The following is a 144,179-nucleotide window of genomic DNA, read 5'->3' as shown; positions in this document are numbered from 1 at the left end:
TCTTCCAGCTTTATTGAGATATAATTGACGTTTAACACTGTGTAAGTTTAAGGTGTACAACGTGTTGATTTGATACACTTACCTATTGCAAAATGATTACCACCAGAGTGTTAGCTAACACCTCCATCATGTCACATAATCACCACTTCTTTTTTGTGGTGAGAACATTTAAAATCTACTCTCTTAGCAACTTTTAAGCATATAATACAGTATTATTAACTATAATTACCATGCTGTACATTAGATCCCCAGAACTTATTCATCTTATAACTGAAAATTTGTACTCTGACCAACATCTCTCCATTTCTTCTACCTTCCAGCCCTGATAACCAAACTGAAATCTCTCTTCTTGTACCTTCCACCAGTTGGTCCTATTTTTATTCCAAAGGGTTTTACAGAGAAATCTTATCCTTCTACAGGGTAATTCTTCAGATAATTAAAGAGTACAGTCTCATGTCCACCAACTCCTCTCTTGTGGGTAAACACTGTCGATTTCTCCCATTATTTCAAGTATGACATGGTTTCCAGTGTCTTCTTCTTCCTATATTTGGCTTTGAATTTCCTTTAAATTCCTCTTAAAATGCAGTACCCAGAACTTGGCACCATACCACCAAAAATGGCCAGCTCAAAATAGAAACCGCCAGCTTCTATAGTCTATACATTTAAAGAAGGCTAAAATTACATGGGTTTTTTTTTTTTAATGTTTTTAGTAACACAATACCATTTCATCATATAGTGCAGGATGTAACTAGAAATCGCTGTGTTTTTCAAACACTAAGTCGTGTCTTGCTCTCTCCGCATGTACTTTTCCTTAATTAAACTTTTTATTTTGAGATAGTTGTGGATTCATATTCAGTTGTTAGAAATGATACAGAGAGATTTGAGGCTTTACATGCAATTGTAAAAAATAATACAGAGAGATCATGTGCACTCTTAACCCAGTCTCCTCCGATGGTAATAACTTATAATATCACAGCCAGGATATTGACATTAATACAGTGAAGATACAGAACATTTTTATCATCACCGGGATCCCTCATGCTGCCCTTTATAGGCTCATCTGCTTCTTTCCTGCCCTTGACCCCTTCTTAAACCCTGGCAACCAGTGAACTCTTCTCCATTTTGGTAATGTCATTTGAAGAACATTATACAAATGGAAACATATAGCATGCAATATTTTTGGATTAGCTTTTTATACTCAGCATAATTCCCTGGAGATTCATCTAGGTTGTTGCATGAATCAACAGATCATTCCTTTTTACTGCTGAGTAGTACTCCATGGGATGGATGTATCATAGTTTATTTAACCATTCACCCATTGAAGAACATCTGTGTTGTTTCCAGTTTGGGGCTATTATGGATAAAGCTGCCATAAACATTTATGCAAAGGTTTTTGTGTGAACATAAATTTGCATTTCTCTGGGATAAATGCCCACAACTGCAATTGCTAGGTTGTTTGGTAGTTGCATGTCTAGTTTTGTTTGTTTGTTTTTAGAGTGGCAGTACCATTTTACATTCCCACCTGCAATGCATGAGTGATCCAGATTCTCTGCATCCTCACCAGCATTTGGTGGTGTCACTACTTTTTATTTTAGCCATCCTAATAGTGTGTAGTGATATCTCATTGTGGCTTTAATCCATTTTCCCCTAATAGCTAATGATGTTGGACTTCTTTTCATGTGCTTATTTGCCATCCATATGGCCTTTGGTAAGATGTCTTTTACCCATTTTCTAATTGTATTTTTTGCTTTTATTATTGAGTTTTTTATACATTCTGTGTATTAGTCCTTTGTGGAATATGTGGTATGCAACTACTTTCTCCCAATTTGCAACTTGTTTTTTCATCCTTTAAATAGGATTTTTCACAGAGGAAACATTTTTAATTTTGATGAATTTTCTAATTTGTCAATTTTTCATTTTATGGATAGTGCTTTTGGTGTCAAGTCTAATAACTCTTGGCATAAGTCCTAAATTTCTTAGATTTTCTCCTTTTTTTTCCTAAAAGTTTTGTAGTTTTATGTTTTATACTTAAGTGTGTAAGGTTAAGGTTGATTTTTTTTTTGCCTATGGATATCTAATCACTAAAGCACTATTTGTTGAAAAGATTATCTTTCCTCCATTGAATAGCTTTTGCATCTCTGTCAAAAATTAGTTGGGCATATTTGTGTGGTTCTATTTCTGGGGTCTCACTGATCTGTGTGTCTATACCTTTGGGAAAACTGCACTGTCTTGATTATTGTAGCTATATGATAGCTGATTGTATAGCTGATGAGTAGACCGATTCGATGCATCCCATTTTAATCTTTTTTTTTTTTTATAATTTTATTTATTTTTTCCCCCAAAGCCCCAGTAGATAGTTGTATGTCATAGTGGCGCATTTTTCTAGCTGCTGTATGTGGGACGTGGCCTCAGCATGGCTGGAGAAGCAGTGCGTCTGTGTGCGCCCGGGATCCGAACCCGGGCCACCTGCATCGGAGCGCACGCACTTAACCACTAAGCCACGGGGCCGGCCCTAATCTTTTTCAATATGTTTCAGCTAATCTAGTTCCTTTGTCATCCCATATACATTTTAGCATAATCTTGTCTATACCTATATACATTCTTGCTGGAATTTTGATAGAAATTATGTTATACATGTATATCAATTTGGGAGACCAGACATCTTTAATATGTTGAGTCTTCCGAACCACGAACATGCCACATGTATTCACTTACTTATATCTTTGATTTCTTTTATCAGCATTTTATAGTTTTTGGCATATAAATACCATAGATGTTGATTTGTCAGATTTACACCTAAGTATTCCATTTCTTTTTAAATAATTGTAAATGGTGTTGTATTTTTAACTTCAGTATCCACGTGCTTATTGCTAGTATAGGGAAATACAATTGATTTTTGTATGTTTCTCTTATATTCTGAGTTTAGTGTGGGGCCTGCAGTAGCCCCTGCACCCCTGTGTCATGGGAGGGGTCTCTGTCTACTCCACGTCCCTCCCCCAGTGGCAGACCACTATTGATCCTGCCAGGCTCTTGCTACTCCTCTACCAGAGGCAGGATGGTTTCACTTCTACCCTTTACGTTGGTGGCCTTGGGTGCAAGAGGGATTGGTGCCTCTCTCTTAGTGGCTTACAGCATTTGTTTCCTATGGGCAAATGGTCTAGGAAGTGGGCCAGGTTTCACATTTGTCTCCTGGCACAGCTGATCACCTCTTTCCTCTAAGCCCCTAGTGGAGACCTGTGGAAAAGAGCCAGTGAGTACAAAGTCCCTTTCTGTCTGGGCTCCCAGATATTCTGACATGATATGAGAGCTCATGCTCAACACTTAGGAATTTGTTAAAATTTCAAATGATTTCTTCTTACTTGCTTCTACCTCTTCCTCTTGTGCTGTGTCAAACCTGAAACAATTTGAGTTTCCTGATTTTCTTCAAAGAGGCTTGTCACTCTGAAATTAAGTTCACTTGGTCGCTTTGCAACCTCAGATCTCTGGTGAGTTAAGAAAATGTATGATTTTGTAAATTACATATTCAACTTATTCTTTTTGTTAGGATGGAGGTAATATTGTCTTAAAGCTTTCTACTTGCTAAGTGGAAGAGGAACTCCTCAAAAAATATGTTATAATCAGTTCACAAATAAATTAACAAGAAAGAAGAAAACAACTGATATTGGACTTTATAATTAAAGATGTTTATTTTTTGGCAGACACCATTAAGAACATGAATAAGCAAGCCAAAGCGTGGGGGATGATATCTCCTACATATATAACCAACAGAGGGCTCAAACCCAAAATATAGAAAGAAATCCCACAAATTAATAACAAAAAGAAAAAAAGGAGAAATATGGGCAAGAGTAAAATAAGCACTTTACAAAAGAGGATATCCAAATAGCCAATAAACATATTAAAGGCACACAAGCTTATTCGTCATCAGGGAAATTCAAAAGAAAACCACAATGAGGTACTACTATACACACAGAAGAATTGCTAAAGTTAGGAAGATTGTATGTTGGTATAGCTACTTTGGAAAAGAGTTTGACGTCATCTGCTAATGCTGACCACATGCATCCACTATGATCCAGCAATTCCTCTCCTAGGCATAAAACGAACAGAAACATGGGGAGTGGGATGTGGTAGGATGAGGGTTGTGTGGATTTTTACAGCAGCACTACTCTTAACAGCAAACTCTGGAAACAACCCAAATGCAACACAGTAGAATGAATAAATTAATTGTGGTAAATTCATCCAACTGAATAGCATGCATCAGTGAGAATGAACTACATCTATACTTGACAACATAACCTTGAGCAAAAAGGCCAGGCACAAATGAATACATACAGTAAAACTCCAATTACATGGCACTGAAAACCAGGCAAAACTAATCTGGAGATTAGAAGACAAGATAAGAAATACCAATTGGGAGAAGAATGGACTTTTGAGAGGACAGAGGCATGGGGAGGCTTCTGTTGTGCAGATGCTGGCCTATTTATTGATTTGGGAGCTGGCTACATGGGTGTGTTCATTTCGTAATAATTAACTGGACGGGACACTTATCAACTGTGCACTTTTCTCAATATAAGTTACACTTCATTAACAAAGGTTATTTTTTTTAAATTACTCTATTTTTCCACTTCCCCTGCCTCCAACCAGGGACAAGTGGCCCTCCAGGATGGCTAATGAAAGGTGAGATTTTTCTGAGTTTCACTTTCGGCATCCATCTCTGAGATTTTATCGGCATGCATTAGTCATGTCCTGAATTCAGTTATTTTCAAGGAGCTCTTTATGACAGCTTTAGATAGCCATCCTCTTATACAGTTGTAAAAATCCCACTCAAGAGTTGCAACATTTTTACAATACTTTGAGAGTAGCATCTTAAGGTTTATTTTCCTCAATTCAGTTTCTCAATTTTGTGGTTCCAGCAACATATTTCTCCAGTTTTATTAACAGCATATTTAACGTCCATGGCTTTTGAGCCTGATGAAAGCACAACTTGCCAGTGGGCATGTGAAACATTCAATAAGAGCTGCCTGATGTTAAGGTGTTCTGAATTTCCCTCCTACTTCTGATGGATGTGGCTGTGAAATATATCTCATGTCAGGGTACCTGGTAACCTGAAATTGTAGAAAGGCTATGTAAGCCAGATGTTAGCCAAGCCCCTCTGCCAGGTCCCCTTGGGGTTTGGTTCTTCATGATCACTTCTGGTTCTGCACTCGTGTAGGACTCTTGATCTCTCCTAGGTCTCAGCTCCCAGGCCTGTTCTCATTTCTCTGTTATAGGTAGAATTTTAAGATGGCCCTATGACCTTTGTCCCCTGGTGTTACTCCCATGATTATGTTACATTACATGGTAAAAAGGATATTGCAGATGTAATTAAGGTACTAGTCAGTTGACTGAGATCATCAAAAGAGATATTATCTGGGTGGATCCAACCTAATTACATGAGCCCTTTAAGAAAGAGATTTCTCCAGAAGATAGCAAGTGAGAGATTCAAAGCTTGAGAAGGACTCAGTATGCCACCGTTGGCTTTGAAGATGGAGGGGGCCATGTGCAAGGACTGGAGAGTGGCCTCTGGCTGCTGAGAGTGACACTCAGCTAAGAGCTTGCAAAGAAAGAAGGCCTTAATTCCTGCAATCACAAGGAACTGAATTCTGCCAGCAATCTGGTAGTTTGGAAGTGGATTCTTCTCCAGAGTCTTCAGATAAGAACGCAGCCCTGTAGCACTTGCTTCTGGCCTTGTGAGAACCTAAACAGAAAACCCTGTCAAACCTGCCTGCACTTCTGACCGACTGAACTGTGAGCTAATCAATGGGTGTTTATTATCAAAGTTGATCTTCTGAGATACAATGGTGAGCTAAAAAAAGGGGGCTGTTTTAAGCAGCTAAGTTTGTGGTAATTTGTTATGCAGCAATAGAAAATGAATACACCCTCCCAGGTGTGGAATTCATCATGTTTTTCTTTTATTTCCATAATACAACAAATAAGTGTGTATACAAGGCATTTGTACTTTTTTACAGACTTTTAATGAAGATTAAAGAGGTAATTACTAGAGACATATTACAGATTTTTGTAACAGTTAACCAAAATTTTGAAGTTAATATTCTTTCAAAGCCACTTGACCATTTATGCCAAATCAGGAATCATTGTAAGTTCAGAAATTCTTTTTCTAATTATTTCCTGAAAGTATATTAATCAGCTCAAAATAAGTACCATTATTGTGTGCTAGCTAAATGATACTCTTCTTACTGGATGCTCAGTTTTACATGCATGATCTGATTTAATCCTTATGACAGCCCAGTGAGGTAGTGATTATTTTGCTTATCATAAAGATGAGAAACCTGCAATCCAAAAATTTTATCAATTTTGTTCAAGGTCGTATAATTAATAAAACTCAGAAGCAAGATTAGAAACCAGTCACTCCAACGTTAAATATTTTACTCTTAACTGTCACACTTTGCCGTCTCTATGGGTGCAGCAATGATAATAATTACCCTATGAGTGTGAGGATCTCTCTCAACTCTTCAGATAAAATTGCAGTTGATAGAATGATCACCTTGAGCATTGTGGCCACTCCGAACAAAGTTAACCTAAAAGCCCCTTGGAAAACCTTATATCTATATATTATATCTATAATAAGGGTTATGAAGAGAATTCACTATTTAGCAAATATCTTTGCTTGACACTCCTGTGCTAGGCACTGAAGATACAATAGTAAACAGAGTCTTGCCCTCAAAAGACTTATAATCTGGTAGCTGGAGGGTTGAATCCAGACAGTTAAAATAACTTGATCACAATGAAAATTCCCACTCCCTGTGGTTCTGGATTTCTCTCCCCTGTATTTTGAAAATAAGCACCTATCTATCTGGATTAAGCAAAAACATTTCCCTGCTAAACATAAAGGAGCAAATTTTAAACAGAGGTGCTGCAGGCATCCTCAGAGATTCTTACCCATTAAATGGCTCCCACTTCAGGAGGAATAGATTCTCCTTTGTCACCTCAATGGCACAGACGCCCCAAGATGTCTTCATGAGATGTGATTTACCTGAATCGGAGGCCCTAGGAAAGAACTGGATTTGGGAATGAATTGTTTGGATTTTTTACTTGCAGGGGTAAGGGAGGTAAGGATGCCGAGCTAGGGAAAGGAGGTGCATCTGCAGAGAGTCACTTCAGGAGACACGCTGTCTCTCCACAGTCTACCACTCATTATATTGACTTGCAAGAGTGATTATCCAAGTTTTTCTTCTGAAATAAGGAAAAGTCCTTAATGTGAGGTTTATAAGAGACTTTAAGGTTTGGGGATGAAAGGTTTATACAAACATTCATTTTACCATTAAAATACATTAAAGTCTTGCCCTTTGATGGCAAAATATGTAAGAATTAGAAGTGAATCCACTATAAAATAAGGTAATTAACTGAGCATCTCTTTTTGGTCTATTTCATTATTAGGGAAAGAATATTAGAAATCATTATAAAACCTGAAGCAAACTCTAGATAGAAGACGGTGATTTTATCTGCAAATTAACACTATTATTAACATTTCTGTGGCTGATATTAAACATCAGTTAGAGTTCTGATCATGGTAGTACCTTTCCAAAGTACCGAAAAGGAGCACATTGTAGAATATATTCATCTGTAGCAATTTTTTAGTGTTTAGTACAACTTGGCAGTAAATGTCTTGCTGACTTAAGTTACTGATGAATACTTAAGTTCGTGTTTGGGCCAGAATTTAAATATTGTGACTGGTGAACATTGACAAAAAGCCTAAGGTCTCAAACAGCCATATTACATAATTGTTCCTGGCCTTTGATTATTGGATTTCTAATAAAACTTCTTGATGCATATTATCTGGATGCAAATACCAACTGTCTTCAAGTTCCACTAAATTTAGGATGAGTCAAATATGAAGTTTTTTAACATTCAGCTGAACTCATGAAAGATTATAACACTAGCAGAATCACTACATTCATTGCCTGAAGAACATTTAATGCTCTAGAGAGAATATTCCAACAAATGGTACATTTCTAGATAAAGAATGTTTTTCATTATAAAATGAGCAATTTCTTATAGGGAGCAGTTTGTTATTGTTTCTGCCCTAGAAGACATTATTTATTGACCTCCATGTATTCTATAACAAAAGGGATACTACATCTTAAAAAAATCGGAATCTGATATAAACTTTTATTCCCTCTAAAGCATAACTTAGAACAGTTTTTCCTTGCCTACAAGGTGAATTTGTTCATGGAAAATAATAATTAAAGGCTGAATTCCTCTAATGCCTAAGCATAATTACCATTAGTTTCAAGGGAAGATTGTTTTTGCATCTCAAAACCCCGAAAAAACCCATTGTTGCTAATTCAACACTAGTACTCATTCAGATGGAAACAACTACTTCAATGGTTAACACAAATTATTATAACACAACTTAATATGACAGTCTCTCTTCATTAATGTGATTTAATTAATTTAATTAAATTTATTTAACTTGATGTAGTTGCTTGCCTGCTCTGGTTTAGTCCTATGGGAGCTACCAGGAAACTTACACTTAACCTATACTTATAAAAAAATCACATATACGATCCTCTTTGCATTTCTGTAGTGACTCATATTGCAACATTTCCCAAATGGAACAGTAAAGACAGAAATAAATCAATAAACAATAGAAATGGTGCCAGACCCAATGAACAAGTTGGCATCAAGAAGGTCTGATAACAAGAATTCATTGTGGCTGTAAATTTTAATTTACACTAGGACACTGAGAACTTAAAACTTGCACCAGCTCCACACGTGTGAAGATGATCAGGTCTTGTTTTGAGCTACTCATATGTTTACGAGGTAAGGGAATTCCTAAAGGCCTCTCAACCCAAATTCCCGTAGCCCAAAAGCGTATACTGCATGACTATACTCAGCCAGTGTGCATTTATTTTTTTAAAAACTTACATTTAAGTTACATTGATTGTTAATCTCCTTACTTTTCCAATATAAGAAATCAGTTCTTGGGGCCAGGCTGGTGGCGTACTCATTAAGTTCACGCATTCCACTTTGGCGGGCTGCGCTTTGCTGGTTCGGATCCTGGGCATGGATATACACTCCGCTCATCAACCATTCTGTGGGGGTATCCCACATACAAAATAGAGGAAGATTGGCACAGATGTTAGCTCAGGGACAATCTTCCTCACCAAAAAAAGATATTTCTCTTTCACCTTAAAATTCTCTGAAATACACCTATGAATGATATCATTTAGAGAAAGAACTTTAAAAGGACATTATTGGCAATTTGTGCTGTCTTTTCTAAATTATTATCACCATATATGATTTGGGGGAGAGTGGTGGGAAAATGTCAGACTTGATATGCATAAATTTCAATTCAAAATAATATTCATATCTCCAGCTCTTTTTCCAGTTACTGTACTCTCTTCAACAAGCTTAACAGCCAAACTTGAAAAAAATTTTTCCTATGTTTGTTATTTTTATCTCTCTGTCTATCCTCAGTCTACTCCAATATGACTTTTGATGCCATCACACTATCAAAAATTCTCTTGTTAATGTGACTAATGACTATTCATGTCACTCTGTGCTCCCAGCTTGCTTGACTTCTAGCAGTTTTCCACCCATTTAAGACTGCCCTCATTGAAATCCTCATATCTTTTGCCTTCTAGAAGGCTATACTCTTCTAATTTTTCTCTTTCTGTGCTGTCTGTTCCTTAACGGTCTCCTTAGCTGACACCTCCTTCTCTATCCAGTTTTATAGGTCCATAGCCCATACTCTCTCTTAAAGACTCAACAAGTTCCATTAAGTCCACTTCCTAAATATTTCTGACATCTGTCCATTTCTCTCCACCCCCAACTTCTGTCACATCAGTAAAAGCTAATACGCTCTCCTAACTGGGCAATCTGGGCTTCCTTATTGTCCCTCCACAACAACTTTTACTGCTCTCCAATCCATTCTTCATATCACTACTAGATTGAACTCTAAAATGTCAATCTGATGATATCACTCCTATTCTTTTTTTTTTGCTGAGGAAGATTTGCCCTGAGCTAACATCCATTGTCAATCTTCCTCTTTTTGTATGTGAACCGCTGCCACAGCATGGCCACTCATAGATGAGTGGTATAGGTCCATGCCTGGGAACTGAACCCAGGCTGCCAAAGTGGAGCGTGTGGAACTTAACCACTAGGCCACTGGAGCTAGCCCTGTCACTCCTATTCTTAAAGTCTTTCAGTGATAACACAGTGTCCTTAAGAATTCCAAATTCCTCAACATGATACATCAGATATTCCATGATATGGTGGTCTCTTCTTTTACCTTTGAGTTTTTATGTGCACTTGCTATTTAATATACACGATTTAAAAATAATAAAAATAGAGGCCGGCCCGGTAGCGAAAGTGGTTAAGTGCGCGCGCTCTGCTGCGGCAGCCCAGGGTTCGCTGGTTGGATCCCGGGCGCGCATCGATGCACTGCTTGTCAGGCCATGTTGTATATAGAGTGGAGGAAGATGGGCATGGATGTTAGCCCAGGGCCAGTCTTCCTCAGCAAAAAGAGGAGATTGGCATTGGATGTTAGCTCAGGGCTGATCTTCCTCACACACACAAAAATAATAATAATAATAATAATAATAATAATAATAATAATAATAATAAAGTGCACGAGAAGAGTATTTTTGGACAGAAAGAACATCATATGTAAAATCCTTGTGGTGAGAGAACAATTTCATATAAAGATCTAATGATTCAGTAACAGCTTTCAAGTGGTAGGCTTGTGGAGTATTTGACACTAGAGCCTAGACTCATGTTAAGACTAGTGGATGAATGAAGCTCCAAGCCACCAAGTATTGGGGTCTTGGGAAATTACAGGTTGGGGTATGCAAAACATATGCTGTATGACAGTCACTTTCATGTGTCAATTTGTTTAGGCCCTGTGGTACACAGATATTTGATCAAATGTTATTCCAGGTGTGTCTGTGAGGGTGTTTCTGGATGAGATTAACATTTGTATTAGTAGACTGAATAAAACAGATTACCCTCCCCAATGTGGGTGGTCTTCATCGAATTAATTGAAGACCTAAATAGATGAAAACAGTTGAGTGAGAGGGAATTCCTCCTGCCTGCTTGCTTGAGCTAGGACATCAGTCTTTTCCTGCCTTTGGACTTAAGCTGAAACATTAGTTCTTCTTGGGTCTTGAGCCTGCTGGCTTTTGGACTGGAACTTATACCATTGGTTCTCGTGGTTCTCAGGGCCTTCAGACTTGAACTGGAGCTACATCGTTGGCTCTCTGGGGTCTCCAGCTTGCAAACTACAGATGTTGGGACTTCTCAGCCTCTGTAATTATGTGAGCCATTCCTTAAATTGATGCAAATAATCCATGATCAATCTACAAGTCAAAATTGGGGTGAGTTTATTATGAGCAAGGTCTGAAGACTATAGCCCAGGGAAGGAAGGGCACCAAAGAAGTGGGGTGTACAGAATGGTTATATACCATCTTGGAACAAACAGCATACATAACATAGGATAAGAGTGTCCCTTTTACAATAGTCATGAGATTGCTTTGCTGGCACAGCAGATGAGTGGTCACAAGGTGAGCTTAACAGGTTGCTAATTAATCCTTAGTTTCTAGGAAGAGATGTTTATCCTTAAGGAAAGGCTAATATGGGGGAAGATACATCCCTATCTTTAAGGGCATCATTCTTGTCTTTGAGACATTGTAAATGTTTAAAGCAGATGTACAATGCATGCTCAACAGGCGACATCAGGCCCTTTTGGAAAAACAAGGTCAGACCGAGTTAGTTTTAAACCAAATGGCTTCCCCATATACCCCAAGATATCCCATTGCTTTTCTTTTATTTATCACTTATAATACCTCTCTCTATAGACAGATAGACATAGTGCCTATAGATAGATATAGTATCTATCTATCCATCCATTCATCCATCCATCCATCCATTCCATCCATCCAACCATCCATCCATCCATCCATCCATCCATCCATCCATCCATCCATCCATTTATCATGTTGGTTCTGATACTCTGGAGAATCCTGACTAATACAGATTTTGGTACCAACAAATGGCATGCTTTTCTAACTAATATCTAAACATCTGGAAGTGACTTTGGAACTGGATAATGGGTAGAGGCTAGAAGAGTTTTGAAGTGCATGCTAGAAATATGGATGTTAAGGGCGATTACTGGTGAGATCTCAGACAAAATGAGGAAAGTGTTACTGGAAACTGGAGGAAAGGCAATCTTTGTTATAAAGTAGCAAAGAATTTGGGTTAACTGTGTTCTAGTGTTTTGTAGAAGGTAGAATTGTGAGCTATAAAATTAGATAATTAGCTGAGGAGATTTCTAAGCAAAGTGTTGAACAAGCGCTTGATTCCTCCTGACTGCTTATAATAAAATGCAAAAGAAGAGAGATGAAGAAACAAATGTGAAGCAAAAAGCAGCCAGAATTTGAAGATTTGGAAAATTCTCAGTCTATCCAAGTGACAAAAAATGAGAAAGCCTGTTCTGAAGAGAACACTAAGGATGTGGTTCAACAACCACCCGATAAAGATATCATGAGTGTGACTCAGGGACTTAATCAGCCATCTCAACAGAAGCCAGGAAAAGAGATGGGATTATGCCAGCAAATACACTGCCAGTTTGAACTAAAGGGGGCAAAGAAAGTGGGCTGGAATGAAGGAAGGCTGTTCGACTTCTTGGATTCTACAGGACCTAATATGAAGCTATTCAGCTGCAAATGTGCGTTGTTCTTGAAGGAGAGGGAAGAATGACTCAGAAGGCAATTTAGAGATCCTCAGGGCTGCCACACCCACCATAGGCCCAGGAGGCTAGGTTGTTTCCTCCCTGGTTTCAAAAGGTGGGGCTGAGAGAATGGAGCTACTCCTCAGAGCTGTGGGGGTGCTGATGCCACTGAGTGGGCCTAGAGGACAGAGTATCAAATCAAAGGGGATTATTCTTGAGACTTAAAATCTAATGGATCTCGCCTTTTTAGGTTTTGGACTCTTTTGGGACCCATCGCTCCTTCCTTCTGATTCCTCCTTTTTGGAATGGGAATGTCTACCCTTCGCCTGTCCCACTATTGTATTTTTGAAGCACATAATACATAATTTATCCAGTTTCACAGGTTCATGTCTGGAGGGGAATTTTGCCTCAGGATGAATCATACCTCTAGTCTCATTCATATTAATTTAGATGATATTTAGATGAGACCCAGGACTTTAGAGTTAAGAGTTGATGTTGGAATCAGTTAAGATTTTTGAGGCTGTTGAAATGGAATGAGAGTATCTTGCATGTGATAAGGACATGAATTTTGGGGGACCAGGAGTGGAATGCTATGGACCAAATTGAATCCTCCCAAAATTCATCTGTTGAAGCCCTGACTCTCAATGTGACCATATCTGGAGATAGGGTCTTCAGGAGGTAACTAAGGTTAAATGAGGTCATGAGGGTGGGACCCTGATCTGATAAGGCTACAACCTTATAAGAAGAGATCTCTCTCTCTCTCTCTCTCTCACTGTCATGTGAGGACACAGTGAGAAGGTCGTCTGTAAAGTTCTCACAAATCCCAGCCATGCTGGCACTCTGATCTTGGACTTTCAACTTCCAGAACTGTGAGAAAATAAATTTCTGTTGTTTAAGCCACCCAGTCTATGGTATTTTGTTATGGCAGCCCAAGTGGAGTAAGACATGCAGGAAATAGAGGCTTGACAGTACTGCCATAGTGGTTACATAGAGGAATCTGGGAGCTCTTGGTAGAGTTGTTTTGTCCTTTACTGGTTGTAAATAATAAATCAGCAGTTACTATTTCTTATTGTCTTATAATGCTTTTTTATTTTGCAGTAAATCCTTTTGGCAGCAATGAGCTCAAAAGTGAGAGTGCATGTTTAATGAAAAATTAAATACTAAATTTCCATTTCTCAAGATAGTTGATGATGAATGTGTAACTTGCAAAAATTTTTTGTTGACATTTACTGTTCACTATGATGAATGGTACAGGAGAGGCTGCAGAAGGTGTGTTTACATATTAATCCGCGAAACACGTCTTTTCATCTAGATCAAATTACCTGTTATTCTAAATTAATGATGTTTCTTTTGATTCCAAGTTCTCTTGAACACATTTGAAACCTAAAGTGATAGTGGTTAATGTATTGGTTTTATGATCAAAAGACAGTCACAGACAGGTAAATGACGCTAGGATAACATCAGGGTCATTAATGCTTCAGGTAGAAAATAAGTGAATTCCAATAACAGGGTTTTTTTTCATGCAATTCATGAAATCAAAGAAAAGCTTTTGGAAGTTCATTCTGCTGAAAGTGAAACATCTGATATTATTGTGAATGTTATTGTAAACTTGATTAAGTTCAAAATTGAACAAAAAATTGTTTTTGTCGTGATAACATGAACACAATGCATGTGTGGTGGAGCACAGCATTTTGGTAAAAACAATATTCTCACTAAATTAAGGAACTTATGGGGCAGAACTTTCCCTCTATCTGCCATGGTGTACATATAATTAATAATTATATCCAAACAAATAGCAATATCTACTAATCAAAATAGAACCTGTAGATGTCACATTTTACAATATTGTTATACATATGCACAGATAAACTAACTGAACTATAAAATAGTTGTGAGGAAGCAGATGTTGAATTAATTAGAAAAAGCTTCAGCAGAGCTGTATATACTTTCTCATTTTGCTGTTCAGCATTGTTTGGATTTTAGAAATGTTTTAACCTCTGAAGAAGTACTTTGAAGTCAACACAAGTGTCCTATGATAATAATAAACCTTCTTGTAAATTAAATCAGCTCTCTAAATTTTGGTTGCATTTGTTCAATATTAATTGAATATCTTTAATTAAAGTGTTTAACCAAGGGCATGTCAAAAATTTTAGTTTTCAAGCTTTTAAAAATTGCAATTATTACAACTAAATCTTACAAACAGAAAGATATTGACATTTACCCTCATAAAAGCAAGAAAGGAACTGAATAGATTAAACAGTGAGTGCTCGGATGATGCACAAGACCCTTTTATTTTTCAGGTATAATATACATAAAGTGTGTAAATTGATATAAGGGTATAATTTGATTTTTTTTTTATTGTTTGATGATTGTTTTGTAGCTTGATTTTATATAAACATATGTGTATATATTTATACCCATGTAAATACCACTCTGACCAAGATAGAGCATTGCAATACTCCATAAGATTTCCTCGTACCTCTTTGCAAAATTTCATTTAAAAATTACATAATTCAGCTTCTAAATATTTGAACAAACTTTTGGCTGTGCTATTTTTAATTGTATAAATTTACATTCCATCTCAGAATGCAATGGACTCTAGAAGGCCCATGATTTTAAACACCTAAATTTGGATAAACATTCAAGATTCACAAATTAAGCAAACCTACTTGATCAGTTTTATCTCTTGAAAAATATTAACAAGAAAGGCACTCAAAAGGAGGCAAAAAGATAGTATCTATAAAAATATTGGGCTTGAAATATTTATACAATTCAATACAAAACAAATTAGAATTAGTAATATCCTTTGTTTGGCAGAATTAGCTCTGAGCTTATCCAGCACTTCATCAACAAGCAAGAGAATATTTTCTCAATTAAAAATATTGTTATGATCTATAGAGATGGTTCAGTTGAAAGTGTCAGCAATTTCAAATTTATCAGGAATAAAGTGAATTTTAAAAAAGATTGCCAGCAATTTTGTGAAAAATTTAAGAATAGACCATCATAAAAATAAGTTCTTTGGAAAAATTCTCTTGTGGTATTAGATACAGATATAGCTAAGAAACTGATTAAAATATATGAATAGGCACCAAGTGTTTAATCACTAATGCTATTTTTATGATTAAAGATTTTAAATTTTGCTTTAATGTATAAGGTTATATGTGATTTTAATTTTTTTTAGAAAGCATGTTTTAACTTAGGAAATAATATCAAACATATAGAAAAGTAGGAAGAATGAAAAATTGTACATAGCCATGTATCCTTTAACCACATTCACCTGCTGTTAACATTTTGCTTTCGTTATTTGCGCCTTCTCTCTCATCTCTTTCTCTATCGCCTTTGAGAGTAAGTTGCATATATCATATCTTTTTGCCTTTTATTCCTAATACTTCATCATATATTTCCTAAGAGTAAGAATATCCTGTCATAAAATCACAGTACAGTTATCACTACCAGTAAAAGTAATACCCATATTATATTTTTATCTAATCTAACATCCATATAATAATTCTGTCAATAGACCCAAGTCAATCTGTAGCATTCCAGGGCAGGATTAAGGATCCAGCATAGGATCAGACATTGCATTACTTGTTGTATTATCTACTTCTGCATAACAAGTTACCCCCAAACTGGATGGCTTAACACAGTAAACAATTATTATTTATAGTTTCTGTAGGTCAGGAATTTGGAAGTAGCTTGGCTGAGTCTGTCATGAGGTTCCGGTTAAGGTGTTGAGGGAGCTCCATTCATCTGAAGGCTTGATTGGGGCTGGAGGATCCACTTCCAAGGTGGCTCACTCACATGATTTGCAAGTTGGTGCTGGTTGGTGGCAGAATTTCTCATTTCCTCCCCTCATAGGCCTTCCTCAGGCTTCTTGAGTGGCCACTGGCTTCCTCCAGTGTGAGCAATTCAAGAGAGCAAGACCAAAGTGACGATGGCTTTTATGATCTAGTCTTGAAGATCTCACACTTCTGACACATTCTGTAACCACACAGACCAATCCTGATTTAGTGTGGGGTGGGACTACACAAGGACATGGATTACAGGAGGTAAGGTTAGTTAAAGGTCATCCTGAAGGCTGGCTACTAAACTTGTGATGTCTCTTTTTTATCTCTCTTAATTAAAAGGACTTATTTTTTTAAAAAAAACAGTATTTCAAAGAACTATTTTTTAAGTCCACCAATATAATAAAATAATCAGTCAAATAAATTATTTAATTATGTTTACCTCCACTTTTTACCCTCAAATGTGTCCCAGTTTGGATGATAACTTATATGGTCACCCTAGTCTTAGCTTAAAAAGCATTACTTTCTAGAGTCTTTTCTGAACCCATCCCAGAATCAATTAATTTCCCCCTTTGCACTCTCCTCTTGTTATCTTGAACTTTTCCTTACGTGACACTTATTCAACATTCTCTTCCCCTCTAGAATATAACTTCCACAAGGCAAGAACTATGTTTTAAATAAATAAATGGATTAAAGTCTATACTAATTATCAACACTGTTTCAGTATTTGATCATTATATTTAGCCATAATTATACTCCAGGGAAATGTAATAATATAATAAAATATGCAAATAAATATAGACGTTTAAAATACCAACTAAAACCCCTTTATTTATGCATTTATTCACTCAACACATGTTTGCTGAGCACATCTACTGTGTGCTACAGGCTCTTCTAGAGGCTGGGGATTCAGTACCTAGGGATATGTACAAGGTTCTTTCTCTCATGAAGCTTCCGTTTAGGAGGAGGGCAACTAAAAATGAGGCATACAAACTAACAAATCAAAAAATAATTCCATATCATGGTGAGTGCTACATACAATAAAAGATCTTAATGTGATAGGTGGTTACTGGGAGTAATGGTGAGAAAAGGCTGGTTTAGACTGCTCTGAGGAGGGGGCATTTGAGCTTAGATTGGAAGAGTAAGGAGCCATCCATTCCAACAACAGGAAGCTCTTTTTACAGTATGAGATTGTGAATGAAATATAGAATAAAGAATCTCTCTTAGAAATGTCTAAATACAAGAACAACTGGAGATTAAGTCATATTCGATGATGAGAAACATCCTTAATTTTCTCAAAATGCATTTAATTTCCTTAAATGGAAAACTATTTCTCTAGATTATTGCTATTACTGCTATTATTACAATATTATTACTTGCCTTCATACAGTTGCTATTGTCTGGCGAATACAAATGTGATTAACTGATTTACTCACCATGCACTTTGTAAATTTAAGCCATCTGTGAGTGTTTAATATGTTAATACATGTACCTGGTTGTGTCTCAGCTCATAATAGAGTATGAATCATCACATACTTGGTTTTGAGGGATTGCAGAAATCCTTGCCTTTTCCTTGAAGTCATTCTGATGTATTCAAACTGCTCAAGCAAATAAGATTCTGATATGAAAATACAGCCTTAACTCATTCAACTCAGGCCATGTCCTTAAGCTGATGCTTTTGACACGTTTCTTACCAGTGGGGGGCACATTTACTTTATAAACCAACTCTGATATGGATTTTTGTTTCAGAAGTAGCTGAAACTGGAATTTCATATTGCTGAGTATACACTTGGATTTATAAAGCTTAATTATGATAATATATTTGTCTTTATTCTCCACTGTAAATAATCAAAATAAACTAAATATTTGGTTGCATTGGGTTGTGCATATGATTTTGTTATTTCAAATTTTTTGTTTTTAATCTTCTCTAAATATTACATTTATTCAAGTACATTTACATATGGCTCATGGTACTTGGTGCAGCACACATATTCCTGAGAAATCTTGTGCAAATTCAACTATTGTAAATAGAATTGTTTTCTAAAAATGTAAGAAGAGTTTGGGTTTTAAAGGAACCCTTCAGAGTCATTTTTCTAAGTAAGAATCTTTTTACAAAGTGACTCATCACTCTTTATTTCATCTATAGAAAGGTCAGATGTTCATAGATCAGGTTTTCTTGGAATACATCTATATACATCACATTCCTTATTCACAGATACTGTTGTACTTTGAAAAACAATTCAGGGCTGGCCCGGTGGCATAGCGGTTAAGTGCTCGCACTCCTCTTCAGTGGCCCGGGGTTCGCAGGTTCAGATCCCCCGGGGGCGCACCGACGCACCACTTGTCAAGCCATGCTGTGGCGGTGTCCCATATAAAGTAGAGGAAGATGGGCACGGATGTTAGACCAGCGCCAATCTTCCTCAGCAAAAAAGAGGAGGATTGGCATCAGATGTTAGCTCAGGGCTGATCTTTCTCACACACACACAAAAAAAACCACTTCAATACCTGAATATAATCTCTTATCATGCTGTCCATTTTAGAAATGATAAAAAATGGTGACAAACCGACACTGTATCTATGTTATTCACGAAACAATGTCCACAGTATTGCTCTCTTTGATCTCTGGCCTTTTCTAATTGATTTTGCATCTGGATAGCCTCAGTACTGCATACCAAGAAAGTCTGTGAGGCTGTATCCTGGATTTTTCCCAGCATTTTATACGTTTCTTGAAGTTGGACTTTAGAGTGTCCTAAGAGTATTGTTTCATTCACACTGGTTTTGATCATAGTGCTTCCATTTGACATAAAACAGATAATTTTTAACAGCACATGATACTGCAAAAAGCATGGATTTTAGATTCAAAAAGTTTTAATAATGGCTCTGTTTCTTATAAACTGTGTGGTCTTCAGCAGTTTATTTACATTCCCTGGACTCTGATCCCTCATCTGAATGTCAGATAATGATAGCTCATAGGAATTTTGTGTTGATTAAAGGAACTACATAGTAACTATAATTGATAATAATAAGTGGTACTATTACTTGAGGGACATTTAAAATGTTTTTCCTTCATGTATATGCACATATGTAAATATACATACATACATATGTGTGTGTGTATCCTTCCCCCAAGGCATAGTTACCCACAGAGAAAAATCACATAGTCTCGCACCATAATTTCAACCTTCAATTACATTTTTAATTTTGTTTTTCTTGAAATTTAAACAAAAAAATAGATGCATTAAGTAAACAATTTAAAAATGAGATAATCTTAGAGACGGTGCACACTCTACATCCTAAATACTTTAGCAATCTCTTATAATAATTACCAGAATCATTGAGATACTCTGTCTTTCTTGGACAGCAGTTTATTTTATAAGGGTGAAATAAGACATTTGTGGCCATCTTGCCTCAACATAACTTACTATAACCTCCTGAATTGTGAGTTTATGTCAAGATATTGCTAATTTCCTACACAACATTTCACCACAAATATCTGTCTTACCTTGCTAGTTAATACTTTCTTGTTGAAAGAAGTCCTATAACCACTTTTAAGGTATAAATCCTGCATATTTCACTATGTTAGACCTTAATGAAATGATGCTAAAGGCAACTTTTCCTGTTGTCTCTCAATAATATCAAGTAGAGGAGACTTGAAGACTAAGGTATTATGAGAGATAAAAAAGGGGCATTTCTTAATGATAAAAAGATCAGTTCTCTATAGTCATAATAACCTCAAATTTGCATATAACTATTAACATAGTCTCAAAATATATAACGCAAAAAGAAATAACTAAAAAAAAATTGGACAAATTCACCATTATAATGGAAGATTTTAACACCAATTTCTCAGTAACTGAAAAATTTAGTAAGGACGTAGAAGATTTTAACTACATAATTAACAAATTTTATCTAACTGATCTAAATAGAACACTGCATCCAACAAGTGCAGAACAAACATTTTTTCAGTTTATTCAATTTGATAAATTTATTCAATTTATTAAAATTGAAACACACTGCCTAAGTCTCAATAAACTGCAAAAACAATATAGTAAGTTAGAAGCCAATAACAATAAGATAACTAGAAAAATCCTAATATTATGGAAAATTATAAATAAAATTCAAAATAATCTTGGGTAAAAGAAGACACTAAAATGAAAAGTGGAAATAATTTTGCACTGAATGAAAATACATTTAAAAATACTGATTAAATGGGCAAATTCCAAGAAAAGCACAACCAAAAAAAAATAATCCAAGAATAAATAGAAAATCGTGGTAGTTCTAAAACTGTTAAAGAAGACTATTTCATTAAAAACTTCTGCCAAGACAACTTCAAGTGAATAATATCTTTTATGTTGAAATATATTCTTTTAAATTATTGTTTGGTTTAAAACCCAACAGTTTGAAATTTGATGCTTTAATTACTGTCTGATATAATAATATTCTATGCAAATAATTTTCTAGTAGTAATTGCCCAGTAATTTTAAAAAAACAAATGCTTAAAAAAGTTGCAGTTATACAAACTACTAAATCATGATACTGACATAACATTTTATTTTCTTGATTTGTTCAGTTTTATGAACACTTGTTTAGTTACTAGACAATTATTTACATAGAATAGTAGCACATCAGTGTGAAACAAAAAAAACAAACAAACCAAAGTTCAGTTAGGCATATATGAAAACTACTGAATAAATAGCTTGAGATTTTTTGTCCTGAAATTATTTGTATTTTTGTTGAGAAATCAATAATTTTGTAGAGAAATTTGTAAAGAAATTTTGTAAAGAATTTCAAGTAAGGTATTGGTGTCATCATAAAACAATATCGAGTCAGTGGGTGCAAAAATAGCAAAAAAATATCCCCCATATGAAGTAGCATTATTAAAAATATTCATATATTAACTTGTTTTCTTTTGAATGGTAGTATATCTTTTACTCTATTTCTTTTATTTTACTTTAACTTTTTTACTAGCACAATTATACATCAAAGTTCAATAAAGGAAAGTGCTTGCTGGCTCATTACATCATTTCGTTAACTTCTTGATTCTTACTAATTCTATTCTTACTAATAATTTAGTTTACAGAGGAAAGGAGGGGGGTTAAATAAACTGAGCAAAAGGCTGATAACTGAGTAATCAATAAGAACTGCTCATTCAAAAGATACCATTAAGACAGTGAAAAGGTAAGCGATAGACTAGGAAAAGACATTTACAACACGTGTAACTGACGTGGGGCTTATATTCAGAATTACAGGGAACTCCTAAAAATCAACAAGGAAAGAATAACTCACAAGGGAAACTGGCAAAATACTTAACAGCCACTTACAAAGGGTATCCAAATGGTTGATAACTATATAAAATTAATGCAAATTATATGTACAATGAGAATCCCACTAGTATTACTAAATTAAAAGAACTGACAATTCCAAAAGTTGATGAGGATGTGGAACCAAAAGTAACTTTAATTCAATGCTATTGGCAGAGTAAATGGGCACAACCACTTAGGAAAAGTTCTAAAGTTAAAAATATGAATTTTCTATGACCTAGCAATTTCACTCCTAGATACATCAGTATATGTGTACCAGATGTTTATAAGACTATCCAAAGAAAGTACACGGATATTCACAGCAATATCATTCATAATAGCCAAAACCTGGAATCGACCTAAGTGTCCATCAACAGTGGATTTAATAAATTTGGGTACAATGGAATACTATCTAGAAATAAAAATGAATGAATTGCAGCTACAAAGAGCATGGAAGCATCTCGCAATCACAATGTTTAGCAAAAGAAATCAGAAACTAAACATAACATACTGTGTGATTCTTTTCAAAAACGTAGCTTAAATTAAACTGTAGTCCTTGATTCCTATTTAGGTGGTAATTTCAATGAAGAAAAGCAAGAAAAGTTTTACTATTAAAGTCAGGACAGCATTTATCTTTGAGGAGGGGGAGGAGATTTGGGTGGGGAAGGAACACATTGAGAAAGTGGTGTGCTGGCAATCCGCTAGCCTGGGTATTTGCTTTATAATAATTCAGTGAACCGTACAATTTTATTTTGTGCACTTTGTGTGTGTTTTATTTCACAGTAAAATGTGAGGTGTATTTTCTTTTAAAGAAAAGAGTTCTTGCTGATATTTTTTCGGCTTCCATTTCTTGGTATTATTTTTTGTAACACTGGCTGAAAGGTAGAGTGATTCCAGCAGCCATGGCAGTGGAGAGTTTTCATGAAAACACCAATTAACTCATCAGTCAACAAAACACCAAAACCACAACATCTGGAAGACATCAACCAATGAATCAACTCTACAGCTCTCTCTTTCTGGCAGAATGCATGAGACCTAGAACAGACGTAAGTGTTTCAGGCTTCTGCCACCAAATGTCTAAGGAATTTGGGCATTTGAGAGAAAGATCATAAAGGGTTTCACCTCAAAGTGTCCTACCATCCTCGCTAAACTGGCATAATGTCTTATGAGTCCCTTGGCTGGGTCTGAGGCACTGTGTACGTGGTTATGTATAACTGCAATCCCGAACAGTGGAATATGATGCTCTTTGAAGTGTTAAACACTGCTTCTTGGTGGAATAGAGTTTCTTTATAGGGCCTTTCAGTGAACCATGGAAAAGTTTTTGGTTCCATTCCAATTTAATTTGTAAAGGTACTTGCATCACTGCTGCGAGAGAATATTGTTCTAGAGAATAGATTCTGGATTATTCTGTGTCCTTTCTTATCTCCAATAGCTTTTTTCTTTATTAGTAAATGAAGGACCATTTTCTATGATTAAAAACAGCAACCCTGGAATCCCTAAACACATTCTGCTCTCCATAATAAAAAAGTGACAATAATATAAACAATTTTAAACTTTGACAATCAAATTATGGATATTCCTGCAGAAAACTTAAACTAAGGAACTTGGAAAGTGATTGCACTTTAAATAACATTTAATCTCTTAACAATAATATACCAAAGAAAGTACAAAAGCAATCAGAACTATAAAATGAAAAAGAAAACATAAATGTTCTACAAATATCAAAAGCAGAAGAATATTTTCCACAGATAAGTGAAAAATACGCTACTTCCAGTTTTCTGTAAGCTAATAGTCCACTTTAACATTTTTAGACAAGGCCTTTGATCTATAACCAATAACAGGAGAAAATTTCTGAAGAGAGAAAATAGCGATAGTTCCAACCAGAAAGAAATCATTTGCTAAGTAAATGGACAAATTGAAAAATAAAGGTCCTTTGGAAATAATGACATAAGCTGAATTTTGTGTCAATATTTAAAAATATAAAGAGTCAGTCTTATGAAAAATACATATTGTTTTACTATTGTGGGCTAAGTAACAGATTCAACAGCAGACACAGCCGATAGGATTCAAAATACTCTCTCTTACTTGATAAAAGTGGTCCCGTTCTTCCACAATCTGCATCTCCCCCATCCCAGCTCCAGACCTCTTGCCATCCCTCTTATATGCTCCCTGTGAGCACTACTTATACTTTCATGGCATTTCTATGGTATCCAAATTCACAAATGTTTTTCATGAAATGGGAAGATTCCATTAATTTTCTTTTACCTTTGTTCAATATAAAGGGCACATTAAATCTATACATTCTTTTGATATAAACGGTCTCGATCATAAAAATCAACACGGTTACATTATTTTGTGCCTGTTAGGCCCTGACCAATATTTCTAGCCTGATATTTTCTCCATTTTCAGCTTTGGAAATCTATTGTCACTCAACCTAAGTGGGTTACTAACCCAGTCATCTTCTAGTCTTGCATTTAAGTGACTATTAGGACGTACTTTATGAAGTTTGAAGTGACCCTCTATTCTTTCTCATATAAAATATCTATAAGATATCAGTGATAGTCAGATACCATTTCTAGGGAAAAGATACTGTATTTTCTCCAAGGTCATAATTGTACTAAAGCATCTAAGGTCAATGTTTTCAGACTGAATTCTCTTTTTGTTCCCTGAGACATATAAAAGAGGATTGATAAGCCTATAATTCAGAACCCACTTAGAGACTTACAGGAAAATTATACATTTATAGCGTTCCTGATGAAAGAACATAGGTCAAAGACAAAAAGAAAACAGGGGCAAGAAAAGTACAAAATAGAAAAAAATCTCTGAATGTTTCTTGACTACAGAATATATTTCTTGGAACGCTAAAGAGCTCTTTTAAAAATACTGAGGGTATGCCTTAATAGCTGAGCCTCATGGTAAGCACTCCATGAGCAATGAATGGACTGGATTTAGAGAATAAAATAAATTGGTGAGCTGCATCAGCCAGATTCCAAAACGATATCTCCACAATGTCCATGTGACAGGTCTGTATATAGGTGTCCAGCATTAAAGGTTTCCTAAAGCTGATTGGTTTGGACACACAGTTCTCTGTGAATATCATTTTATCTCACATGCCATAGTCCTAATCATTGGAAGTACAAGGACTTGAGTTCATTTCACCTCTTTGGAGGAGGAGGGGTTCCCCCGAGGACTTTTATCATTTTTCTCCATTTCACCCAAGATATCTTTCATATAAGGAAAACTGAGCCATGAAGTATGACCTCTATCCATTTTCTATCCCCTCACCTTAGTCCTCACCAACCTCATACACTTCATCTCTCATCCTGGCCCCCTTCCTCCAAACTGGGGTGTGGTTAGCTCTTCTCCTTGCCAAAGTCAATCTGTCCTTTATTATCCTGATAACATCCATTCCCATCTCTTTAGGAATCTTACCTCATCAAGTGTCCTCTCTTTCTCCTGAATTTCCCCCTTTCCAAGTCTGCTTGCACTTTTCTTTGTGCTTATAAAATGCCCAAAGTTCTCTCATCCTAAAAAGAAATCTCTTGGCTGCATATATATTCTTCATCAATATGCTACCCTGTCTCCCTCATCCCCTTCTCATAAAATTCTCAAAAAAAGTGGTGTCTACTTACTGTTTCTCTTTTACTTTCTACTTTCCAATTCTGTCGCCTAGATTCTCGCTTTTAAAAAATAACCAGTTGCTTCCTAACTACCCAATATATCAGCCATTTTTTACCCCTTTTTTACATTAATTTATTAATAATGTAATTGACTACCTTCTTAAAACTTTCTACTTTTTGTTTGTTTGTTTAAACTTTGTATTCTTCTGTCATCGTTCACCGACAATTTTTTTGCAGGCTTTTTAACTCCTTGCTTTAGGAAGATAGGATTAGGTAAGCTATCTTCCAAGCTCATTTGAAAACTGCTAGGCTTTGTATGAAAGACTGATTGACATTTTTCAAGATGTGGAAAAGAGACCCTTTGGGGAAAAAAATCATCAGATAGAATCAGATATTTCTGTAAAACAATTATACTTATTTCCCTGTGTAAAGTCACCTGAGAGATGCCAATTTCAACAAGTAGTTGAGCACTGTCACCTGGATGTGGACTTTGCTGCTTTGAACTATAGTAATTATCATTATTTTTTAATATCATTTAGTTTCATCTCCTGTTTTGAAATGAGTTTGAAATGAGCCCTATTTCCTGGGAAGGAATCTGGAAAAGTATTTTAATAGTTTTTCTGAATCCTAACAGGACCAGTGAGTAATATTTCCATGCTCACAATCCAAAGGCTCCATATTCCTCAGCTGAGATCATCCCACTAGATGCAACTGCTTTCCTGGGCTGTTGCTCTGCAGGGAGTCTAGGAGAATCTGACCAGAGTTTCCTTGTCTATTAAATTCATTCCTAATGCAAGGCTAAAAACAGCACTTTAATTGCACACCACAAAGCTAGTCAATATTTTGACCTACTCTGGAAATCAGCCAAAACATATGCACAAAAACTGGAGCTAGTCAGAAAGCCACAGAAGATGAAGCTCTAAACTCTTGGCAGTCCTGACAGCATTGCTGGCTTCAGGTGTATCACTGTTGTGTTTCCAGCTGGCATGAGAGCAGGCCGAAGTCCCATTCATTTGCATAGACCTTTACCTCCATCCATACGTTAAGAATGGGACACACTCTTGAAAATCACTAACACCAAGAAAAGTACTAATTTAAAATTTCCAGTAGTTTCATACTTTGCAAACATCATTATTTGCTGATGATCTCATATTTGCAAAAAAAGAGTTCATGTTAATCTTAGTTGTCATATCCAAACCATAAGACTTAAATGTCAGATGCCCTTTCACATGGTGGTGCCCCAAGTTAACTTATTTCACTGAATAAGCAAATAAACGATTACATATAAACAAAATACTACACTTAATATAAAGTTAAATATATTACAATATATAGAAATATATATTGAAATATATATTATACATATATTTAATGTGTATACCTTTATATATATGTTAAATAAATTGAAATTATAATGTGAAAAAAACCCAGATATCTGCAAGAAATTTTCCTAAAGAAAGTATTAGATTTCCAAGAAATTTATGCTTCAGCAGCCTTGTAATAATAAATAAAAATCTGAGGGTTAGAATGTGATTCAGAGATATCCAGAGTCTACAATTTATTCCTAAACAGAAGGAGTCAATATAAATCCTGTGAATTTCATTGTCTGCTGCCAGAAAACCTATTTAATTATGAATAAGAAATGCTCAGAAATGTTGCCTCTTTAGGGATCACAGTCCTTATTTGGGACAGAATATCTTGTAAGCCCTTTAAAAATTACCCATCGTGTAAGTGCAGCACTGTCATCTTAGTTCATCATTAGGGAATTCTGCACTGGAGTAACCCCGGGGCTCCTTGGCTTATTGGAAAGATGGTCATGAGCGTGCATTGAGGTTTCTTTGCATTCTTAGAAATTTTGGTTACTGGACCTATTTTTAGTTATTTTTTCACTTGAGTTGGTTTGGTGTGATTTCCATATCATAAATTGGATCCAGCTGTTCAAATAGTAACTTAGACAACACTTTAAAGTTTTCTTTACTGCAAAGATATGTCCTCTAAATATGTTAGCCTACCATCATATGCCAAAGCAATTAAATTAAAACCATAGTATAAGTACAAAGATGTCTTATCCCTTCTGACCCAACTCTCCCAGGTATACTTCAGAAGACCAAGAAGTTTCCAAACTCTGCTCAGGTTTGGGTGATCACAGAGTAGTATGAATGTAAGCCTACTTTTATGACAAGATATATTTTGCATGGGTTTAAATCTGCACTTAGTATCATAATTAGGATATATTCAGTCTTAAGTTACAGAATGTGGCTGAGACCAGAACTTCTCAACTGGTGTGCCATGAATGGGTGGCAGGTGGCTGAGATGCTAATCTTAGGCACTGTTGCATGGCCAGAAGGGGCTGCCTGAGACAATCTGTATCCCTGAGCAACTGCTCTCTGTCCACGAGGATTCTCACCTGTTGACTCCAGCGTACCATACAAATATATTTTAGATGTAGCCATGATGTGTAAAGATTGAAAAGCACTGGCTCAATAATAGACATTTAATTTTCACTAAAGCAAGATATTTGGAGGTAGGCTTTCTAGAATTGGTTCCAGAATTTGTTCCATGGCTCAATAATGCCATCAAGGCCCCAATCTCATTTCTTTCTTCTATTTCACCTTCTTAGCATGTTGACATTTGTCTTCAGGCTTGTCACCTCATGGTTGCAAAATAGCTGGCAAAGCTCTAGACTTCACGTTTTCAAATAAGAGCATCCAAAGCAAGAGGGAGGGAAGGAGTCAAAAGCAATGTTATCTCCATGTGGCCCTTTCTTTTATCAGGAAGAAAAGCCTGTCCCTAAAGTGCTCTACCACACTTTCCTTTACATCTTTCCATTGTATTGACTAGAGGTTACTTTCATGTAGACATTGGCAAAACCATTACCATGAATGGCTTGGACAATCACAATTCATTTGTGGGGGTGGGCATACTGCCACCTGAATAGAACAATATAGGAGTGCAGTTAGCAAGAAACATAAGAGAATGACTGTCTGCTGCTGGGAGATTAATCAAAAGAAAGGAAACAGTGTTGCTTATAATTTTTAGTCATAACCAATTTCAAGTTAAAGGCAATATATAATTTCTTAAGTCTAACTGGCTTTTTCTCAAACCTTCAAATATACTTGCTTCAATTTTTGATAGCACATTTAGGATTTTCATTAATGTAGTCAATAAAGTTTTAATATATTGTTGTAGCCATAGTAATATTTACAAAAATATTTGCAAAACAGATATTTGATAAAAGACTTATATCTACAATATACAAAGAACTCTTAAAACTCAACAATAATAGAAAAACAACTCAATTTTTAAAAATGGGCAGAGTTTCTGAACAGACATCTCACCAAAAAAGATATATGGATGACAAATAAACACATAAAAGTATGCCCACATTATTTGTCATCAGGGAAACTAAAACAACAAGATACCACTAGACACCTATTAAAATGGTGAAAATACAAACAACAGACAATATCAACAGCTAGTGATGATATGGAACAACAGGAATTCTCATTCTGCTATTAGGAATGAAAAATGTTAGAAATCACTTTGGAAAATAATTTGGCAGTTTCTTTCTTTTGATTTTTTTTGGTGAGGAAGATCAGTCCTGAGCTAACATCTGGGATAATCCTCCTCTTTTTGCTGAGGAAGACTTGCCCTGAGCTAACATCTATTGCCAATCCTCCTCCTTTTTTTTTTCCCCAAAGCCCCAGTAGATAGTTGTATGTCCAGTTGCTGTATGTGGGATGCGGCCTCAGCATGGCCAGAGAAGCAGTGAGTTGGTGCGCACCCAGGATCAGAACCCGGGCCGCCAGTATTGGAGCCCGAGCACTTAACCACTAAGCCATGGGGCCGGCCCAACAGTTTCTTAAAAAGCTAATTATAGTCTACAAACCAATAATCATGCTCCTAGGTATTTAACCAACCAAAGTGAAAACTTAAGTCCACATAAAAATCTGCATGCAAATGTTTACAGCACCTTTATTTATAATCATCAAAATTTGGAAGCAACCAAGATAAGTGAATGAATTAAAAAACCATGGTACATCCATATAATGGAATACTATTCAGCAAAAAAAAAAGGAATGAACCATCAAGTCATGTAAAAACATGGATGCATTTTAAATGCACACTGCCAAGTGAAAGAAGTCAGCCTGAAAAAGCTATAGAGACAGTCAACCAAATAGTGACTGCTAGTGGTTAGGAGAGGTGAGAGAGTTGACTAGGAGAAGCACAGGGAATTTTTTTTTCCTTAGAGTAGTGAAACTATTCCATATAATAGTGTAATTGTGGATAAATGACACTATGCATTTATCAAAACCCATAGAACTTTACAGAACAAAGAGTGAACCATGCTCCACATCATATGTAGATGGGGAAACGCAAATTAAAACAATGCTGAGAAACCACTCTACACCTTTTAGAATGGCCAAAATTCAGACACTGGCAACATCAAATGCTGGTGAGGATGTGGAGCAATAGGAAGTCTCATACGTTGCTGGTGGAAAAACAAAATGGTGCAGCCACTTGGGAAGACATTTTGGTGGTTTCTTACAAAACTATGTATATTCTTACCATACAATCCAGCAATCGCACTCCCTTGGTATTTACTCAAAGAAGTTGAAAACATGTCCACGCATAAACCTGCACACAGATGTTTATAGCAACTTTATTCATAATTGCCCAAACTTGGAAGCAACCAAGATGTTTTTCAGTAGATGAATGGATGAATAAACTGTGGTACATCCAGGTAATGGAATATTATTCAGCACTAAAAAGAAATGAGATATAAGCCATGAAAAGACATGGAGGAACCGTAAATGCATATTACTAAGTGAAAGAAGCCACACTGCAAAAGCTAAATACTATATGGTTCCAACTATATGACATTCTGGAAAAGGCAAAACTATGGAGACAGTAAAAAGATTGGTCAGTGGTTGCCAGGGGTTGGGGATGCGTATGAACATGTGGAACAGAGAAGAATTTTAGGGCAGTGAAAATACTCTGTATGATACCATAATGATGGGTATATCATATTTTTGTCCATTGTCATTATATACTTGTCCAAACCTATAGAATGCACAACACCAAGAGTGAACCATAACGTAACCTATGGACTTTGGGTGATTACGATGTATCAATATAGGACCATCAGTTGTAATAAATATACCTCTGATGTGGGATATTGATAAGGGGAAGGCTATGCATGTGTGGGGAAAGGGGTAAACGGGAAATCTCTGTACTTTCTGCTCAATTTTGTTGTGAACCTAAAACTGCTCTTCAGACAAGTCTTAATTAAAAAAAAAAGAGTGAACTTAGCATATGTAAATTAAAAACAAAATCATTCCAGAAGTCAGGAAGTCCCAGTGCAGAATGCAGACCATGACAAAAAGAATCTGTGTAACAAATATATGAAATAATCTCACTGAAAGAGGTTGGGCAAAAAGGTGCTGCCCTAAATAATTTTGGAAAGGGGTAGAGAATGCAAGACTAAAGACAAAAGTAACTATACGTAAGAACTGTACTCTAGTTGATAAAGTTCTGTTTTCATGAGAGTACAAGTTAATAATTCTGAAAGGACTATACATGTATACTGGAATTGAACAATTAAATAAATGCATGGCAGATCATAGAAGCTAGGTTTCTCACTGTTGGAGTGAGAGGTTACAGACAAGCAAGAAGAGGCTAGAATGATCCATGTAGTAACGATTAGAATTGGAGGCATAGACATGAACTCATATTTACCTTGATATAGATATGTGGATACATACAAGTGGATACATACAGAAATATTTAAAGGTATATTTATATATACAGGTTAGTACGCACACATATATTTCCTTTATTTGCCAACTCTGAGGGCCTAGAAGCAACAACATCCCAGCGGCAACAAACACACCAAGTGCCCAGATCTTGGTTTCTAATACCATTCTCCAACAAAAGGACTAAGGTTTTTCAGAAAAATGGATGATTCTCTAACTGGGAGTGGGAGTATACTAGATGAGTCTGGACCATCTGGAAGTGCCAAAAAGTAAAGAAGTGCTCAAAAGTACAAATAACCACAATGGTAGGGGTATGTCAAAGGGATAAAGGAGCCAACTAAAAGTTTCCAACAGCCAAAGCCACAACAATTTGAGCTACAATATAAAGAAATTAGTATTAGATTATAACCCAAAGTAAACAACTAAATATCTGAGTCCATACTGACATAAATAAATGCGTGAATCAATAAATAAATTCTGAATAATAGATAAATCTCCAAAGCAGAATATTCCAAATAATTAGGTAGGTTCTCCTCCCTCAAGAAGACGGAACATAGGCTCCCTAAGTGTGGGCTGCACACAGTGACTTCTTTCCAAAGATAGTATGGGAAATGGGGAGAAAAGAGTAATCTTACAGTGGAGAAACCTGACAAACACTACCTCAGCCAGGTGATTACGAGTAACAACAACAGTGACAAGTCATGTTGATAGCATGTACATTGATATGATGTGATGAAAATGGTACTTTGTCTCTGTGGTCTTCATCCCCAAAACTCACAACCCCAGTTTAATCATGAGGAAAACATCATTCAAATATCAGTTGAGGGACAGTCTACAAAACACCTAACTAGTACTTCGCAACTGTCAAGGTCATCAAAGGAAAGGAATGTCTGAGAACCATGACGGTCGAGAGGAGCCTAAGGAGACATGATGACTAAATGTAATGTGGTAACCTGGATGAGATCCTCGAGGAGAAAAAGGACGTTAGGTACAACCTTAGGAAATATGAATAAAGTATAGACTTTAATTAATAATAATATATCAATATCATTATTAATTGTGAGAAAAGTACCATACTAATAGAAGATGTTGATAAGAGAACTCCCTGTACTATCTTAACAATTTTTCTGTAAACCTAAAGCTATTCTAAAATTTTAAAAGTTTATATATTTTTAAAAAATGGGAGGGCCAGCCCAGTGGCATAGTGGTTAAGTTCATGCACTCCGCTACGGCGGCCCGAGATTTGCAGGTTCGTATCCCGGGCACGGACCTATGCACTGCTTATCAAGCCATGCTGTGGCAGGTGTCCTATACATAAAGGAGAGGAAGATGAGCACGAATGTTAGCCCAGGGCCAACATTCCTCAGCAAAAAGAGAAGGATTAGTAACAGATATTAGCTTGGGGCTAATCTTCCTCACCAAAAAAAAATAAAAAATGGAAGAAGTTAGTGTTGCTACTTTGAGGAAAGGTTACTTACTAAATTAATTATAAAGTGTCAAACCACACACAAAAAATCAGATTAATGAATACCGGCAGATAGCATAGTATAGTGAAAAAGACCATTGTTCCAGACTTGAGTTCTAGTTTGCCCAGCTAACTATAGATGTCACACTCAAACAAATCCTTGAATCCTTTAAGATCTTGATGTTTTCTCCTGTAAATTGTGGAAACCATAAAAACTATCCTTCCAAAACAATTCTATAAACAAGCAAAATACATAATCAAAATCGATAAGAATGTCAATGGGCTGATTCTATCATATCATAACTTGAGAAGTACTTAATGGCTTCTTTGACTAATAAAATACCAGTTTTAATTCTATTTAATGAAGCCATTTTTTGAGATTTGGATAGTAAGTTATACTGGGACATAAAGAAGAAACAAGGATGCTTTATTCTAGTGAATAGTAATATCTTCTTTAAAAGTTATACTTTTCTCTTGAAAGCATACAATGTGGGGGTAAAATGGTGAAGACTTTATACCTATTGCGTTGTTCACATATTCTCAAATACTATCACATTTTAAATAATATCACTTTCAGTTCCATAAAATGTTGTGCTGCATTGAGAAACTGTAACTAAGACACAGGGTATAAGACCTAAATGTGTCATCAGTTTTCAGTACAAATAAAAGATTATGTCTGCCTTTTTCTATCAAAAAGGACTCTGGTGGAATAGATTGGATGGAAGTCTTTCATGACTCACCTCTCTGCATTCGGTGGCCTGTACTCCCAGGGGGACTGCAAGGCCTCTTATGAGGCAGACATGGAAGGAAGGACAGTGAGCAGCCCAGAACTGGAGTCAGGACACCTGGGTTCCAATCCCGCCCCTTTCATTACTTAACTAGCAGTTTCACTTTGAGCAAATATCTTTAACATTGCTGAGTTTTTTGTTTGAAAAACGAGGTGTTGGATCAGATGCTATATTCAACGAATGGAACTCAAAAATGCTTTGGATTTGCTGCCTTCTTTTGAATAGCAAGGGCTAGGGATGGGGTACTGTCTGTTCAGGGCTGGCTGAACTAACCCTTGACCTCTTGCTGAGCAGCATGGTTAATGTTCCAGACGTGGAGAGGCCACAGCCCACCTGGAGGGCAGAGGAAATGGTCCAGGAGCAATTGTTTCCATATGCATTTCCAGAGCTGAGACACAGGAGTGCTTTGGAGCTGGCAGGAAAGGGAAACAATTTATCCTTTCACATCCTTCAGAAAGCTTCCTGGGGAGTTCATGACCTTGGTCTCTCAAACACCTTTCTAGGTATTGATTCTTGAACGGGAGTCAGAAGCAACCTTAAGAATTAAGGACATTTAATTTTGAATTTCACTAAATAAACTTTGTTTAGAAGTATAGCTTGTAAACCAATCTCTTTGTGCACAGGTTTAACAAAATCTATTTAAACAGAATTTGGAGAGTAATTTTGCCAGTGACGGTATTAGGCAATGCTTATTAATGTCATAAACAATTAAGTGTGTGGTTATTGCGTTTTGCTTAGTCACAAGTAACGTTCATCCTGGTAATTTTTGAGGCTTTGCCCATTGTATTGTTTAGCCCAGTTGCAAATCAGCAGGTAAAAATTAGCAATGCCTTTGCTTCTTCCATTAAAGCGGATGAGCGTCCAACCAATGTCATGTCTAATACACACGGAAGAACATTCACTTTCTGACTTTTCTTTATATTCTTTTCTTAGACACAGGTTCATATCAACCCTCTCCCTACCAACACAGAGAGGGAGAAAATTGAATTCACTAATGAATCTTTTTAAAAAGATTCTCACAATACAATCATAAATGTACACTGAAAAAGAATAAGGTGCCTATGGCCATGGATATCCACCGCCCTCTGATATTTTTACCCATTCCTCAATTACACAGACTTTTGACCACCATTTGGGAAATTTATTTTCAGTGGTGCCTGAAGCCAACAATTATGTGCTTTAAATTGTGTACTTTAAATACATAGCTCTTCTCCACACACATCACTCAGGCTGTCACCAAGGGTTCTGGCTGTTCCTGTATCTAGCTTGGTTTCATGAGCCCAGTGTAGGAGTAAAGGACCAATACTACCACTTCCATTTCTGGATGACATGCAAATATATTACCTTGCAAATATAACTAGGTTGTCCCACCTAGCCCAGAGTACAAACAGCTAATTTCTACATGACAATAAATTACAGTGTTGGAGGCAATTAAACCTTTGATTTTACGTGAACATAATTTAAATAGTGGCTTAGTTGTTTTTAAGACTAAGTGCATATCAGTAATGAACACAAAAGACCAACGCCTTTGTTTCTTCAACTGAAGCCTGAGAGTAGACTAACAAGTGTCATTTCCAATATAGGAAAGGACATTTTCATCATATATACACACACACACATATACACAACAGACAAACATACTCATATGTGTTTCATCTATATGTACATACACTTTCATCACATATATGTTGGAGATTTAGAAGCTATCATCTTGTGGCACAAACATCTTTAAGTAGATATCACTCAATTTCCATAAAAATTGTTCTCTAGAAATTAATTGGAAAGTGCTGAAAGCTTAGGCTTTGTATTAAACAACAAGTACCTTATAAGGAAAAGGTTGTCATGAGAAAGAAATACTGTAAAGCTAAAATTACACTAAAAAGGAAACAAAAAACCCCACAGAGCTATAATATTCTAATGGGTAACACAGTATTCCAGTGCATTGTACACAGTAAACTTCCTCTTTCAAACAGGTTAGTAGAATGAATCCCCAAGGAGCAAGACATCACCCGGGAGGATAGGAACGCGAGATGGTTTCTGCCAAGATCCAGGGAATCCTTCTTTCAGGAGACTGCAGGTTTGCCACTGAGCTCCTCTTAAGTCCTGGCGTTTAGACAGGAGACATAACCAGTTATAGCATTCGACAGTCTCTAATAAAGGAAAACCCAAGTCTTTTAATATATTTTAAGCAGGATGTTACTTTCCTAGATTGAGTGTGTCATGTACCGTGAGAGGTACATTGTTCTCTTCTGAAAACAGACCTACAAAATAGGGCTGCTGAGGAAAGAGGTCATCAGGCCTGACAACGAGAGAATTGGATTGCCTTTAGTTACTAAGTGTCTGGATTTTTTATTTTTTTAGTGTGTTTGTTCTTTATAAGATCGAATCATGTCTAAGAACTGGATCATCAATATGAGAATAGCAACAACCTGATTCTGTTGGAATGGTCTCAGAAAGAATTGTTACCACCATTTGAGGAGCTTACTGAGTCCTAATAATGAAAGTGAAAATTAAAAGTAACAATACAAGATAACATTAACTGACAGATGACTGTAGGTCAAATACCTTGTTATTCACTTGAGAGATACTTTTAACCACTTCACCAGCTCCATCCTGAATACCTGGATTCAAGGATTTAAATATTATTTCATTAAGTACTCAAATATTTCTCATCAATCTCTCTCTCTCACACACAAACACACACACACAAATATGTCATAATATGATACTGAAGCTAGACAAGGCACTTTCTACTTTTCTAAAGAAATCCAGAAATATAGATTCCTATGGATTAAGTAAACTAAGTGGTCACACTGTCCTATTAGAGACTTTCTAAACGACTATAAGTATCAAATTCATCATAAATATATTATGTTTCATTTCTTGAAAAAGAAAAAATATTAGTACCTTCATTAATGTGCCAGTGTACTAACACCATAATGTAACCATTACGCAAAATTGCTTCAATGATTTGAAAGATACATTTGAGGAAAAAAATAAACTTGTCTCTGGGTTCTATTTAAAATGAATTGTCATGATTTAAACATAATTAACTAGGGGCAATGTTACTGATGAATTGAACTATAGAGTATGTTTCAAAAGGTGAAAATTCACAGGAAATAATTTCAAAAGCTTCTTTTCTTTATATTTGTCATTTGAGGAAAGTTTTCTTTTGTGTGGGCAATGTTAATAATTTCTTGGTCTTTAGTCATATAAAAACTATGTTAATCAGGGCATTTTCACCAGCTAATCTCAAAGTTATGCAAAAAACATATAATTGTTCAAAACCACTGAGAAATCAGGCGGGACTGGGTTAATGTATGCAAATATGATGGCATTGTGCTCTGAAACTCTTTCCCTCCCTCTCTCTCTCCCTTTCTCCCTCCCTCCCCCCCTTCCTCCCTCCCTCTCTGTCTTTCTCTCCTTTCCTCCCTCTCTCCCTACCTCTCTTTCACTTTCTAGATCTCTCTCTCTCTCTCTCTCTCTCTCTCTCTCTCTCTCTCTCTCTCTCTCTCTCTCTCTCTCTCGTGCGCGCGCGCGCGCGCACACACACACACACACACACACACACACACACACAGTTCTACTTATCTTTCTATTTACATTATTCTTAGGAAAACTTCCCTAGGGTGGCCAGGCTAGGCTAGCAAAGTGCATTTTCCAGAACAATTTCCAGATACTATTATCTGCACAGGGTGCAGGGTGGTTACAAATAATCAAATAAATTTGGGACATGTTATTTTAATCAAAGTTAATTGTCTCCTTTACTATAGCTTCTCTGAGCCTTTAATACAGTGATACGCTTATAATCTCCAAGATGGGTAGAAATCATACCTGCAGCAATTGCCAAAATTAATTGCCCACAGAATCCTTCTCTTTTCGCTTTTACTGAGGCTGATCCCCTAGCACTAGTGTGATGAGGAAATAGATAAGAAAGCACATGATAAACTACCTCAAGAGAGTCACTCTGCATCTCAGTTCCACACCTCCATTTTCTTGGTTGCTTGGCTTGTTCTTTGAGGACAGTCATAAAGTTTCAAATGACCTCATCATCTGAGTCCTATGGGGAACCGCCACCCCCACCACTCCTTCCATCAGAAGCAATTGTGTCTCCAGATCCTGCAGGCTTATTTCCTCTTAAAACCTTGTTGGAAGGGTACGGGGGTGGGGGAAATGTGGGTAACAGGTGGGAAGGATGTCTGAAGTTGAGTGACTCACCTGTTTGATCTCACAAAGGGAGAGCAACCATTTGATATGAACTATTTCTCTGACCATGTCCTGCTCACTACGACAAATTTATCTCTCTTGGTAAATTTTAAAATAAAATATAAAACATATTGCCATACAGATATATTTACCTTATTACCTAGCATACATAGTACAATTTGTGTCTCTCTTTTCTCTAGGGCATTCATAATATTTTGTAGGGAAAAATCCCAGGATTCAAGAGGACATTACAACTTTTCTCCTCACCCAAATTAGATAATCACAAATAGAACATTAAAAAATTTGTCATATGCAAAGACCAAAGCTCATTTAAAATAAAACAGGAATTGGGGTGAACTGACTTTTCTTTCTTCTTCACAGCATCTTTCAATCACATCAATGACATTTTTCCAATGAATTCATAGAAATTCTGTATTACAGATTTTACCCTATTTGCACAACGTGTTTTGTATCTCTTGGCAAGCTCCAAGCCATCTCAGTTTTGTATGTTTGTATGTAACTCTGATAACAGGGAATGTGTGTGCTTCGAGACAGAGAGTATAGTGCAACAAACCAAGGTGGGAGAGTCAGGCACAGAGTTTACCACAAGGGTGGCCACTGATTCTAGAATACCTTTCTCTTCCATGACTGGCAGAATTCCTGGCATTAGCAGAACTTCAATAAATATTTATTGAATTAATTGAAGATAATATAAAAGCAACTGATCATATATCAATATTATAAACCTTGAATTTTTTATTTATTTGGCTCATTTGGGCTCAGATTCTAACTCATCATGTGAGTCTGCTAACGGCTACTCACTACTTTAGATTACACACCTTATATCACATAAACTGATCTGCTGGCTGGTGGCTTTCTAGATTTCATATTATCTCACCATCATTCCACTGGTTATTATTTTTAACATTTTTTCCTGTCTATTTTCAAGGAATACAACCAAAAAAGTATTCAGTTTCTATTAGGCATTATGTGTTATAATTTTAAGCATCTTTTCTAACATCAAGTATCAATTTAAATGATTTTTTAAAATAGAATGGTCAAGAACATCTCTTTACACTCAAGGTTCCAGTGAGTGATCTTGAAAATCTGAAACTATTTATTGCATTCAAGAAAGTTCTAGAACTAACAAGTCATCGTTGCCATGTAACATAAACTATGTGGTAAAATAATGAGATGAATACACCTTTAGTAATATTAGGATATGAAATAAGTAAACAAAAAGCTAGGTCCCTGGAGAGCTAATGACAAATTCACAGAACTGAAAAGGAAGGGCTCAATGTACTCGATACGCTACATAATGACTGTAGTTATGTTTTATTTTATAAGTAGTAGGAACATTAAATACATACATACCAATTTACATTTCATGACATGCTCACTGGAGAATGCTGGTTTAATAACTATTTTATCTATGCACCCACTCTCCCAATCACTGTTCAGAAAAGGTTTTATTCGTGGTCTACAATCACATCCCAAGTTTACCTACCAATCCTTGTAATACCACTTTTTTTAACATTCTTGCCTTGATATTTATTCTCTCTAACATATTGATTTCAAATTTCACTTAATATTTTCTATTCCAGGAATTTCTCTTTCTAATGTAAAGTTTATTTTTATTTCTACTGATTTTAATGCCTCTAAAATATTCCTGAATTTTAATTACTGACCTCTAGTCCTATGTATACTATTTAGCTTTGATTTGTCACTAGAAAACACTTTCAGAGGGCTCCTTCATAAATCTCACCATGCCCACTGGAAATGCTGCCATTTGTACTTGTATTCTCTTAGATTCTTGCTACTCAGAGTGTAGTCCCCGGGACCAGCAACCTAGGCATCACCTGAGAGTTTGGCAGAAATGCAAATTGCCTGGGCTTGCCCCAGATCTACCGAATCTGAATCAGCATTTTAACAATATCATTGGGTAACCTGTATGTATATTAAAGTTCAAGAGGCAATGTCTTAGAACATTTTTAAAGGGTCATTAAAAATCACCCACTACATGTTTTTCCGAAACACTTTTCAGTACATATTTAAATATCCCTGCCATTCTGCTACCAGCCTTTAGAGAGGAAGGACCGGATTAGACCAGACCAGCAAATTTATCCCTTGTCTCTATTTCCCTAAAGCCACATCAAGTTGAATGATACTCGGATACTCTGTCTTGTGAGGCTTCTTCAAATGGCCAGTTATAATTCATTCAGGAAATAATCTCCAGGCTGTCATTTTGTTTTCTTTTTGATTGAGTGTTACTCTGCTTTTTATGTTTAACCTGTAGTCACTCCAAGAGCATTTTATTTATGGTTGAATAAAATTCCCATGCTTAGGACCACTTCTTTCCCACTTTGTGAAATCTGCCAGTATGCAATATGTAAATATAAACGTTCAAAACAGTAAGGCGTGGGATATGCATGCATAGACGAACTGGTATTGGTGTAGTGACTTAGAACACACAGCTGTCTTTACTTTCTTTTTTGTTGGTGAGGAGGATTAGCCCTGAGCTAACATCTGTTGCCAATCCTCCTCTTTTTGCTGAGGAAGATTGGCCCTGTGCTAACATCCGTACCTATCTTCCTCTACTTTATATGTGGGATGCCTGCCACAGCATGGCTTGATAAGCAGTGCATAGGTCTGCAACTGGGATCTGAACCTGCGAGCCCCAGGCCGCCAAAGTGGAGCGTGCATACTTAACCACTATGCCACCCGGCCGGCCCCTATTAAATGGACAGTGCTGCATATCATTGTTATTTGTTGTTATTTATATGAATATGTGTTTACATTCAGTAGCTATAACTTCTATGAAATCAAAGAATCTCATCTGTCCATTACTGCAGCTACTAGCACAGTGCTTAGTACAGAGTACACACAAAAAAATGAGGTAAATATTATTCTCTTTTCATTCTAAAACACAAAAGATTAAAAATATGCCAAGTTACACAGAGGTAATAATTATATTGAAGTTTACAATACATGTGACCATAAAAAACTCAAAGATCTTTTGATGACACTATCACTTTATGCCCAAAAACCTCCTGAGGTAGAAAAATAAGCCTGAAAATAAGGAGTGGGGAAACAGTTTTGCTAATCGCCTCTCCTTGACATTTAAACATTGACTAACACTATAACCAGGTAGTGAGGTAAATTAAGCTCATGGAAATATCAAGTTTTACCTTTAAAAATATAATTCCTTCTCATTTTGAAAAATCACATCTTAGAATTGACAGAGACTGTACTTCAAAACACAAGTGAGTCAGCAGACATCAAATAAAAACACCCACCAGCACTAATGCAGATCTCAAAACCCCCAGCTACTAAACAAGGTTTAAAGGCCTTAATAGCCTCCAGCAGCTGGGAGAACATAAGGAGGAGGAAGAAAAATGCCTCCCTTTTCCCATAACCCTGTTCTCCAATAGTTTCTCAAGCTGCCCACCCACTCAGTTAATTTACTAAAAGCTTACTTATATGGAGGACAGGAATAAGAACTCCCCAGTGCAATAAAATTCAGACAGTGATGAAATTAGAGGAAAAAGCAGACTTTCAACAAGAGGTATGTGACATTTCACACTTCTGAAAAGTCTTCAGCCAGGTAAAGGCACCATACTGCCTCTTATATTAGCCTTGATAGCAACCAGCTGGAGCTCAGCTAAATTCACACATCTCAGTGACAGCACTGGCTTTGGGCTACCTAGGCTGAGCCTTTCACAGCTGGAAAGAATGTAAACCAAGTATAAAATGTAGGTAGGATTCCCAAGAAAGCCTTTGCTTTCATTCCTTTCATCTCCCAAATATGTCTTGTCCCCATAACAGATTATCCTAGTAGCCTGTCTAATGACCTCCAAGAGTCCACACAAATCCCGAAGACGTCACTATGTGTTTTATTGCTCATGTTTCTACTGAAAATCCTGCCTAGGTAGCAGCATCTAAAAATACTCCAAAAGCCTGTTGCTTTTTCTGAAGAGGCATTCTGAAGAGTGCTTCTGTGCAGTGGAATTCCAGAAGGATTGTTTTGCCTGTTGTGTTCATTAAGGTCAATTAACTTTATGTTCAACATCATTCACGATGCACATGTGCATGCGTGTTTGCAATTCACCCTGGAGAAGGTAAGACAGGAAAGTAATAACTTGTGTTCACATGGCATTCATTTTCCTCTATCGATATCAAAGGGATTATACAAAATGACCTAATTCCATATTCTAATGTTCCTGTGACATTAAAAGGGAAAGTAACATTTTCCTTTTTTTTTTTTTTTTTAATATAGGGAGGGTCTGAATCTGCTATTTCTAGTCGTATCCATAATCAGGCTTACCTGTGTGCCATCTTTCCCCATGTGGGCTCACTTATTCCCCAGCCAAGCCAATTCAAGAGACTGGATCTTGTTTAAAAGGATTTTTAGCTTCTTTCTTGACTCCTTGCAATTTCCTAACAGGATGTTTTGCCTTTTTTGTTTTTTTTTCTTTCTTTTTAGATTGTTTGTCTCCCTCTATCCTCCAGCCCTATTTCTGATTCTGGATCTCTATTTACTATGAACCTCTGAGCACTTCCAGGTTTTGGCACCTTTGCCCTCTGGCTAAATGCTGCTTACTCTTCACTGAGAATCAGTCCTTGAAATTCAAGGCATGGAGCTAATGAGAAAAACCTGTTATGTAGACTGGAAGACGAGCTTAAGGAAAGTTTTAAAAGGAGTCATATAGACAGAGTGCTTGTTATTGTTGAGTAAACCACATTGCTTTAGCATCCTCTTTAAGAATTAAGGCTTTTGTGAGTTTTAGGAGGGAATTATTGCTGCAGCAAAAAGAACGCATAATAGTGCTTAAGATCAAAGCTTTTCATTTTAACTGGAGATAAGATAATGTAAACTCATTCAGTTAGTGCCACTTTATTTCGTTTCGGAAAATACCATCTGCAATGCAAAGAATGGCCTCTCTCTTACATTCTCAGTTCTCTAAGTGTGTGGCCTATTAATTATGCTGGTGTTGCATGTAATAATTCTATTAATTTCATTTCAATTCAATTAAGAGCACTGAATATCTATAAAATGCAAAGCCCACACAATGGAATCCAAATCGTCCTAGTCTTCAAGAAGCTTATAGTCCAGTAAGAGAGGCAGAGGAGCCCACTGGGGAGGGCAGTGAAGGTGGGCAGGAGTTTCTAGCATGAGTTGGGTTATGCACTAATACCTGTGTAATTATTTTTAAATTAATGTTAATTGAACAAACTTTAATTGACTGCCTACTATGTGCCAGACACTGAAAGGATACAAAGAGCAACAAAAGATATGATGAAGATGATGATGATGGTAGTGGTGGTGATGTTGGAACTTTGGAGGCCATTAATCTGCCTATCACAAATGGTTTAGGTAAAAGGGAGCCATGGCAAGTTTTTAGGAAGTGTTATAGGAAAGTCATAGTATTTAGGTTAGATTAGAAGAAGGAAAGTTAGAGGCCACTGGGCATCTATTTTGACAGTCCTAGTGAGAGGTAATGAGAATCTGTATTCAGAAAGCAGACAAAGAAAGGGCGAAATAGATTGCATTCTTTTTTGAGATTAGAACATGGCCTATAGTTTTTGAGAATAGAATGTCTAGCCATGCACCTAATATTGATGGGAGAATCGTTAGATTGGATATATCTGGGCTTGATTTCTCGTTCTGCTACACAGCTATGTAACACTGGACAAGGTAACTTACCTCTTTAAGCCTCAATTTCCTCATCTATAAATCTAACTAGTTATATACATGCCATGGGATCATTTTCAGGACTAATAATTATATAAAAGGTGTAGCACAGTGCCAGATATTTAGCAAGTTCTCGGGTATAGTAGCTGGTATCAATATCATGCTATAGCTTTTGTTCTCATGTGTTGGCTTTGTAATATCATGTACCAAGATGGAACAACTGGATTGGGATAAACCTGTCTTTACAATTGGGTCTCACTTATCTGTTCGAATTATTAGCCAGAAGATTTGTCATATGGGTATGTAAAAATCAATTATTGAGACAACTGAAATGAATAGATAAGAGAAATTGAAGATCTGGCTCCCAAAACTCAGTTGCTTACAGGAATGAAGCAGGTAAAATGTGAGAGTAAACTGAACCAGATGAGACTAAGATCTGATAGGATCTGAAAAATGTGTTCCATGTAACTAATGGAATTCAACTTTAAATTTTTTTTGCTGGACAAATAAAATGTTTGCACTGTCTGAGCTTGCAGGTCTTGATAGAGTGTAGTGGTTTAGAACAAACTTCTCGATGTGATCCACAGCAAGAAATAGATTTTAATATATCACAAGAGCACCTATGTAGATACACCTAAACAAAATTTCTCAAAACAATATTTAAAACGTGAATCTTATTGATATTCTCTATTCTGTTCTGGTATTCCACTCCATTTCTTTACATTCCTTTCTATCTCATCCTATTCCATCTCATTTAAATAAAATCCTGGGCCATATCTTCTATTTTTCTAGTCTCTAATGAGTCACAACCCGCAGTTTATGAAACTCTGGCTTATAGCAGTGGATTTAAAAACATTGGGAGTTGCTCCCCCATTTTCATAAAAATTTTTGAAATAAAAAGCATAGACAGGTATAGATATACATCTGCTATTAATTTGTTTATTAAATGTTAAGAAAACTTTATTTTTTAGATAAAAATATAAATAGAAGTTATATACGGGCCAGCCCCGTGGTGTAGCGGTTAAGTGCGCAGCATGCTCCACTGCTGGCGGCCTGGGTTTGGATTCCGGGCGTGCACCGATGCACCGCTTGTCAGGCCATGCTGTGGCGGTGTCCCATACAAAGTGGAGGAAAATGGGCAAAGATGTTAGCCCAGGGCCAGTCTTCCTCAGCAAAAAGAGGAGGATTGGCATGGATGTTAGCTCAGGGCTGATCTTCCTTACACAAAAATGAAGTTATATAATTTTTCCTTAGCACCCCTTGGTGAGGTCTATGCCAAGCTCCTCACCTGAACTCTTGTATGGCTTTGAGCCAGTGAGTTAAACTCTCCAAGCTTAGAATATTTTATCTGTAAACTGGGAATGATAGTATCTATTTCATAGATTTGTTGGGATAAATTAATTAAATATTGTGTTTAAAGCAAATAACATAGTACGTGACCTCCCTGCAAGTGAATAACATTATTTTTAGATTAATATTAATTGAACAAACTTTTATTGACTACCTACTATGTGCCAGGCACTGAGAGGATACAAAGATCAATAAAAGATAAAATATGATGATGAAGTAGAAGATAGAAGATGAACAGGGGAACAAAGAAGAGACAAGAGACATTATATTCTAGTAGTAAAGCCAATTTATATGAATTATAAAACAAGGTAGAATATAACATATCTTAACATGTCTTAAGACATATTTAGCACTGTGCCTAACATTTAGTGTGAAATAAATATTTTTTGATACGTGCATGTAATTATTAATGAATGAGTTCCAACTTTGGCCATTGTCCTGCCACCAAAAGAAGTGACATATTGCAGACCCCGCATTAATGCCCCTTGGCCATCTAAGATAAAAAATAAATATGATTATTGAATTTCTCTTAGTAATTTTTACAATTAAAAATGCCATATCAAATGTGTGCATTTCTAAAACAATGATTAAAAGAGAAGCACAACTCTTTTTGTTTTGAACAGATTATTTGCATCAAAATGTTATGGAGAGGAAGTAACTGCTATTCAACTTCTTTTCTTCTTAGTAATCAGAAAGCAAAGGCATATAACTACATACAGTTAAGGAAACTTAAGGTCATATACTAATAACCCAATAGTTTCTTCAAATAAATTGAAAATTAATTATTTTATAGATAAGTCATTCCACAAATGAACAGACAAGCCTATTATAACTATATTACTAGTTCTTTTCACATAATTAAAGGGCCGTCTTTAAACATGTGTTCATTTTTTATCTTATCTCTCCCGCCACTTCATTTCTATTTTATAAAGTCAATAGAAAATCTCCTTAAACAGGTCTCATGTTATGGAGAAGGTAAAAATGGGTTTCTGATTTACTTTTTGATGCAGTAAATTATGTTATATCATTCAAAGGATGGAACCTATAAGGTGAGACATTGTATCCAGATAGAGAAGTGACATTTTTCAATTGCTGTTGGCTGTAGTTCAGTTTTTATTAACCCTCTTGCTGGTAAATCTAAATGAAGCTCTGTGAAATCAGATGTGAAATAATAACTTTCTTTAGTGCCATTCAGGCAATGGAGAATGAGTTTCCATTTGTAGAAATATCATCTAGGAAATAACCTGTGATGGCAATTTGTCCAGAAAAGAAATCCATCACCAAACTTGATAACGCTCGTAGAGAGTGAGGCACGGAGGTAGGTTCACAGTTACCATTTGAACCTAGGTGTCCCCAGGATTATCAATCTTCCTACATTTCTCCCACTCTTCCTTCTCTCGGTCTCCTCTCACCCTTCACCAAAGAGGCTAGCAGCTGTGTTTCTCTATTCAGCATGTGGAGTGCATGCAATAGTTTTCAAAACACTGTTGCAAATACTTTCTCATTCAATACAATAATCCTGTGAGACTGACAAGGTAGGATCATTATCTCTGTCCTGTAAAAGAGGAAACTGAAGCCATGATTAAGTGACTTGTGTAAGGTCATGCATCTAGGAAGAGGTGAATGTGTAGAGTACACTGCTTTCTGGATCATTGCTCTTTGGAATACACTGATGCTCAATGAGGCATTAGGGAAAAAATGAGAAGAGTCATAAAAACCAAGAAGCCTTGAGCCCATGAACACTGAGTGTTTCACCACTTTCTTATTACTTAAGTCATTATTTATTTAATTGTTTTTGAGCAACTAATCAATTTATTTCAGAAAGTATTTCAGTTATTTATTGCAACAATAATGCTGCATAACAAACCTCCCCTAAACTCAGTGGCTTAAAAAATAAGCATATATTCTTGCTCTTGAGTTTCTGGATCAGCTGGGTGGGTCTTCTGGTCTCAGCTGGGCCTAGTTGTGCCTCTACAGAAAGCTGTGGAGTGAACAGATGGCTCTGCTGATCGTGCCTGGATTCCCTTCCGTGTTTGGATGTTGACTGGACATAGGCTGGTTTAGGATAGTGTCAGCTGGGACAACTGAATTCTCCTCTATGTAGCCTCTCAGCATCCATCAGATATGCTGGTCTTGCTGATAGAGTGGTGACAGGGTTCCAAGGGAGTGAGCAGAGGTGCAGGAGACCTCTTGAGGCCAAGACTCAGAGTTAGAACACAGTCACTTTCTTCATACTCACTGGGCAAAGCAGATGAAAAGGGCAGTCCAGGGGCCAGCCCCATGGTTTAGTGGTTAAGTGCGCATGCTCCGCTACTGGCGGCCCGGGTTCAGATCCCGGCGCTCACTGACATACCGCTTCTCCGGCCATGCTGAGGCCGCGTCCCACATACAGCAACTAGAAGGATGTGCAACTATGACATACAACTATCTACTGGGGCTTTGGGGAAACAAAAAAAAGGAGGAGGATTGGCAATAGATGTTAGCTTAGAGCCAGACTTCCTCAGCAAAAAGAGGAGGATTAGCATGGATGTTAGCTCAGGGCTGATCTTCCTCACAAGAAAAAAAAAAAAAGAAAAAAAAAAAAAGAAAAGGGCAACCCAGGTTCAAAAGGTGGAAGAATAGACTCCATCTCTCCGTTGGAAGAGCTATAAAGTTACATAGCAAAGAGCATGGCTATAGGGTAGGGAGTCATTGGGGCCACTTTTGCAACCAATCTAATACAGAAACAATCCCTCATCATTTCCAATGTACCAAGAGTTTGAGGAATATGAAAATGACTAAACCCCTCCTTTAATATGTAGGAGGTTATGTAGGTAAGAGAGACAAACATGTAAGATCATTGCAAAATAGAGCAAAAGCTCGAGAGTATAAGACATGTAACTTTCCTAATTTTTCTGTAACCACACTTAATTTGTGTCTTGAGTTCTATTTTAATCTATAGCCAAATTTAACCAATTCTAGGTAACAAATCAATTCCGATTTTCCTAAATTAATTCAGCGTCTTCTCAGTGAGGTCAGAGTTTCCCTCTCTCCCCCTTGTCATGGCATCTGGGGCCCAGACCTTGTCCTTAATTGTCACTCATTGGTATCCATGGTGATTTAGTATCCCACGTGGTCCTCATTCCAAGTACACAGATCCTTCCTCATTCCCTAGAGAGTTAGTTCCTAAACTCAGCCAAATATGCATGACTATGTCACAAATCTTAGAATATACAATCTAGTGACCTGGAGATTAAAGAAGAGATAATAAAAAAGGATAAATTTTATTTTGCACCAATATTTAATAAGTAAATATTCACAGATATGATGATTTTGATATAAGCACCCTTTCAGAGTGGAAAACGATATTTAATTTTTAGAAATCTAAACAAAATTGAATATGGAAAGAGCACTGAGCTCGGAGCTGAGAGAACATGAATTCTAGTCAGTATTTCATCACTAATTAGCAATGTGGCTCTAGCAAAGTCTTTTCACTTCTCTGACCTCAATTTCTTCATTTCTTTATTGAGGGAATTGAACTAGAGAAATATTTCAATCCCTCTCAGCATTCAAATCCCATAGTTCTTAAGAAATTGAAAAGAGCCATTTGTGGCATTAAGGAGAAAGACAGAGAGAGAGGGAGAGAATCAAAAGAAAAATCTATTGAGATCAAAGATTACAGGACATCTGAGGATGATTTATTAACCTAGCTGAGCTAATAGTCATGATTGAATAATACATATTTTAATATTACATAGGGATATTTCTTGTTATGAAAGGAAAGTTTTAATAACTGGAATACTATATATTCCATTTCAGTATGAATATTCAATTGCAAAGTAACATAGCTCATTCTAATTGTCTTTATGATATCCATCTCTGCTTTGCTCCTCAATGTTAACATAATTGTCAACAACTAAAACATAGAAGGAAAGGAATTCACTTTTAGATTCTCTAATAAGCAAAAATGCCAAAATAATCTAATTTTAAATATTATTATTATTATTTTATAATATAGTTAGTCATGAACATTCCTTATAGATTTATAATCATTGAAATGATCTATTTACTAATTAAGGAGACTTATTTCAATACTGATAAATGCTACCTATTGACCATGTGATCGGTTTCTCAGTTTTAATATTATACAGGTATTTTGAGAATATTTGGTAGCCATAATTAACAATGATCCAAATGAATTAGACTGTGATTAATGCTGATTTAATGTAATCGTAAGTAAATAAAATTTCCAGCTAAACCTGGCAGAAAGGGCTTTGGGCAGAGGATATCAAATATTACAGTCATGCATTTCTTAATGATGGAGGTAAGTTCTGAGAAATTCGTCATGAGGCAATTTCCCCGTTGTGCGAACATCATAGAGTGTACTTACACAAACCTAGATGGTATAGCCTACTACACACCTAGGCTATGTGGTATAGCCTCTTATTCCTAGGCTACAAACCTGTACTGCATGTTACTGTACTGAATGCTGTAGGCAACTGTAACACAATGGTAAGTATTTGTGTATCTAAACATAGAAAAAGTACAGTAAAAATCTGATATAAAAGATAAAAAATGGTACACCTGTAGAGGGCACTTACCGTGAATGGAGCTTGCAGGACTGGAAGAGTTGCTCTGGGAGAGTCAGTGAGTGAGTGGTGAGTGAGTGTGAAGGCCTAGGACATTACTGTACACTGCTGTAGACTTTGTAAATACTGTACACTTAGGCTACACTAAATTTATAAAAATGTATTTTTTCTTTCTTCAGTAATAAATTAACCTTAGCTTATTGTAACTTTTTTACTTTATAAACTTAAAAAATTTTTTTGACTTTTTGACTCTTTTGTAATAACACTTAGCTTAAAACACAAACAGATTGTACAGCTGTACAAAAATATTTTCTTTCTTTATATTCTTATTCTATAAGCTCTTTTCTACTTTTAAAATTTTTATTTTTGGGGGCCGGCCTGGTGGTGCAAGCGGTTAAATGCGCACGCTCCGCTGCGGCGGTCCGGGGTTCGCCGGTTCGGATCCCAGGCGCGCACTGACGCACGCTTGTCAAGCCATGCTGTGGCAGCGTCCCATATAAAGTGGACGAAGATGGGCATGGATTTTAGCCCAGGGCCAGTCTTCCTCAGCAAAAAGAGGAGGATTGGCAGATGTTAGCTCAGGGACAATCTTCCTCACCAAAAGAAAAAAAAATTTTTATTTTTCTATTTAAACTTTTGTTAAAAACTAAGACACAAACACACTCATTAGCCTGGGCCTATTCAGGGTCAGGGTCGTCAATATCACTGTCTTCCACCTCCACATCTTGTTTCACTGGAAGGTCTTCAGGAGCAATAACATGCATTGAGCTGTCATCTCCTATGATAACAATGCCTCCTTCTGGAATACCTCCTGAAGGACCTGCCTGAGGCTCTTCTTGAGGAGGTGTCACTCTTTTCAGAAATATGTGCATGGTGGTTTGCTTGGTTTGTTTCTTTTTTTCATCATAGATTTACTTGTAAGTAGATAATGCACCATAAACATGCCTCTCTAATAATGAAAACCTTTTGGTGTTGGGGTCCATGTTTTCAAACTTTTTAAGGAGCTTGTTGAGGTCTGCAAAAACTTCTGCTAAACCCTCACTGTGAATTTTCTTGGAGGTTCTTCTTTTTCTTCTCCTGCAGTTTCCTTTTCTCTTGACTCTCCTTTAGCTCTGCGATGTTATGATGGCTATAACATCACTAGGCAATAGGAATTTTTCAGCTCCATTATAATCTTATGGGACCACCATCATATATGTGGTCCATCGTTGACTGCAACATCATCATGCAGCACATGACAGTATTGAAACTGATGAGAGTTCTCTACTCGCCTCAAGCTACACAACCTATAACCCTGGGTTTTTTGGTAACTTTAACCTTGTAAACAGACTATTGCTCATGTTCTAGTTGTCAATTATTAAATCACACTATCCCATGCCCTTGAGATTGACCACTTTCAAACACCTACGGTACAATTTATTTAGTTTGCTGCCGGTATCAACCAAGCTAAAAGGAAAAGGTGTAAAAGCTAATTATCAGACATAGTTCTTACTAACCACTTTTGTAAAGATATTGCCTTGCAAAGGATGAGGAAAGCCAAGTATCTTTTACTATTTCTCCCTTTAAGAAAAGCTAATAATCTAGCAAACTGATGAAAAGATGGAGATGGAAGAAAACATGTAACTGATATGCAGCATTGATTCTTCAAACACGAGATGTAGACATAAACTCCCCCTTCTCTCCTACTCCCCCATCCCCCACCCAATGGTAACAATTTGGAAAGGGACTAGGTATTGCCATATACTTGGCAGATATTCAATACAGTTGGATAATGATGAATTAAATATTAACAATTCATTATAAGAGTTACTCCCCTCCCCCAATAAAACAAAACATAACACCTCAGCCCTGATAAAAGTCATTTTGCCACGATTTCATGAACTTATTTAGTTAACTCTGCCATTTGTCTTCTCTTTACTTTTTTTCTCTTTCCTATTTCTTATTCCCTTTGGTTATTTAGGCAAATCGGAATGGTCTCAGGTGTTTGTGTCTGTTGGGACCCTTGGCCACCCAAGCCTGCTGTAGAGTAAATCAAATAGGAGTTTCTGACTGCCACAGGGGACATCCTTCTCTTAGTAAAACAGTATAGCATCCTCTGAAGTTTTAGCTGAGAAGGGACCCCACTGCTGGGAAGAAATGGTTGGCTAACAGAGTTGAATCTTTTCCAATGGGTGTAGTCACACAAATTTTCTGAAAGATAAAATGGGTGGAAGTGGGTTGGTGGCCCATCCTTCTCCATATATCTGTTAGTATGGAAACTGCTCATGCACAAATGCATTCTTTCAAAGGTAATGTCCTCTGAGGGGCCAGTTCAAATTCCCTGGGCTGCAAAGGTGAGCAGATTGCCTCTGTCTCTTGCATCTCTCTAAAGGCCTAAAGCCATATGGTCTGACAAAAGTTAGAATGCTCTCAAGCAGAGATAGGTTAAGTAAACTATAGTAAATCTATATAATGGATTACAACACAACCATAAAAATTCATGAAGTAGAAGAATATGCATGGGCATGGTAAACATGATAAATTACTGATAAATTGTTAAGGCTACAAAAACTGTTTATTCAATGATACAATATTTTTGTAAAAACTCTAATAGATCCATAGAGCTCATATTTCCTCTTATCTAAGGTACATCATCAATTTATTCTTGATTTTGAGTATAAGAGGTACTCTAATTTAACAAAATATTACATTGAGGTTAAATATGCATCTTAGAATCAATGTAATATTATCTGGTACATATTGCATGTTATATATTTTTATGTTTAATGTGACATATTATATTGTAGTATATGATGTATTATGTGGTAAGTTATCTATGTTATATATTAAATGATATGTATTATAATTGTATTATGTATTTTGTTATATAAATATATCTTACATTTTATGTAAAGACTGGCAAGAAATCACATTTGAGGGTTTTTTCTTTACCTTTTTCAGTGACTTTAAATTTTGTATGCCTTCAGCAGGTATTACTGTTGTAATTAAGAAAAAAATGTTTCAACCTTAAAAAAATGAATAGTTAGGCCGTTAAATAAATCAAACAGCCAACAGGCTTGCATTTTTTCTCCTCTCCTGATTTTCTCTTCTCCTGATGATAAAAATGAGAAAGAAGAACTATGAAGTGCAGCCTAGACCTCTACCTTCGAAAACCCACCCTCTGGGGATCTGCAGAGTCTGGCGTGCTGTCTGCAGAGCCTTTGCAGGAAAAGGGGAGAGAGAATGATAAGTCAGGAGGCAAATGTGAAACAAGCACAGTGGCCAAAATCAGGCTCTTTCCCCACAAATGGAGCTTGGAAAACTGCCATGGTTGGATTCGGGTCCATGCCAGTCACCATCTCTGTGGGCACTGTCAGCTCCTCCAGGAGCGAGCAGTTCTCACAGGCTGTCTGTCCTTTTGTCAGTGACAGTAATGGAGGCAGCTGCTCCCTGGCCCTGGCAGCTGGCCCCAGACTGCTGGCTGCAGTGGTCTGCACAGCTTCTGAAGCACAGTCAGTCACGTCTCCTCCTCTTCTTAGAACACAACTACAAGGTCAAGTGGGAGAAGCCAACAGGGAGCCTGACCATTACCTCTGTCTTTTTAGAATGAGGGCAGCCAGTGCACTGCTCTTCAGACAGACTATTGGAGGCCAACTGGCCCTCTCTCATCTGCCTTCTCTCCATATCCTTCCTTATTCACTTTCCCTTTCATCCTCTGGTAGACCCCCACCTTCTTCCAAATTATACCTTCCTTACCTAACCTTTGAATTTATCATACCACTTCTAATGAATCAGGGTAAGTTTCACAGAAGGGGAGAGAATAAAGGTGGATTTTGAAAAAAAGGAAGGACTTTAGACATGGTATTGAGCAGCTATGTAATTTCAGAATTGGGACTGTTGAGCAAAAGGCTGGTTTGGCTTCCATTGCACTTTGCTTATTGAAGATATTGTCCAAAAGAGTCTGAGGAAAGCTTTATTTAGCAAGAGTAAGACCAGAACCATGAACTTGACTGCCAGTATTGGATGGCCAAGATGGAACTGGCCAGGCAAGGCCAGGGAAGAGGCCCAGGGAAGAGGAAGGATTTCAAGTGGTTGAAGAAGGCAAGTATTCAAGACCAGAGAAAGCAGCAGAAGATAGCCATTGGCAGATTTCTAGAGTTTGACAGCTACACAGGGCTTCTGCCTTCACTCAGTCAAGGGCAGAGATGTAGGAGCCAAAAGGCTGACTCTGTGTACACAAGGCAGGTTGTGGGGAGAGAAGAGTGGGAATAGCTGATCCAGGACTGACCACAAGGAGAAGACCCACGGTGATTGGCAGAGGCCTCGAACGTTAAAGAAAAGTCAGAGACGAGACAGAGAAGGTGGCCAAAAAGATCATAGAGAGGAAGAAGGAACAACGTGGCTATTAGGGCAGAAAGTAAAATTAATACCAAAGGAAGCAAAAAAATTATTTTTTTTTCTTTTTCCATTAATAGGGGTCTGAGGTATGAGAGGAAAGTTTAAAAATAAACCAGGGAGCAAGTAGAAATGTGTCACAGATATGAGAACTCCTCCATTTCTGAATAAGTCTGGGGAAAGGCGCACAACTTGAGTTCTGGTAAAGATGACCCAGTTCTCCTCACCTGCCCACTCCTCAGCCACACGAGTAGAGTGAAGAATTTGGATAGGTTGAAATTTGATGGGCACAGGGCATTTTGGCTTCCACATGAAATTAGCAACAGTATTTGCTATGTTTTCTTTGGAATCTTAAATTTCTGTTTAGAAAATGCTGTTAAAATCGCTGTTGTATATTTCAGATATTCCAGTAATACTGAGCAGTGGGGGGAGGGAGTTGGGGTAGGATAACAATTTCTTTAATTTATGCAGCTTCTTTTCTGGTGGGAGTATTTAAGCTCGTGTCTCGTGGACAAAGGTATTATGCAAGAATTGCTTCATAGTGTGAAAAAGGAGTGTGCTCGCTGTCTTTAATTATGTACAAGAAGTGTCAAAGGGCATTTAAGATTCGTCACATAGCAAAGGACGTGAACATTTGGAAGAAAGAGTAAGACATACTCAAGTTAAATCAATTGCACACAATTATTTATTGAACACCTGCTATACACTAGAGCTATGTTGGGTGCCAGTCATACAACATTGCATAAAATGTGTCCTTACACTTATGTCATTCAGAGTTAGTGGAAAAGACAAGTTTGTAAAGGCAAAAAATTAAATGCCATTCATTTTGACAGGTTCTCTTTAAAGAGTATAAGGTAGCACAAATGAAGAGATTCTCAAATCTACCTACTTACTGTATATCTTTTACAGTGATAAAAAAAATTTTGAGTAGAACTTCAGGAAGGAAAATAAATTGAATAGCTTTGATCATGTTAACGTTGAGATGATTCTGATTTTTTGCATCAGTCTAATGAATAAATTCCATTGGACATAACCTATTCAATCTATTTATGGTTCCTGTGGCAGAAAGTAAACTTTCATATTTTTTCTTTGTAGCCATAGAAGTGATTATTGGATAAATTTGTAAATGATATAATAGTTTTCTATGACTTAAAAAGATGTCTCAGAATTTGTCCTGCAACCTATCATTTTCCCACCTATACCCTCACCTCCAGGGACCTGAAACAGATAGTCTTTGAAATGTTTTATTTTATATCCATTTAAAAGAAATTTCATTGTTTATTCTTGATGACTTGCCCCTTGTGCAGCTGAGTTCCTTGAAGCAAGAGAAGGATAAATGTTCTAACCCACGTTTCAGGTTGAATTTGAACTTCAGTGCACACCTGACCCTCTGTGTTTAACAGAATATCTTCTTAGTATGTAGTTATCACCTCTTGCCAGAGTTTTTGAAAAAATGAGTGACTTATTCTCCTGTAATCAAGTCCCTTTGGTTGCTTTGAATAGTTCTCTAAACCTTTCTTCTTTCTTCTGCTTTTTCTTTCATAAACATTTTAGAAGAAAATGCCATGGAAAGACACTACTTTCATCATAGACAATAGTCATTAAAAATTTTAGAAAAAATGGTTATTTTTCTGCATAAAATTCACAATGATTAATAAATTCTTACAATAGCTCTCTCTCTGCTAAAAAAAGTATTAGTCTAAATAGCCCTTTAGTCTAAGGATTATAAAAATATTTTAAACTACAATTATATATCTCAGAATGTTAATAGAAGTCTATCAGCCTGCCCATTATCATAATAAATATATAAAATATAAATCACAGATCCAAGTCTATCAAAAAGTAACACTGATTATTAAGGGGTTGCAAAATGCCAAGGCAGAATGGTGTTATTAAGGGTCTACATATCCAAATGCAGTATCATGAGCTGTTAAGATTTGATAGAGATGGCATTATATGGCTGTAGAAATGGAAATTCTCTGATGGCACCTGGAAACATTGGGTGCATTAAAATATCACAACTGAAGTCCATGTAATGATCAGATTTTCTTCTACAACCCACAGTTTTCTTGTGGGTTGAACCCAAGAATGTTTGCACGCACACATCAGAAGTAGAGACAAGTAACAATGATGAAAGAATTGAAAAGATAGGAAAAGATTTTTTCAAAAGAAGGTGAGGAAATGAAACTTTTTAATTAAGCAATTTCCAAAGGTATGCAGCAGGCAATAATTATCACTGTTGGTATGTTACCATATTTAAAATATTAGGCATATCTCTGGTGCCGTGTCAAATGCTAGGTAATTCCTTTCTTCAAAGAACGTAATAGCCAATATGTTTTATGGCTTGCTAGAAGTGTTCAGTTAACATTTAATACATTTCTGAAAATTAGTTTTTACAATAGCTGGCCTTCTAGATACAGTATGAATCTCAGTCCACAACCTCAGGTGTGCAAGAAATGTGAGATCATAGTTTTACAATAATAATTAAATTTCTATTTTGAGCCACTGTTTCACTGGATGGTAGAAAATTAATCTAATTTCTTAAAGTATTACATAATGTTGGGGTATTGGGGTATGAGTGGTGTGCTGGTAAACCAAGTCTCTGAAAAAAAAGAAAAAGAAAAAGGAGCCCTGATGAGTAGTGTTTGCCGATTTCCATAGTGTAAATACTCCCACAAAGGCCAGTTCCATATTACCTTTCCCATCACTGAAGGAACACCACTGGGAAGAAAAGCACACAATTGGCTCCCATATGCCAGCATAAACCAGGTCCCACATAACACTGACATGTGTCTGGTCCTAAGTGTCACCAGTTGTCGTCTTTCCAGATTGTTCTCCATCTCTAGGTCACTCCCACGTGAGGCCTTTCCTGGTCTTCCACCTCACTGTGTTGGGTCCACAATGCTCTCGGTTATGCAAGAAACCTCTGCTAGATACTGGGGAATTTTATGATGCTGACTCAGGCTTAGGCACATAAAACAACATTTTCTCTTCTCCAGCACTAATTTGGCAACTGAGGAACTGGTGACTCCATGGCGATAGCTCTATGCTTTCAGATCCTTAGACCACTCTGGAGTTCCATTGTCTTCCCTATGGGTCTTGGCTCAAGGCAGTGGGTCAGGAGAGGGATGCTGCCAATTTCTTAGCTCTCTTTGATTCCAGGTGATTCCCTCTACCTTTCCCCTTAGCCCCAACATCTGTTACCTAGTTTCAGCAGAGGTTAAAATAGATATTGCTTCATCATATATTCTTCCAAATGTTTTTGTTTTGCTCTGAATCCTAGGTTTTGGATATTCCAAAGCCAGGAATTTTATGCCTTTGTGTCCGCATTCTTCTATGACATGGTGTACTTTAAATGCCAAAGCTGGGGAGGTCCACAGAATATGGGCATGTATGGAGATACAGGAAAAAATTATCTGTTAATATTTAAAAATATTCCCCTCATCTATTTCCTCTTCTATTAAGCTTGGTTCTGGGCACTCTATGTAAATAAATACAATACACACACCCACACCCCCCCACCCCCCCACACCCACACAGAGAATGAATATATATATATATATATATATATATATATATATATATATATATGCTAGTTAATTTTTTATAACTTTCATAATATTGTCATTTATCCTTGGAGGTGATGCATTGCAATTCCTTCCTGATATAGGAGTCTCTCTTTCCATGCATGCTACGGATTGTCACTCCTGTATTTAAATAAAAAACTATGTTAGAAGATTTAGTTAGGAAAAAAACATTTAAATATTACATGGAAAAGAGGTCTGAATGTTAAGCCGCTCTATAATTCTTTTTTGGTCCTAATCCTGGTTTTTGTTTCCACATAGTGAATGTAACTTTCTCGTGTCCTCTTATTCCAATCCTCCGTGGAATAACTATTTTTGAACTTTTAACTGTTCCTTGTGTATTATCATTTCGAGATCCATCCCTTTCCAGATCCCTCCATCAGACACATTTCATTTGGCATAGAAGGCAGCACGGATACAGTGCTCAAAATGTGGTCCAGCCAGCACCAAGCAGCCTAAAAGTACGATGGGAAAATTTCCTCCTTTGATTTGGATTTTACATTGCTATCACCAAACCTAAATTAATTTGTATCATTAAGTCCTACTCTTATCTTGCAGTCTGCTACACTCTCAAGATCTTTTCTAAATGAGCTACAGTGCAGACAGCCTAGGATAGTGAAAGAGCATGGGCTCTGGGGTCAGGCCACCCTGGGCTCAAATCTCAGCCATGTTATTTGAAGTCCAGTGAGTTATCACTTACTTAGCCTGTCCTAGCATTTCTGATCAACTGAGGCAATTCTTATGAAGGTACTTAGCACAATGTGTGCACTCAGTAAATATTCCTCCCCCTTTTACTTCTCCCAGATTTTACATTTATCCCTGTTAAAATTACTGAATTTCATCTTGGGTTTGGCTCAGATGTCCACATACTAGGAATAGTTTAAAATCTCTATCTAACCCTTTGTTCATGAGTAATTTATGTTAAATCAACAGTATTTGTTGTATATGTACACTATGCAAAGCAATGACCTAGCTGCTACAGGTAGTGGAAAGGGTAGAAGGTAGTTTGTGGCTATAAATATGAATAAAGCATGGTCCCTATCCTCAAACAATTTAGAGGCTACTGGAGGGCAGCTCTAGGAAAAGAACAGACATGGTGTACATAGAACAGAGATATGTGCATAGTTGTGTAGGAACATGCAGGAGGAAGTCATTATATGAATTTGAATAGAGTGGGTGGAGTGGAGGAGGTTGTTTTCAAACTGATCCTTGAGTAATGAATAATAAGTGGGGAGAAGGTTCCATACTGGAGGGAGCCCGAGCACAGAAACAGAAGTTAAAAGTCTCATCAAGGAATGGTAATAAATCAGATATTGTTCCATCATAGGCTGGGTGGAGGGAAGGGTGTGGTGCCATCTTTAAATCGATTACCAGGCTTTAATTAGCCTGGGTCACAAGGTTTTAAGAGATGAACTTAAGTCTTTCGTCTCTAGGGTTAGAGAGTGATTTCCCTACGATACTTAAAATTAACTTTTGGTTTCTAAAAATACCAGTGGTGTCGAGTGCAAATGACCCCTAGCTGCTCTATGCAAACTTTGTTTTTGATTTTCTGATGTTTTCATTCTCATAAATCTCTCAAGAAATTAGTTTAATTTAAAATGTTATTTAAAAAATTGTCTTTTAATTGGCCAGTGGGAGCCGTTTTAGGCTGGCTCCTTATTTCCTTTGAAACAATCATATCATTTTTTTTATGCACTTCCTCACTTTGTAGCACAACAAGATTTTCCAGGCTCTTCTTTTCCCTTCCCTGCTCCAGTCCTAAAATAAGCTATGGCTGGCGGGACCTGGTATTCAGAAACCAAGATCTAGATGCTAGGGGTGTTCATTTTTACTTTACTTTTAACATTTTACTTTTATAATAAATGTCCTATTATATATGCATTATATAATATACAAACATGTATTTATATATGCATTTATAAATTACATATGCATATATTATATGTACATATTACATTACTAATAATACCTATATATTATTTTTTAATAATTAAGATTTTATTCTAATAGCTATAATTACAGTGCTTGTTTGTTGAAATGAAAACTGAAAACAAGTATGCAAAATATTTGATTACTAATAGTATATCGAAAGCAGTAAGAGGTTCCACCACACCAAATAAACCAGTTCTGAGGCTTTCCCCAAGATAAAGTTTAACAGCTCCAGTTTCTTCAGTGTTTATCAAAACACAAAAGAAAAAAACTAAAAGTCATTATTTTCGATGGCAGATCTGACCGTTGCAGGCTGAGGGAGTAAAAGCACATGCAGACAGGTGCTCCGGAGGGGCTGTGGCTCTAGGACGACTGGCCCTGCCTGCCCTCTCGCTTGCTGGTTGTGTTCCTTCTGATGAGACCTCAGACAGCCCAGAGACCAGTGCACAAGGAGGACAGGGCACCCGCTCCAGCCGGGGGTTTCTAACCAAAGCACTCCACGCTGACCCAAGGGCATATTTATTTATATATGAAGCGTATATATTTATATATGTGTATGTAAATTACATATGCATAGATTATTATATCTAAGTATGTAATTTATTATATATGTATTCATATACATGCATGTACATCACACATACATACATATAATCATGAGTTCATACTGATAATTCTAATTTTAATCTAACACCGCAGAGTTCTTCCTCAACTTCCCTCTTTCCCTGTATATATCTTTCTCCTCCCACAGTGAGAAGTGTATCTCCTAAAAAACAAGAAAATTACAGACCAATGTTCCTGATGGATACAGATGCAAAAATTCTCAACAAAATATTAGCAAACAGAATTCAACAGCACATTAAAAGGATCATACACTATGATCAAGTGAGATTTATCCCTGGGATGCAAGGATGCAAATCAGTAAATGTGATACACCACATTAATAGAATGAAAGATACAAATCATATGATCATCTCAATAGATACAGAAAAAGTGCTTGATAAAATAAACATTCTTTCATGATAAAAATGCTCAACAAATTGGATATAGAGAGAACATACATCAACACAATAAAGGCCGTATATGACAAACCCATAGCAAACATCATAATCAACAACGAAAGGTTGAAAAATTTTCCCATAATATCAGGAACAAAAGAAGGATGCCCACTCTCAACACTCCTATTCAACATAGTAGTGGAGGTCCTAGCCAGAGTCATCAGGCAAGAAAAAGACATAAAAAGCATCCAAATTGGAAAGGAAGAAGTAAAATTGTCTTTGTTTGCAGATGACATAATCCTGTACAGAGCAAATCCTAAAGACTCCATCAAAAAACTATCAGACTAATCAACAAATTCAATAAAACTGTAGGATACAAAATCAACAAATAGAAATTAGTTGTGTTTCTATACACTAACAGCAGAGCATCTGAAAAAGAAATACAGAAAACTATCCCATTCACAATAGCATCCAAAACAATAAAATACTTAGGAATAAATTTTCCCAAGAGACTGAAAGATCTATGCACTAAAAAGTGTATGACTTTGATGAAAGAAATTGAAGAAGACACAACAAATGGAAAGATATCTATGAAACATAGATTCACCCTGAACGGTAGTACACAAGGTCTCCAAAGAAGAGAATATAGAGTGGCCAGGCCTAAATCTTGGCAAGAAAATTAGTGGAGAAAAAGGAGATAAAGAAGGATACTTTAGGACAATAGGAGATGAACCAGAAGAGTGACACATCATGAAATCAACTACAGAGAGAGGAAGATGAAGGAGATGAGGGGGCCAAGGCAGGGCTGGAATGAGAAAAGGAGTGGCAGTGCATCCCACACACATGTCCACACCCTTTGTCACTTCTTTTTCTGCTGGGCTCCAGAGCCAGGCCAATGCACAGCCATAGATCTGATGAAGCCCTCCCTGTTCCGTGTATGCTGAGTTTCCTGTTCCTCCATCCCGGAATAGAAAATGAACATTATGAGAAAAAACAAAAAAACTCTAAAATTCTTCCCAGGAAAAACAACCATTACCACAAAAACTTTTTCCCGTGAAAGAAATTCCCATGCTTAACAAGAATTAGATCCTTATTCACTCAGCTGTTAGACACTTTAAGCTCTTGGAAAAGACTGTTTAACTGCAAAATAAGTAATTTTTTTCTTGCTAAAATGAGTCAAAAGGACTATAGCAGATAAAACTTCTCACGTCATCTCCTTATCTGAAATTTGTTTCCCAATGACAATATCCACTCAGCTCCTATTTGGATGTGACTGTTAAACATTAAGGTGAATTTCGTTTCTTTTATGATTTCACAATTAGGGAACCTGAATTGTTTGTAATCTGCCTTGACCTTTCTTTCTTATGGACAGTCTGTAGGATACACAAGAATACACAAGGAATAATAGAAAAATAGGAGTCACAGTGCCACTTTATTATTACCTAAACCAGCTCCCAATGCCTCAACACAGGGCCTCTTGGGTAAAGTATCCTAGAGCACATAATTTTAACTTGAGCCCAAAGGGGAGCTGCCTATTTCCCCTTTTCATATAAATCTTAGGACCAGCAATCTCAGATGAGCCTGGAGGGTCAGAGAGGGAAAGATGGCTCTGCTGGCCCCTTTTGAAAGTACAAGATTAAGGGTTGAAGATTGAAGGTGAATGGGGGGAAGAAAAAGAGAGGAAACAAAAGACCAGCTGGAGTTGCCTTGAGCAGGCAGACCTGACTAGATCTGCTCCCATGTGAACACAGGGAGCACCAGGGAAGAGGGTGAGGTCTGGGTTCCTGCCTTTTAGGTGGAATAATAATCCATCCTACTAGCAAAACCTAGCCCAGTGAATATCATGGTCTCAGGATAGGCGGGATAAAATGAGCAGCTCATCCTCTCTCAGGAGAAAGCCAAAAAGGGGCATGGGTGGAGCTGACATGCCATGGAATGAGGATCAGTAACAGCCCCCTCCCCTATTGAAGCTATATACCTTTCCTATCAAAAGCCTTTTTGCTAGTTAGAAAAAATATCGCTCTTATGACAGGCTAGAGAGATTTATGGGAAATCAGAGATATAATCTATCTTGTCAAGTGCAAACATTTTGATTTAGCCTCACGTGGCGTGGGTATCTATATCAAAATAGAGACGACACTATCATTTGTTAGATATGTAACTAATTTTAGGATCCTTCCCTATACAATGTCTATGAGTAATGTCTAATTGGAGGGGCATCAAGAAAATGATATTATAAAATGCTTAGTGCTGTGCTCAGTGCTCTTTCATGTTTTAATCAGGAGCCATCTGAGTGAACTCTCATAGGTGAGGAACTGCAAAGAATGCTGCCCTTAATGAACATGCTCAGCATTTTAGAAAATAAATGTAGAACTAAAGTGACCTTGTAAATGGAAGAATTGATAGAAGAGGTTCACATAGGATAATTGCTACATAATACACCTGAGAAAAGAGACTTTGCAGAAGTTCAATAGGCAAAAGTTTGACAAAGTATGGGTTAGACAGGAAAGTATGACACAGTATGTGACAAGCTTGCTCTGAGTCTGCAATGAAGCCCTGTCTATGGTGTAAAAAGCAAGCATGACCTTTCATATATCCAAAAAAGAAAAAAAAAAAAAATTTGTGAGGTAGTCTAGCCATTGTCTTGGGGAAAAATCAGTCAGAACATTATTGGCATACATTTGACAAACTAATGAGGGTTGTAGAGGATGCAGAGAAGAGCTGCAAAGATTCTTTAATTGAATATCACACCTGAAAGAAACAATGAAAGAACAAGGTTTATTCTGTTTGCAAAAAATAAAGCAGAGGAGAAATTTAATAGTCATTCAGGAAAAAAGGCTGTCAGAGAATGGTGATAAGCAGTTCTCTTGCCCCACAGTTGACAAAAATCAAAGAAAATTGGCTTAAACCATGACAGCCCGAGAGAGATTTACAATCACCTCCCTAATCATCCAAACTTGAAAAAAATCACTCTATTCATAATGTGCAATTACCTCTTTGATTAACATACATATATATGCTAAATGCATGCCCTGGTCATACTGCAGTCATGAGTCATTTAATAATAGGGGTACGTTCTGAGAAATGCATCGTTAGGTGATTTTGTTGTTGTGCGAACACTGTAGAGTGTACCGAAAGGGAACAAAATTTGCAACCCCAAAGTGTGTCTCTTTAACATGAGGATTATTTTAGGCTGATTATTTTTAAGAAACAAAAGCGAAGTTTTTTTGTTACTTCCCCCTTAACTGCCTAAAAGAATTCTGATAAAAAAAACCTGTCTCAGGAAGCCAGCTATCACCTTAACATAACATGAACTAGGTGGTAGACAGGAAGGAACCTAGAAAAGCCTGTTTCTTGGGCTCCTCTCTGTGTTCTTCTGTATCTGTGGGGCCAAACAAATACTTGTTTTCCAAAGATTTGCTCCTTTTCACCTACTTGTGAATTACCTTCCTTCCCTTTGAGGACTCTGATCATCCCAACCCCCAACATCTTTTGTCTTTAGTAAAGATGGTATTCAAGGTGAAGGCTTCAGCCATTTTGGTGAGTTATTCAGTTTTCCTGGGTTTCTCCCGGGTATACATGTTATGTTTCTCCTCTGTATACATGTTATTAAAGTTTGGTTTTTCTCTTGTTAATCCATCTCAGGTCACTTTAATTCTTAGACCAGTCAGAAGAACCTAGAAGGGTAGAGGAAAATTTCCTCCTCCCCTACAGTACTTACACAAACCTAGAAGTTATAGTCTACTACACACTTAGGCTATATGGTACTAGTCTTATGGGGTCACAATTATATATGTGGTCTGTTGTTGACCAAAATGTCATTATGTAGCACATGATTGTATTCAAGTTGTTTTTTTTTTTAAGTCTAAGTCCTGTCATATAGTATTTAACCCAACACTACTTGCAATTAAGCCCTTAATATGGTCTTCAGATGTTGTAATAAACAATAAAGATTTTCCTCTCTTGTAGCTGGTGAATGTTGGTCAGGTGTGGAATCTCATTCCCCAAAGCAATTCATTCTGTTTTTAGCTTAAGAAACTTTAAGCTTCCTTGGATACTGATTTACAGAAAGAGGCCAAATAGAAAATTAGCTCCTATGTGAATGTGTCTGCTTTTACGATAAAGTATTTGGGGCTAGGGATTATTGTCATTTTTTTAAGTGGTCATAGTCTATTATGCAAATTAATCTTTCAGGATCTAAATTACACCAAAGTATAACAATATAAAATCCTTGTGTACTATAGACATTAATTTTTATTTATGATGTGTATATTACAACTCTAATGTATCTAATTTACAAAGTTATATATTTTGCTAATTTGAATGCTTTTTAAAGATGTGTTTGTGTAAGGATTCTTAAACAATACATGAGCTGTTCCAGGAGGGTCTTCCAGGTGATCTTGAAGAAGAGAATGGATTCTCATGATCTGCAATAGAGTTTAAGAAAAGATAGCACTTTGGTAGGGAAATGGAATGTAGAATGTTCTTTTTAGTTCTGTATTATTTTGTTACTATTACTACAAATACTATTAGGTGGAGATGACTGGTGATACAATATAACTGATAGATCATGGATAGATAGAGAGATAGAGAAATAGGTAGATAGATAGAAAGATATTAGACATCTTCCTCTCCAAACTCTTTATTTCACTGACAAGTAAGAAAGAGAGACCAGGAAGTGTGGAACTGCTGGTTAGCACTTAGCTCAGGCTAAACTTTGGAATTTCTTACTCATATTTGTATTACAAAGTGTTGTAAAAGACATTATGTTTTAATAACCCTAGGAAATAGAGACACATGAACTTCTTTTGTAACTTTGCATTTTTAACCAGGGTAAAATAATTTCTTTTGATTAGTAAGATGGTTCTAGTCTTAAGATTTGCTACTAAATTTCAATCTGGAAAACAAGATGACTGAAAATTTATAATGGAAATTCTAACAGTTTTAACTTACTAACCACTATGAGTCTCCACTATAAAACCATCCATGCAAAGAACATGGTTCATTTATCTACAATGTTATCAACATTGGCCTTAAATTAAATCTTCATATGATTTAACAAGATACAACAATACAACAGCCATGATTTATTTGTGATATATATGACATAATCATAAAAACTTCAGGTCACTAGAGCCAGCATTTTGCATCTTTGTAATTCTTTAAATTATTTTTCAATTGTCATTTATAAAAAGAAATCAAAATGATTTCACATGACATCAATGTGCATAGAATACAGTGTATCTAACAGTTAAAGTCTTCTAAAATATTTCTTGTAACTAATAGTAATTTATTAAGTAATAAACCAGGAAGCTCATTAATGCAAAACCATTAATTTTCTCCTTCTGATATTGTTATGAGAGAGATTCCATTTTAATTTCAACTGTGAGTGGTTGATATAAGAGTGCAATGTTTATACCAGTAGTTAAAGAATGATTATATTTTGTCAAATAATTCTCACGGTTTAATAATTTTTGGAATGTTACTTAGCATTTATTAATAATAATGCTCCAACAAATTACAGATTCTTATAATGCATCTGATGTGTGCTAGGTGAGGTGTGAGGCTTTTGCAATAGACAAAGTATAAACTTTGCCCTCAAAGTGCTTATAGTTTAAATAGAGACAAACATAGACACAAATAAGCACTATCAGGTCTCACAATTAGAATGACTGAAGTAGGACATTTACCATGTAAGACATTTGGGGTCATACAAAGGTATCACTCCGTGTGACCTCTTGCCATGCTGGCCAGCTGGTCTTCACATTTTGACACCCAGACTCTTCCAAGAAATATTTTTTGACCCTCTTCCCCAGTGCTCCTACCACATGCAACCATGTATTTATTATAAGGTCAGTGCCTCACATATGTCTAGGATTTTTGAGGTATTCAATAAATGTTAGTCCGATGAGTTATCTTTATTAACTCACTTTGGCTCAGGGGCAGGTTCTCAACCACTCAGCTTGTAAGTTTGGTGGAACCAGTAGTTGAGGAGTGTATTTCCTGCAGTCTCATGCTCACCAGAAAATGAAGTATCTAACAAAATCCTATGAACTATCAATAAATATCCCCTTCTTGTTTCTTTAGGCTACCTTTTGGCTCCTTCCACTCATATACAGAGAGAAACTGCAGAAGAGAACAAATATGTTTATATTACTTAACTTCTAAAGTTCGATGAAGTACCTTTCCCTGGTAGCAGACACTTTACTCCAGGTCCTCAGGCAGAGTGAACAAATAAAGAAAATTATTTATGATGTTATGATGTCAATTCTCTGAATCCATCACACCCACTATCCCCCACTCTCACTTTATGGCCTATATACACATGTCTGGGAATTTGGAGGAAATGAGTCAGGAACAGAAGAAGATGAAGAATGACGTGTATGGTCTTCTCCTGAGTAATCTTGATAAGGAAGACAGTAGGATGAATTTCCTCCCAAGCTTGGGGGTGATTTTGAATATATGGCTGCTTCTCTCCTGGTAATTGCTGTTTAGCAAAACTCTAGATTCAGGAAGAACAGTTGGGCAACAGGGAAGGAAAACAGAAAGAAGGTGGAGTGACAGAGTGAGGTGAAAGAAGGCAAAGACTACCCCAGGTGTGTTATGTAAGAATTCCAAGCTTCCTATGGCTATAAAGTAGGGGGCAAGTGTTAGCTGGGAGCATTAATTTGTTTGTTGTCAACGAAAAACCTGCGTAGGAAGGCAAGGAGACCCAATTAATAGAGCTCTAATGGGTAGAAAGCTCACTGGTTGGCAGGTGGGGAGAATTGGGCAGGTAGAAAAAGTCCAGTCATGCCTTATCAGGATTACCATCTCCAATTAGTTACTGAGGAGGCCCAGCTGAAGGTCATAAGAGTATCCAATATGCTCCATGAGAGAACCAGCAGTGGGCTCCATCCACACTAAGAGGGCATAAAGGCCTTAGAAGCTGGGCATCGGGCCGGCCCTGTGGCTTAGTGGTTAAGGGCATGCGCTCCGCTCCTGGCGGCCCGGGTTCAGATCCTGGGCGCACACCGATGCACCGCTTCTCCAGCCATTCTGAGGCCGCATCCCACATACAGCAACTAGAAGGATGTGCAACTATGACATACAACTATCTACTGGGGCTTTGGGGAAAAAAAGGAGGAGGATTGGCAATAGATGTTAGCTCAGAGCCGGTCTTCCTCAGCAAAAAAAAAAAAAAATGAAGTTGGGCATCAACAGAGCCCTAGGACAGTGCTGGGTTTCGGCCTTGCCCCTCCTCTGAAAGCTCCTTCTTGTGGCTGTGTGCTGTTGTGCACTGGCACCATGCAACCTAGAGGAAGCAGCTTTGCATTGAACAGTGCCTACAAGAACAACTCCTAGTTTAAACTGGAATCTTTTGGATTACACCGCGTTTACTGAAATGAGAGAGCATGACTAGCTTGCGCTAAGCAGATGGGGGCTCAAGAGTCAAGGGAAGCATGTCAGGTGCTAAATAAAGCAAATTCCTTGTTTGCAAACATCTGATCTGTGAAAGTAAAATTTATACTTGTGACATACCAGAAGAATATTCATTGCTTTGCTTTTGGAGCATGTGGGAATTAACTGTTTGGAAGGAAAAGATATGGGACAGAGTTCCAGTTCCTCAATTCTAGGGGAGGAAAACCCAAGATAAAAATTAAGATTAACCAGGGAAGGACATGCAGCAGTATAAAAATATAAAATATTATTTTCTGTTGTGGGCTGTCACACTAAATCTTCTCACCAGCTCACTGAACTCTCCCAAATGAATCCCAAAGGCCTATTCACCTGCCCCTCCAGATGCCCCTCTCCTTTGCAACCCATTCACACTGAGAATTGTGAATAACCACTGCGAAAAGAGAAACAAAAAGGGGCAAAACAATTTAGGATTCAAAGGATGTCTGCAGAGCCAGTGTTTCTGTGAGGAGAAATTTGAGAATGGCTACAGGCTGGGGAAGAAAAAGAAGGAAGTCCATAGAGGGGGATGAAGAGACATCTTTATGGCCTGGGAAATGGAAAACTTTGGTTGAGAATTCCAGAGAACAATCTAGAAGCTGACTCAGTGCCAAGCTGCCCTCAGAGCCAGCAGATTTTTATTTTTAGTCATTCTCTAGGACATCGGTTCTGAAAATGTGGTCCCTGGACCAGCTGCATCAGAAATCTGGAAATTTATTAGAAATGCACATTCTTGGGCCTAACACAGATCCACTGAAGCAGAAACTCTGGGTTAGAGTCCAGCGATGTGTATTTAACAAACTCTGTAGGGGATTATAATACACACTCAAGTTGAGAACCACTGCTCTATGATATGAATGGTGTGTTGGTGATGAGGCATATCTTAAATACTTCACTCTCATCTTTGGCATTTCTTCTAACCTGCTGGCACTCTTTCTGCAAATTTTGATGTTGGTACTCTCATGAGCTGACTAGAAAGTGCCAGCTGAAGGTATTAGTCAAGAGATAGAATTCACACTTTGCTTTTAAAGGGTCCTAAATGGTTTGTTGACTGAAACATCAAGGGGTTGCAGCTGACTAGTCATGGCACTATGGATAACAACCAAGTGTGAGTAATGATAACCATGTCACAAATGCCACCTGGCCTAAAGATGGCATTGATCATAAGACACATGAAAAGACATTAAAAGGTGAGAAATGTTAAAAGATTGGGGAGAAAAGTATTAGAAATAATGAATTATGACAAGCCAGAAGAGCAATACATTAATTTATAAGTATAATTAACATAGTCAAGGTAATATTGGTAAGAAAGCAAAGCAGACACTCAAGTGCACTAGGGACAAGACCCAGTTCCTGGGAAGGAACCAGAACATAAGTTAACTCTAGAACAACCTCCAAAATGATGGGATGCTGCTCTCAACTATGGATCCTGAGGCCAGGGTGAGGCAAGTCTGTGGGTGGGAGGTTTGTGGTCTGGTTGTGGGAATTAGAAAAAATCATTCAGGTCAGTGCACAACCAGGGAAGGGACAAAAACCCCAGATATGGGAATGTTGGGAATGGAATGCCACTAAGGACAAAAAGAATGAAGAAGGTCATCCAGAGGCACCATACAGTAATATTACTGTCTTCACAGTTCTGCTTTCAGGTTGCTTCATCTGTTGCCCCTCGGGCTCAGATAAATGAGAGCTATGTAGGTAACATGTTTTTATCCTTCTTGTACAAAGATTTATATACCTTAACTGGGATTAGGGGCATAATTGCATATATTGGGAGGGAGGGCGGTGTCTTAGTCTGTTTCAGTTGTTATAACAAAGTACCATAGACTAGGTTGCTTATATGCAATAGAAATTTATTTCTTACAGTTTTGGAGGCTGGAAGTCTGAGATCAGGGTGTCAGCATGGTTGGGTTCTGGGGAAAGTTTTCTTCCTGACTTGCAGATTGCTGACTTGCATTGTATCCCTATGTAGTGGAAAGAGGGGTAGCACGCTCTCTGGCCTCTTCTTTTAAGTGCGTGAATCTCATTCATGAGGGCTCCACCCTTGTGATCTAATTACCTCCCCAAAGCCCACCTCCGCTGGGGATTAGGTTTCAACACATGAATTTAGAGGAGACACAAATATTCAGTCCATCGCAGGCAGTGATGCTTTGGAACATAGGTGTGTTAAAATTGGAAACGGGGGTTAAGAAGGTGTCAACTAAAAACAAGTTTGAATCTCTGATCTTTAGTCCTTAGTAGAGCTATTTTTTCCTAAGTATATGACTTCAGCTTACGAGATCAGTATCTGTCCATTTATCCTCTCACAGGTCACATCATACAGGGCATGCAGGAGCTAATTTTCTACTTGGTCACATGTACGAGGTTTTTGAGACAGGTTTATCACAAGTCCATATCTCCTCATTGTTAGCTTCTCAGAGGGCCTAAAATTTTTGACCTTGAAAGTCACACTCAACTCCATGAGAAAGCCAATCTTTCATATTCCAGGTAACTCTGCATATTAAAATAGACACAATACTCCTCATGGGGATTTTTTAGAAGAACTTTAGAATAGCTTTATTAAATATTTTAATTAAATAAAATGATATACAATATAAAATTAATTGAATAAATAAAACCAGTGAAAACTTACCGTTAATCTAAATTGCAATACTATTCAGCATGCTTCAGATTTCCTTAAAAATTAATCCTATGCTACACTAGGGGTGAATTAAGGACAATTGGCCTGACAAGATAAAACTGGGCCCATATGGAACATATCAGAAGATGAAGCATGTTACTCCAAATGAAAGCCTTCAATAATGAGCTATGCTTGCCAGCAATATTTTTCTACAAAATAAATAGCTGTGATTATCAATTCATTGGTCTTGGTTAACTAATTAATCTTTCAGGCCAATTTAGCCTTTCTAGCCCTGTGTCCAGTGACATGCTCTGTGAACTTGAGCCAGAGGGTATCTTGTTGTAGGGCTCAGTTGGTAGATGCCAGGTATTTCCTCTTTGCTTTCAGGAATGGCTTGGCCTTAGCGAAGGTCTCCAAAGTCTGTCTGTGTCCCAGTCTCAGCTCTCTCTCTCTCTCTTCTGTCAGTTTTAGCTTATAAGTATGTCCTCAGGTGGATTTTTCATTTCAACCATTTTCGTAGAAGTCTCCTTTTCTTGAAAGAAGTGATGAAAATATGAAAAGCAGTTTATACTCAGTAGGAAGCCAACTTCAGAGAAATTGCTCACATCAGCAATACTGGCAGAGAGGTAGAGTGGGAGAGGGGAAAGAATGTGGGTGCTGGAGTGAGTGACCAGGGTATAAATCTTGAATCTATCACCCGTGACCTAAGCACATTACGTAATTTCTCTAAGTCGCTGTTCCTTCTTCTGTATAATGAAGCTCATAATAGCTGCCTCTTAGGATTATTTAAGAGGCATAATTTATGTGATAAGGTCAAAAATTTAATCCATCCTACACTTCAGATATGCAGAGAAAAATGTAGTAATTTTATTTAAATCTTAATCTGCTCTTTCTCCTGAGCCCCCACTCATGCTTTAATGAAAAATAAGTAAATAACAAATACCTAGATTAAAGTAACACTAACAGATAAACTCTCAAATCTCAGTGACTTCATCTAGAAAATAAAGTATTTTTCCCTCATGCAACAATCCAGTGTGGGAGTGGTCAAGTGACTCTCTTCTTGGTAACTCACGGATCTAGGCTGCTTCATCTTTTACCTCTAGCATCTTCAACACCCTCACAGTCACCCTGGACATCAACATCTAGCTGGTGGATGGGGGAAAGGAGTTGGAGAGGGCATACTGGTCCTTAACCATCTAGGCCAGGTAGGATACACATTACTTACAATCATTGATTGTAACAATGAAATCACTTACATTTCATTGATAATAACTATTCAAGCGATCCGCCCAGATGTAAGAGGAGCTAGGAAGACATCTCCCAATTACATTTCTACAATATGGAAGGGTAGCACAAATCTTTTCCATGAATCATCTCTTCCAGAGTCTAACCCTCAAATATCCAAGCACACTTTTCATGCAAAACACACTCATCATCTCAAGAGAGACCATCCAAAGTTCATCTAGTTCCTGTAGCTAGCTCAAAGTCTAGGATGTCTGAATGATGTGTTCAACACTCCATCAAGAGTGTATGTGGCTTCATTCAGTCTGGCAACTTACGAACTAAAAAGCAAGTTATCCAAACCTCCTCTCACCCCAATATGCATAATTAACCAGCACATAGTGATGGAAAAGGGGCAGAACAAGAGCTGTAGGAACTTCCAGTGAATGACAATGGGAGAAAACCAGTGGATGCCTATCCCTGATAATGATAAAAACCCTGCTAGGCAGGTATTGGGAAGGTTCCCTAGTATGGAGACAGGGAAAGTTCCTAGACTAAATGCTGCTCTGCTCTCTGGGAAGAAGTCCTTTGTCCACTGCTCTCATGGTCCCTAGCTCTGCCTTCTGGAAGATTATTCCACGTTCATCATTCTCCATGCCCACATTTAAAGTGAGCACTGGGAACTATGCCCTCTTCAGTGACTCCTAGTAGTCTTGTGCCTCTTACTGCTGATGCAAGTTTGGAGGCCCAAAGGCTGTTTAAGCCTCAAACAGTCAAAGGCGTGTATCTCTGGCAGTATAATTACCTTAAAAACTTAGTAGATTTTTAAAAATCTCTTTGCTTCCAGAAAGTGCTCTGTGACGGTAATCACATTCAAAGTTCTTACCTAGATATAAACCAAATAAAAATCTGTTTGTTTCTTCATCCATACTTCCTTCTCTCAACTAAATGTTTATTATTTTGAGGTCATCGGGTTTGGATGGGAAGGCAGCGAAATAATGCTGGTCTCTTCTCTGTACTGTTCAGAGACACCCTGAGGGCTGAGGAAAGTGGAGGCACAGGGAGTGGGGGACACCAGCCCTTCCTCCAGCACTGACAGCAGAGGAATTCTTCTGCCTCTGATTCCACGCTTCTCCTCCATGAAAGTAGATACTCCTCCATGGGACAGGTGATCCCATTACACTATGACCTCTTGGAAAGCAAGGCTGACTTATTCAGCTTTGCATCTTCAGCAACTAGCATTGTCCTGGGCACAAAGAAATGCTTAATAATGTCTCTAGAATAAATGAATATAAAATTAGCTATTAAAATCATCAGTAATATATATTACTTTAGTTCAGCGGCTTTCAAAGTGTGGTTTCTTGACGAGCAGCATCACCATGATCTGGGAACACATTAGAAATACAAATTCGGGGGCCGGCCCCGTGGCTTAGCGGTTAAGTGTGCGCGCTCCGCTGCTGGCGGCCCAGGGTCGGATCCCAGGCGCGCACCGACGCACCGCTTCTCCCGCCATGCTGAGGCCGTGTCCCACATACAGCAACTAGAAGGATGTGCAGCTATGACATACAACTATCTACTGGGGCTTTGGGGGAAAAAATAAATAAATAAAATTATAAAAAAAAAAAAAAAGAAGAAGAGATATGAGGATGGAAGCAGAGGTCAGAGTGATGCAATGAAAAAAAAAAAAAAAGAAATACAAATTCTGGGCTGTACTTCAGACCTACGGAATTCGAGGTAGGGCCCAGAAATCTTGTGTTTTAACAAGGCTTTCAAATGATTCTATTGCATGCTAAAGTTTGATAAGCACTGAAATAGTTCATCAACAGTTTTCCTAAGAATATTTAGGTTTAAAACCTTTTCTACAAAGAAGCTAAAACTTCTTTTTCCTTTTAAAGTACAAGCCCATTGAATTTGATAAGTATGGAATTTCCCTAGTTATTTAAAAATATGTTTTATTTGGTGGGTAGCATGTAAAGATTCCATGAGTTTATGAACAATGTGTTTTGAATCCTAACTTTTTTCCAGAGACATCCTACCATTGTTTCACGTTGAGGATTTCCATTGGAGTTAGGCGAAGTTCAGAGAATAGGTCAATAGCAGGATGCAGTCTCAGATTACAGAGGCAGAGATGACCTCGCCCCTCCCATGCCCGAGTTCATCCAGGAGTCACGCTTCATTGTATGGTGACTTCCTCATCCAAAGTCACGAGGCTGCCTACAATCCTATGTCGTCCACTTATCACAAAGTCGAAGTTTGAGTAATTTTTCACCATTCTTTGAAGAGACTACTGCCACCTAGGAAGATTACTCTACCTTTTTATTTTCAATTTTATCTAATAGACAATATTTAAGTTATCAATTTTTTTCTAATAGACTAAGTCAAGTTATCTAATAGTCTATTTATCTAATAGACTAAATTTAAGATTAGCTAATACAATCTTATCTGAGACATATGGCTTCAATTTAATTGGCACTCAATGTCATTTGGAGTTGACTTTATGACAGCTAATCAATACATTTAATGGGATACTTCATGATGCCATCATTTCCTTGAAAGTAAATGTTCTAGAAATAGAGCAGTGTCTAATATGATTAAAGCAAACACTTTTAAACTACAATGATTCAAGATGTGTAAATATGCATTGCTTTGCTTTTATTATTCTTATAAATTTAATTCTTCCAGTGTTGTCCATTTTAGCCAACACACTCAACATTTTTAACTTTCCTTCAGAATCCCCATGTAGTTTGAGGTAGTGACTGATGGTTTATTTACCCAGCAACCCTTGGGAAATATTACAATCAGTATTGCCTGAAATAAATAATAGGTGTAACTAACTACAGAACTTAAGTTTTCCTGATGGTATCAAGACAGTTTCTCAAATTTTAATGTGTGTGTTAATCATTTGAAGATTAAAAATATAGATTCTAAGGGGCTGGTCCAGTGGTACAGTGGTTAAGTGCACGCACTCTGCTTCAGCGGCTCGGGGTTCGCAGGTTCGGATCCCGGGCGCGCACCAATGCACCGCTTGTCAGGCCATGCTGTGGCAGCGTCCCATATAAAGTAGAGGAAGATGGGCACGGATGTTAGCCCAGGGCCAATCTTCCTCAGCAAAAAAAGGAGGATTGGCATCGGATGTTAGCTCAGGGCTAATCTTCCTCACACACACACAAAAAAAATATATATATATAGATTCTAATTCAGTAGGTCTGGAGTGAAGCTAGAGTGTCTGCATTTCTAACAAACAAACAAGCTAATACTTCCAATCCACAAACCACACTTTTGAGAGGCAAGTCTCTAGAAGGCATCATATTGGGGAAGAAAGAAAACCAAATGCAAAATAACTTACAGGTAGCTAGTCTGTCCTACTCACCTTCTTTATTTGAAAATAAACAGTTAGTTAAAAAACATTCATGCCCAGACAGAACAGTGCCACTGATTTTACTCTTACAAATTGTTGCGATTTCTTTATTTTTTGGTGTGCTTCAATTCATATTTATTAACTATCTAACTTTTAAGAATTTTTGGAGTCATGTATTTTGACAGTAACATAGTCTTATATTTCTGGCCACTGTAAAATGAAGAGGGTCTTACTTTTCACTTCTATGATAACATGGAAACAAAGGTGAGTATAGGATGAATAGAGATGGAAGTCATTTTCAAGCTTGTAAGAGTAAATAGCAGACATATCCTTTGCTCTTGATTATTTACTGACCCTGTGAGAACTGGCAGAGCAGTCACTTGCTCTGAAGTGCAAGCTTTTTCCCTTCATAAACGTTGTGTGCTTTCTCCAGAGCAACCCACACTTGAGTGATGATCACAAAGCTATGCTTATACAGAAAATTATTTCCAGCACACGTCTTGGCTAGTTTCACTTGGGCTCCAAGTATTTCCCATTTCCCCGCAGTTATAGCAGAAGCCTCTCTGTCTTCTTACCTCCACTGACTTCTCCCGCTTCGCCCCGCCCCTCACCTTTCGGTTCCTCCTGAGGATCCTGATGGAACAAGGAGCAGCCAACGTTGAGCTGTGCTCTTCTTTCTCCGCAGTTACTGAGAAAACCACCTGGTCAGATGACTGCCTGTTTGCCAGGCAGAGACAGCTGCTCGCGGGGTCTGCCACAGCCATGTCGCAGCCTGCTGGGAAATATGCCACAGGCAGGAGTTTGGCGTGGGCTCAGTTTGGACCTCAGGCCTCACCGACAGCTCATCTTCGCCGTGTTTGGCTGGCATCGTGAGCCGGTGCTGCACCACCTCAAAGGGAATGCCGTTGTTCTCTTGCGATGTCTCTTCAACACACACACACGAACACAAACACATGCACACGCATACACACTTAGTTCACTTTCCATACACTCTCCTTGGAATAAAAAGGAAAGTTTTGTAAGGAAATTGGCTGTGTGCCACCTTGCCATAGGCTATACTTTAGGTGCTTTGGATAAAGCGTGTGAAGGAACATATGGGCCTCGTGAAAGAAACACCTGCTTGTTCAAAGTGAAAAATAAAAAATAAAAGTTGCCCCACTGTTAATTTGGAACCCCTAGAAGCAAAGCTGACTGTGATTAAATGAAGGAGGCAGCTTGAGGCTCTTTTCTGCCCATATCCTTCCAGCTGAGGCATCTCGATTCCCTTGATTTTTAAACAGATATCATTAGAGTCATGCTCTGTATTTAGATTCCGGGAGCAGATTTAAGAATTCCTCATACTAGGCAAGTTCCAAAATTGGATCACCGCCCCCCCCTTTCCTCAACAAGGATTTTTTTTAAAAAGTCAAGATTTAGATTTACACCAATAAGGTCAAGATTTTCAATAGGATCCTTGCACCTGGTCCCAAAATTCCGGGACATTTTGAAAGAGAATTAACAACCGAAAGCAACTGGTCATTGCTTTCAAAAGTGCAAGTCTAATACCCAGAACTGATTTGGTAGAAGGAAAATCTATAATACAATTTTCTAAAAAAAATTTACTTGTGCACTTGAAAATGATCTAAAAATATGTCATGAAGACCCTAAGTTGCTTTCCATCAAAATTAGAATTTAAGATCACAAGAGGAAATATTAAGTCATTTTTATCTCTATATTCCAAAGTAGCAAATAAAGGCTATGGTCTTTCACTTATACTTGATAATAGTAAAACATATAGGAAGATCCACTGCCACATGATTGATCAAGTAAGGGTTCTCAGAGGCTAGTGAAACTTATTATGTGTCTACCAAATGGGTTACCACAGACACACACAAAGGCGCACACACACACTATATATATACACACATACACACATATATTATACCTATACATGTATATACACATATACATCTGTATACACATATACATCCAAGGAGCTTCTAATCTGATTAATCTTGGGGTCTATAGTTTACCATTCCTTTATGGTATGTATGAGACCACCCCGAAGGACTAGGACCTCTTGCTCCCCATTGCTCTCTTTTTCATGACTTTCCTTGTATCAAAAGTATTTTCTTGTCAAATCAGAGAGGTGTTTTTTCCCAAGCCTACTGAGACGAAGGTTAAGCATCTGTGTTTAGTCTTCAATCTCCTGTAATTATCTGTTAGCCATTGTATAACCCAAAAAATTAGCCTCTAATTAATCTAGTACAAAAATAAGAAGATTATGACAGAAATTATAGAAAGATTTCCATGGAAATATTAAGGTAGTATCAGGAATGGAGTTCTTATGGTTTAGAAAATTAGAATTTAACATGAAATCATCATAATAAAAATAATAATAGATTTTCACTGAGCTAGGCAGTTGACATGAATTTTCTCATATATTTCTCCAAAAAATTTTATGAGGAAATTTTTACTATTATCTGTATTTTACGTAAGACTCAGGAAGACTAAATATCTATCTGAAGATCATAAGTTAGCAAAAGGTAGAGCAAGGACTCAAAGCCAGGTCTATCTAATTATATTGCCTGTTTTACTATCTCCCAGCTCCCATCTTGCACATTTTTATATATGTATCCCTTATGGTTGATTCCATATTTTCTTTTTGTTATACAAAAAATGCCTGTTAGTTTTAGAAAAATCTTAAAATAAAAGAACCTGAGAATGGAGATAACTGGGTAGGTCTGAGATAAGTCAACAAAATTTAGGTAAATATTTATGTCTTCATGATATTGGAACAGAGTGTTAGGATGTAGAGAGAGGGAATGCTTTAGAAACACTTGACCTTAACAAATCTGAAGATTAAAAATGATCATTTTTAAAGTAATAAGCAATTTTATTCTCTTAGGGTGGAGTCTAGAGTTTAGTTTTCTTTTGGAAAAATTACTTAAATGGACATTTAGTGGAACATATTTAAGGGCAAGTTCTCTGTGTTCTTGGGGAAGCCGTGGGTTCTGCAAATTTGCCCCAAGCAGATGATTTAGGCTGAGATAGTAAGCATTCTACTCGGTGAATATTTCTCTAAGAGTTAGAAGAGTTTTTCTATTCTTAATCTCTCAGTGCCCCATGAAGGCCTAAAGGCCGTGGTCCATTCTTGGTTGCTAGGTATAAGTACAATGAAACATTTGATGAGAAGAGCTTGGGAGGGGACACCTGATTCACATCTTAACTTCTCTTCATGTTACATTAGAGAAAAGACAGTGACAGGAATTAGACTAGATTTGGTGCTGCACAACTCGAGTGAGACTGTTGGTGTTTATTCCAGATGGAACAACTGGTTCTGGAGGCAACATATTGCTTGCAGTGTTCATGTTGGTAGAAGTGAGTTACCCTCTGCCACATGGGAGCATTCCAGGAGCTGGTCAAGGAGCTAACCTAGTAAGGAATTATGATGTTGGTTTAGACTCTAAGAGTAGCCACATCTAATAGCAGTTTTAAGTGACTGTCTACAAAATTTCCTTTGTCTTCAAGGCTTCAGTAAAGTCATTTGCCCTGTGAAGAATTACAGAGGGACCACCTCAGAACGTGATGTGGTGTTCCCTCAGACTGGTGTGTATATGTATGGGGCAGGCGGGCTAGTGGGGTGTGAAAACCGTCAGACTGCAGCATGGCTCAGCAAAGCAACAAAATTGCAAGTGTCAACCATGGCTGCGGTGGCCAAGGTGAATAAAGGAAGAATGAGAAACACCTGATCCCAAACATGAATGAGATGACACCATGGGGATTCGGAGAAACACTTTGGGGACACTTTGGGGGGGCAATTTCCAGCAGTCAGGCTGGACTATATTAAAAAATGAAAAATTATTTGTTAATCATAGACTGTGAGACCTAGGATTTATGTGTTATAAAAGGATGATGAAAACAGGTTCAGAAATAGCCTCATCTTTAACAAAGACTTCTGCTGCTGTAGTGGCAAGCCTAGAGTAGCCTGCCCCTGACTTCTCCCGGGCCCAGTAACTGACCAGTCCACTCAGGGGTCAATGTGTTCAAGGCTGTATAGAGAACAAATTACTTAATAGGCTAAAACACAAACACACTTCCAAATGAAGACCTATCCTATCTCGTATATCCATGTAGTCACCTGCCCACTGCTACCTTCTGTGGGATGGGGGGACTCCTTCAAAGAAACCAATGTTCCAAATGCAAACCTGCTCCCTTCATTCCATGCCCCTTCCCCAGGACTCCTCCTCCACAGAGAATCATGTAAAACATTCACTACATTCAACATGTTGGAGCATAAGGAACTTTTATCACAGTGTGAGAAATCTGGCTACAGATTTCATATGATATATGTTGATATCTTACTTATACGGCTCCTCTTTGTACTAGGTGCTATGTTAGGGAATTAGGAGACCACAGCGTTTGCTTTCATGTTGCTTATGGGCTATTTCTGAAAGGATTTAAGAAGACAGATATGAGTGACTGTAACACAAAATATGGCAATTTGGGATCACAGTATAATAGAGACCATATAAAGATTGAAGGAAATTGACGGTACTGATTTCCTGAGGGAAAGTGCTTTCTATCCAGACTTTGAATTTCTTTCTAAGAGTTCTGAACATATAAAAGGGATCGGGGAGAGCAAATGCATGGCATATGCACTGTGGATATTTTCTTTTTAATCTAGGCTAAATTCAAATGGAAATTTTTCCTATAGGTCTTTGTGTAAGAGAACTTGAAAATCAAAGTGGGTGTTATTTTCAAATACGATTTTGTAAAATACAAAAAATTGGAGCAAATAATTTTTTTGTTGCCCCTCTTTTCTTTTATGACTTCACGAAAGGATACAGAGCTGTGACTTAAGGATCTCAAAGTATATGCCTCAGAGCAATTATGATCTCAGAACAGTTAAATAGCCTGTTGGATAATGTCTCTCAAATAAGCTATTTTAAATGGACATTGGTGGATGTCCTACCTATCTATCTATCATCTATCTATCTGTCTATCTATCTATCTGTCTATCTATCTATCTATCTATCTATCTATCTATCTATCATCTATGTGCCTGATGTACCTGGAGTAAGAAAGGTAAAGCTGTCATCAACTGTGAAGACTTGGAGAATGGACTTATTTGTTCAGAATGGTTCCTACCATTCATCATGGGTCTTGCCCACTAGAGTAACATGTATATAGAACTCATATTTGTCTCAGAAGAAAAGATCTTTGGACTTGTCCTGGCAATTGCATAATTGTTATTTGAACCTCAAAATTCTGTTATGAATGCAACTGAAAAAATACACCGGGCTCATGATAATGGTTGATTGTTTTAGCTATTAACAAATAAACAAATACATATACAAAACTAGAGTACCAAACCAAAATCTCAGTTTGGCCCCTGTGGAACATTTAATCCCACAGAAAGATGAGCCTGTCTTCTCTCTAGATCTGCCAGCATGAATAAATTTCAAAATACTCCACTGACCCTGCCCAAGTAGCTGAAAAAGACTGATCCACTGATGAGGCTTTAAACCTTGTGAATGCCTACAAAATAAAATAATAGTTTTGTGGTAGCTGATTCAGAGAAATGTCCTCAGAAAAGAACCCTGTGGTTCTACCTGCTTATCATAACTGTTCCTTTTCCAGAGAAAAAGAATCAATATTTTTTAAATCTTTCTATATCCCAGGCACTGTGCTAGGTATTAGGCACATAATGGTTGGAAAACTCACATTCTGCCCTCGAGGAACTTAAAATCAGCATGAGCACCTTCCAGTTTGCTATAATCAGAAATGTCACTTGAATTGCTCATAAGATTAAAAAAAAAAAATGGTGAGCCAACAATAGCCAAACTTTCAATCCTTGGTGATCATGAGTGAATTTTTTCTGGGATGTGGCAGCAAAATAAAGCTACCAACATAATCACAGAGTCCACCAAATTCCAGTTTATTGGGAATGTCTAGGTCCTTTTCAAAAATGTATCCTGCTTGTCCCCAAAGAAGTCATCTCTTTCTCTGATCCTGGTCTTTAAAGAAACGGGGACCTGTCTGATTGGCTCTGAGCTCCTCTCCCTTCTTGAACAGAACTGTTCTTCTGGGCAGTTCTTTGGGCCAATGTACTGTCCTTTTTAATTCAAGACCTTCAAACACTCTGTACTTGACTAGCCTGGTTCAATTTTTCAGTCTGATGCCCTCCAGCTCCTGCCTTTCTTAACTCAATCTGTTGTATATTCCTTAAGCTCTTGTAAAAACTCTGCTTATCTTTTCCCTCACACACACACACACACACACACACACACACACAATCCCTACTGCTCTAGTGAGCCTTCTTTGCCTCACAATAAATTAGGATATATAAGTATATATGAGAGGTAAATAATGATGAACATAGCTCACATATAAGTATTCCTACCTAGCATTGTGCATTCATTTTTCTGTGGGAAGAATTTTCAAGAAAGGTTTTAGAGATGTAAGAAAGATTAGAAGGGGAAATAGTTTTTGGCACAAAAGACAAGAATGGGAAACCAGAATGCGAGTGATTTAAAAACACATGATTTCATTTTCCATGAGCCTTAGAAATAAAAACTATCACATCTCTTTATTTTAGAGTCAGAAAAAATGACACATTTTTACTATAGAAAAAGGCAAAAGAAAACATTTTTAAAGGTATAAAGATTACAGAAGAAATCAACTAAATAACTCATTATTTTTTATTTTTTTAGAAAGAAATGAGGCAGAAAGATAACTTCAGGTTATGACAGAATCAACTGATAAAATATGCATTGGAAGAGAAATCTGTGATTCAGGAGTAAGCTTGCATTATAATAATTTCTTTTTATAATCTGACCTGACCACCCCCCTCAGAGCACATTCCATCTTTCGTGCAATCAGCAGTGGCTCCATCAAAGTCTTACTTGTATAAATATTAACTCATCTTCAAAGAAGCATGCCAGTACTAAATTCAAATCTATTTTGCTTTTCTAGGCGGGTAATAGATTATAACTATCTGCTTGGTTCCATGTTGCTGCCTCTCTGTGACCTTCGGAACTGAGATCACTAAAACTCTAGAGGTTCAGCCTTGATCAGTTTCTCAGACTAGGCTGGTCTCCTGGGACTTGGGAAATTCTAAGAATCTCAAAACTAACAGCATTCTGTCTTGGCTTCTGTTCAGATTGCTGCAGGTCTGGCTCTGACCATACAGTCTAATATAGAATTGAGGCTCACAATGTATAATCTTGTCCCTCCCATTTCACTAAGTGATTCCCAACTTCTCCCCTTCCCCATACCATCCTACAGTTCGAATTCTGCCCGTGAGCTCCAGCTTCTATGTAGGTACCTGCTACCTGCTGTCTGAACTTCCTAATGGCATGAAACAGATCCTGCCAGATCCCACCCATTGCCTACTGTTGAATCCCACCCCTTCCCCAATGCTAACTTCTTCCATGATCTACAAGTTTCTCCCTGTCACTTGTCCTGCCTCCCAAGTGCAGCCTGGTCTCTAGATTCCACCTTCCCACACAAGGCCTCCTATGTCACTGACTGAAAAACATAAGCACTCCTCCCAGAATCATCTAGTCATCCAGGCTGAGCTTTGCATTGTTTCCAAAGATTTGTTGCACAGGCCTTCTTGTGATTAGACACACTCACGGATATGGGAGGACTCTTAGGGATCACGTATTCCAACTTTCATAGTAACACAGATAAACAGTCTCAGATCATATACCTTGTTTATACTTTTTATGCAAAGGAACACACAAGGAATATAGATGTGTTACTAGATGTTTCTGATCCTACATATCTCCCAAGACTAGTAGCTTCCACTCTAGACTGTAGTTTTGCAATTAGAATGCACAGGTTATATGATCCAAGATTAAGGGCTGCAAAGCAATTGAATCAATTGATACTTATTTCCTCTAGGCTATAGAAATCCAAAAGATATAAAGTAAAATTCCCAAACAAGTTGGGAACAATAGGTGTTAAGCATCCAAGAATGATATGTGCTAAATGTTAGGATTCACACCATCAGAACTATAGGGGTCATCTGGGACTCAAGCTGGGCTTTGAAGGAGCAAATGGATCCTTCAAAATGGATAGGAGAAGAGAGACAAGTAAACGAGGAGAAATGATCAGAGAGTTGCTGTTGTTGTTACATTCTGTCTTGTGGGCTCCAACTCCTGGCAACTCTATGAACCAGTGATGTCCACAATGTCCTGTCCTCAACAGCCCTACTCAGCTTCTGTAGACTCACGCCCATGGCTTCCTTTACGGAGGCAATCCCTCTCATATTTGGGCTTCCTCTTTTCCTGCTGCCTTCTACTTTTCCCAGCATTATTGTCTTTTCCAAAGAGTCCTGCTTTCTCGTGATGTGCCCAAAGTAGGACAGCCTCAGTTTTTTTATTTCTGCCTCAAGCGATAGTTTAGGCTTAATTTGCTCTAGGACTATTTGTTCATCTTTCCGGCAGTCCAGGGCATCTGTAGAGCTCTCCTCCAATACCGTATTTCAAAGGAATCAATTTTTTTCTTGTCAGACTTCTCCACTGTCCAGCTTTCGCACCCATTCATAGTAATTGGGAACACGAGGGTGTGGATAATATTGGCCTTCGTCTCCTAATGACACCTCCTTACACTTCATGACATTGCCTAGTTCTTTCATTGCTGCCCATGCAGTCTTCTCTTGATGTCTTGGCTGCAGTCTCCATTTAAATTGATGACTGAGCCAAGAACATACAATGGGGAAAAGAAAGTCTCTTCAACAAATGGTGTTGGGAAAACTGGATAGCCATATGCAAAAAAATGAAAGTAGACCCTTACCTTACACCATACACAAAAATTAACTCCAAATGGATTAAAGACTTGAATGTAAGACCTGAAACTGTGAAACTTCTAGAAGAAAACATAGGCAGTACGCTCTTCAACATCGGTCTTAGCAACATCTTCTCAAACACCACGTCTGACCGGGCAAGAGAAACAATAGAAAAAATAAACAAATGGGACTACATCAAACTAAAAAGCTTCTGCACAGCAAAGGAAACCATCAACAAAACGAAAAGACAACCTAACAATTGGGAGAAGATATTTGCAAACCATACTTCTGATAAGGGCTTAATCTCCAAAATATATAAAGAACTCATGCATCTCAACAACCAAAAACTACCAACCCAATTAAAAAATGGGCAAAAGACCTGAACAGACATTTCTCCAAACAAGATATACAGATGGCCAACAGACACATGAAAAGATGTTCAAAATCACTAACTATCAGAGAAATGCAAATCAAAACTACAATGAGATATCACCTCACGCCCGTCAGAATGGCTATAATTAACAAGACAGGAAACAACATGTGTTGGAGAGGATGTGGAGAGAAGGGAACTCTCATACACTGCTGGTGGGAGTGCAAACTGGTGCAGCCACTATGGAAAACAGTATGGAGATTCCTCAAAAAATCAAGGATAGAACTACCATATGATCCAGCTATTCCACTGTTGGGTATTTATCCAAAGAACTCGAAAACACCAATTTGTAAAGGTACATGCACCCCTGTGTTCATTGCAGTGTTATTCACAATAGCCAAGACTTGGAAGCAACCTAAGTGCCCATCAAGGGACGAATGGATAAAGAAGCTGTGGTATATATACACAATGGAATACTACTCAGCCATAAGAAACAATGAAATCCAGCCATTTGTGACAACATGGATGGACATTGAGGGTATAATGCAAAGTGAAATAAGTCAGAAGGAGAAGGTCAAATACCGTATGATTTCCTTCATTAAGTAGTAGATAATAACAACAATAAACAAACACATAGGGACAGAGATTGGATTGGTGGTTACCAGAGGGGAAGGGGGGAGGGAGAAGGGAGGAGGGTGAAAGGGATAATTCGGTACATTTGTGTGGTGATGGGTTGTAATTAGTATTTTGGTGGTGAACATGATGTAATCCATGCAGAAATAGAAGTACAATGATGTACACCTGAAATTTTTACAATGTCATAAACCAATGTTACTGCAATAAACAAAAAATTAAAAAATAAATAAATAAATAAATAAATTGATGACTGAACCAGGGTAAACAACATCTTTAACAATTTCAATGTGACCATTGTCTACATTAAAGCTGTGTAATTCTTTTGTAGTCATGATTTTTATCTTCTTGATGTTCAAGTGCACTTCCGCTTTGGCACTTTCTTCTTTCACTTTTGTCAGTTGTTTCAAGTCATTGCTGTTTTCTGCCAGTAAGATGGTGTCATCTGCATATCTTAGATTGTTGATATTTCTTCCGCCAATTTTCACTCCTCTCTCATCTGAGTCTAGCCCTATCTTACATATGATATGTTCTGCATATGTATTAAACAAATAGGAGATAAAAATGCACCCTTGTCTGACCCTTTGCCTATAGGAAACCATTCTGTCTCTCCATATTTTGTCCTGACAATGGCTTCTTGTCCACAGTGCAGGTTAAGCATCAGGACAATCAAGTGCTGAGGCACACCCATTTCTTACACAGCAGCCCACAGCTTTTCATGATGCATGTAGTCAAAGGCTTTACTGTAGTATATAAAACATAGACTAACTTTCTTCTAAAAATCTTTGGAGCACTCCAGTAGCCAACGAATAATCGCAATTAGATCTCACGTGCCTCTACCTTTTCAAAATCCACCTTGGCCATCAGGCATTTCTTGCTCCATATAAGGTAAAAGGTTTTCTTGCAGTGCCTTGAGCATCACTTTACTTGCATGAGAAATTAGAGCAATGGTCCTATAGTTACTGCACTCCTCAGCCTCTCCTTTCTTGGTGATTGGGATGTATATTGCATGTTTCTAGTCTGTAGGCCATTATTTTGTTTTCTATATTTATTGGCATATTCTTGTTAGGATTTTGACTGATTCAGGTTCTGTGGCTTGAAACAATTCTATTGATATCCAATCTACCCCTGGTGACTTATTTCTTCCCAGTACTTTCACGGCAGCTTTCACTTCATTTTCTAAATTATGGGTTCTTCCTCATAGGAATCTTCTTCAAAGGGATCTGTCATCCTTTTGTCTCTTCTGTGTAGATCTTCAGTATACTGTTTCCACCTTCCCTTATTTTCTCCTGATCAGATTGTGTGCTTCCCTGTTGGTCATTCAGCATTCCTAATCTAGGTTTAAATTTCCCTTTGATTTCTTGAATCTTCTGCACAAGACCTCTTGTTCTTCCTTTTTTGTTGTTTTCTTCTATTTCTTTGCATTGGCCATTATAATAGTTCTCTTTATCTCTATGTGATAGCTGCTGGAAGACTGAGTTCAGAATTCAGTCACCAAATGCCTACAAAATGTAGGCACCCCTGAGGGAAGGATCCTTTAGGGTGAGCTGAACCCAGCAGGGACCAGGCTGATTGAAGTGGGGCTTTGTGCTAGAGCAAGAGAAGATGCCAATGACACTTGTCAGAATCTATGTATCAAAGCTCCTACTGCCACAGGGGATTTAGGGGAAAAGCTTTGGGGTTAAAAAGCAGCATAAGAACTCATGAGACTTAGTAGTATTTTTTGAGCTCTGTCTCAACTGTGACATTGAACTAGAAGTTCAACCTCCTGGACTTCATTTTTTTGGTTGTTGTGTTCAGTTCTAAAGTAGACATAAGAAAACCAGTGTTGCCTATACCTTGTGCCTACACTGAGAAAGGTGTGTAAAATGTAGAAAGAGAACTTCTTTTAAAGGACTGTAACATCACCTTGTAACATGCATCATCAGTGTACTTCATCAACTTGACTCCGCTGCAGCATCTCAGGTTCACTTTTGTTTAGGGAAATAATTATTGAGTGCCCACTACGTGTCATCCTGTTTAGGGGTACTCACATATGAGTCCCATCATATCCATCAAGGTTTTGAGTTAATTCTGTTGCCCTGAGGTTAGGCTCCAATGAGCCTGGGATAGTTCTTGGACTCTGATTGCCCACAGTGCCACAGACAAACCTCGGCCCACTATCTATTAAGCTCTGTGGTTGAATCTGGGCCTTGGATTTTGGCTGAACTCAAGTGCCCTGTGGAAAACTTAAGCCCAGTCTTGACTTCTGGGCTTCATTCATCCAAACATGACTCTGACCTCTTCCTTGCCAACTCCTTGTCCCTGGAAACAGAGCACTGTCTTCTATGACCCAGACTCACACAAATGTTTTAAAAACTGTTGCCTGGAGACTTACAGAGGTTTTTCTTCTCGCCATAAATTTACTAATTACTAATTAACTCTTGAGCAGCAAATCTTCTAAGAGCCCAAGAAGGGCTACTTTAGCTCCTCCCCTTCCCCTAGCCTGAAATGCTTTGCAGCTATGCTCACCTTATGGACAAGACATATCTATGTTGTATAACTAGGTTATGACCTCAGTACGGATCTCTATCCTGTGGAAAAATTAAGAGCCTAATCACACCTTGAATTCTTTTCCTAGTGTAAAGCCCCCAACCAAGCCCTGGGTCTGTTGCTCCTTTAGCTTGCAATGACTACATGCTTCTACACATTCCTCCTTGATTTGGCTGAGAGGGATCCGGTTTTCAGGGCGGTATGTATCCCATTGAAACTGAATCCTTAAATCTGAATCCTCAGGGCTTGTGCAAAGTAACATTCAAATAATCTCAGGTGTTTTCAGGCCCCATGGGACAGTTTCAGCTCTGTAATGCATTCAGACACATTAGTTACATATTAAAAATTCTAGCATCTCTGTTGGTGATAGATTTCATACGCAAAGCCAAAAGATTCAGATCAGATTCCAGCAGCCTAGCTCTTCAGTGAACAGCGCCTGAAATTAAATTACCTTGCCTTGACCTGAAACAGAGGCTGATGCTCAGCATCTCCTTTCTGGAGCCATCGTTCACATTTAGAGATGTTCTAATTTCCCCTTTAGAGATGTTGCTTTTTGTCAGCAATTCCGGTTCCTGAAGCAGGAGATTTTCTGTGTTGCTAGACAGGGTCAAGCGTCTACAAAGCAGCTGGTAAAGGATGTGTTGATTGTGGGAAAGCAACACCCAGGCTGCTTTTCAAAACCCAACCTTGTGATTTCAGATCATTGTGAGGATTTTCAATCATTAATGAGCAAAATGCTTAGGAAAAATTCTGATGGTTGTCATATTTCCCCTTTTCTGGGAATAGCTCCTTTATAGCCCCATATTAAATACAGTTTCAAAGAGAAGCATTGGGAATAGGTTTTTAGAAAACCTCACCTATCAATTGGTATAGGTTCATGTGCCTAAACTTTTGCAAGTGTGAATTTCTGGTTTAATTGATTTTTCAATCTGCTTTATTTGATTTGGAAGGTAGAGAAAAGGTAACCATTTACTTTACAAGAAGAACAAATATTAACAGCTGCCTTACTAGACTTTTTCACATAAGTACAGTTTTTTTTGAAAAAAGGAAAATTTCAAAGTGTGACAAAATTATTAGATGGATCATAACGTATTTCAGTTATATTGAATTAAATTTCACTTTCACATAGCTAAAATTTTTACTAAAGATGTTGCTGTTTGAATTTGAATAAACCATTCATCTTAAATATGACACTAAAGCTATCTTGTAAGCTCCGTATATTATGTTAGCCTTGGGGCATTAACCTGAGAAAGGGAATTAGTTGGATTTAGATGGCTTAAGCCAAATCCAATTTTTAGATTTGTCTGTAAACACAGGATCACGACTGTTTTTTTGAAGACTTGCTGTGTTTCTACAGTTACGATTATACCACAATGAAATGACATAAGATAACAAGACAGGGAAAAAATAAATCACACATATGAAATTGATCTTGGTATTTATTATAGGTTTGAAACTGCACAATCTTCTTGTCAACCTTAAATCCTATTTCCAGTTTGATTTGACTCTGTTACTATAAATCTAAAAGTGGGACATGATACTGTAGAAAGAGGGCAGAACTAGTAGCTCTGATTTTGCCCTTTATTCACAAGAACAAATGCTCAGTCTCTTTGGATCACAGGATCCCCCCTTCGAGAATGAACATGATGATTTCTGAAGACATGTTAGTGTAGTATTTTATGATGTTCCCTGAAAATTATTACACTATTTATGATACCACCACGTAGAGCCCTCACTATTAGTATTCAAATGTAACAGAGTGATTTATCTGAATAATAAAGATACAAGTCACTCGAACCATTGTGATGTAGCAAAATGGGTGGAGCTTCTCACCATCTTTGTCCTAGAGACCTTGTCTTGCGTTGATCATGGAGATATTGCTCTGGGTACTTTGAAGGAAAGCATGGTTTACCAAGAATCCAAATAATAAGTTCCCCGCACAAAAGAGTAATATAATGACACATAAAGCAATATTCTAAACCTGAGTATAGAAGTATTAGAATTCTGTTTTCCTGGAAGTTTTCTACAGGAAAGCCCAAGATATTTTCACAATTCTGCCCACAAATTTGAACTATTTTTTTTTTAACAGGCTCAGGCATCAAATCCCAAAAGTAAAGGAAAATTCAAAATTTGTGCAATTCTATTGTATAAAAATTAGACCTCATCAAAAGGTAGTTTCAAGTACCTCTGCCATTGTTCTTCCTGGCAGCTATTTGCTGGTGTAAGAGACCCTAAGGGGATCTAGGTGGATAGACTTTGTAAAATTCCTAATAATTCTCCAATATGACTGTTCTATTAAAGACAGCTACAGGGAAAAGGAAGTATTCGCAATACTGAAAATGAAGGCAGTAAAGAAGGAAAAAAAGAGGAAATCTCATGGGAAGATTAGCCAAGAATTGCTCTAGTAGGTGGAGATGTCTTTGGGGAATTCAGGAGTTCAGAGGCTGACTTAAAAGCATTCAAGGGGTTGGCCCAGTGGTGTAGTGGTCAGGTTTGCGCCCTCCACTTTGATGATGGCCCGGGGTTTGCAAGCCCGAATCCTGGGCGTGGATCTGTGTACCACTTATCAAGCCATGCTGTGGTGGCGTCTCATATAAAGTAGAGGAAGATGGGCACAGATGTTAGCCCAGGGCCAATCTTCCTCAGAAAAAAAGAGGAGGATTGGCAACGGATGTTAGCTCAGGGCTAATCTTCCTCACACACATAAAAAAAGTGTTCAGATTATGGAAGAAAGTGGAGAAAGGTGATTCCCTACCTTTGCCCATCTCTTGACAATATTATCCAGATAAATCCAAGTTAAAACTTACAAGATGGTCTACCATTTTGATTTTGTACAAGATTTTCCTTGAAAGAGTGCCTAAGCGTGTGTGGGAATAGAGAAATGGAGCTAACATTTGTTAAATGGTTTTTATCTGACACTGTTGGACACTGTACATAGATAATCTTATTTATTCCTCACACTGAATTTGGGAATAAAGTATTATTAACTCCATTTACAGTTGAAAAACCAAGGCTTAGAAAGATGCATAACCATTAAGTAGCAAGATTAGAATTTTTCTGGCATAAAACTCCTGTTTTTTTCTGCTATGCTTTGCCATTTCCTGAGGCAGTTGGAATAAACTAAGTTTAGAGTTTGTCAGGGGCAGTGCAATTAATGGACAAAGAGTACAAGAAATGTAGCAGATCCAGAAAATGCGTGTCCAGGGGACAGTTAGCTGGATGAAAGACACCCACTTTGCTTCAGCAATGCACATTTTCTGTCAAATTATATGTTCCTTTTTCTCTTTAAAGAAAGATTTTGGAGTGCTTACTTTCTTTTTCAGAGACCAAAGGTGAACTATCTACAGAGAAGGCAAGAGAAAGAAGCCATTGTCTATACCTAGGGTTCAATGCATCATCTACTACAAGCTGAGAGAAACCTTGATGTTTTCTTGCAGAGGGACTTAAGGCCTTAGCAAGTGTAGAGAGGTTCCACCTCCATCCCTATTTAGAGAGTAAGAGCTAAAGAAGAGACTCTCATCATCCTGAGACAGGAATCCTCTTAAATGAACTTCCAGAACTTCACCATTAGCTGCACTCAGGACGACCATATTTACAACTCCAGGGGAACCAGTTACATTGTGGACTAAGTGAATGGTGGTCCCTGGAGTTGAGTAGTGTGCAGCTAGCATAGCCAAAAGTAGTGACCTGGCAGGACTCAAGGGCTGAGACTTGTTCCTGTGAGGGCTAAGCCATTTGCCTAACAAGGACCACTCTCAAATGTTCAATATATCTATGTGCAAATGGAAAAAAATTATGCAAATAGGCTACTACTATTAGAAATTACCAGAAAGATATAGCTTCTAGTAATTATTGGTACCTTTACTTCTTCTTTGTCTTGTATCATTCCTACCCTTCAAAAAGAGCTGCTCAATCTTTGTCACTCTGCTAAAAATCTACACATCACTGCAAGGTTGACTTTGTCTTCTCAACAGAGAAAACAGAGGTGAGCAGTATGAACTCTCATCGCTTCCAACTCCCCCATTTTCAGGAATCTACAAAGGGCTTTAAACCTGAGAAAGAGACTCCTCCTCTTCAAAGCTAAATCCTGCACCTGTGCTCTTAACCTGATCCAATTTCACCCACTTGCAGAATTCATTCGTCATTATGCCATTTCTCCCCTCATTCAGGCCCTCATCAGTTCCCAGAGAAATATGTCATAGCCTCCAAACTGAGCTCTCAACTGACAGGTTTTTCCTCTTCCTGTTTATTTTCCTGCCCTGCACTAGAATTATCTTTCTAAAAAAAATATTTTTATCATATCAACTCGTCAGTGCCTAGCATTTCCTGCAAGACTCTTCACAATTTGTTAACATCATTTTAGCCTTCTTTCCTACCATGTTTTATCATCTAATTGACATTATGGCCATTCTTTTGCACAGAGGCTTGAAGCAGCAGAATATCATCAGAAGATTGCACAGTTTGTATCATTTTGAGGGTAGACAGTGTGTATTATTTCTTTTGAATTCCCAGTGCTAGCATATCCTCAGGAAGATTATATAGACAACCAATAAATATTTATTAAATACGTTTTATGCCATTCTTGAAACTTATCTCCCTAACCTCAAGTCTTCTTTCTCTCTCTGCCACCAGAGTCCTATTCCTAAGGATATTCCTGTAGCTTCCCTATCTGCAAACCTTCAACGAAGCTTCATTGCATACAGATTAACTAAGAACCTCTCTATCCTGGTATCCAAAGTGGCCATAATTTTTCCCTCATCTATATATCCAGTCCTTTATTTCCGTGAAAACATCTTTGTCTGGTGGCCTGGTAGTGCAGTGGTTAAGTTTGCGAGCTCCGTGTCGGCGGCCTGGGGTTTGCAGGTTCGGATCCTGGGCACGGACCTATGCACCGCTTATCAAGCTATGCTGTGGCAGGCATCCCACATATAAAGTAGAGGAAGATGGTCATGGATGTTAGCCCAGGGCCAATCTTCCTCAGTAAAAAAGAGAAGGATTGTTGTATGTTGGCTCAGGGCTAATCTTCCTTACCAGAAAAAAAACTTTGCCTGTCCTGATAGCATACATTATGAATTATACATCACTAGCTCCCTGAACATTCCAAACTATTTCATTCCTGTCTTTATACAGCTATTAGTGTATCTTAGATTGCCATTTTCATCCATGTCCACCTGTTACAGTCCTAATCTTCCCTTAAGGCCCAGTTCAACTCCTACTTCATTTAAGAAATTGACCCAGATTTTCCTATGCAGAACTAAACTCCCCCAACCCATGCTGTCATAGCTCTACACCTGTACCTTTTTACTGCAATGAGCAATTTATGCCTTGAATTAGAATTACTTATGTCTGTCTCTTCTACTAGAATGTAAATTACTTGTTTGCATAAACCATGTTTATATATATCTCAAAGCACCTAATACAGTACTGTGAGCATAATATTTTCTCTACAAGTATTTGTTGGTTTGAATTTAAAAGCAGCGTTAGACTTACTAATATCAAAGCAGGGTTGTTGGTGAGAAGAAAAGAATAGTATATGTTTTATTACTTTAATAAAATTGTGAGATTTCCCAAAGAATGCAGTTAATACAGCACCACAATAACAAGAGCTAATTTTAATTTTGCGATAGTTTTTAAAAAATCAAGACATGAAAATTCGAACCTGTTTAAATTTGAATGATTCAGGGGCACTTTATTGTGGTTAATATTAATAACAGCGTTGGAAATGCATTGTATATTTATAATATGAGTCTTCTCTCTTTTATTGGTTAGGTTTTAGGACCCAGTACTCCATCTCCCACAATAGAAAATGACTCACCCAAACAAATTTTACACAATATGTTGGAAAAAACCGTGGTTTAACAGATGTATATGGATGTGCATTTGAGCAGAGCTTATTCCTTCATTCACTTATCCATTCATTCATCCAAAAGCAGCACAGTTAAGTAAGAATGAAAATATTCTTGCATTACTCTATCCATAGCATCCCCTCAGCTACAAGTTTTTCTGTAGCTCACCTATCCTTAACTCCTACCCAATTGTCTTACTAGAATGTGTGTTCCTTCTGCTGTTGTGATGGTTAATTTTATGATTCAATTTGACTGGGCCATGAGGTGGACCGATATCTTGCTAAATAATATTTCTGGGTGTGCCTGAGAGGGTGTTTCAGGAAGAAATTAGCATTTGAAAGAAGATTGTCCTCCCCAGTGTGGATGGGTATCATCCAATCTGTTTAAGGCCTGAATAGAACAAAAAAGGTGGAGGAAGGGAGAATTCCCTCTCTCTCTCTTTCTCTCTCTGCCTGACTACCTGAGCTGGGATATCGGTCTTTTCCTGCCCTCAGACTAGGACTTATACCATTGGCTTTCCTGGATCTTCAGCTTGTGGGTGGCAGATCATGGGACTTCTCAGCGTCCATAATCATGGGAGTCAGTTCCTTACAATAAATCTCTAGGTAGATAGATAGATAGATAGATAGATAGATAGATAGATAGATAGATAGATAGGTAGATGATGGATAGATGGACAGATAGGTAATCTCCTATTGGTTCTGTTTCTCTGGAAAACCTTGACTAATATGCCACACCCACCTATCTCCCCAGGCCCTGAATTTCCTCAGGGTTCCCAATTACTTCCCAAGCCTCCTGCATCTCTGAATTCTTCCTCTCTTCTGACTCTTTAGCTTAGAGGATTGTGGTAGGTAGAATTCTAAGGTGGTCCCCAAGATTCCCATCCTCTGGTGTACGTGTCCTGTATAATCCCCTCCCCTTTAGTATGGGAAGGACCAGTGAATATGATGGGCTAGTCACTCTTGTGCTATCTATCATAGCAGATTGGAGAGGGATTCTCAGACCTTAGAGGGCACGTTGCAAGTGGACCATGGGGCTAGGACCTGAGGGTGCTGTGGGAGATCAAGATTTGGCCACCCTGAAGTGTATCTCTTTACCTTGATTGTTTTCTCTGATGGACATTTGACCTCCCCCACTAACTGCCTAAAGAATTTGAAATAGTAACTCCTTCCTGGAACAGATCTTCTATCTGATGGCTGTAATATAATGTAAAATACATGTTACAATAGGAAAGGCACCAACAAGCCCATCTTATCGGAAGTTCTGTCTCTCTGGCCACATTCTCTGGATGGCCTTGCAAGGAGTTGCCAGACAAACATTTACATTTATAAGGGAAATCTCTATTTGTAAAGGTATCTCCCTCTCTGTATTGGGAAGAGGGAGGATGACCTCATTTCTAGAAACTTATCAATGTGCAAAGTGAGGCCTTAAATCTGCATAATAACCCTACTCTTGTTTGCAGTGCTTTAGTGGTAATCTCCTGTAACTGACTCCCCCCACCCCCAACATCCTCCTTTGTCATTGGCTGAACATGGTATTTAAGACGAGAATTTCTGCTATTGTGTTGAGAAACGCATGTCCCTACTTTCTCCCATGTATACATGTTATTAAACTTGGTATTATTTTCTCCTGCTAACCTGTCCTGTTAATTATTTGGCCAGCCATAAGAACCTTAAGGGAAAGGGCAGAGGAGGATTCTCTCTCTTCCCCCTCAGTGCCATTAGGAGTTGAGAGTGATCTCCTGCTGACAGCCAACAAGAAAACAGGGAACTCAGTCCTGTAACCACAAGGAACTGACTTCTGCCAACAATCTGAATGTGCTTGGAAAAGGACCCTGAGCTTCAAATGAGAACACAGTCTGGCTGATACCTTCCTTTCAGCCTGTTGACACCCTGAACAGATGAAACCACACTGTGCCCGGACTTTAGACCTACAGAAATAGTGAGATAATACATGTGTGTTGTTTTAAGCTGATGAATTTATGATATTCTGTTACACAGCATAGAAAATTAATACAAGGGTGTAGAGAATTAACACTTGTCAGGTTAATCAGGCATGTGCTATGAGCAGGCATTTTACACAAATTATCTCATTTAATCCTCACAACAACCCTCTGAAGTATGTTTTATCATCTCCATTCTATGAAGTAGGTAAATAGGTATTACTTATTATGTAAATGGGAAAACTGAGACAGAGAGGCTAAGTGATGGAAAAGTGACACATAGCCGTGAAGAGATGAGGCTGAATAAAATATATATCCTGCAATATCAAGCCCAGCATTATTTCTGCTGTACTACATTCACATCAAAATGTAACAGGTCAGTATTATAAAGTAGCACCAAATGAAACAGCCAATCAGCATGAATGGAAATAAAGCAGAAAATGAATGAGGTACCCCTTCAGGCAGGGATGTCCAGGAAAGCTGATGGAAAAGATGAGATTTCAAATGATGCTTAAAAGTGGCTGGAATTTTCCAAGGAGAAAGAGAGGATGACTAGAGTAAACCAGACAGAGGAAATGGCAGGTGTACAGCTCTGAGACTCTAGTTCATGATGCAAACCTGTTTAGAGAGGAGTTATTAGTGGCAAGCTCTGGGCTATGGGCAAGAAAAATTGGATGTAGGCAAGTTCATGGCATTATGATGAAAGTAATGTGGCCTTTTGAAACACTTTGAGGAGTGTATAAGATGAAAATGATTTTTTTATACACTACATATTAATATAATGGGATGAGAAAAAAACGTATTATCTTAGTAGCTAATCACATTTGTTGTCTTGGTGGGAATGGAAACAATATACGTCTTGGAAAAAATATTTAAATACTTGGTAGAGCATGTGGGTCCTGAGTGGTTAGTATCAGCTGATACCAAGGATTCAGAGAAGAGGGAGAAGCTTTGCATAAAGCAAGCAGAGATTTTGTTGTTGTTTTGTTCAAGAAAGAAAGAGGAAAAAAAGAGAAGCATGAAAAGAGATGAAGGAGACCAAGATGAGCAAGATGGATGGAGGAACTACCTGTTCATGTATTTGAAATGAACCCCCTTGTTTAACTCCCTATAGTCCCCAAAGCCCATGGATGACAAGAATACAAACAGGAACATATTTACAGACTGAGGTATTAATAAATTTCTCAATGACAAAAGTGGACTGATTGTGGAAGGTACAGACGAACAGCGCGGCATGTATAAAACCTCAGCCTGGTACACACACAGGTGAAGGCTGAAGGAATTGGAAGATATTCTGCCCAGGAGAGAGAGGTTCCACGCCAAGAGCTGACAGGTATGGAAAACAAGAGGATTGGAGCAGAGGTCAGGTTAATTAATTAAAAGACTATTTTAAGGAAGAGCTGTATAATCAGGCTCTTTCCTTGGGTTGCAAGGATCGCAAGAGGTCCTTCTCCCTTCCCCCAAAAAATCCTTAGGAGAATTCCCAAAACAACTAAACAATTTGCTGGAGTATAGGTAGAGTTAGGGCTCACCCACCAACCTAAAATGAAGCCTGCAGTTGCCTGTCCCATCTATCCATCCCGTTCGTTCAGAAAAGCAGTATATTGGGGCAGGAAACCCATACATACCAGATACATAATTAATTAATGCAGTCTTTCATTTATTATTGCAAGTGGAAAACCAAAAATCACCAGACATTTGAGAAAAATAAGTAGTATCAAAGAAAAAGACCAGGATGATCAATTCACTCTAGAAATAATTAAAAGACCAGCGCTTTACACCAACACATATTAATAAATTCAGTGAGATCCAAGAATATATTACATCTTTAAAATATAATAGGCCACTGCAGAAAAAAAAACCAATCAGGAAATGACAGTGTTCTTAGAAATTCAAAGAGAAACATTGAACTCTGCTTCTGCTTAGGATGTAGAGAGCCAAAAGAGCGTTGCTCTCACCCTGAGAACAAGAACAGGCCTGGTAGTCTACAAAATTGTATTTTTTTCTAGCCCATCAGGGAGCCGTGATCACAAGGCAATATGGGAACTGAAATCCAAAGGGCAGCAAGCCTCTCCAAGGAGAGGTGAGACACACAAACTCCTTCCCTTTGCCTAGAACAGACAAACTAGAAGAGTCGGCCACCACAGGAGCAAGTCAAAAAAAGAGTTAAAAAGTTAACAAGTCCTTTGAGGCTGAGTGCGAGCTAATATGACAGTTTGGAATTCCCTGAGTTCCAGAAACAAAGAGAGTCTGTGCCCTTTGCCAAATCTTTTCCACAGCCCTCCATTGAGTTTTGAAAGGAGTTTTGGGGCCTGGCCAGGAGACCTGAGAGAGACTTCCTCGCTGGTGAAGGAATTCATGACCTGTCCGCGTGTGAGGTTGGAACAGGCAAACCTAGAGAATTCCATCTGCACTCCACACCCGGCATGAGTACAAGGTAGTGGTCACCTGCTGCTGGGGACAGTCAGGAAACCTGTCCACTCATATCACTCCGTGCCGACCCCAGGCAGAAGCCCTCTGACTCTGGGGAGGGGCAGGAAAGCCCCTCCTACTGACCCTGCACAGATACAAGCTGGAGGTTTTCACTATTGGGGACGGGCAGGAATGCTGACAGAGCCCCATCCCTGAGGATCAGGCTCCTAAGACCTGCCTAAGACTGAACTGGGAGCAGGGAACTGAGAAATCTCTCAGACCAAGCCCCAGCCGCCAGCCTGGGAGGAAGCAGGAATGCAGAGAGAGACCCTGTCTGCAGCATAGAGAGGGCCCTTTGGAAAGCTGCCAGTGGCGCAGGAATACCGAGAGAAACCTCTGGCAATTCAGGCCTCACGCTAAGCATGAAGTAGCATCAGAAGGAATTTGAAATCTCTGGTGCCCTTGTAGGCTTTTCCAAAATGTAGAGCAAAAATACAAAAGAGAAAATATGAGAGAAAAATTAACAGATATGGAGAATTAGTTCACAAGTTTCAATCTCCATAAAATAAGAGTTCCTAAAAAGAGGATAGAGATATGATTACAGGAATAAGAGAAGATGATTTCCCAAAGCAGAAGCCATTCATAGAACTTTATAGACAGAGCCTTTCCAGTGGCCAGCAGTAAAAAAAGGACCCAACCTAGACATATCTTTGTAAAATATCAGAACACTAGGGAAAAAGGAAGACCCTAAAAACTTCCAGAGAGAAAATCAGGTCACTTGCAAAAGTACAAGAATCAGATGGGCGTTAGAATTTCATCAGCAATATTGAGTTTCAGAGGAAAGTGAAACAATATGTTCAGGGTGTTGAAAATTATTTTGAACTGCAAATTCTATACCAATCAAACCAACCAAGGGTGAGTTGAAAGAAAACCAAAAAGACAGTCTCAAATATGGTGGACATTCTGCCTACAGCCTGTCAAGTTCTCACTATGAATTGGTGCTGTATATACTGACAGGTTGTTGCCAATATCAAGAATCACACAGTTCTATGTGGTCCCTCATTTTGTCCTCTGGGAGGTTTTGCTTTGTCAGTCATCCTCCATGGCCCCCTCTGGAGTAGGTGTTGGGTCTACGCCCCTCAGAGGACCCCCAATCTGAGGGTTGTTTTAGACCAAGATTTCTCAACCTTGGAATTATTGACATTTTGGGGCTGCATAATTTTTTGTGGTGGGGAACTATCCTGTGCATTATAGTATATTTAGCAGCATTCCTGGCCTCTACCCACTAGATGCCAGTGGCATTCTCCCAGTAGTGACAATCAAAAATGTCTTCAGACATTTCCAAATGTCCCCTGGGAGGCAAAATTGCCCCTAATTGAGAACCACTATCTTAGGAGGTTAATAGCCTTTCCCGTGGGGTTTGAAGTTTCTTTGGCAATAAAATTCCTTCAAAAATATGTCAACTATCGATCTAATCATTATCAGTCATTTTTAGACACTGGTAACCATGCAATAAACCCAAAGTTTATTCCTAGACATAATTTTCAAGCTTGATTTCTTGGCTACCCTGGGGCCTTCAAGCTTGAGTGGGAAGGTAACACCTGAATCCTAATGAGCAATAGTGGATCAAAGACTCTTTCAATCTTTTTTCCTGCGATTTGTATTCTAGAAAACAGTTGGCTTTTCCATTCCTTCATGGCATTCAATTTCTGGATTCTATTTCCTTTCATTTTTGCTTGCAAACCAGCCAATTCTTATCTAAACTCATCTCATTCTTGTAATACCTTTGCCAATAGTAGCCAACACAGATGTTCTCTCTGGCTCTTCCCACCCACTTCCTGAGAGTTTCAGGCTCAGTTGGCATATGGCGTCCTTCAAAGTGGTCATCAATTACAGTTTACCATAAGCGCTCCCTCTGTATAGCAGGTCTTCATAGGGTTCCAGCCTTCAGTTTGATTTCTTGCAATCTGCCAGCCAACCACCAAACCTTGTATTTTAGGTTTTGCATTTCTGCAGCAGCCCACTTCAAGATACCAATTTCTGCATTAGTCAGAGTTGGTTAAATGCTCTGATAAACAATCCCCAAATCCCAGTGGCTCAGCACAATAGACCCTTATTTTCTGCTCGTATCACATTCTAGTTTGGGTCAGTGTGTGTGAGATGTGTGTTCCACTCTGCCACTCAAGCACCCAGGATTCTTCCATCTTGTGGCTTTGTTCTCCTCTCAAGTCTTCAGAGACTTCTGGTCTTCTCCATTCAGTTGGTGGACAAAGAAAGGATTACACATAGGAGATGTCTGTGCACCAATCCCAGAAGGCGGCACATCACTTCTGTCCCTGTTCAGTTAGCCACAACTCTGTCATGTTGTCCTTCAAACTGCAAGGAGCCTGGAAATGTAACAGCTACATGCCAAAGAGGAGGAGAACATAAATATTGGCAAGCACTAGCAGTTTCTGACACAAAGTCCAAAGTAAAATAGAAATTAAGAGGGCTCCAAGATGAATACATTTAAAAAGATTTTAACAGATTCAAACTCAACAAATTATTTGACTGGGAAGCTGAAAATCTTACTAATATACACTAGAAAGCATATGTTTCTTTTCATAACAAAACAATAACATAGGAAGAAAATAGCCTAGGAAAAAATAGCATAACAATAAAACTAGGAATTTCAGGAGGGAAAAATACTGTACAAGATGGTCGTGTTCTAAAAATAAAGCAAATTATAATCTGCACGATTCTGAGGAGTTGATGGGGTGAATAAAAAAGAAAAACTCTCGACCTTGATATCTAAAACATGTCCTTTGTGTGTCATGTGTTTAGAGATTTAGGCATATATTTTCCTTCCCTAAATCTCATCACTCTCAGTGAATAAGACTTACATAATAATGATATGGTAGACAAAACTATTTGCTTTAAAAATGTTTAGGGTCTATAGAAAAAATAGAGAAGATTGAATTATGGTTATAGAATACAATTTAAACATTTTTATATTTTGACGTTGTAAAAGATTATGCTATATATGAATACAGAAAACCACATGAAGAAAGGTCCAGACTGTTCAGATTGTTGAATATCCAGGTATTTGGGCATAGGAGAAATTACTACAGTTGAAACTGAAAGAAGAACAGAGCCACCAGTACTCTCTATCAACACTGTCACTTCCAAATGTTATACTACTATGAATATTATGTCTAGAAAACATCCCCAAAGACGTTTCCCTTCAGTGTTTTGTTTATCGATAATTATCTGCTATTACTTGAATTTAGAAAACCCAGGACTATTGTGAAAAGTAGGCAATTTGTCCACCAATTACAGCTTTGTGTGAAAACGGAGCTAGTGACTGGGAGATAGTAATGGCATTGGATTAGAACTGCCTTTGTGAAAGCCTCACTCCGTAGGGCTCCTTCTGTAGTTCAGATAATGTATCCTAGTTATTTGGGGACTGAGGCTTATCAAAAGAGACAGAATTAATCATGCTGGGTTGTGTTATATGTTTTGGAGAATGGACATGATTCCACTAAAATGAAAAAGGCAAAATAATTTTCTGTGGGCTTTTGAATCCTGAGGTTACCCTCCTGTTCCCCCTACCGTCCATCCCCAGATTCAAGCTTGGAGCAATCACCAGATTTTAAAGTGAGGGGGGAAGAGGGTGGAGGCAGTCTGCACCTGGAAACCATTTTCTTGATTTGTGCTGGCTGGAGTCCTGGAGATATAACAGCAAGTAGGCCTCTCTGGGATTTCTTTGAAATCTGGGCAGGATGATTTGTCTGAAGGGAGGGATTGGGGATAAAGGGTGGGGAAAGATTCATTCCTGGTTGCCACATTGTTGTTCTGCAATGGAGGAGCTTGGCCTGACTTGGGTTTGAGTTGAAAGGAAATCAACAAGGCAGCCTCAAGTATGCAGGAATTTGCTGCCCTGAACTTGCCAACTTTTCAAACATAACTGGGTATTGTATCTGCGATGGGGGTTGCCAACTTCTTCAAACATAACTGGGTATTGTATCTGCAGTAGGAGGTTGCCAACTTCAAGGCTCACACAACTCTATGTTGAAGATATTTTCAATAGCTGTGCAAATTATAATGTATTTTCATCTGCTTTAGCACATTCAAAGGATGACAAATAATTATCTCTTTGCTTACATTACCTGGAAATGCACAGTAATAAATTCACTTGTGAAGTTCCCTTTGTTGTGTCATCAAGCACTCACGTACTTGAAAGGTTTTTTCTATTTGTACAAACAAGTGAGCTCCGAAATGTGAAATGTACTTTGCCCGAGAAGGAGGACAAAAAATGCAACAGGATGAAAGCGATATTCTTAACTTACATGAACATTTCTCATATTTACACAATATTCAGCATTAATGAGTTTGCACCTCTATGTTCCCATCTTCATGCAGTGAGAAGCTATACAGCTAACTTTTGAAGGCACCAACTATTGTAAGAATAATAACATTTTTTAGATTGCCTACTATATGGTAGGAATTTTGTACATATTATCTCTCATCCTCACAATAACACTGCTCTGGACAGGTACTAACATCTGTAATTGAACAAGGAGAAAGTGATGCTAGGAAAAGTTGGCTTCCAGAAGAAGGCTATCCAGCTTGTAAATGGCTGCTCACAGATTGTATTGTGGACATGGAGACATCAGAGCTCATGTGCTTTAGAGCCGGCCTGTTTATCATGCATCGTTTTACAACTCTCCTCTTTAGTAGAGCAAATTTTGGACCTAAATATCATTTTTATTGTTCTCTTACAAAGAAGGCCACATGGCCTGATGTTTGGATCCAGAAGACCTGGGTTTGAATTTTGACTCCACCACTTATGACTCTGTGACCTCGGGCAAGACTCTTTTAATTTACATGACATTAAGTTTTTCCATCTGCAAAATGGATATAATAAACAGACCTATGCTGTAAGGTTGTTGTTCAGATTAAAATACACTAAGAAAAAGTCAATTACTCTACTAATGTTAATTAGTACTTCTATAAACTTGGGAAGGAAAATTTATCCAAAGAAACATAACAAATAGCACATACAAGTCAAGTCTTTTTGATCATATCTTCTCATATACTCCAAATGTATAGCCCTCCAAGTATTTTATCTAATTTTATTCTATTTTCTCTCAAATCTTCATAATTATATATTTGGTAATTATCAAAAACCCAAATTCATTATTTTGCTGATGCAATCACTAGCAGCTCTATTCATTAATTCTTTCTTTCTCTTTTTTTTTATTCAAATATTTATTGAGCAGCCACTATGTGCTAAACCTAGTGCTATCCCCAGGGAATATAGGTATAAAAGGCCCCACTTCTGTCCTCAAGAAGTTCATCTGCTGGTGGGGAGAGAAGAAAGTAGCTGTTCATAGCACAAGGTCACATATGCTCTGATGGGGTCTGAATAGTGTGCAGTGTCAATACTAAACGCGGGCTGGCTGGCTCTGAAGAGCTGATACCTAAAATGAGATTTGATGGATCAGTGGAAGTAAATCAGGCAAAGAAGGTGAAGGAGAGGCAGAGGGCATCACAGAGGGAGAGAGCAGTGAGTGCAAAGGCGCAGCGCCATTAAAATGCAGGGCACTCTCCATTAACTGCAAGTTGTTCAGGTTGGCGCAAGCACAGGGCACAAAGGCAAGCGACAGGAAGCCTGAAGAGGTAAGCTCAAGCTTCAAGGGGCCCAAATTGTCACATGTGAATTTGGATATTGGTAAAAGTCCACAGACGAAACCATTGTACTCAAAAGAGAATATGCTCTGAAGAGGATAGGTGAGCAAAGGTAAATTCTTGGAAGCGTACGTGAATGGCCAGGGTTTTCTGAGTACTCTAATCAGGGAGCCATTCTAATTTGGTGAGTTGAATTGTAGCACAGCCGTTTGACCATGCCATCAGTGGGAGAGCAGTTAAATGTCAGCTCCCTTACAAAGCAAGACCTGCAGAGTTTAGTAAGAAGGAAATTAGCAGCAGACAGTACTGGACATAGTGGGGTTCATACATGTTGATTTAAAGTGTGAGAGTACATTTTTCTTACTGAATGGACAATGTTGTAAATTAGGCTAGCTCACAAGAAGGAGCTTTGCTAAAAGTTTATGCAGCTTTTATGAGATAAGCTTCTCTACATTGAATCGTGTTACCATGGCTTATCTACATATGAAATAAGAAACAAGTACTGTAGAAGATGGGCAAGAGAGAAGAGTGACAAGAAATTGCCTTTCTTGAAACATTTATATTCTATTGTACCTGCCTAGTTGAAGCATGTGATTCCTCAAAGCTTGGGTGCACAGAACTCCTGATTAAAGGTACATAAGGCCTTGCTTAACCCAGAGTAAATGTTCATTGGGCAAATGTCCTGTAAAAGTATTGCAATTACAAGGCATCATTCTTCTGAAACTTTCTCTGTGGAACAAGTTTCCCAGGCTAAGCCTAAGCTTGCTCACCTTGGAATTCAGATGTGTGTTTAAGTCTATTGGGTTCCCTTTGACTAGAGGACTATTTGTGTGGGGGAATGAGTAGCCTCTGAGAAAAATGAATCCAAATGAGGCAAGTCCTATTGAGTATCATTGTCGAAGTCTGCAGGTGCTAAGAGCAAAGTAGAAGGATGCTTCTCACTGAGGTGGTCTTTTGGTCCAGACTCCATAGATTCTTGATGGAAACTGGGGATTGAGGTGAGAATAGATTACTAAAAGTAAAAATTGAAAGAACTGTTTGCATAAACCTCAGCTTGAAGCTTTGGGAATAGAAGGTGGCACTGATTTGGCAGTTAATAGACAAGTAAGCTGACATTTAGAGTGTCTACCACGTCCTGTTCCAAGTATGTTTTCAGTTACTGAATCCTCTCAACAACCTTATCAGATAGTTGTTTTCACTTACAATATTTTAAGTAAATTGCAACATAGAGAGGTTAAGAAATTTGTCTAAGTTCACATGGCAAGCAAGTAGAAAAGTTGGGATTTGAACCCAATCACTCAACCTCGAAAACCCATGTTGTCAAAATGGTGTGACTTAAAGGTAGTAGGGAGAGGGGTTCTTCTTTGATGAGACAAACCCTCCAAGGGTGCCAGGGCATTGTCATCATTAACAGCATTTGCAGTTTTGCACCCCATGAGGGCTTTGGCACAATGAGGGGCTTTGTACTGAAGGACCTGAGAAAGCATGACTTCAAAGGCCATCAGCTTGGGCCAGTGGAGGCAACACTGGAGTGGGAGGGTGGGGAAATTTGGGGGAATCACAGGGTTCATCACAAACAACAACAATGAGCGATGGAGGAGGAGAGAAGGAAAACCAAGCAAATCAGGTAGTAGTTGAGAGTGGTATTCACGAGCCCACACGAGAACCCCCTTCCCTCCAGTCCCTGAGATATGGGAGAGATAGCAAGGGGAGTGGGCAGTCTCCCCACGGAGGGACAAGATCCACAGAAATACTCTTCATGAAAATGTGGTATGATCCAATTTTGTGTGTAGCCTGAGAAACATATGATACATTTGCATTTATTAACTGTGATAAATAGTAGTGTTTGAAAAGTCCCAAATGATCTCCTGTAGCTCATTTCAACTGTAAAACAATAGAAAGAAGGGAAGTTGTGAGACAATTCAGTGTAGTCTTGCCACTGGAACTAGCAAAGGATTTGATTTTAAGAAATTTAATTCAACTTGGTCAGAAGCTCTCACAGGTCCCAAACATCTTTATATCCCAGTTTCTTTATTGATAAATGGGAATACAGCAGTATTCTCTAACTTGTAAAGATTAACGTTAAGACAAGAACCTCAGGAATAACAGGACAACATCTCAGATAATGACTTAGACCTATATATGAAATTTTACATTTAACCGTGATGTAGCATATCTTCCTTTCTGAATTATTTTGCAATTCTAGTATGACTAAGAAGACCATAAGCGAAACTAACATTTCCATGGTAAGTGGTGATTTAAATTTTATATACAAATGAGGTAGATGATTCCATTTCAACTAAATGGAACGTAATGGTGCACGATACTGTAGAACTGGCCTAATAAAGCAAATCAAGCTTGGCAAATCATCCCAGAAATAATAGCAGAATTTTAAAATAAAACTCTAATTTTTTCAAAGTAATTTTAGAGGTGCTGGCCGGGTGGCATAGTGGTTAAGTTTGTGTGCTCCGCTTAGGCAGCCAGGAGTTTGCAGGTTCGAATCCTGGGCACAGACTAACACAGTGCTCATTAAGCAACTCTGCAGCGCCATCCCACATACAAAATGGAGGAAGATGGGCACAGATGTTAGCTCAGAGCCAATCTTCCTCAGCAAAAGGAGGAGGATTGGCAACAGATGTTGGCTCAGTGCTAATCTTCCTCACTAAAAAAAGTAAATAAATAAAATAAAGTAATTTTAACTCATCCTACGTGATATTTTTCATAAAACAAAATATTGCAGAAAACAAAAAGATTACACATGGTATCTGTGAAATCATAACTTTACGATGCCATTTTCCTAGAAGAAAAAGAATCAATAACTGGAAAAAGCTTTAAGAACTCTCTTCATTCTGTATTCTAAGACAGCTACCCTATAAAGTCCTACTTAACCATGTTTCTGGGTGTCAGAAACTTTATTTCTTACATCAATCAGGTTGAGGAAACATTCTAACACCACACTCTTACTTGATTTTTCTATAGGCTTAAGAACTTCCTTGTCTGGTATCACTAACTTCCTCTATGCAGTGATTATACTATTGTAATCATAACCAAACCTTTTTTTTTTAATTCCCCATCATGAAACTTATGTCTGTCCTGCATTGTAACTTCCTATGCAGAGAGGTAAAATATATCTCCATGAGTCAACAGTGGCATCATAAATACTCTATTGTTGAACACTAATGAGAGCGACTGCCAGGGTATCCATTGCACTGGCTTAGCAGAGGATGCATAAAAGAGTAATAAATCAGTGGCTGTTAACAGCTGATTTGCAGTACTTAACATATAAAGTACAGTCTGTGTCAGATACACAGTTGCAGATTCTCCTAATCCCCTGGTAAACTGATACACATAACAAAAAATAACCAATATATTAACATCAGACTGTGCCCACTTGCCTTTATGTTCCCTGACCCCTCTATGTGCAGAGACAATTGCTGACACCAGAAAGCCACATCTGTTGGCTGAGTAATGTCCTTCACCATCTGGCCCCTGCAAAGTATACTGTAAGTGAAGTTTTAACAGGTTCCTGGTAGACATGGCTGCAAAATACTCAAATTAATGTTGGCTATGGCCATTTCCCCAAAACACCCATTTGTCATTCTAACAACAGACTCCTCATTTAGGAAACCAGTTCAATGATCAGTTAGATAATGCTGAGTCCTGTGGATCAATAGATACATGGTTAGAGCTATGTTGGTTCCCTCTGGACCCCTTATTGAATATTTATTCCACATTTAGCTTCCATCTCATACAAATCACAGCCAAAACAGTCTTTCATGGCCTGGCATTTCATGGAAAGAGAGTCTCTTTGGGAACCTAAAGAATGAGACTCAGTGGGGAATTTTAGCCTCCGGCTGCTTTATAAAATAAATACTTCAACAAAACAATTTGCATAATGAAACTGTATCATCCATAAGAGGTCTGGGAAATTGTATCAAATGAAGCTAAACTACAGTTTAAGGACATGTTTTAGGGGGTAGATAAGTGAATCTTCTTAATCCACATAGTTTTATGTTTTGTTTTGTGGGGGAGGGATGTCACTCAATTTCAGACTGGAGAATGCTCATTGGAAAACAACAGCTGCTTGCTCTTGCATATGTACCGATTTTCATGATTTATCTGAGGCAGCTTTTTAAATTCTTGGTGTCTTGTAGTTCACGTTTTTGGTTAATAAGGTGGTAGACGATTGGAGTCTCCGGGACACCCATTAGTACAAAACAAAGGAGGCATCCAGGCATCCCCCTAAACTTCCCTGCTTAACACTGAGCTGTTCTTACTTACTTGAACCACAGATTCATGTTGTCACACACTCACCTGTGCCCCACCAAGCGAAGGCAGTTCTGCTCTCATAAGCTCTACTATGCATTTGCTTGCATTTGTGCTAGACTCTAAAATCTTAGAGATATTATTAGTTTGTTCCGTTTTGGAGACTGCCAAGTGGAAGGTTTTGACAGAATTCAAGAAAGGCAGTCAGAAATTTGCATTCTGAGTTTTCTGCAAATCATAACGTAATGTCCTCTGGGCTCCCTGGATCCTATTCTTAGTTTTTTTAACATGGTCCTTCAATAAACAGGAAATTTCTTGTGAGGTTGGAAAACCTAGATTAAAATCTAAGAATAATAGAGTTTTAAATCTTAATGAATAACATAATGAATGCTCTTATGTCCAATAAACATTTTAATTAATTGCTTTTATTCCTATTTTCTAAGAAGCTCTGGTATTTCCAGATTCCTAAGTGGTTTTGGACAATGCTCCCCCAACATCATCGCTGTCACCATCAAACATTTATTGAGTGCAAGGCACTGTGATTACTTGAGTTCTGAAACTAATCAGGGACCATTTCATGGAATTGCGTAACCATATCTAATTTGTACATAGATCTCCTCTCCCTTCTACCAAGCTGAACCACCTGCTTTTGGCTGCTGCAATGTCTTAGAGAATCTTGAATCCTTGCTTTGTGAGTAAGGAGATGATTAGGGGAGACTCTTAAAATTATTGATGCTACATTATTACCTGCATTCGACACTACAGCCAGCAATTTCAGTGGGCCGTTCCTGGGAAGAATTTTGGGCTAGTGTCCAATATGAAGAAAAGAGGAGAGAAATACAGCTTTTCCTGATCTTTTCAATAGCCTTAGGACTGTAATTCATTCAAAGATATTCCTCTCATTACTCTGAGCTCCCAATACGCAGACTGTAGGTGGGCTTTATGTCTGGAACTATTATCATGACTGTACAGTCAGAGCAGGCTAGGTTATGCTGTCATAAAAACGTAAACCAAAAATCTCAGTGACTTGGCGTAACAAAGGCTTATTTCTTGCCCAGAGGAATGCTAATGCAGGTCAGGTGACTTTCCAAGGTAGCTGTCTTCCCTGCAATGACTCAGCCAGCGATCCAGGCTGTTTTGATCTTTGAAACTGCCATATCAACATGCAATTTCCAGATCTTCTCAGTAGGGGAAGAGAGAGATCGAATGTCTCCCACCAGTTCTTAAATGCTTAGGCCCAGAAGTGACAATGGTCTTACAACCCACTGGTTAGAAATAGCCATAAAGCCTAATTGCAAGGGTCTGTGAAATGTGGGGGAGCACAGGGGTATTTGGTGAACAGTAAATGTCTCTGCCACAATGATCTAAAGCATAGGCTCCTGGTATGTGACAATGCTAAGAGGTAGGCATTAATATTAATCTCACTTTAGAGATGATAAAAATTGAAGCACAGAAATGTTAAGTAACTTTTCCAAAGTCACAAAGTGGTTCACTCAGGGATTAAACCCAGCTAACCTGGCTCTACAGTCCACACTCCTAACCATGACAATGTGCCATGCACACAGTGGCACTATTAATTCTCTGTGGCTTTTGGTAAATGCTTTGCTTTCTCTTAGTTTTCCCAATTGCAAACTAGGGTAAGGATATCTATTCGTTGGAATTTACTGATCACAAATAAAGATACATATTGTGCAGATAAAATTTTTACCATTTTGAAGTACCACTAGATGCCCAGGATGTTATATTTTTTATATACTATAATCTCCATAATATCCCAATAATGATGAAGATGATGATGATGATAATTAGGATGATATCTGACATTTATTGAAGATTTAGCATCGTGTTCTGTACTAGCACTTAACATAAACCATTCCATTGAATCCTCATTATAATTCTATGCTCAATTTTACACTCCTTCTTTACAGGGAAAGAAAATGATGATCAGAGGGTTTTAAATAATTTTACCAAAGCCAAGTAAGTGACAGAGCTGGGATTTGAAAACTGGCCCTCATTTCTACTACATTGCTCTGTCACCTATCAAATGAGTTATTAAAAGTAGAAGTATTTGGGGCCGGCCCGGTGGCGCAAGTGGTTAAGCGCGTGCGCTCTGCTGTGGCGGCCCGGAGTTTGCCGGTTTGGATCCCGGGGGCGCACCGACACACTGCTTGTCAAGCCATGCTGTGGCGGCGTCCCATATAAAGTGGAGGAAGATGGGCACGGATGCTAGCCCAGGGCCAGTCTTCCTCAGCAAAAAGAGGAGGATTTGCAGATGTTAGCTCAGGGCCAATCTTCCTCACACACACACAAAAAAGTAGAAGTAATTAAAAAATAAAAACACTATGTCAACTCAAATTATCATTACTTACTAAACATTTTTTACTCTATGGTAAAAGTCCTGTTTTCTCTTTCTCGCTCTAACATGTTTCCTTCTTATTGCAAAGTGTATTGCCTCAAACTCTGGTCTTTCTGATAAATAAATGACAGGAGTTTCTTGAACATTGTCACTGGATCTTCGGCTTAGTCTCAGTCCCCACAACATGCCACATAATCGCAGGAGTTTCACAATTGTTATCAGAGTTCAATTTAAATTGAGTGAAAGTATAAAGTTTTGGTGATAGTATTATGCCATTACACACAGTTCCAGGTGTAAGCCTGTGTTTTTCCCTTTTCCTAGTCTGTTTTTAAGACAGGATGGTTGTTTTGCTCATCATTATTTTGTTCCATAAAAAATCCAATTAGTATGCGTATCTCTAGTACTGTTTCTTGGGAAATCTGGTCTTTTGCAAGTCTCGTATTGCTTTCTATTAAATACAGACTCTTTATGTCCTTAAAGTATATCTTTTGTATTGTCATTTTCTGTTTCTCTGTATCTAGAAAAATAGTAGTGTTTATTAATAGGTGACGATCCCACTTGCCACCAAGTTATGGCTGATTTTATAGCTCAGATTAGCAGAAGCAAGAAGAGTAACTGAGCCCAAAAGATGTCTGCTAAATATTTGTTGAATCCTCCAAGTTCTTATAATAAAAGAGTTTTGGGCAGTTCCATACACTAACGGAAATATTCACTCTCTTTAGTGTTCTCTCTCCAGCTTTTCCTACCACTATCATGCCAGGCCCCAGGACACACCCTCATCCAAGTATGAACTCAGTCATTTTAACTATTTGGCTCAACTTCCTTGAATTTCAGAGTTTTGGTCCTGAGTCCTTTCTACTCTGCTCCTGGATCTAGGCAATAAAAAAGAATCCTTCATTTTGCTCCCATCGTTAGGAATCATGTATCTGCTCCCTCCTCTCCAGGGTGAGTAGCTTTATCCTCTCCTTCCTCCAGCCCCAGATTTGCCCTGTCTTTGGGAATGGAAATTACTGCTTTACAAACACACATCTGAATCTTCTCACCTTAAACGTAGACATGTGTCTTCTTTGGATCTTTGTTTCTCACAAAAACGATCAACTGTGTAGAAAATGGAGACTTCTGTGGGAAAAGTTTAAAGGAAGTTACCAGAGCAAAGAGAACAAGGAAAGGTAGATGGGAAAAATATCATTTATGAAAATTCCAGATTCTGAAATGACCATAAACACGTACTGGTGAAAATAAGAGTATGTTTTATTCCAACGTTTGTCTAATTCCATCCGAGCTACAGACCAGTCTAGGTTAATCAGTTGCTTTGCTTTTAACTCTGTCGCCCCTCAGCTTGTGCTTGCAGCGATTTTGCATCTTTGGGATCCTTTATCGTGTGCCCCATGGTCCTAGCATTTATTTAGGCAAAAGCCATTGCATCGAAGCGTGATAAAAATAGAGTCGCATGTTCACTAACTTCTATACATTCAACTAACCATTATGAGAGAATATTTTCCCTTATACCTACTATATGTTGAACTTTACTTGGCAACATGCAAACTTATCAGAATTTATGAATCTGAGGATCTATTTTCCTTATCTGTGGAATAAAAATAATTCAATTTTTTTATCCTTCTCTTTTAAATTAAATTACAATTTATCTAGGTTTTTTCCTTCCCTTCTTCATGTCCTTTCTTATATTTCCTTGCCAGTCACATTCTATGCCTGGTATTGTATTTGTGGGTAAGGAATGACCCTTTTTTACAATTCTTTCTGAAACTACCCTCAGAGATGCTGAGCATGCATCCAGTTTAATCATTCATTCATTCATTCATTCAGCAAATATATGTTGACCACCTACCACCTGTGAGGCTCTACTGTAGACACTAGGAACAAAATAGTTCCTGACTTTCAGAACTTAGTAAAGGGAGACAGACAATAAACACACAAGCATATAGATATATAGCATGAAAAATATACAGGGTGACATGAGTTATGGAGGAAAATAATGTGGGATAAGTGGATCAGGAATGCCAGGATGAAAAATATATATTTATTTGTATAAGGTCATCAGGGAGGGTAAATTAGGAAACCAATAAACAATTATTGCAGTAATCCTACCCAACTTTCTCTAATTCATATTGAAATTAGAAGACTTGAAGGGAAGGGAGGTGAAAATCACTTTGTGTGTACATGCAAAGTATGATACTTTTTAAATTTCTAGTTTTCCTCAGAAGTTCATAATATTATCAACATTTTAAAAAGATCCCATGGTATACGTCTTTCTGTCTGTCTGTAAATCCATCCATTCATCCATCCATCCACCCACCCACCCACCCACACATCCTAGCCCCTGACAATATGAGCCAGGAGAGTCATAGCTAGGACTGAACTCAGAAGCCTATGGGAGTAGATGAAACATATTGCCTAGACATTATTAGGAGAAGGCCATTAATTACTTAAACAGTTATTTCAATTGTTTTTGAGCCTTACTATGTGCCAGGCACTGTTCTAGAATCTGGAGATATGAGATTGATAGGCTCTTGACCCTCAAAGGGCTTACATTCTAAGCTTTCAAACCAGGCAATATAACTCCCTATAATGAGATCTCACTATTGGTCTGGGTAGTTGCTCTAAGCTGGTGGGTGCTTGGAATTCAAATCCATGTGATTGATTTTTTTTTTTAACTTTAGTAATATATTTTATTTACCCAAAATATCCAAACAACATATAATCAATATAAAAATTATTAATGAGATATTTTACATTCTTTTTTCATATTGTCTTCAAAATCCCATGTGTATTTTATGTTTACAACACATCTCAATTCCCATTATCTCTAATTCAAGTGTTCAATCGCCACCTGTAGCTATTGGCTGTCATATTGCATAGCACAGCTATAGAAAAAAGCATATGATTGATTTTAAGGGGCTAGTCCCATTCATATACATCTACTAGCCTAACTCTGTTGACCCAGCCCTTACTCGTCTGTTGTTTAGGAATGCTGTCTTCCTGCCTGGTGGTCCACTTCACCAATCATTCCTCATTTACCATAGGACACCTAACCTTCACATAGAAAGCCATGTCTTCCCTGGTATAGCCTTGACACTTTAACAATGAGATCCTTACCAGTGTATACTCAGACTACCTTGTGTGTAGGCTAGTACTGGCCTGATCCGGCCTCTAGAACTTTGCTATTGGTGGGTGAATCTCAGTATATCAGATAACATGATTTGGCCACAAATGACAGAGTTTTCTAACAATGACTTAAGACATTTTGGCATTTATTTTTCACTTGTCATGAAGTCTAGAACTAGGCAGTCCCAAGACGGCTTGGAGGCCAAGATCCCTCTACCCTTCCCATGCCCTCCACCTCTGCCATCCTCCTCATGTTGGTTTTTGTACTCTGGTTCATTGCCTCAGGGTCTCAAATCAGTTCTTTAATCTCCAAAAAGCCATTCTAGTCACACAAACTCATATAGTCTGAAAGTGAAAGAATGGAGAACAGGCCAATGGCTTGTTCCTATGAGGCTCTGTCCTTTAATCATGAAGAGAAAATATTTCTGAGATGCCTCCAGGAGATTTGCCTTATATCTTATCGGCAAAAATTAAGTCACATACCCACCTCTAGCTGGAAGGAGAGTTGGAAACATTCAGGTGCCAAGGGATGGGGGTTGCAGGGGTGGGGGGGGTTGGAATTTTTGTTGGGCAACGCTCGGCCACTTGAAGTGAAACACAAGGGCAGGGCAAGGGCCAAGTATGAGCCTGACTTAATCTGAAATCAGTGAAATAGACTGTGGACTTTTTTTTTTTTTTTTTTTTTGCCTAGAGACAGAGTCTAGGCTGAGATCAAACCTAGATAATGGTTGGGGGGGCGGTGAGGGGCTGCTGGTTAGATGCCTTCTGGTGAGGAATAAAGAGGAGGACCAATGAAATCATCACAGGTGACAGGACCAATTTTGAGAACATTTGAATGCCAGGTGGAGGATTTTTTACTTTATTATGTGGATAATGAGAATCTATTAAAGATTTTTGAGCAAAGATGTGACAATAAGAAGTCTTAAACCAGTGGCATTGTGCAGCCTGGGTATGGGTGAAGGTTAATCAATGCTATTTCTACTGGAAACTCTGCCTATGTGCAGTGCTTTCTTGTATACCCAAAATAAGAGAGAGCAAAATCTACCTGATGTGGACTATATGGTCCACAGAATAACCTCAGAGGAAAGTCTGTAGTGTCTGGGAAGAGCATGAACAATAGGAGTAATCTGAAGCTTTCAGACTGAAGACCTTTTAGTTCACCAAATTTACTTCCCATGTAAAGATGAAATAGGTAAAAGACATTCAAAGTTATATCTAAAATGATTGTATCACAAAGGAATGTAAATAGATTATAGAAAAAGTTGAAGTTCTGGAATTAGGGCAAAAGAAAATATCTTAAATTAGTATTATGAAGATAAAAATAGCAGTAAAATTAAGATATTATTCCTTTGATTTATATTTCATTTTTAAGCTGAGTAGTTCCTCATTCTCAAGAATAACCACAAGAGAAAAGTTATAAAGGCATAGCTGATGCATATTTTTATGGTTTTGCCCTCTCTGTCTTCAGGTAGAAAAAAATTGAGCTTAATTATTCTATAATCATTACAGTTTTCTCAGTCCTGTTGCTCTTTGACCATATAGCAGATTCTCCCTGGATGGCTTAATATTCTTTACCATTTAAAATCGAATTTCCCACATTGCTTTTATTTAAAAAGGTCACATAGCCATAGATATAATCATCTGATTAAAAAACCTTCAGCTTTGGTGTTAGAAGTATACTGCTTTTATCTTCTAATGGGATGAGTTCGGATGGTCCCAAGCAATATTTTTAAACTGTCACCTAATCCTTTACAGCTAATAAGCTGTTCTACAAGATCATGGTGATTACCCACAAGGTTGTGTAATTTATTGTAGAAATTTTTTTTTCAGTATAAATGATGTCAACAAAATGCAAGAGTCTTTAATATTAGGATAAATTAATATCAATTCTTAAAATGATAATTTATTACAGGATGCAAACAAAAGTTTAAAAGATACATTTCCAGTTTGCCCTTAAATAAAGCAAACAAACATTTCTGAAGAGTCAATGCCCATTTATTCTATTTGTTTTACTTGTCAGATTTTATTGATTTTGATCAAAGGCCATCACCTGGTGTTTGGTTTGAGGAGCTAAGTATAATGTGATATTTAGAAGAATCGGCAGAATAGTGATCTTTCTAATCATCAGAGATGATAATCTAATAGGAATTGTACTATGTAACATTGTACTAAGTTTAATAACTTAAATTTAGCTCTGTTGTTTAAACAGCAGATAAAAAATGGTAGATATCAAATATTACGTACTTATCTCTACTAAAGAGTGAGCAACATCTTTCCAGAATGTTATTTAAATTTACTAAGTGTACACCCAACTGCTATTGGATCCAGAAAGGGTAGGATAAAACTGATATGAAAGACATGTGGCTCAAATATTTGTAACATGCTTGGCTGGGTTAGGAGAATCTGCCTGAATTGTGGCTCAAGTATGATCTAACAAAGCTCTAAAGAAGTATTTGAGCCTGGGAAGTTACGATTTCCAAGATGATTGATTCCTCTGATCACTTCAGAAAATTTCCAACAAACTAAGAAACACAGGCCTTTTGTCCACCAATCTATCGTGCAGAACATCTTAGCTGATTTTCCAGTTGTAATGTCTATGTATCACAACAAACCAACACAAGAACCATTTGGCTTCAGGAGTCAAAGATGGTTGACTTGTCGCAGCTGTGGATATGTTGTCATCCATTTGTTTACCCCTTCCTGGATTCAGATAGGCAAAGTAACTGGGATGCTTGGCAGAGCCAAGGCAATCTCTTAATCTCTGTCCCCCATCCTGAGACTGAGTTATTTAGCCTTAGGTTTACCCAGGATAACCTCATCCCAGAGAATACTAACACACAGCAGAATGTTCCCACCTGGCTTTCTCATCCTTGCAGACACAGGAACACAGTTCTAAGCCCTGGGTGCCCTTTGCCTCAGCTTCCTTGATCTTTCCCAAGTCTGTAAGGAAAAGGATTTCCTCCCCTCCATCAACTCACTTTTTTTCTTCCCAAGCTGTAATTATTATCAACAGTAATAATAAACTCAATCTTTATAGTTCTGTGGTTGAATCAGGCAGAGTTTGATGGATAGGTTTCAGAGAAATCTCAATTTTTGCCTAGACCTCATGAAATGAAGGACTCTGACTAAGGAGAGTTTGACTTTTCCCCAATCCAGAATAGCAACACCAGAAGGTTGCTGGGAAATTATTTTGTGAGATTTCCTGTTCTGCAGTGTGCTTATGTCATTCCATCTCCACCTCTTTCATGGAGAATGAAATTTTGGGTTTGCAAATTTAGATAGTGTTGGGGCCTGCCTGGTGGCGCAAGCGGTTAAGTGCGCGCGCTTTGCCGTGGTGGCCCGGGGTTCGCAGGTTCGGAACCCGGGCGCACACCAACGCACAGCTCGTCAAGCCATGCTGTGGCGGTGTCCCATATAAAGTGGAGGAAGATGGGCATGGATGTTAGCCCAGGGCCAGTCTTCCTCAGCAAAAAGAGGAGGATTGGCAGATGTTAGCTCAGGGCTGATCTTCCTCACACAAAAAAAAAATTTAGACAGTGTATACTACAATTAGCAATGTACAATCATGGAGTGTGAGGCCTCTCAAGTCCATCCTCTCTGTTTACATGCAAGGAAAAAGAAGTCCTGAGAGTTATAGCCATTTTACAGAGGACACAAACTAGTAATAAATGGGAGGACCCAAACTTGGGCCTTCTGACTTCCAGTACAATAAATTTTTCACAATTGCTCTGGCCTCTTACTGCCCCATTATCATATAAATTAACACTTAAAAATGCCATTTACATATTTGTTTGACTTGATAGAAATAACACAATTTTGACTATTTTTATGCAACTTAGTCAACTCTCAGTTGTAGTTAATCAAGATTTGAGTAGACATAGCAATTTTGACAATGCTGGCAGGAAATATCACATAGTTAGTAGTAAGGAGAGCATCATCTCTGAAGTCAGCAGGACAGAAGGTCTAATAGACCAACATTACAATCTGCCTTTTCCTCCTTTCATTCCCTTCTTCCTTACAGAGAAAAGAGAATGTTAGAACGCTAACGGTATCTTTCACATTTTTAGATCACCATCGGAGGAAGAAATCCAAAGTTCATGTCTACAGGTTTGAACTGAGTAAGGAAATAGTTATAAAAACCACATGGAAGGGCCGGCTCCGTGGCTTAGCGGTTAAGTGCACGCGCTCTGATGCTGGCGGCCCGGGTTCGGATCCCGGGAGCGCCCCGAGGCACCACTTCTCCGTCCAACGTGAGGCCGAGTCCCACGTACAGCAACTAGAAGGATGTGAACCTATGACATACAACTATCTACTGGGGCTTTGGGGGGAAAAAACTGAATAAATAAAATCTTTAAAAAAAAAAAAAAAACCACATGGAAGAATCTAGAACACAGTTGCTGAAAACCCATTTTGTAGTAGAAGTTATAAGTGAAATAGAGGACATACCAACCTCCTCTCATAGTTCCTTGATAAACCTAGCCTCATCCAATTCACAAGCCTGTTTCCCATTTGATCTTAGGGGATATACGGTACACAACTTTCCATGTTTGCAAGCAACAAAAACAAAACAAACCTTCACGATCCTTAGCCTAAAAAGGAGGGAATTTTTCTCACATCACCACCTTGGACAGGGCCAGAATTTGACCTCAAGGTCAAGTGAATGCAGGGACTCAATCACTGTCCAGATATTTCTCTCTTTCTCTTCACTGCTTGTCTCTACTTTTCTCCAAATATTAGTTTCATTCTCTGTTCTATGTATGACATGGTCTTTCCCCACATAGGAAGGGATATGTTTACCAGCAACTCTGGGGTTACCTCCTTATAGCCTTGCAAAAGGGAGAAAATAAAATTCTCCACCAATTATCTCAGGTAGACAAATCCTTAGGAAAGATTTTGTTTGCTCTGGCTTAGATCATGTGCCTGCTTTGAACCAGTCATTGCAGACAGAAAGTTTGAGGACTCTGCTGGTCCTAACTTTGGCCATGTGTCCACCTCTGCTGCCAGTGGGTAGAGTTTTTACCAGAATAAGTTAAAGTAGCACAGATATGACCACTTTACGAATCCCGAGTGTAGTAACTACCCCAGTTCTCACCTAATAATGCTAATAGCCAACACTTACTGGATGTTCACCGTGTTACTACCAACAGTTTAAGTGCTTTACACTTGTTAACTATTTTAATCCTCATTGCCCTATGAGGTAGACTCTATTATTGCTTCCATACTGGAAGAAACTTAAGCCCATTGAAGTTAAATAATTTGTCCAAGTCACACAGCTAAGTGGCAAAGCCATAGCAGCTTGGCCCAGGACATACACTGTTAATTTGTACAGTGTATGTTTACATCCTAAAGACCCACTGGTAAAATTTTGCCCACATCTACAGGGATCCCTCCTTCATTATACTTAAGGGTATTTTCTGATTTAAAGCCAACTCCTTCACTTTAACTCTTTATTCCATCACTGTTTGCTTCCTTGGGGACTTGCCCACAAATCATTCCCTCCTTTACCGGTATCTTCAAACACTTCCATTCCACCAGATCCTCTCCCTCAGTTTTACCAACACCCATAATCTCTTTACTTTTACCACTTAAGTTTTTTAAAGCAATATCTTTTACTCATTACCTCCACGTCATTACCTTTTCCCATTCCCTGCAAACACCCACATCTATCATCTGCCCTATTCACCCCCTCTTACACTCGCAGTGAAGCGAGTTTGTTAGTCATTCTACTACCATTGAGTCCCCAACGGCTAAATCCAATAGACACTCTTCAGTCCTTGCCTCTACCTCTGCTCCACTTAACGCTCTTACCCCCTCCTTTTGTAAAGCTCAATGCCCCTCCCACTCCTAAGAATATTCCCTCTCATTATTTTTTGAACCATTCTTCTTTGGCCACTCCTTAAATGATACAGTTCTCCAGGGTTCTGTTGTTTGCCTTTCTGTTTCCTTGCTCTGTAAGAGCTTCTTAGGAATTCTTGCACAGACTTATGAATCTAACTTCCACATTCATGCTGGCAACCCCCAAGTCTATAGGTCCTGTTCTGAGCACCTCTCCCTCAATTCTAGATCCATATATCTGATTTCTTCAAACATTTTCACTTGGACTTTATCTTATAAGTCATAGGATCCAGTGAATAGCTTCAAGCAGGACAGAAGTATGATCAGAGTTAAATTTTATGAAAAAGAAAATACTTAGGAAGCAATGTGAAGCCTGAGTTGGGACTCTCGGTAAAATCAGTTAAGAAGATATTGAAATAGCACTGAGATAATGAAACATTGAATTAGAACACTTTGGATGGAGAAAAAAGATATGTGAAATATTTCAGACAGAAAATGGATTAAACTTGGTAGTTAATTGAATGTAGGTACAAGAGGGGAGTGCTTAGGGGTGACTTCTGGATTTCTGACTTAGATAATTGGGTGAACTGTGATGCCATCAAACAACATTGGAATACAAAAGGAAAGGGAAAATAATACATGTACCTGTAAGACTGAGTCCTTCCTCCTCTCTCTTCTCTGCCCACCATTCTAAACACACATATATTTACATTAGCTTATATGGGCTCCCAGTTCATCCCTACATCTGCTGGATAGAGACCACATAACTGGAGTGGAAACATCTTAAGAAAAGCAAATGCAGAAAAAATTAGCTGCTACTCCAGGAGGAATTCTGTAGGTTAAAGCAAACTGCCTGGTCCCAGAGCAAAGGAATTCTAGCTCAACTATATCTATCTGATGCAAAAGCTTCTCTTCCTTGTTTGCCCAACCCACTGGTCCCTGCGTCAACTTTAATCATTAACCTTTGTTCCCTCTTGCTCACTAAACTCCCTTCTTAGTATCTGCTTGTGCTTCAAAGAGCAACTTACCATCAGTCTATTGTGGGTGCTGTTAATCACTTTACTGCTTTATTTTGAGAGGCTATAGTTTTTATTACTTTTCATCTATTCTCTAGTATTCCTCGCCATAGCTGATATTGGATCACCTCCACCCCCAAACTGGGACTTTACATTTTGTTTTGCATGGATACAGGAAGTTTGGGCCAAATGTTCCTTGGCTTAGTTTAGTAATCCCCTTAAAAATCATATACGTGCATCTCAACAATGTTCTAAACCTGGCTAATGTTAACACTGTTATCACAACACTGATGCCCTAAAAACCAGGCATAACTAGTGCTTCACATATATGAGACAGTCATTATATACAGAAATAGTGAACCAACTTCTTCTGGCTTTACAATGTGTATGATGAGCCATTCTTTGGCTTTTAATTGTGCCACAGGTATGGAACAAAGAAACAGATTTAGAAACACAGAATGAATCTTAATTCTACATAAAGTAGAGTCCACTGGAATTCCACCAAGGAGACGATCTCGTGCAATTTCCCGATGCCACAGCCCATTGGTTTCTATGAGGAAACGATTTCTTATTCTCCAATGTACATATCTGAGAGCAGGGCACAGTGGGTAAGGAACGTGCACTGGCTGACCTTCATGAATTTTCTCATTATAAACACAGATTTATCCTCAGGGTTTGGCTGACGATGGTGTGTAAACCACACTGTGAGATGGGAGTGGAGACAGAGGAATCTCGCCACGCAGGACGCTAGCAAGTAGGGAAGAAGAATACAATACCACACCAATACTACAAAAACTTACAGGTGTATGATGGTGGGTATTAAATTTCATATTTATCTATCTATAAATTCAATTGATAAACCCCCTGCCACACCATCTACCAAATCTGAATTCCATTCTCTGGTTTCTCCCCTTCAAAGATATTTTAATTTGATATAAGCTTGATAGAAATATTTGGAAGCTGGAGGAACATACAGTTGGTCTCACAGGGTCCCAAATCTCCCAATGGAAAAGAAACATAATTTACTATTTTTCAAAGGAATGAACTACTAAATTATTTTTATAAACCTTTGGGTGGGATTCTCCGAAAACAGAAAATGACTTTGCTGAGTGAAATATCTTTAAAATTCCTGGTTTAAAAAGTATTTTATGAATGAATTCTATTTCTTTAATACTTATTTGAAAGTAAGAGCGAACAATGATCAGTTTCTCAATTTTGAAGAAAAAACAATTCAAATCTACAGTGCATATATAAAGCCCAAACACATTGCCTCCAGTATTTTCATGTCACTACTTTTAGCATATGTGAAAAAGCACTTCACCTGGCTCAAAATCACAGCTCACTTATTAAAAATCTCCATTGAAACCAGACCCATAAAAAGTATTAGTAGGACTCCCAGCGCTCCTGAGCATGCCTCCAAGACTGCTTTAATGATTTATAATGCCCTGAGACAGTGAGGTCTATATATGAAATCTTAATTCCTACTCTGAGCCTTACAGATTTTATCCAAGAACTAATAGTGTTAGTGTAAACATACCCTAAAGGGTCAGACTTGCTAATGCACATTTAATTCTTTCCATGGACAACCATCTCCCTGGAGAAAACCATCCAATCATAAAAGTAACAAAGATTTGCAGCAAGAGTCTGACACTGAATACAGAATAAGTGGAGAATGAGATAGCTCGGTTTTGATCACAGTCCTTAACAAAATCCCTTTACCGCTGGGAGTTTTGGTTAACTAAAGCTCATCACTTCTAATCTGGAGACATGCAGGAGGCCCTGAGGCCCAAATAGGAGAAAAGTTATGCGGCCAACTGGGTAAATACGTCTCTAAAAGGAGAAATGTCATTACCTAGGAGATGAACTATCTGAGAAGTTAGCTGTCACCAAAATTCTGATGTCTTAGAAAGAAACCATTATTATTGTTTACATTCTTTGAAGGTGCCCTCTCTTTACTACTAGGCTTACTATAAAAGAAAATAAAAACTCTTTTAGCAGCATAATTCAACAGTTCTACACAGTATGCTTTTTATTGCAGAGAAATGACAGTCCTCAGGAGTTTTGTAAAATGGTCTCTAACAGCATTCGCTCATTTATTAGAACAGTAATAAATAGTTATTCTGAATAAAAATCTCACTAGGGTATCAAAGCTTATTGGAAATTATGACAAGTGAGCAAGGCTGATTTGTTGTTGGTAAGTAAAGTAGTTTAGAAGTTTTGCCTTAAGACTGGGCTCTTAAGTTAACTTCATCAGCATTAACAACTTTCAATTTTAGGTGTATTTTTCTTCTATCTGCAGATACTGGTGAAGGATAGAAATTGTTTCCCTTAATGAAACTAGTTCTGTTTTAGAAAAGTATTATTGCCATAACCACAAGCTTGGATTTACACGGATGAGGGATTCTCTGCCCAAACTTTCATAAATGAAATCACATGAGTGTGTCTTTTATTCTCATCCCCCCACCCCCCAATTCCGGAAGGAGCTATAACGGTCCTTCCTTGACATTCGGTTCACATTAGGGAGGAGGCTCAACATAATGTGTACCAGTTACCCTGACTTTTACTACTACTGAACTTCGAGTTAACAGACAATCAGGTATCCATGGTGCACCTGACCACCAATCTGATAGCCCCCTGTCTAATAGGACATTTCCCAAATAACTGTATAAAACAAAGTATAGACTGCTTCACTTGAAAATAAACTTATTTCCTCAAGGCATATTATTGATATGTCAGGAGCTTGTTCTTGCCGAGGTTATAGGCCAGTTCAACAAACACTTTTGTTCTGCAGCATACTCTAAATATGCCTTTATTCCTCGTATCTTCAGCATTTACCTCTCCAAAGTCAGGCTGGTTAATTACTTTCTTAAGTAATTAATTAATTAAAATTAGTTAATTATTTTAAGCAATTACAGCAGTTGTTTAATTGTAACAAAATTTATACGGATGTATTCAGAATCCTGCCCAACTAGAAATAAAATTTCCCTTTATGATGATTTTTTTGTGTGTGAGGAAGATCAGCCCTGAGCTAACATCCAATGCCAATCCTCATCTTTTTGGCTGAGGAAGATTGGCCCTGGGCTAACATCCATGCCCATCTTCCTCTACTTTATATGGGACGCCGCCACAGCATGGCTTGACAAGTGGTGAGTCAGTGTGCACCCGGGATCCGAACCTGCGAACCCCGGGCCACCAAAGTGGAGCACACACACTTAACTGCTCTGCCACTGGGCCGGTCCCCCTTTGTGATGATTTTATACGTCAACTTCACTGGACCATGGGACGCCCAGAGAGCTGGTTAAACGTTATTTCTGAGTGTGTCTGCAGAAGAGATTAGCATTTGAGTCAGTAGACTGAGTAAAGCAGATAGCCCTCCCCATTGTGGGTGGGCATCATCCAAACCATGGAGGGGCTGAATAGAGCCTAAAGGCAGAGGAAGTTGAATTTAAGGATCTCTGCCTGATTGCTTGAACTGCTGCTCCTGGTTCTCAGGCCTTTAGACTCAGATTAGAATCTATGCCATCAGCTCTCTGGCTCTCAGGTCTTGGAACTACACACTGGTGGCTTTCTTGCATCTCCAGTTTGCAGAAGGCAGATAGTGGGACTTCTCAGCCTCCATAATCATGTGAGCCAATACCTTTCAATAAATCTCTTCATATGTATATACCTCTCTCTCCTATTGGTTCTGTTTCTTTGGAGAACTCTGACTAATACACCCTCTATTTGGAAACTGGTTTTCCCCCAAAATCTGTAAACGTTATCAGTGGGACCAATGAAGTGTGCACCCCTCAAACACAGCACATCCACATCCCAACCACAGTCACCTCCCTTTGCCAAATGCCCTTCCAGACCAAAGGACAAACTCATGGCCAATTACACTGTTCTTCTACACCCTGCTTGTTAAATCTTTGGGTTCTCAGACCTCACAGAAGAGTTACTTAAGTGCATGGCTTCAGGGATTGTATACTATTTATTCATTTAGTCAATAGTTTACTGTCAGTAGATATTCTTCTAATTATTTTAAATTAGCGTATGCTAATGTCTTCTGCATCTTACCAGCTGATTACTTTTGTGCAGGAAAAGACTAACCTTGAGTCCCAAAAAGCTAGCCAATGATCCAGCAACCAAAGCAATCTCTGGTTCTCTGAGATGCAAAGGAAATTTCAAATCACAAATTCCATTCATTTTCAGAGAAGTGAAAGAGACTGGTGTGTTTATTCCACAGAGTTCCCGTTGTTTCTGTAAAAGTTAATGCATTTTTAATATATGATTAAATATTATGATAAAACATACATAAACATATAATTCTGAACTTTCCTACTGCTGAGTGAATCCTAAGTTTATTTTCAATAGATAGTTCACGGAATATAATTATAATATTAAAGAAAGATGCTACTGAAAATTACCAAATGATCTGCTCTCTGTGATATAAAAGTCACGCTAAAGTACAGATTTACGTTTTAATTACTTATATAACTAACATTAAAAGCTAAAACCAACTGAAAAGAATAACTAAGCTAAATTCTAGTTTTATGTGCTCCAAACAAAAGACAGAACATAAAATTGAGGATCCTTGATTTGCATGTGGATTTGGGCAATTCTTCCTCTAACTCAATTCTCCCATCTACAGGGTAGAGTTAACTCATAGGAATGAGCAGCTGAATACTTCCTAGAAATTTACTCAAGAACGGTGGAGGTGGATATACCTTATCCCTGATTAAATGAGTTCTGCAGGGATCTATACTCATATATTTCATGCAAAGCAGCCCTATTTGGGTCAATGATTGATTTTTCGTCTTTTGTACTACTGCTCTCAGCTCCCTGTAGAACAATAGCAGAGGGGCAATGGTTATGAATTCAAAGTCAGGAAAGCAAGATCTTTCTACAAAGAGAGCTAACTCCAGAAGTAATTTTTCTCTCTTTTCCAAATTCAAAGGCTTCACAGTTTGCGTTTTCAAAGATGGAAAAAACGTTGAGTGGAGAGAAAAAGAATTACTATAAAATAATAATTTAGGGCCTAAATGAGAATAAAAGATGCTTGATTTGAAAAGTTTGTTGTCATTGTTAAAACATCTCATTTGTCCAAAATAAACTTCCAGGAGCACAGCCAAATACTATAGCATAAAATGAAAATCAAGACAAAGTTGGACTAATAAGAAATGCTGACTGATAATCATGTAAAATAAGGGAGTTTTCATTTTAGAGATGAGCAGAACAGACAAAAAAATAAGTAGCTCTGTGTCTGCCATTTAAGTACAAATTCCAACTGCCAAGAGGGTACCATTAATTCTTGTTCCAAGCAAACATATCTTTGCCTTCTTTTCAGAGGACTCTTTATTTAATCTCTTGAAATTTTTATTTCATTTTTTACGTCTTCTACCTCAGTTGCTAATGGACAAAATATCTCTTTGTCTTTGGCTAGACATTTCTTTCTTAAAGAGAGACAATGGTGTTTCTCTTTATTTCTACTAGAAATGATTTGGGCCTGGTTATTTGAAATCCATGCCTATGACCAAGCAGGGAGAGGCAATGTGGTTATAGCAAAGAGATTAACAAAAACACATCAAGGATAATGTAAACAATTATAGTATTTTAAGCTATTAGAGACTTCCATAAAAATAAGTACTGAATAGAGAGATCAAACAGGGTGAAATTGCTTAGTAATCATTCATTCAATCCTTCATTACTTATCTTCAAACATATGGTGCATGTTAATATATAAAATTCTTGTGAGTGTTTAATGGCAAGAGTCACCAAATATGATTATATCTGTGTGTATGTGTATACAAGCGTTCCTAGTGGGTGAAGGAGAAAGGCAGATTCTTAGTAGGAAAGAAAAGATGTTGCAGGCTAAATTGAAAGCCAGGGGCCGGCCTGGTGGCATAGTGGTTAAGTTCACGCACTCCACTTTGGCGGCCCGGGGTTTGCAGGCTGGGATCCTGGGTGTGGACCTATGCACCGCTTATCACAAGCAGTGCTGTGGCGGCGTCCCATTTAAAGTAGAGAAAGATGAGCATGGATGTTAGCCCAGGGCCAATCTTTCTCAGCAAAAAGAGGAGGATTGGCCACAGATGTTAGCTCAGGGCTAATCTTCCTCACCAACAAAAAAAAAAGAAAAATGGAAAGTCAAGCTTTAATGATGTGAATAGTCTTCAAAAATTAGAGCAATCATATTGGATCATCATATTATTTCTATTTAATTAAACTATTTAAACAGCTTCAGGAATTAAAAGTATAGATATTTACTTAAACCAGAGACCAAATTTACAGAAATCATACTTGATAGATTTGGTAAGATAAATAGGATTGCAAGATTTAGCAAATAAACATACAGCATACCAGTTAAATTCAAATTTCAGGTAAACCTCAAATAATTTTTTGTATAAGTGTATTCCATATATTGCATGGGACATAGTGAAAAGACTGCAAGGCAAAGAAACAAGAATTGAGGCTGATCCTTGGCAGCTAGAATTTGTACTTCCACAGCAGACACACACCTGTCTGCTTATCTCTAAAATAAAAATTCCCTTATATAAATGTTTTCCAGTATGAGATATATTTATAGTTAAAAAATTATTTGTTGTTTATTTGAAATTCAAATTTAACTAGGCATCCTGTATTTTATCTGGCAACACTAGAAAATGCTAGGATTACTTTTAATATCAGGGACACTTAATATTTTTAAAAAGTTGATCTAAATTTTATAGAGAGTATTTAACCCTGAAAAAAGAAGCAGTAATAGTTTTAGGCAGAGAGAGGTTTGTCAAATGCAGTTATGTTCAATGCTTTGTAGAGGCATTTTTCAATGTATATGAATTATAACCCCTTTCCAACCCAAAGTGCCTAATCTCATGTTTGTAAAGTTTTGGTTTTTCACTTTGAAATTTGGAGATATAGGGGAGGAAAAAAGGTTTTAATATCCTTCGAATATCTGTGTTTCCCTCTTCACGTTGTTCCACACCATTTCAATATGTTCTTGCCTAAGACGGTCAACCCAACCTGCCTCCTCTCATTTCCTCTCCGCCCAGTTGTACATGGTTCTGCAGGCTGTCTCAGGCTGGGTTCAGGGTCTTCAGACCAAGCCTCAACTCCGCTATTCACCCTCCACGAATTCTTCAAATCAGCAGTAACAGAAAACTGACTGAAATGTTTTGAGTCAGGTAGACTTCCCTGAGGTGTTGATTTGTCTGCATCTCCAATTATTTAGTATAACCAATATGGTTAGTAAGCACTCCACTGCCCTTTTGCCTGGTAAAGACTATCACGCCATTTGATACAAACTATAACTTAATGTAGATCCCACAGATAGATTCTAGAAACTCTCACTCTAGACATCAACAATAAGAGCTATTGCCACTTAAGAGATGCAATAGTCTTTGCAGCAAGACTATTCTCATCTCAGTTTCAAGTCGCTTATATAGGGGTCCTGAAAGTAAGATCTGTGTCAGAGATTCATTGGTTGGGTGAGGTAGAAGTTTAATGCTCAAATATCTCTACACAACAGAGTGACCCTGTAGGCCACTGTAGGACAGAAGGAAAATTAAACTTTAAGTCATCTCAATAGTGAATTTAATACTTTTAACAATAAGTTCCCAAATAAAGTATACCTTTGTGAAATTACCTTATTTGAATTTCTAAGAGTTATTTATATACTCTGGAGACAAATACTTTGTCCAGTATATGAATTGCAACTATTTTCTCCCAGTCTGTGGTTTGTCTTTTAATTCTTTTAACAATGTCTTGATGATCAGAAAATTTAAATTTTTATAAAATACAATGTATAATTTTTTTCCTCTTAGAGTCCAGTCTAAGAAATCTTTGTCTACTCCAAGGTCATGAATATATTCTCCTATATTTTCTTCTAGAAATTGTATAGTTTTAGCTTTTATATTTAGGGTTGTAATCCATTTCAAATTAATTTTGTGGATAATGTGAGTTAATGGTCGAGTGAATCTTGTTCAGCATGGTTTGTTTTTTTTTCAAAAGTCGTGTCATCCCCAATTTCTGCTTGCTTTTGTTTGCTTTCCAGTGGCCTTCAAGTAGTAGTAGTTGTTTTTAAATTTTTGTCTAGAGTCTATAATTATTACCAATAGGAAATTGTTTTAGTTCATTTAGGCTGCTATAATAAAAATAGCGTAGACTGGGTGGCTTAAACAACACCTATTTCTCAGTTTTGGAGGCTGGGAAGTTCAAGGTCAAGATGCCAGCCGATTCGATATCTGGTGAGGGCCTGCTTCCTGGTTCATAGAGGTCCATCTTCTCTCTGTGTTCTCACATGGCAGAGAGTTAATCCAATTCAAGCTACTCCATTCCCAGAACACTTTCCAAACACAACTAACATCTTCATGTCAAAGGAGCTTGGTGATAGGTTGCCAGACAATCTGGTAGCAGCCAGTTGTGCCATGCTCTAAGAGATGCACCAAACCACCAGGCCTCCAACTGGAGGCGTCTTTGAAAAACATGAGAAATTTTAGGTTAGGTGACACAAAAAATGTGTGCTTTAAATAGAAGCCGAGCAGTCCTACCTTAGGATTTAGAGCAAGTAGTCAAATGCTCTTCTGAAAGTAATTCTGTCATTTATTACATAGTGTATATCTGTAACAATTTATTCTTTTTATTGCTTGGTGCTAATCTTTTAGTTTGCAATAAAGCCTTTCCACAGCAATGAAATAAAAAGTACATGTTTAATGAAAAATTAACAAGTGGATTTCCATTTCTCAGGATAATTGATGATAAGCAAGTAATTTGTTTGTCTATGTTTACTGTCCAACATGGGGGCAGTTCTAACAGCATAAATTGTGAAAACCAGAAGACACAAATCTGCTAAAGAACTACCAGCATCTACTTCAAAAGCTAGTAGTTATATTGACCATTTAACCCATCCATCTGAAGACAATGACTTAACACATACTCACAGAGTACTGCATATCACTTTGTAAAGCACAGCTTTTCAATTAGATCAAATGACTATTCTTCTAAATTAATTTACTTATTTTTAGTTCCAAGTTTTCTTATGCATGTATAAATAATGCAATAGCTGTTAATATACTGGTTCCATTAACTGAAATAAAACTTTGGAAATAGTTTAATGAATCCAGTTTTATGTTAGTATCTTTAAAGGCCTCTAATAGATAATCAGTTAGGTTAATTTTTAAAATGCTTTGTTGTCATACGATTTATAAAATCACAGTAAGACTCTTATTTTAAGTTTATTGTTTCAATTGAATATCCAACGTGGGTCAGTTATAAAGTTCAATATTAAGGATAAAATTATATGGGTTTTGGTGATATTTCAAATACAAATTTTGATGGAGGATGGCATTATAATAAAAACATTTTTATTAAATGAAGAAACGTATGGAGCAAAACTGCGTTTGGAATTGGTCATGGTACAGACATAAGTCAAAACTGCATCCAATACTTTTTGATATTCTGCCAATTTAAATAGAAGTTGTAGTTATTCAAATTTGTAATTATTTTTATATATACAAAGATTAATGAACTAAACGATTTTTGTTAGTAGGCTTATCTTAAATATAAAATAAATACTTCATCATGGCACGATGGGCTTTTTCTCTTTTCTAACCAATGTCAGTTGGATTTTAGTATACTTGAGAATCTGGAGAACTACTTTTTAAATTAATTGTCTTAAAATGATATTGAACATTTGCAAATGAGTCCTCTAAATTTTAGCAGCATTTTGTTCAAAATCATTTAAAAATCTTGAATCAAAGTCTTCAATGACTGAAGTGCCAGAACACTTCAGCTTTTGAAGCTTTTATTGAACTGCTATTATTGAAAACAAAGCTTGCAAACAGAAAGACCTTAAAATTTATTGCCTAATAGCAAGGGAGCAATTGAACAAATTGAATAATAAGAATGCAAATGGTGTACAATATTAAATTTTGAAGTTCTACAATTGTGCCTTAGAATGGTGCTTTCCAAACTATCTGTGATAACCAATTTTTTTTTTAATTTTCAATCCTTCACAAAACAATACTTTTGTAAAGTACAATAAAAATAATTTAACAGAAAAATGAAATGGACAAAAAAGACATACAAAACTCAATCCCACATCTTTTATTATTAGCTTATGTGGACATAAAATTACATTTTAATAAATATAATTAGAGTAATCATAATAGAGGAAAAATGAAAAATTACAATAATTATACAAGTTACTCATTGAAATTGTACATATAGGCAACTAATATATAGAAATGCTTTTAGACACTTAACTTTTTGTCATTCTGCAATCATAACTCAACAAAAAATAATGATTAAAATTTGGTTCCCCAGATTAAACACGTATATGCATACTTTGAATGAGCAGCCCGTACATCAATATTTAAAGATTTTAATGTGACAATTGAACTTGCTTCTTGATTGCTAACCTATCTAATCTAGGTTAGATTGACAGCAATGCTCCTTGCAAGAGATAATATGTGTCTAAACTATTCCTTTTTGTTATTAATATAAAAACACGGTAGAGAAACCAGAGTCACAAATATGTTGATGGGAATGGAAGAAGAGATTTTTTTTTTTCAATTTCAACAAGCTCAAGTTATTATTTTTTAACTTTTATCTAAAATCAAGCAAGTGATACTATATTTTCAAAATTCATACTTAATCTTTCATGGTAACCAGTTCTGACAATTTGTCCTATAAAGTTATAGTTAAGTTTGTTATATAATTTTATGAAAGAATTAAATTTCTTATGCAAGATCTGATTGTGATAGAAAATAAAATCCAAGCATTCTATCAAATTCATGAGATAGTTAATGATAAACTTTTGTGGATGTACAGTATCAAGATCATCACCTACTTCCTTGATAATTGTTGTTTTATCATAGAACAGGTGATAATAATCTATAGAAAATCCGTCTTCCAAGCTTCTAACTTTAAATTTTGCTCTTCAATCTCTTCTGTCCCTGAAAAATGCGATGCATTCCTTCATTCTATGAATGCAATAAGATCATTAAAAATTCCCAAAATATCAGACAAATAAGCAAGGCTAGTGTCCAATTTACATCTTTAAAAAACCTGAGACCAAATTGTTTCTTTATCTTGCAGAAACACATTCTCAACAGAATTTTACCCTTAATAACAATAATACCTCCACATGCAATAGCAGTTAGATGTAATCACTTTCCATATTATCACATAATAGAGAATATTCTTGAATTTAACATCTGTGTAAAACCAGTAAGAAATCCATTGGTCTTTTTTTCTCTGAAATCACTTCCAACACTATCATCACCATTTTGTTTACTATTATTATCACATTCAAAGAAGGCGTGTCATTTCAAGTATAAGAGCAGAGCTTATTTTGCCATCAGTAAATTAGGGTCAAAAATAAGTAATACACGCTAGGAGCCAAAACAATCTAGATGAGCTACACAAGTACTGTTGTTTTGGAAATCCGTTAAAGAACTGATTACAAAAAGAAATGTAAATGAACCATACTCCAGAAAATGACAAGCCCTCAAGAGAAAAAAACAATCTACAGCTGCTATCATCTCTGAAACATAGAGGAGGAGCGATCAGCCACTGACAAAGGTAATGAGTAACCCAGTCTAACTTTCACAAACATTTTAGGGCTGTGTGTGAGCTGGCCTGATGGACTAGTATCCTGGGGAGCCCAAGAACAAAGGAAAACTACACCACCCTCCAACTCTTTACCCCACATCTTTACTGGGGGTAGCACCCTAAAATTGGAGCAGTAAAGGAGAGCTGAGAGAAATTACCCTTGGCATTCCAGGTTTTCAGTTTAAGGAAGACTGGGGTAGGGGCAGCAAAGCTGAGATAAATCTCTCAGGGTAATCCCCGGAATTCAGAGAGTGTAGGCCAGCTACAGCCACCCTCCAAAGGCCAAGAGGGGTGCAGCAGGAATGAAAAAGATCCCCCAAGACTCAGAAAGCAGGAGACAGGACTGGAGAGCAAGGAGAACTCCAAAAACCACCCAAAACCCTGCCATCCAGAATGTAAAGCAGGGAGAGATCTCCCACAGTTCAGAAGGCGTGCAGCTCAGCTGTGCAATACAGCAGATATCCTGAAACTGGCCAGGGCTGGGATCCCAGGCCCTGCTGAAGGGAAAGGCGAGATCTATTTTAGATCCCACCCTGCATTGTTATCATTGTTTTATTGACTCAGTAATCATTTAAATTTACCCACATTTACTCTTTCCATTGCCTAACATTTCCTCCTGAATCTGAGTTTTCTTCTGGAATCATTTTCCTCTTCTTGAAGAATACCCTGTAGTACTTCCCTTAAAATAAGTCAGCTATTAGCAACATGTCTTTATTTGTCTTCCATTTTTGCTGGGTAAAGAGATTTATTATGTAAATGGAACTGCCAGTTTAAATGCTCTTATAAAGCCTATTCCTTGAAATTCCAGAGGATTTCCCTCTTAATAATTAGGTCATAGCTAATTTGGACAATGTCTCACAGGAAAGCATATCTTTAAAGCAGACATAACTTGAAGATTTCTGCAAGGTACCAGACTCCTCATGGCCCAAACATATTTTGTTGTTGTTGTTGTTGTTGAGGAAGATTTGCCCTGAGCTAACATTTGTTGCCAATCTTCTTCTTTTTTTGCTTGAGGAAGATTAGCCCTGAGCTAACATCTGTGCCAGTCTTCCTCTATTTTGTATGTGGGTCGTCACCACAGCATGGCTGACGAGTGGCGTAGGTCCACACCTGGGATCTGAACCAGTGAACCTGGGCTGCCAAAGCAGAGTGCACTGAACTTAACCATTCCTCCATGGGGCCAGCCCCTTGCCCAAACATTTTATCCATATTGGCAGGATTTGGGGGACTGAACCCATCAAAATTCAGACTGACCTAACCAGTACTTTACTCAAGCTTATACAATATCCTTTAAATCTGGAACCAAAGGAAGGATTAAGATCCATAGTATAAACACCAATAGAAAATAGGATGTAATATGCCTTGAACTATCCCTTGAATTACTCCTAACCTACCTTAGGTAAGAGTTCAAAATCTTAGGGCTGGGCCAGCCCCGTGGCTTAGTGGTTAAGTGCCTGTGCTCTGCTACTGGCGGCCCGGGTTCGGATCCCTGGTGCACACCGATGCACTGCTTTTCCGGCCATGCTGAGGCTGCGTTCCACATACAGCAACTAGAAGGATATGCAACTATGACATACAACTATCTACTGGGGCTTTGGGGAAAAAAAAGGAGGAGGATTGGCAATAGATGTTAGCTCAGAGCCGGTCTTCCTCAGCAAAAAGAGGAGGATTAGCATGGATGTTAGCTCAGGGCTGACTTTCCCCACAAAAAATAAAATAAAATAAAAAAATAAAATAAAATAAATTCTTAAAAAAAAAAATCTTAGGGCTATTAATAGAAGGATTATATCTCACTTTCCAGAATTGCTTGATCCTCTGGATAAAATTCTTAGTCATCACCCTATACTAGTAAGAGACTCATTTTCCTTCCATTAGCCCCTTTTGGTACCTAATATATCCCCACATTATTAACCCTAACTTCCAGTCATGAGGGAAAAAAATGGACTCTGACCCTGGAAGAACAAAGTGCTTCTGTAAAAATCATTACAGTAATGTCCACAGAGACCAGGAATGCAACAGAGTTAAGAATAAATATTAGGGCTATTTTTTCTGCACAGTTCACTTTTTCTCCTCAGAGACTCTTCAACTGCTTTATAGTAGTTATTCAACTCCAGCGAATCTGCTCTTCCCCAAACAGATAATTAGTGCACCTGTCATACTAAATGATTTGTACACTAACACAGTCTCAGACACTGTTTTATTGTATGAAACCAATTCTTTGCTTGTTTATCACAAACAATCCCTTGGGAAACAGATCTCCTTGCAACATGTGCCAAGGAACTTAGAAAATGAAGCCACATAGGCTACTCTGGAGAATTATCAACAAGAATCACTGATTTACTTTTGTATGTACACCTTCCAAGCAATAGTTCCTATAGTGGGGTTTATACAATTGGATGGTATAAAAAGGGTGGTAAGAAATTAAATCATAGCTGGTATTATAAATGATGCTTCCATAGCTCTTAAAGCTCATTAGACAAATCTAAACATTTTGGTCCAGGTAGTAATGATCAAAGCATTAGCTTTACATTTTCTATTAGCTTAGTGCAGTATCTGAGTCATTGCTAATACTTTAGTTGCATTTGGATAAACACTACCGGCCAAATAGAACAATTCATCTCTAAGAAGATATCCATCTCTAAGAAAAGCCAAGAAGATGTCTTCTCCAAGTAGACCCAAATGGACTCTGGGATATGTTCCCTTGCTCTGGATTCTAATCATCATGCTGCTCTCAGTCCTTGTGTTACAACTGCCATATGTGGACTTTCCACAGTCTTAACTGCTTCTGCACAGCCACTGTCATGTCTCATGATCCAATGACTCCTCATTTGATGAAAAGGGGAAAAAGGACAGACCCTGGTCCAACTCTAAACTATTGTTTCCAAGATAACATACCATCTAGAGATTACGACAGTAATGTAGATCTGGAATGAGAGGCTTCTCTGCCTGCGTCTCTGGCCTGGTTAGAGGTTGGCCAGAGGAAGGGGGTTCAGGAGAGACTAAGAATAGGAACAATCACCCACATCAGATATGCAAGACTGTGAACAATCACTTTTATAAGTTATACAATTATAACCACCCAATGTCATATGACTTGCATAATACTTTTTTGGCTCCGAATATCATCTAGTTTTCATTGACCCCCACCTTAAGAAATCAATCAGTCCAAAGGCTCACTCTGCTTCTGATATCATACTCTAAGAACTTCTGAGGCCAATCCATAAGCAATAAAAACCCATGTTTTCTTTGTTAACTAGATGGCTTTTCAGAATTTCCTTGTCTTATTCTCCCTTGCTGCAGTATGTCAATAAAATTCCAATTACTTATATCATGGCAACTTTATTTGAGTAAGAGACTTCCTGCACATAGAATACAGAAACATAACGTACATACAAAATATATCCAATTAGGTTATAGATTAATATAAATAATCATGGCTTAAAAAAGAAGCAAATGATCAAGCAGACCCTAAGAACATATAGCCAGCAAATTGATCTCTCATCATAAAGTATCAAAATGCTCTATTATTTGATAACTCTGTAGCACTCTTCCTCTAATGAACTCAAGAGGCTTGGAAATACCTTGAAAAATGGCATTTTAAAGTATTCTAATAATTATTACTAGTACTGAGACATTGTTAGTGTGAAAATTTAAAAGAACATCCCAGAATGAAATAATGACATTTGGTGCTAATAAGCACTGGAGAAACAGCCTTGGATTAAAGACAGCTCTGGCAATCCGTAACAATACCACACAAGGCAAATCACTTAACTTTTAGACCTCAATCTTCTCATATATAAAATGAAATAATAATGTCTGCCATGTTTCACTGAAAGTGTTACTCAAAGAGCAAAATTAAATAATGAATGTGAAAAGAACTGTAAAATGGCAAATTACTTCACAGAGTTAAATTATTGTGGCTATGTATATGGTTTAGGTTTTACACAGTTTTTTTTCATGGATTTCCACTATTGCCACACCTACGCACTCTGCTATCCCCATGCCCACCCATCCTAATTTCCTATGCCAAAAAAATAAAAATATTACAACTTCTAGAAAATTGAATCTATGTATTATGAATCAAAGATCTCATTCAACTTACTTATTTACTTGAATTTGAACCAGTGATAGGAAGTAGGGTTGAGGGATCAGGGGTTCAACATAGCAAATCAACTTCAAAAAATGCCAGACTGAGAAATCAACTTCTCCAAATGCTTTGGGTACTTATATGAATCAAAAACAATTCACTTAAAATGTAATTTTGCATATGATTAATCTATCATCCAGACTGATTGCCTGTGTTACATTTTTATAATTATAAATTGAATGGAGAATAAAGACAATTCAAGTAATCTTATTGGCTAAGGTACAGGGCATTAATTCAGTTTATAATAGCAATAATGACCTCAGCCCAGGACATTTCCAGGCAATTAATGACTGGTTGGAGTTAATGGCCCGAGTTTCAGCCAAGGACCATCAACTCCTCCTAGCTGGTCATCAATCCTCAGGAAATGCCCAGTGCTCAGAGCACAGTCAGACCCATTCAGAGTCTGACGTCATCCCAACTTTTTATTTTCAAGTAAATTTGTTGCTCTACTGTTTTGCCTAAAAACCCATTTTACTTGTAAACTAGGTAAAAAATATTGATATTGTTTTTGAATAATAAGTTAATTCCTGGAACATAAGAACAACTAAATGTCACATAGCCATAATATATTAAGTAGTATTGTAATATTAAAAACGTGATACAGACCCAAAATACAAGACATCCATTTTCCAACTCTATAAATGCCTCAAAACAAAAACACAACCAACCAACAAACAAAGCAAACTCATGGAAGCAGACAACAGATTGATGGTTACCAGAGGAGAAGGGGGCCAGGGGGAGAACAAAAAGGGTAAAAGGTGTCAATTATATGGTGATGGATGGAAACTACACTTTTGGTAGTGAACACCAAATACAGTTGTCAAATTATAATGTTGTATGCCTGAAACCTAGACAATATTATAAACCAATCTTACCTCAATTAAAAAAAGTCTTACTACAGAGAATCTAAGTGGTGAGCCCTCATTTTCATGTTTCTATTTTATCTCCCCCAGAGAGAAAATCGGAGTTAACCTATAATATACATATTTCTACTTTCTGCCTAACAACTGCTCTGCTTGACTTTAAATTCTTTTCCAGAATGAGTAGGAGACACAGCAGACAGAATAACGACTTTTAATATGCAAGCCCAAGTGATACCACATGACAATATCATCAGTCATTTCAAGCTCCTCTAGAGTACTTCACATATTTTTTTTTCCATCTCACAGGAGGCATATGAAACAGATGACCTGGATCACCAGCAGGGCACACTCAGGCTCTTTGTGAGCCATTCAAGCAGAGAGCGAGATTCTGCCAGCCAGCCCCCATCTCTACAGGAGGCCGCCAGGATGCTGCTCACCCCTGGAGCCACAGCCTACAGGAAAAACACTGCAATGTCTCATTGAGTTTGCCTCCCACCAGCTTCCATCCTCCCCTCTTCTTTCTTTTACTGATTTCTGTGTTGTTTTAATCCATCATGGGAAAGCCAGAAGTTATGAAATAGTGTGTAAAGTGGCCTATACAGCTAGAGTCAATGGTGTGGAAGGCATGAACTCAGACCACCTGTGACTGTTAAAAAAAGAGAAGATGCCTTCATTCAGAGATCACGCATGTCCAAAGCCCTGTTGTGGCTCAACTTTTTGCCTTCTATTCATTGTCTATTTGAAAAGGCAACTCTTTAAATATATATATACATTATAGTCAAGTAGACAACTCATTATCATTGTTACTTACATTAAGAGCTAATGTCCACAATAGGCCTCATGCAGGCTATGCAAAGTCATTGTGCAAGGAAAGAGAAAGCCCCTCAGTAACCGAACTAATGGCTCCCAGAGGGGATTTCTCAGCAGCAATGGGAGATGTACTGCCAGAAAATAAAGTCTGGTCATCAAAGGTGATTGATGATAAGAATAATCAAAATGATGTTAATAATGATACCCTCATAAAGTAAAGGAAAACATTGTGTTCTCGTGTTTTCTTACTGGAGTGATGAGTTTCTATTATTAAAATCATTTCTCCTGTCAAAAAGCAGACATGAAATAACTCAAAACTGCCACAAAGAACATTTATGTATTGATGGGGCCAAAAAGAAAAGTCCAGAATATGGGATGCTGCCCATGCCTTAGTGTACCTCCACCCAGGGGCCACATGCAGATATGGGACAATCAAGATATCAAGAAACGTTAAGCAAGAGTAGGCAAATACTAAAAACATAATCTATCAAGCTTAGCTGAGGTCGATTGGATGTGCTGGAATAGTACACATTTTAATTTAACCAAGAAGCTATATTTATGTAAGTGAATACTAAATTTGGAGGCAAATTAAGTTTTACAGAATAAAAATAAAATTTGAATTTGAGAAAAAAAGGAGTAATTTTTATATCAATTTTAAAAAGCAGCCGATAATCCATGTCGAGTCCTAACTTGATATCTGGAGGCAGACAACTTGGAAGGATACATATCTACAGATAAAACTGTAACTAAATCATTGGTTTAGGACCAGATTTCCTATGCTGCAGCTCAAAGGATTCAGGAGTCTTGAGCCCTATTTAGCAGAACCAGGAAACAAACTCATGTCTGTCTTAACATAAAGCCTGTGTTTTCTGCTTCACTGTGGCCCACGTGCTAAAATCTCTTCCTGTCATTCCACACAATGTGCTATTTCACTTAGAAAGATTTCACAAACCATTTAAATGTGGAAACAGGAGGAAAGCTAGCTTACAGTTTCTCCATTACTAACCATCTATCTATCCTGTTCAGCTATAAAACAAAAAGACACAGTTCATGCCCTCAAAAAGCTCTGGTTTGCATCTAATCAGAGATTAGAATTTGGAAAATCTTTTCTTCTAAAGAAGGCTGAGCTTCAATTATAAGATGGCAAAGAAGTGACGTCAAATTGCAACCCAAATTGCAAATCATGTTTAAAATATTCCCCAAAGAACATTTAAACATTAATAATCAAGATTAAGAATCACTTTTGCAAGTAGCATGAAAGTTGTGTGTTATTTAAAGTAGGCATGTAAGAAGAAAAGTCATATGGTTATTAAACATTATTCCCAATTAAGTCTAGGAGAAGAAAAAAAGCACTAAAGGTGTGTATAACTTTTCCAGGTACAAAGTTGACAGTCTCTGTCCTCTTAGTTTCTTGGATTAAAGGTCTAGGTTGGGTTTATCTTGTGAACTCCTATATTTAATTTCCATTAAAATTATACAGTGAGTGTTAATTAACTGTCTTCCCTCCATCTACTGGGAATATGTTACAGTAGTTATTTCTACAGATGCTTATGAGCATGTACAATGGGGTTGTTTTACATTTAGAGAGCAGAGTCAGGAAACTGATGAATTGTAAAGTCACCTGTCAAAGGAGATGCCTTTTTATTCTCTTTTAAAATAAGTGTTGCAGGAGGTTATGAGGGAAAGTACCTCAGTCTAACCCTAGTTTATGGAACTGACTGACACAAGATGCTCTTTCTAAAGTGACTCCATTTTTAAGATGTGGTCCACTCTCTTTAGAGATGTAACAACAAACCAAAATATATATTTTCTACCTAAAATATAGGTAGAAAATTCTCAGTTTAAAAATGGGCCTTATTCCAAAAATCTGTAAAGAAGTTGTTTAAACTGACTGCTTTTTCCCCTAGAAACAATCATATATATAGCAATCATGTTGATGCAACATTGCACAAAACTGACCCAACTACTAATAGAGTTAAAATGGGGCAGAAGATCTATGTCCTGAGATCAGACCCAACCATGCAGATAGAAAGGGAGAATGATGACAAGTCAAGCTTTTCTTCCTTATAGCTAATGGCAGGATGGACCTCAAAAGAGTCTCAAAATAGGCAAATTGTGTCTTGGGAGTTGTCTCACTTCACTTTTTACATTGCTCTCCCGGTACATGGTGTTCTCCTAGGCCTCGCTGTTCTTCCTCTCCTTTCCCCCAGCCTCATTCCCAGAAATCACTTACTTTCTTTTCCTGAAACCACATCTCAGAATCTCTTTGTGCCGTGGTTCTTGGATAGGAGTGAGAAAAAAAAGACAATTAACTTAAACCTCTGTGCCTCATTTTCCTCTGGTAACAAATGGTAATAGTCCTTTGCCTGAATCACATGATGGTAGTGAGGAATAAAATTTTAAATACAGACTACATGAATGCATGTTGTCTCCTATAATGCAAGCCGAATTCTAAGTATTATTTTGTGGAGCTAACTTACACTCATGGCCCATTAACACTTTGAGCATGATATATATTTTAATAAGTGAATGATAACTAACCCTAATTCTTCTCTAATTGGGAACATTTCAGGTAGGCTTAAAAGCACGAGTGAAAGAGTAATTTGGAAGAAAGATACTCTGGGCAAAAATACCGTCCAGACAGTCGGCTCCACAGAGTCTGCCAAAGTTAGGGTTCCAGAAGGTCATCCTAATTTCTCAAATTTTTTTCCATCTTTCTCTTCTCCAAATTACTTATTTGCTATATATATATATTTCATGACAAGGATAAAGGAGACTTCATGTGTTTCTGGGAAGGAGACAGGGGTGTTGGAATGGCTGTTCACTAGTGCGTTAAAACGGGTCATCTGTAAGTGCTAAGGAGTGGTCAATGGTAACTTTACTCAAGCGGCCACTCAGACTATAGTCTCTGACATGAGGTTCAAAAAGTTCAGTTGCAGAAAATAATTCAAGTCCGTAGTTTCTCCTATCTGGGAAAAGGTCACCCATTTCTTCCTAATAAATGGCACATAATCTGTCTGCATCTTAAGAAGCATGAGTGATATTCAACTATAGAAGTTGCATTAGAACATGTTTTAGATTGATTAAAAAAAAGGAAAGACTATATGAAATGGTATATGAGGGTGCCCTCTGCAGGAAGGCCAAAGAGACAAAGACTTTCACTGGGTTGAGAATGGACTAAATAACTTCATGATCATGGTATGTCTTCGTAGCTCTTCACAGTAAGATAATGATAAGGATAATTTGATACTACACTTTAGGATAAAAATGTTCCTCCTTACCACATCATCTTCCATCAAAAAAGTCTTGTAACTTGGGAAGGCACTTAGGTGAAAGACTTAAGGAATAACATAACAGGTCTTTAAACCACATTGCTCCTTGTTTTGACCCCAGCTGCCTACTACCATGTCTGAAATTTTCTTGGGACAAGTGAGTCTTGATGATGGCAAGAAGGCATTAGGAGCACTGAATGTTATCTGACCAGGAAGTCTAGGATGGGCCGAGAGGAGAAATCCTGTGTAACTAGAGGGCAGCACATTGTCTGTATCAGTTAGTTATCACTGCATAACCAACCATTCCAAATTTAGTACCTTGAAACCACAATCAATTATTTGCTCACAGTTCTGCCATTGGGGCAGGCTGGTAGAAATGGCTTGTGCCCACACGGCATCAGATGGGGTCGCCTAAAATGCTGTATTAGTGGAAACTCAGTCGACCAATGGAATATTCAAAATGGTGTCGCACTCATGTCTGATGATTCAGCTGGATGGCTGGAATATATCGGGGCTCGCTGAATATTGCTTACTTTCCATATAGCCTTTCCAGCAGGGTAGCTGGATCTCTTTATATGACAACTCTGAGCTCCAAGAAAGAGAAAGAATTTCCAGGCCTCTTAAGGCTTAGGCCTGGCACTGGCACAGTGTCACTTCTATGGCATTCTCATAGGTCAAAACAATTCATAAAGCCAGCTCAGATTCAAAGGGAGGGTAAAGAGACTCCACCTCTTGATGGAAAGAGCAGCAAAATATTTGTGGCCATCTTAAATTCACAATAATATCCCTTCATGTAAAATTTGGCAGTCACCCCAAACCAGATAGAAAGTAGTTCAGAAAGGGGGATTGAGAATGATCTGAAGATAATTGCTTTTTGTTTGTTTTTTTCAGTATTGTAGACTGCTGGCCAAGAGTAGGGTCTCTAGCCCTACACTTAAATTTGGCCATTCACAACCTCTTCAGCACCCATTTACCAGAACAACCAAGTATACAACAGCAGTGGCAAACTACAGCCCATGTCAACTGATTTTGTAAATTAAATTTTATTGGAACACAGCTCTCTCCAGTCATTTATGTATTGATTTATGGTTGCTTTTGTGCTACAACAGAAGAGTTGAGTAGTTGGGACAAAGACCGTGTGGTCCACAAAGCCAAAGATATTTACTTTATGGCCTTATTAGTTTGCTAGTTCTACCATAACAAAATAGCACAGACTGGGTGGCTTAAACAACAGAAATTAATTTTCTTACGGTTCTGGAGACTGAGATCAAAGTGTCATGGGGTTGATTCCTTCTGAGGGCAGTGAGAGAAGGATGTGTTCCAGGCTTCTCTAGGTGGCTTGTGGACAGCTCCCTGTGTCTTCACATGGTCTTCCCTCTGTGTGTGTCTGTGTTCAGATTTCCTCTTTATATAGATACCAGTCATATTGGATTAGGGGCCAACCCTAATGACCTCATTTCAACTTGATTACCTCTATAAAGACACTACCTCCAAATAAGGTCACATTCTGATGTACTGGGGGTTACGACTTCAACATATGAATTTGGGTGGGGCGGGGATGGGGAGGAGAACATTCAACCCGTAACAATGGCCCTTTACAGAAACAGTTTGTTGACCCCAGGAAAAGAGAAAAGAAGGCAAAGCCAGCTATTAGAAGCCTTGGATCCTAATTTCAATTTGACACCTTACTAGCTGGGTCACTACGAACAAGTCACCAAAACTCTTTAACTCTTTCTACATTAGTAAATTACATTCATTGGCACTTGGACAGCACACCACACAGGGTGATTGTAAGATCTAATTGGGATGCTCTGCAAGAAAGTAGCATGACAAATAAAAGGTGTTACATGAGTTGTATATATACTATATATAATTTGAATAATTTATTGGCATTTAACTCTGGGGCTTTGTCTATTGGAACTTGAGCTTGGTGACCATTTAGTGGGAAATATATTAGCAGCTTCCTCCTGGTTGAAGAAGAAAGTGACCCCAGGGGTGAAATTTCTTCAATGTTTCTGAATTGTGCTGCTTGGTATATACTGACCTGTAGTTTTCTTGACTTCTGAAAGCTTCTTCAGGAGGTTTTGACTCACAATTTCTTCCCCTGTGTCCCTCCTGGTCCTTACCTGCCTACCTGGTTTGCCCATTGCCTTGCCTCACTCCTCAATAACATTAGCCTGGGAGCTAATGAGGTTCCACTTTGATTAAGATCCAGGACCTTATTTTAACGTCCTCTGTGTGTTCTGCCACCGAATAGCACAGCTAGTCTCAGACTCCTGCCTTATAACTGAAAGAGTTTCTAGAACTAAACTCCTTCCAGGGACTGACTCATCCTGGATCTCTTTGGTTCTACAGGCCTAATCTCCACTTCCATCTCTGTCTTCTGCCTCCTCACCTCAAATAAGAAACGAGAAGACTCATACTTTTCCCTCTGATACTAAGTTTCTTGAGTCAGATCATCTAATTCAAGGCAGAGATTCCTGAATCTCCTATTTGTATTTAGACCTCATGAGACATGTTGTTAGGTAAGAGTGCAAGGATGATTCCATTGATTTCATAAGATGAACATTTTTGGTGATTTGCCCATTTTTGTGCAGTTAATTTCCTCTTAGTTTGTGTTTTTCAATTAAAAAAGAGTTCAGGAAAAATGTGTGCGTTTTTATGAAAGGGAGGAAAAATGGTTCTAAATTATATGTCGCTCTAAAGTGGTAAACTAAACAAACAAGTTTCCTAAAGAGAACAATGAAATCATCTGACCCTAGCAAAGCTAATATTAGTCTTCGGTGGCCGTGTGTTTGTGTAGATAGTTTCACTCTGCAATACCAAGATAGCTCTCATTATTGAATTGCTTCTAATGGGGAAAAATAGGGTGCTGTTAATCTTATTTTGATAAATTATGAAATGCCATGCCAATCTGTCCCATGTTGATAGGCTACCTTGTCTTTTTTTTTTTTTTTTCCTACTTTCTGAGCTTGAACTTTCCAAACGAATTGAGTCCTACAGCTTGACAAAGTCAATTTACTGAAATGGATATGTGTCACTGTCACTCTGGAAAAAGAGATGACAGTGTTATATGCCATAAATCAAAAGGCACTCATCCATGGAATTCTACCACTCTGCCATGTATTTGCTGGAGATTGCATGTCAAAGGATCCTGAAATCATCAGGAGATCTGATTTTAACATTGTCCATTACTCCTAAACTATCTGTATTTGCCCTGACATCTTACTGTTAAAGATACTATACATACTCAACGTTACTAGTTATATCAGTGATTCAGGCATTGTTCTCTTCAACTAAACTTCACACCAACTGAGAAGGAATATTTGAGTTTAACAAATCTAGTTTCTTTGACTTCTGGATGAATTCTAACCAATTCATTAAGCTTTAACTTGGTGCTACATCTATATTTTGTTGAATTGAAATTTATGGAAAAGATTTAGCCGAAGACAAGCATGAAATTAAAAAGTGTAAAATGAGCTGAGGTCTCTACTCTGTCGTTTTAAAAAACATAGGAGGTCTCCAATTATCCAATATAATAGAATTAATAAAGGCAATATATAATGTCATAATAGATTTTAACCCAATAGAACAACATTATTACATCTAATTGTAAATCACATAAATACTTTCTGGCAACCAAAAGGAAAAACTCACACTGCTGATAATTGTGCAGCTTCCCATATACCAAAATGTATGAGGGGTATATGTTACTTGTATTATTAAATACTTATTGTATTATAATGTAGTAATCTAATTTCTCTAAGTGCCTCATTATTTTTCATTTCAACTGCCAAATGCACATATATTATATGTTGTTAGTGAATTAAACGAAGGCATGCTAAACAGATTGATATTCTGGATTCGCTCTGTGACTTAAATGTACTGATTATAATATAAAATAAGACAAAAAAATGTGCTGTTTCCTGTAGGTCAAACCCGGTGG

This window comes from Ceratotherium simum, chromosome 10 (genome assembly GCF_057802395.1).
Source record: "Ceratotherium simum simum isolate JZ-2026a chromosome 10, ASM5780239v1, whole genome shotgun sequence".
Classification (NCBI taxonomy): domain Eukaryota; kingdom Metazoa; phylum Chordata; class Mammalia; order Perissodactyla; family Rhinocerotidae; genus Ceratotherium; species Ceratotherium simum.
The sequence above is the reverse complement of the archived record's forward strand: the minus strand, read 5'-3'. Positions refer to the sequence as shown.